This window comes from Microcebus murinus, chromosome 6 (assembly GCF_040939455.1).
Source record: "Microcebus murinus isolate Inina chromosome 6, M.murinus_Inina_mat1.0, whole genome shotgun sequence".
In the NCBI taxonomy this organism is placed as follows: domain Eukaryota; kingdom Metazoa; phylum Chordata; class Mammalia; order Primates; family Cheirogaleidae; genus Microcebus; species Microcebus murinus.
This window is the reverse complement of record NC_134109.1, coordinates 11,164,383-11,304,473: the sequence shown is the minus strand read 5'-3', so window position 1 is coordinate 11,304,473 and position 140,091 is coordinate 11,164,383. Positions and strand designations below refer to the sequence as shown.

Below are 140,091 nucleotides of genomic sequence, written 5' to 3'. Positions count from 1 at the left end.
ACACATCCTGGAGGCCCTGGGGGCTGCAGGGCATACGCATCATGTGCTCTGAATCGCCCCTCTGTGAAGTGGGGTCAGGAAGGATCTGAGACCCACGCGATGATGAGAAGACACTCTTTGGCCGTCGCCGTGGTGCTCGTGTGCTCAGATACCCGAGTCCGCACGTGCATGGACCAGGCGAAGCCCCCGCCCTGAGCCCGAAGGAGCCTGGGTGCTCGCTGTGCCTCTAGCTGTCAAGTTCCTTTTGGGCAGTGGCAACCCCCTCCGTGCCTGAAATATTTACAAACACACTGTGGTCCCAAGTGGGCCGGCTTAACTTGTCTGTGCTTCACTTGCTTCTCACGGGAGCCCGAGGGTGGCGAGGGCATAAGGGCAGGATGGGAAGAGGCATCCTCGGGCTTTGTGGGGGAAAGAGGAGGAACAAAGACATCCGGAGGGCAGTCCAGGGGGCTGTGGGAGCCCCAGGGGTTAGTCAATCCTGGACTGGGGGATGGGTGGTCTAGGTTTTCTGGAAGGGGCAATATTTGGACTGGATCTTGAAGGATGAGTAGGAGTTTGCCAGGAAAGAAGTAGGTGAGTAGCTGTAGGTGGAGGACATGATATCTACAAAGGTGGGAAGATGAAGGATGGTCTGGAGGCTCCAGAGACCTCGAGTGGGTTTGCTGTCCGTGTCTGTCTGTCCATGCTCCCTCTCCGGACAACTTCAGAGAGCTGGCACAAGGACTGGGGGTGAGGGCGGTGGAGGGAGCTGAGGCTGGTGGGGACAGGAGGGCCTTCGGTCTTCTCTCCCCATGGCCCAGGCAGTGGCCCAGCCCTACCCCAACCTCGCTCTGCTTGAGAATCTGTCAACCCACCTCCAAAACGGAGGGGTCCCGGCTGGTGCCCCACTGCCAACGCGGCGCTCCACGGCGGCCCGCACTGGTCTCCCAGCTTCAACCACGGCCCACCCGCCACGTGGCCCCTACCGAGTTGCTCACTTTTGTGGAGCACCCTCAGGACTGACGTCACCTTCGGGATACCCTCGAGGATCGCACAGGCAGGAGGGGTGGCAGAGGGGACAGGCGGGAGGGGCCCCGTGACAGACATCCCCTGCTGATGCTGGTGCAGCCCCAGGAGCATCTTCTCTGACACTGTCCTGAAGTCCAGCCCTGCCTGTCCCCGTGGGCGCGAGGCCCCCGTGCCGTGGTGCACTCACATTCTCACGGGAGTCTCTTTTCCCACTCGGGTTCCCGTGATGGGGAGGAAAGCCGCCGCGCGCGTGGGTGGTCTAGTCCTTTCCTCGCTGTGCAAGTCCGGGGTTTGGAAATGCCCCGTGGGGACCGGCCCATGGCTCGGGGACCCTGGGTGGGTCCCTCTCACCCCCGCCTCCTCGTGCGGCATCTTGGCGGTCTGTGTCGGGTCTCGCCCGCCCCCCGAGCCGCGTCCTCCCCCTGCCCTCTGCACCCAGCGCTGGGGCCTGAGGGCGACAGGCAATCTTCGGACTGACCCCTCCAACGGGCTCCAGGTTCTGCAGTTTGAAGGGACTGAAGTGCCCTCTGCTGGTGGCCGGCACCTCAGAGTGACGATTCCAAGTCGGGAGCTGAGAGGCCCACTCAGCCAGGAGGCGAGCCCCACCCCTGCCCCTTCTCCTGCCCCGTGGCCCACCGCCTGTCCCTGGGGTCCCCCAAAGGCGCTAAACGTTCACATCTCCCCTCCAGGAGCACTCCCTCCCAGACCTACCCCCCGCCAGTCTGCTACACCCCAGTCATCTCTAAGACCCAACTAAGAGCCACTTCCTCCAGGAAGCCTGCCCTGACTTCACCCAGGGGAACTGGCCTCCCCTGCTTCTGTCGGTCACACTGCATGCTCCTTATCTGTCCATCCGCCCTCCCTGCTGGAGACTGTGCACTCCCCAGGGGCAGGGACGATGGCCCTTGTGTCCTCAGCACACAATGCAGGGCTGCACAGGGCTCACACGGGAAATGTTTGTTGAATGAATGATTTTAATGTCAACTCACTTCAGAGGTTCTGAGCAGGACTATTTTGAAGTGGGTACCTTGGAGCAAAACCCAACACACACACACACACACACACACACACACACACAGAGACACACACACATACATATCTTTTCTTTTTTGGAGGGACAAAAATAATATACATAAACATATTCTCATTGAGAAAAAAAATCAAACAATATAAAAGTTTATAAGCTATAAAATAAACCCCCACTCTACTTTTTTGCATCCCACAACCTTTCATAAATCACTACTGTTCTCAATTTGGGGTGTATTCCTCCCCGACTTTTCCCAAGCATTCTCTTTTCTTTATTTTACTTTTTTCTTTCCTTTTTGTTTTTTACATAAATGGGATCACACTATACACATAATTCTGTCCTTAATTTTTTCCATGAAATGCTCCATCTCAAAGTCCTTCGAAGTCAGCACTGGGAGGTCTATATTGTTCTTTTTAGTGGCTGTGAAGTGTCCCCAACCCCAGGACTCCCACATTGTCTAGGGCCCAGGCTTGTCAATTACACCTCAATAAAGCTGGGATATAGGCCAGGTGCTTCATTTTTTGTTTAGTTTAATTTTAAACTAATTAATTTTAATTTGAATTAAACTTATTTTAATTTAACTTATTTTTTGCAGTTTCAAACAACATTTCTGCAAACATCCTCACGCACAACCCTTTGTGCTTGTGTGCACATATTTCTGTAGAATTGACTCTTAGAAGTGGAATTGCTGAGTCTGGGGACATCTCTATTTCACCTTTTAATAGATACTATCAAAATACCCTCCAAAGAGTGGATAGCAATATACACCCACATCAACAATGCATAAGCGCATCTATTAACATTTCTCCACATGCTTGACAGCACTGGGGGTTTAGACTTCTGAAAAACGTTTCGACACACCTGATCATCCCAGCCTTCAAATTTAGCTGAACCTGGCTAAAATGGCTAGTCAGGGTAGCCTTCAGAGAAAAGAGATTGGGACAGGGTACCCGGTAGGTATACGAACCTCCAGCCTCTTGGGGCAGCAGCTGGTAGCCCCACTTCCTTTCCCTTGGCCAGGGAGGGAAGGTCCCTCTCCCAAACCCTTGGTCCCGGACTCAGAGTCCAGGCCCTCATTGGTCCCCCAGGAGCAGAGGGGCTCCGGGGCCAACCCCAGTCCCCAGAGAGGCTGATTCGCTTCTGGAGACATTTCCAGTCCTAAGGAGATCCCAGGCGGTTCCTAAGGCAGCACCTCCATCCTCTTCTTGGAGAATGCTCTCCGCCGGGGAGAACCAGAGAATTACAGACTTGGTTATGCACAGCGAGGCCAGAGAATCTGAAACAAAGTCTTATGTCCTGCAAGTGTCAGGGGTTTGGGAACATAGACGTGCTTTCTGAGATATTAGGAGTGGTCCCCCGGGCCCGCAGAGGGGGCGGCTGGAGCATGCAGGGTCCTCACCTCTCATCCACCCCTGCCCCACCCTAGACCAGGAGGATCGCATTTGGAGATTGCAACTTGGAAATAGCTGTTTGTGTTGACCAGAAAGACCTGGAGGAGGGGCAATGGGACATTCCCAACATTCCCTATTCACCCAGATTCCGAGGGCTTTCGGGCTGGCACTCCCTGGGTGCCGGGGCAGGTCCCACAGGTGGTTTTCACAGACTCTAGTCTTCTAAGAGCCCAGGGATGGCCTCAGTCAGGGCTTGCTGGCCTTCCTTCCTGTTTTTATCCTAATGGGCCTGTACAAGGACCCTGGAATGACTCACAGGAAAGCCCAGCTAGGGAAGAGGGGCGGGAGGCCCTGGAGGCTCAGTCACTGATCGGAGGCCGTGGGAGCCCCACAGGGACTCTCATTACTGACCTAGCCACCCGAGTGGTCTCGAAAATGTGTCTGCAAGAAGATCGGGACAGGAACTTGGGTGCTGAAGGCGGACTGAAGGCTCACTGGGTGTGGCCCAAGGCCAGCAACGCCTGGGGACAGATGGAAATACTGCTGCTAAAGCACACCCCCACGTGGGCAGGTGTTTTAGAGTTTCCAACCTGTTTCCATGTGCACGCGCTGACACGGTCCTTCTTCCACGAAGGAGGCAGCGGAGGTGTTATTTGTCCCACTTGCAGATGCGGAAACTGTCCAGATAGTGGGTGCTCCCCCAGGTAGCACCCCTGCCCCAGAGGTCTTCCCTCGTGGCTTCTTAGGACCTGCAGGCCTATTCACCCGGCCAAATGCTTTGCATCTTTTAGGACTCTCCGACCAACACGCCGTGTCCTGTCACCGTGTGTGGCGACTGCACCATCTCCCCGCCACACTGGGCGCTGTGAGCTCCTCGAGAGCAGGGGCTGTGTCTGCAGGATCCTCAGACCTCTCCCGCCTCCTCCACCTCCCGGCCTGGCCTCCGGCCCCCACCCCCACCCCGCCAGCAGGTGCTGAGATGTCTGTGGAACAGAGGGACAGGAATGTGAGTGGACACTCACAGATAACAGTGTCACCGTAATCCTGAAGCCAAAGTGAGCAGGAGAGTCGCAAATGTGGGCCACCTGCTCTGCAAAGACAACATGGGATTTTTGGGGATCCCAGCCGTGCTTGGGGAAAGGACAAGAACAAGGAAAAGGACAATTCTGGGATGGGGACAGGGAAGGGTGGTGGAGGGCGGAGGTGGGAAGGCGGAGGTGCAGGGATCTGGAATACCTTGCACGGGCTGGCGGGGGCGGGGCACAGGCCGCTGGCCTGGGCAGCCTCGGTGCAGACAGGATGAAAGAATCCTTTGCCTGAGAGAGGCCCTGAGCAATTGCAGGGCTCCCTCTCGTGGCCATGTGAGGCCAAGGCCGAGCACTCAGAGGAGAATCCTGCACTTTCTCCTTCAGGGTGCGGGGAGAGTGGGTTTGGAAGAGCGGGAAAGAACACACTGGTCTTGGGGTCAGGACTCTTGTCCATACCAGTAGCTCATCAGGTTGCTTTGGGCAAGCCTGTCCACCTCCCGGCCTCAGTTTCCTCATCTGATTAATAAGGGGGTTGGGCGAGCTGCACTTCCACAGCTCTCACAAAAGGAAGTGCCGGGCCACACACTCTGTGGTGTTACCTTGGCCTCCTCCAAGGACGTGGCGGGCAGGTGCCACCCGGCAGGGGGAGAGGCTGAGGGTCAGAGAGGTTAAGTGACTTGCCCGTGGCCACCCAGCCGGCGAGCAGCAGAGCTGAAGCCAGGTTTGTGCCTCCCGAGCGGCTCTCTCTCCTGCCCCACAGTGTTCCTCTCGGTGTCCGAGGTCCCTTCTATCTCTGACTGTGGCTCAAGGTGTCTGTGGGAGAAAAGAGACTCACAGGAGACAGTGGGGTCCTGGCAGGTGGACAAGACAGGAATAAGTCAGCTGACAGGACCTTCAGGCCTAGAGTAACCTCACAGACAAAAAGCATAGTTTTCGCAGGAGAAGTTATGGCCCCCATTCAACTAGCCACCAAACAATGCTCTCTGAGCCCACTGACCCCCAAGGGGCTTGCCCACTTCCTAACTGGACTTTGCAGCCAAACTGTCCTCCCAGCGTTGTCCCAGGCCTTGAAGGGACAGTGAGCATGCCCCAGCTTGATGTGTGGGTGGTACCAGGGTGCTGACTGTGGAGCCATGAGGGGCTGTGTTCAAGTCATGATTTTGCACCTTACTGAGAGCTCGGCTTTTGTGGGTATCGCCTCATACAGCAACCCTGTGAAGTGGCTACCACCGCGCCCATTTTACAGAGGAAACTGGGATCCTGAGAGACTGAGCCACTTGCCTGAGGTCACAGACTGTGGCAGTCTTAAAACATGACCTCAGAGTTCTTTGACACGCCCTCCTTCCATTGACAGGCAGGATCTATGTCCCTATGTCCCTCTGGAATCTGGGCTTGGTGAGTGCTTGACCAAGAGAATACCATGAAAGTGACATGGTGCCAGTTCCTGGGCCGTGGTCTTAAGCAACTGGTAGCTCCCACTTCCTGTCTCTTGAGATGCTTGCACCGAGCCCAGCCACCATGTTGTGGAGAAGCCAAGAAGCCACATGGAGAGGCTAGGTCCTGTGGACCCCAGAACCCAGCCCTTATCCACTGTCCCACGCTGCCTCAGTTTACCTGGCACATCTACACTTCAGACGTGTTGGCTGAGGTGATGGGGCCCTTGAGGGGTGACTCGGGCATGCCTATGAAGTTTGTAAATGACACTCCCGACTGTTCTCCGGGCTGGCGCATCTCTGCCGGGCTGGTCCCTAGGAGGAGACAGATGGCAGGAGCGGAGCAGCTCCCTGAGCTCCCTGGGCTCAGCCCTCAGGCCTGCCGTTCCTAGCTGTGTGAACTTGGGCAAATCACTCCGTACCTCAGTCTCCTCCTCTGTATAATGGGCTTACTAGGCGGAACCGTACAGCCCTGTTGGAGGATTCAGCATGTGAGCTTGAGGTGGTGTGTGCCGCTGTACCGTGACTGTAAAGCTCTTAGCAAGGCTTAAAAGCCTCAAAGGACAGCAGTTCAGGTGGGCCAGCGTTCACCAGGAGCCATCAGAGGCTGAGGGCAGGGCACTGGGGGCAATGGCAGGGGAGATTCAGATGATTAGTATTGTCACTGCAAGCCCCTCGCAGGACACGGGCAGGGCACTGGGGGCAATGGCAGGGGAGATTCAGATGATTAGTATTGTCACTGCAAGCCCCTCGCAGGACACGGACGCCTTTGAACTTGGGGCTGGTGGTGGCCAAGTGCTTGAACACTATTTGCGGCTCCCTCCTCCCCTCCCCCACCCTTGGAGAGCCTTATAGCCTGGTCAGACCCAAGTTGTCCTTGGGACCCATCCTTGCCTCTGTGGTCCCAGCAAGCCCAGCAGAATGACTAGAATCAGCCCCACTTTAGAGATGAGAAAAGTGAGGCCCAGAAGGATGAAATCACCTGCCCGGCTTAGCAGAGGCAGGAAGAGAACGGGGTTGTCCTGCTCGTCAGGTGTGTGCCTTACGTCTGCGGGGCACAAACATGCTCCGAGGGGTGCCTGCCACGTGCCAAGCACTGGAACACCTCCAGGGGACAGTGCTGGCCCGGGGAGAGCTCAGCCTGGGCGCTGGGGTGGAGGTGATGGGCTGCGGCATTGAGTCCCGGCACACCCGAGCAGCGTGCGGCGGGCGCCAGGGAGTGGGATGTCCCCGGCAGGCAAGGATGGCCCTCTGGCTGCTCAAGCAAGTCCCTTTCCTGTGGCAAGACTGTATATTCAGAGAATTTTTTAAAAGTGTGTCATGCTGGGTTTGGGTCACAGACATAGTGGTTAGCAGATGCCAGGAAATAAATGTCGGATGACAAGGGAGGTCTCCAATATATTACCCCAGTGGGACAGGCACAGCAGGCAGTTGGGCGGTGGGTACTGGGAAGCCATGAGACAAGAAGGGACAAAGCCCACCCCCGACCCCACCTCCCCTGAAGGGGCTGTGGCGTAGACACGGACTGAGCCCAAAACCAGGGTCCTCTGCCGCCTAGCTCAGTGACGAGGGAAGAGTTCTTCTAACTCCCTAATCCTCGGTTCCCTAATCTGTCAAATGGGAAGGACAGCGCCCATCTCAGGCTTTATTCATTCATTCGCTTGTTTGCGAGGATGCCATGAGATGACAGGCATAAAACTCATGGCGCATCACTCTCCAAGGGGAGCAGGCCCCTGCCCCCCTCATCTGTCTCTTGGAAATCCCATTCCCAGGAGGCAAGGGCTCCTCTCGGATGATGAGGGTGTGTTGTTTGTGCGACTCCTCCAAGGGACAGTGTGGCCCGGAAGGCGGAAATCGGGTGCTGAAGGTGCACTTGCTGTTTACAATTTATATTGCTACTGGCCACTGGAGCCCCCCAAATGGCTCAGGAGTTAACCAACCATTTCACTCCATGTTCTGGTTTGTTCATTCATTGAGTCACTGAGCATTTATTATGTTCCTACTGCATGCATAAATACGGGGGGGGGGCTCAACCTTTCTTCCTAACCTTCTCCCTCCTCCCTCCCTTGCACCCTCCTGTCCACTGCGCTAAACTTCTTGCCTCCCCGCCCTGCAGCAGAGCAGCATGCTAGAAAGAGCCCAGGTCCTAGGGTCAGGGGGTATGGATTTGAACTTGGTGCTGCCTCTCGCTAGCTGTTACGTTACCTAGCTGCCCTGAGCCTAAGTTTCCTCATCTGCCAAATGGGAATAATAATCAGGCCTATCACCAGAGGCTGTTGTGAGAATGAAACGCCATCAGACATGGAAGACATCTACCGTGGATAGTGCCTGGCCTGGAGTTGAGACTTTTCCTAAGTGTCTGTTGAATTGACCTAATGAACTCCAGCCTGGGAGGTGGGAAACTGGAGTCCTGGTCGCAGGTCTATGTGCACTGGTAAGTCCCTGCCCTTCTCTGGTACTCGGATCCCTTGATTAAAATCTTGGGGCTGGGTCACCTGAACATAAAGCTTTTGTGGCCCTGGCTTTGCACCTGTCACCTTGAACTGGTATATCTCCCTCCTCCCCCAGGGAAGACATCACTAGTTGATCAGAGCATTCCAACTGCTGAGCCCTGCTGGGGCCTCAGAATCTTTCCATGGGGCACCTGCCAGCCATCACCAATCAAATCCAAGGTGGCAGTTGAGATTAAACGGACGTTTCATTCCCGGCCGGTGCCTGGGTGGGGTGAAGAGGCGCATCAGGAAGGTGCTGAGGACACAGTCAAGGTGACGGTCGCGAGGGGGGACAGGGGGTGGTACAGAGCGATGGCGCAGATGTGGAGCAGTGGCCCATTTGGGACGGCCCATGGGGCACAAAGACACTGCTGCCCATGTCATTTCTGTCCCAACAGCCCCTCTTTGTGGGGACACGTGCCCAGGATGGCTTCACCTGGGCAGGCTCTGTCTCCATCCCAGAGCAGAGGTGAAGGTGAGGGAGGGGCACCGACTGTGGACCAGGTGATGTTCTTTTCTTTTTCACGGATGGTCTCGTAATCCTCACTGTCAACCCCGCCAGGGGGACTAGTATTAGCTCCTCGGTTAGGGTGAGGAATGGGAGGCCGGGAGCTTACTGACCGTGGTGCCTAGTCATGAGCTAGAATAACCTGCTGGGGTTGGGTCTTGCTTTGCCTCTCCACTCACACCCCTTTCAGGTGTGAGCACCAGCGGGTTTACCCGATGTTATTATGTCGAATCTGCTCTAGTTTTATATCGGGAAAAAGCAAATCATTTGCCAAGTTTGGGACTCTTACAAGTGACACTGACTCGCGCCACACCAGTGCCACAAGAGTGGCCATGTGTGCAGCATGGAGTCCAAGAATTGCTGGTGTAATTCAACCAGGACACTGGGGCCCAGAGAGGGGGTGAGTGGCCCGACGTCACACACGCAGGCAGGGGCAGGGTGCAAAGTTCTCCTCCCCACGGCCAGTCTCCCTTTAGTGGCTCAATCACGTGGCTGAAACCACTTCCAACATGGGGCTTGAGCACACTGACAGTCGTCTGTCACTGCAGCTGGGCAGCATCCAGGACATCACTAGGTCTCCGCCTCCTCTGAGGGCATGGCCACGCCGGTGCCCGGCCTGGCTGTCAGGGCAGGAAGCCCTCGGCCAGCAGCCAAAGGGGCACGAGGCCTCCCGAGCCCGGGAAGCACGTCTGCTGTGATTACGGCTGACGGCAGGCCCCGGGCTGCTGGGAGAGCCTTATGTAAGGGAGTTACATAAATCATCTTGCGATGTCCGCATCCCACGTTCACAGCGGCACTGGCCGGGCCACCATGTCCCCCGTGCAGCTTTGGGATGCTCCCTGAGTCGGGGGAGGTTGGGCCTGACTCTCCAGGGCCGGGGTGGCTGGGATGAGTCTGTGGCCCTGGGCCAGCAAAGCCCCTGGGAGGGAGTCAGGCCCGTGTGTGGGCTGGCGGGTGTCAGAGGAGCAGTGTCTCAGCATCATCCCTGTCCCCGCTCTGTCATTTACTGACCATGGGACCCTGGGCAAGTTTCCTAGCCCATTTGTGCTTCTGTCTGCTTATCCATTAAAGAGAGCAATGACGGCCTCCGGGAAGAACAGGTGACGATGTACGTCATGTCCTTGGATCAAGCAGGATTTTACACTATGATGATCAGGTGTGGGCGTGAGCAGAGGGTAGCCGGCAAAACAGAGCTGCTACCTGGGTCCTCCGTCCACCCGGCCCTGAATCACTGGCCCTCTGTGCGCCTCTCTTTTTCCATCTCTGAAATGAGAAGTTGGCCTATCTTTTGGAACTGAATTTTCTGTAGAGGTCAGAAAATGTTAAATCTCCTGTAAAACTTATTTTTGGCCATTTAAAACATTATGCTCTAAAAACTGTATCAGCAAACAGACTCACATTCAAGTGCATTTTAACTCACCGCTGTTACACTGGGCTGCCGGCGGGTCACCTCGGGGGTCAGGTGAACCCCTCTGGGGACCAGGTAATAAAGCTTCTCCTGAGATTCTTTTTCATTGATGACTGTCCTAAGATCAAAAGATAAACTTTGAAAAAAACTACCATTTCAGCTACTTATGTCTATAAGTCAAGACTTTATAAATGTTCTGCAACCTAAGCACAGTGCGGTTGATTTGAGACCATAATCCATAATTCCTGATTTCAAAGGTTTATGTCATCAAAACAGACTCCTTGTCCTAATCCGCTGTTTGCAAAACAAGTAGAACGTATGCATCTGAATGTGCAAAACAAATTTGTACTCACAGCACTGTGCTGTCACAATTTTACACGTTGGACTTCCAAACATTTTTACATGGGTTTCTCTGCTTAAAAGAAATTTGAGAACCCCTTGCCCCAGATGACCTCCTCGGGTCCCCTCGGGCTTGGCCTGGGAACGCCCCTGCCAACTGCCTTTTCTCACTTGCAGTTCCAGTCTACACACATTCCAGGCCAAACCCCGGAAGTGGGTCGTGTCTGGGGGTGCCCAGAGGTTCTGGGTGACGGTCTGTTCGGATGTTGTTCTGCTCCACTGATGTGCGGGGGTAAGATGGCTGTTCGGTCAGCAAAGGCAAAGCAGGGACGCCACCTCCGCACCCTCCGGTCCCCGGCACATAGCAGGTGCTGCGGGCGTTGATGTGAAGCAGCAGGTGCCCGAGGCTGGAGGGTCCGATGAACTTGAGGCAGGGTCAGCACAGCTGGGTCTGGGGGGTCCTGGCAGCAACAGCTGGGCGGGAAGGGGAGGTCAGCCACCCCCGCCCACCCCAATCCAGTTCGGTTCAAGTCAGCAGAGCTCACTCGCCTTTTAGAGCTTTATGGAACCCCTGCTCCGGTGCTGGGCGGGTCAGCCGTGAAGGGGTGTGTCCAGCTTCCGAGAGCCACATATCTGTAGGACCATAGACACTTCCTCACCAAGTGCAGCCACGGCACTGCGAGGTCTCTCACTGGGGCCTGCTCTGGCCGGGACCATTCTAGTCACTGGAGATACAGAGATGAACCTGAGGACAAGCTCCCTCCTCTCCTGGAGCTCACCTGGGTGGGGTTTGGGGCCAAACAATAAACAAAAAACCCAAGCCAGGAAGCAGCTGTTTCTAGTCCATAGTTCACTGGAAGGGGCAAAGTATTTAATTCATAGAACATTTGGTAAGAAGCTACTCTGTGCCAGGTTGTGGTAGGGGGTCAGATTATAAAGGGCCTTCTGTGTTCTGTCTGAGGGGGTTAGATTTCATCCTCGACTCTACGAACACAGGGATGGGAGAGGGTGTCGCTAGTAATGCTGGGGGTTGGTGGAAGTCTTCCTGGAGGAGGGGCTGTTTGAGCTGGGCCTTGAAGGACGCCAAGAAGACAGGGATGGCTGAGTTGGGCCCAGGAATCAGAAGTTTGAGGCATCTATGGTTGTGTCAACAATTGTAAATACGGAAAATAATTCCCTCCCCACCCAGACATGGGACCATAATGAGAGAGCAACTGGGAAAGGGCTCTCTAGAGGGAGGCAAAATTATTATTACTGCTGGCGTTCCACCTGTCTGTATGGCCTGTCGGAAAAGCTCGGAGGAGCCCCCCGCCCCACCGTGGGTCAGAGGCAGCCCCGGAAACCTGGCCCGAGGCCTGGGTGTGGTGTCGTTGCCACTAGATCAGGTTCTCAGGCCTCTGTGCCTTGAGTCAGTAAGACCCTCTCTCCCGACCTCCGGAAGCTGAGGCTCCCAAGTTCCTCAGTGGGAAGTTGGCCGTCACGCCTTGACCTTGGGAGAGAAGAGCAGCCCCAGGACTCGTGCGGGAAGTCTGGTCTTCGAGGCCTTCAAAGCCGAGGGCGCTGGGGCGGCGCCCGGCCTCCGCGCCAGCTCACGGCGGCGGCCGGGTGGCGAGTCCCGCACGGGCTGTGCTCGCAGGCGGCCTGGCTTCCAGTTCCGGCTCTGCTAGTTATTAGCCGCACGGCCGTGGGAGGGTGACTCACGTCCCTCGTGGGCTAGTGGCAGCAGCACCACCCTCGAGGAGCCGCCCGGAGGGCCTGGCGGGTCTTCCCCGCGAGATCATGCAGCGCGGCTCTCCGCACAGAGAGGATGCCCGACAGGTGTCAGCTTTCTCCGTCCATCCCGTTTCCCTCCCCCCTTTCGTCTTCTCTTCCCTCTTCTTCCTTCTTAACTCAGAAAGCGTTTGGTGAAACAACAGCCCCTGTTATGAGCTACGGCGAGACTTCCTTAAGACACCAGGGTAGACTCCCACGGAGCCCCCGGCCTGCCGGAGGGGTCGCCATGAGCAGGGGGTGACACGACCGCAGGTGCGATGGCATCTGGAGGAAGCGGAGATCTGAGCCGAGGGGCTGGACGCCCTCAGGAGAGGCATGTTCGAGAGAGAGGGACCGGCAGGCCCAGACGCGGCGTGCAGAAGGCCAGCGGGGGACGAGCGGGGTGCAGGAAGCAGGCAGCTAGGAAGGATCCCAGTGCCGGGCCGTTGTGCCCACCAGCCGCACGCGGGGGGCAGCAGGGAGCCATGGGGGGAATGGGCAGGAGCCCACCCTGGCGACCGTGGGCCAGCAGCGTGCACCAGGTGGTTTGGATCAGGAAGGACGTTTCCTGCCTGTGCCAGTCCGGTGGGCTGGGACATACCACAGAAACACAGAAGCCCCGACAACGAAGGCTCAGCTCTCACCGGGCAGAGGCTGCTGCACATGGGGACAGCTCTCCAGAGCGCGCGGCGGCCAACACTCCAGGGTGCTCCGCACCTTTGCCGCACCCATCTGAATCCACACGCCCTCTCCCCTGCGGCAGGAAAGGGGCATGGAAAATACCGCACTGGCTCTTCAAGGCCTAAATTGCGTCACAGCTTGTCAGCACAGGGCCACCTCCTCCAAACCCTTCGTTTTGCCTGTAGGGACCCTCAGGCCGGAAGGGACTTGGCTTGCCTTCGGGCCACCGTGGGCAGGTGCCTCGTCCTGGCAGCAGCTACCTGTTGGCCAGCGGGAGGAGTGAGCCCGTCACTCCCGGTGAGGGCCCGGCCCTGCCCTGCCCGGGCTCCCCGTCTGGGTGGGCAGACTCAGGAGGGGCGCCCCCAGCATTTCAGGATGGGGCACAGAGGTTGGTGCACAGACCACCAGCCATTTGGGTGACCGGGGACAGAAGGAAAAGGCAGCAGAAGAGAGGGGAACAGGCGAGGAAGGGGCGGGAGAGGAGGGCAGAGGAGGAGGCCGGGCCTGGGCAGACAGGCAAGGAGGCGTGAACGGGCCACGAGCTGGCTGGCACAGCGGTGGTGCGGCCATTAGCATTTCCCAGGCAGCCTCCCTCGCCTTCGGCCTCACCTTCCCTCCGGCCAGTGGTGGGCAGGGCCAGCGCCGGCTCTGGGCTCCTTGCTCGCTCAGAGCGGCCCTGCTTGCAGCCCTGCCGGCGTTGGCACGGTGACAGTAGCCAAGTGTGCAAACTTGTGCCATTGTCCCCAGGCCAGGGGGTGCCATGGAGACTGGCTAATATGACACAGGAAAATGTTTGCTGATGGCAATTCTATGGGCTTTGTCCACCTCTTTCTCCATCACGACGACTCGATTTAAGTCCCTAACTGTTTGACTACAAATGCAAGGGGACCGTGCAACGCCAGCCTTTTGTCCGGCCGCGCTGAATGGGCAATTCAGGCTTTGTGCAGCTCAATTGAGGAAGCAAACATAAAGACAAGATTCCTGAGGGCTCCGGCTCCCTTCCCATGGATATCCCAGCACCTCGTTAGAGCCCGTCCTCGGCTACCTTTCCCGACAGACATCAGTGGACCTCCCGACCTGGCAGGCCTTGTGTGCCCGATCCCTGGGGGATCCCGCGGGGAGGGTGGTGGGGGGAGAGAGAGAGAGAAGGAGAGAGAGACAGAGAGACAGAGAGACAGCCACTCAACACTCAAGGACAGCGGGGAAAGCAGCCCGCCCCGGCTTACCCCGTCCGATTGTCTGTCTGCACTGGAGCATGGCAGCCGTGGGCCCGGAGTCTCCGCTGGGCCCGGCCCCTCCTCAATCCTGGACGTTTTAAACACACACACACACACACACACACACACACACACACACACACTCCCCACCCCCTTGAGAAACCAGGGAACCGAGGTCAAGGGGAGGAGGGGCGTGGAGGCCGAGGGGAGTAGGGCTGAAGGGTAGAAATTTACCGGGAAATGATTGCATTTGGGAGCTGTCTTTTTTGTGATGGTCCCCATGGTGACAATTTGTGACAGCAAAGAATGTGGGAACGGGGCGCCGCCGCCTGATTGGGATGCTTTGTATCTGGAGAGGCGCTCCTGATTGGCCTGAGGGGCCCCCCAGCTCCGGGGAGCCGTCCTCCATTCAGCCCACTCAAGGGCTGCACAACTGCTTCCAGCCGGACGGAGCGCGGCCCGCCGCGCCCGGCCTGTCCCAGGTCTGCGGTGGGGAACCTGCTGGGCCTCGCTGGCGGGCCGGGGGCCGCACCTTCGGTCAGTGTGGAGGCCCGGTGGCTCTGGCCCGGCTGGGTGGGGGCGTGGGGCGGGCGGGCACGGGGGAGGGGCGGGGGCCGTGGGTGGCGGCCGAGGAGGCATGAAATCGCTGCAGATGCTTCCTCAGGGGAGTCCCTGCTGCCCGCAGCCTGGGACCAGCCCGCAAGGCAGGTCTCGATTAAGTGCCAGACAGGGGTCCTGCCTGGTCCTGCGTGAGAGCTGGGGGTGGAGCGTGGGCACTGAGGAGGGGGGACTGGGGGCGGGGGCCACCACCAGGAAGGAAGGGGGCTTGGCCTTGCTTTAAAGTGGAGCGGTTGCCTCGGCTCAGAAAATGAAAACCTTGCTGGCAAGTTGTGCGCGTTGGCAGCGTGGTGTGGTGTGCGGGACACACGGCGGGCTGGGAGCGCGGGGGCTCCTGCTGCAGCCCCTGCCATGCCGCTTGTAGCCGGGTCACCGTGGGCAAGCTGCTTCACCTCTCTGAGCCTCAGCTGCAAGGAGAGGGCAACAGGCCCCAGGGCGCCGGATGAGGCTCTGTTGGTGCCTGTCCCATCGCAGATACTCAGGAAACGCTCGGTGACCTGCGCAGGTGTCCCACCACCTAGGGCTGTGTCCAGGGCTGAGGGCTGCTGGGCTTGGGGACACTGCTGGCAGCCAGGCGGTGTGGCCTTTGGGGAGGCTGGGTGTGGCTGCCCGGAGAGATTCCAACGGCCTGTCGCGCCCCTAGGTCAGCTCGGCGCCCTTCCCCGGAGCTGTCGGCCACCAGCAGAACCCACCCTCTTCATGGACAGCCCCGTGCAGTGGCCCCCTGGTGATGGCATCCGACAGTGACGTGAAGATGCTGCTGAACTTCGTGAACCTGGCGTCCAGCGACATCAAGGCAGCCCTGGACAAGTCCGCGCCCTGCCGCCGCTCCGTGGACCACCGCAAGTACCTGCAGAAGCAGCTCAAGCGCTTCTCCCAGAAGTACTCCCGGCTCCCGCGGGGCCTGCCCGGCAGAGCGGCTGAGCCCCACCTGAAGAGAGGGCCCGAGGACCGGCCCGGGAGGCTGCTGCTCGATCCGGGCCCCGAGTCCGGCCCCGGCGGGGGTGGGGGCTGCAAGGAGAAGGCCCTGGGGAATCCCTACGGCGAGGAATGTCTCTCTAAGGAGCAGGTCCTGCAGGGGCAGAGTCCAGAAGCCGCCAGGCCTGGCCAGGTGCCCATGAGGAAAAGACAGCTGCCCGCTTCCTTCTGGGAAGAGCCGAGGCCCACCCACAGCTACCCCGTGGGGCTGGAGGGAGGACTGGGCCCCAGGGAGGGACCTCTCTATGAGGGAAAGAAAAATTGCAAGGGCTTGGAGCCCTTGGGGCCCGAGGCTGCCCTGGTGCCCATGTCCCCCAGGGCACTGGCTGAAAAGGAGCCGCTCAAGATGCCTGGCGTGTCCCTGGTGGGCCGTGGCAATGCCTGGAGCTGCTGCCCCCTGCAATACCATGGACAGCCCATCTACCCGGGCCTTCCGGGGGCCCTGCCTCAGAGCCCCATCCCTGGCCTGGGCCTGTGGAGGAAAAGCCCAGCCTTCCCCGGGGAGCTGGCCCACTTCTGCAAGGATGTGGATGGCCTGGGGCAGGTGTGCAGGCCCGTGGTGCTGAAGCCCATCCCCACCAAGCCGGCCATGGCCCCGCCCATCTTCAACGTCTTCGGCTACCTCTAGCAGGGCCCGAGGGCCTCGGCCCCACCTCCGGCCTGCAGGAGTGTCGGGGGCTCCAGGTGGGCAGCGGCGTGGCTTCCTGGGCATTCCCAAAGCCTGTCCCTTTGTGTGTGGGGAGGCGGGCAGGACTGGGGCCGGGGCTCCTCACCCTTGCAGCCTTGTGGGGCTGGGCTCGGCGGGCCCCCTCCAACCGGGCCAGGCCCAGCAGCTCACCCGCCGTCCCTGCGCAGACCACAGGCAGGGGGACTGGGCCCCTGCCTGCCTGCCAGCCACCCCAGAAGCCAGTTACACACCTGTTCATCTGCCACCCACTGTGCGAGCCAATCTCAGTTGTTCTTTTTGTTCTTTGTAAATATTAAGAAGGTTAAATGAATAAAGACATTTCGTTTACAGTTTCCACATCTCGGCTGTCATGAGGTCGAATGGTCCCTGGGCCTAAGGTGGCGCTGGCTGTGGCAGGCTGGGGGCGGCTCCTGGCGGTGGCTGGTCTGGGGGAGGCCAGGAGTGGCCGGAGCCGCTGAGGTGTCTGGGAAGGAGCACTGGGGGCCAAGGGCAGGAGGGTGGGCGGGGGGAGAGGGCAGGGGAGCCCCCAGGGAAGGACACTCTGGCCTGGGCCCCCAGGAGGTCCAAACTGCTCAGGAGACTGGGAGCTGGAGCCAGGGGAGGTGGGGTGATGTGGGGCTGGACCCTCATCTCGCCCAGCTGCAGGACAGCGGGGCGAGGACAGGCCTCGCTGCGGGGCCTTCAGCTCTGCGTGCAGCCTCAGAGCAGACCCGTACCACGGTGGGCACGCCACCTCCGGCCAGGGGGAAATCAGGCCAAGCAGGAGTTCGGACTCCAAGGACAAAACAGGTGTCCTGACCAAATCGTTCCTCTCTTAAGCATAAGAGAGGAATGGTTCTATGTCTCCAGACCCCAGACAAAAATAAATAAATGGATACAGATAATATTTAAAAACCCCACACAAAGCAATACTCCCTGGCTAATTCAGATTCCCGGTTACCCGAGGACGGCCCTCTCCTCGGGCAGGCCTGCCACACGCCCCCCTCCCCCTGCAAGGGATTGATGAGGCTTCGCCTGTGCCCATGCAGAGGTGGGCACAGGTGGCGGGCACTGGGCCTAGGTGTTGTCCTGACAGTGCCCAACTGGCAAAGCCACCGGAGGGGCCTTCACCTGCACGCCAGCCAGGTTTGCTCTGCTACTGGGGACAGGGCTCTGCGGCTGACACAGGGCGGCCTGCCCGGGTGCCCGGCTGCTCATTTTATCAAAACACAGTTCCCACAACGAAGACTGGCGCAGGGGGCAGCCCTGGCTGGAGACTCTGGCGTTCCAACCAGCAGCGTGATGCGGGCCAAATTAATCTCCCCTCTGCGCCTCAGTCTCCTCCTCTGTAAAATGGGGGACTATTATAGACTGGGACAGCAAACAGACGCACCTCCCTCTTCTGCACCCAGGCGAGCGTTGACGGGTCACCAGGTCCCTCCTTCGGGGCCCAGACATGGCTCTGATCCTTCCTAACTAGCATAGGCTCCAGGATTAGTGGCTGCCAAGGGCCCTTCTTACCCCACCTTGCTTTACTCCCAGATCCCCCCAGAGCTGGTCGTCCACTGCAGGGGCAGCCCACTCTCTGGGAAGTCAGGGGGTTTCTGGTGGTTTCTGTCTGCTGGCCTCAGAAGACTGCAGAGCCACAGAACTGTATAGCAGGAGGCTCAAAACTCATATCCTCACCCTGCCACTCATCAGCTGTGTGATCTTGGGCAAGTTACTTAACCTCTCTGTGCTGAAATTTCCTCATCTGAACTATGTGATTGGTAATAGACCTATTGCGTAGGTTGTTGTGAGGCCCACGTGAGTGCCTGGCACACTGTACCACATGGAAGCTCAAAAGCACCAACCAGGTGGCCTCCTATAGTTCTGGTACGGTCTGTGGGCCCTGCCACGTTGGTACTTTAATGCTTATGGACTGTGCTGTCCATGGGAACAGGTGCCTGAGCACCCAGCCAACCACGCCCGCTAAAGAAGGAGCCAAGGTTTGGGAGACACGTCTCTTGGGGTGCTACCTGGGCTGCCCTCCAAGGGCCCCTCTGCCGAGACCTGCCGTCCCCACCCACTGCCCCACTCCACTCAACCTTCCCAGGGGGTACCTGCAGATGCACTGGTTCCATAGCCAGGAAGTAGACACCTTTACTAGGACAAGACCCAACGGAAGCCCAGGGCACCATGATTCCCCCACGTGGCAGCGAGTTGGGGGAAAAACACACATCTAGGAAAGCTTTGGCATTAAAAAAAAAATGCAAAAAGCAGCCACAGTAACAGCAGCAGATACTCCCCTAACCAGAGCCGGCCAGGACCTACCCACTGAGCCACACCCACAGCTGCCACCACTGGGGAGTGTGCGGGAGGGTGGCTTCTTTGGAGGGAGATGCCTAAGTCCTCTCCACAGGAGTGATGGTCAAGACATGCAACAAACAACACAACCTGAGGGCTGACCAGGCAGAACTGGCCCACTGGAGCAGGGCCCAGGCCGGGCATCAACCCGTTAGCTGCTGGGCTGCAGCGGGAGGTGGGGACAGGACCTAAGAAGTCCACGGCTGCACGTAGCACTTGGTGGGAAGGGGCCCTGCCCAGTGCTATGGCCGACTGGCCAACTGGTATGGACGTAAACACATCAATATTCTAAGGAGCCAAATATTCTAAGTGCATCCCAGGCCAGGGGCCCAGCACCCTGCAAGTGGTGACGATGCTGAATGCAGTGGCCGAGCCCCCACCCCTACACCTCCACCCAGCTCCCTCAGACCAGCACCCTGCCCTGCCCGGGGCCAGGGAAGAGGTGTGCAGCTGCTGCCTGTTAGGACTCTCTGGGAGATACGGTGGCCTGCGAAATGCCACAGTTTAAGGGTTTGCCTCATGTCTGCCCCCAGCCCACATGCGCCCCGAACAACTCACAAACTGGCCCTGTCTGCCTTATCCCATCCTACCCTTCTGGTCACTTTTGATCAGCAGTCACCCAAGATTAAAATGCTCTCCCCCGGCTGCCGGCTCAGCAAAGGCATTCCTCAGTCAGGGTCTTCCCCGTGAGCTGGACCTGGCGGCTTCCCCTGGGCCCTGGGGGTTGAGCGACCCCAGGAACAGGGGAGGGGATGCAGGTTTCCTTGGGGATTTCTTTAGGGCCCCGCAGGCTCTATGGGATCTACAGCAAGGCAGTGTGGGAGCGCGGCCAAGCACTGTTGAGCCGGAATCCTAGGGACACCCAGGAAGCTTGCTGTGTGTGCCCAGGCAAGTCCCTTCCCCTCTCTGTGCCAGTTTCTCATCTGTACCATGAAGAACTGGGCTAGACATGGCTGAGCGCCCTCTGACCTGTGGCTGGAGGGTGCTGCGTGGGAGATTTTCCCTCTTCACACGGACACTGGGATTTACTGATTCCACAGAAACCCAGTGTGTCAGAGCCGGCAAGGTCACCGGGGCCACCAGGTCTCACCGTACAGATGAGGAAACTGAGGCCCCGGAGGAGTAAGCAATGACAGAGCCAGGCCCAGAACTAGGGCTCCTCCCACCCAACCGGCTGCTCACTTTCCAAAAGCCAGAGACCACCTTTGACCTCAAGTCTCCGCCAGACACTGGTGCTGGGCCTGGCGCGGGCTCTGGGCCAGGGTGCTGCTCTGGTGCCCCAGCAGGGCCACGCGGCTCCTGATTACGCTTGCGAGGAGGACGCTGGAGAGCTGGCGCAGCTCCCACCGAAACAGGGCATGCTAGGTCTCAGCCCACCGGACCCCGAGAGACCACGAGAGAATCCCACGGCAGTGGCGGGCCTCAGCTCTCCCCTACTCAGCCCACGGGGCCACGTGAAACCCAGGGCATCCCACGCACCCAGAGTTGGTGCCTCTGCAAGGGCTGACCATGGCCACCACGCCAGCACCGCTGCCCACATCGGTATTTACATTTCCCCCTAGTATGCCAACTTTCATAGCACAACAGGGGCAAGCATGGTGTGAAAACAGAGTGGCAGGGACGAGTGTATAAGACAATCCCGGGTGCTGGGAGACTTGTGGCACCGAGCACCTGTTTGTGATGAAGCTCCTGTTTCCATGGTGATTAAACCAGGAGAGGAAAGCCCACTGGGTCATCAGGTCTCTCCTGGTGAAGGAATGACACTCCCTCTTGGGTCGTTCAGAAACCTACACAAAGTAACATGTTCAGGGGACCCTGTGTCCTGTCTCCCCACTGGCCCACGCCACCCCCACTATTGCCAGGGGGCAGCGCTGAGCACCTCAGGCCTCTGGGAGTCTGGTGAGAGGGACTTGGCGAGGCAGGGTGACACGTATGTGACATTTATTGTAGTTAACGAAGCCCCCAGGGTCTCCCTCCCCTGGCCCTGGGCCACGTCCTCCTCTTCATCTTTGGAGGGAAAGACCAGAAGTCAGGGGGACAGTTTCACAGAGCAAGGGGGAGTGCTCGGGGAATGCTCTGAGGCCAGGGACAGAGGAGGTCCCCGCTGGCCCCCACCTTCCCCAGACCACCTCAAGTTCTGCCCTGGCCCCTCCCCGGCCCCAGGAATGGAGGTCTCTGCCATTCCCGGCGGCACTGAAGGTCTAGGATCTACATCCCAGATCTGCATCAGTTTGAAAACAAGTGATTCTTCTGCTTGACACGTTCTGTTCTCTGCTCTGGCCAAAGCGCTGGCCCTGAGACCCAGCGAGATCCTGGCAGCTGCCACAGCCTCGTCTTGTCACCAGGTCCCTTTGGGTTTGGGGACACTACCGTCCTGAGACTTAGTAAAAACAGTCTGAGGGGTCACTCCTCTCTCCCTGCGGCCCCGGTTACTGGGTGTTCTCATATTTCAGGTATCTGATCAGTCTGCCCGGGAGGGGCAACGTGTCTAGGAGTTTTATACGGTATTTCCCAATGGCCTTTCGAACTCGCAGCCGGCAAAGGTGAGCCAGAGGTCTTGGAGGTTCTGGAAAAAGGAGGGAAAGAGAGATGCTGATTTGTCGTTGGCAATGGGCAAAGCGTGTGCATCTGTGATCTCTAGCCTAACGGGAGGTGCCCAGCTGACACGGCTGGGTAAGAGAGGGAGTGCCTGCTGCTGGCAACCTGGTCCCTGTCAGCTAAAGGGACCTGGCAGGGCACCTTCCTGTTTGTCACCCTGCATGCCTTGCCCGGGCTCTCTTCATCTCATGCTCCCTCCTCTTCATATGCAACCTGGGCCCCCAAACACGGCCATAGTGACAGGTCAGAGCATCTGACCTCTTAAGTGCCCCCACACGTGGAATTCAGCTCCGAGATCCTGGTTGTGCAGAGAGGTCAGGGTAAGGCGGCGCGTCCCAGAATCCCACCTGACTGCCTCCCCAGGCATCACACAGTGGAGTTTTCTCAGCTGGGGTCGGGGTGGGGAGAGGGAAGAGCAGGGACAGATGCATGTAGGAATAGGGTCACTTATTTCAACCCTGGAACCCACATGTAGGCATGGACCACTCCACCCTCTAGTGGCCAAGGATCACGGTGACAGCAACCAATTGGTTTACTGTGCATCCAGAGCTGCACCCCCACCCCACCCCCACCCCGTGTGAGTTGGCAAGTCCGCGTCTCCCTCCCTCTGTGGCCACTCCAGTAACTTTGCCAGAGGCCTCAGTTCAAGTGCTGTCCAGGCATCCGTGAGAATGAAAAACCCTACAGCAGGTTTGGGTTCAAAGGGAGTGGGGATCGAGGAGGAATTTGATGAGTCAGAGTTGGGGCACAGAGGGTGGGAGTCACCGAGGCAGCAGTCTCACCTGGGGACAGGTTCAGCTGTGGAATGACAGTCACCTGCTGCAGACCAGCCTCTGTGCTACTCAATGGACAGACACTTGGCCAGATGGGGGCCATGCCCTTCAGAGCCACAGAAAGCCCTGGGGTAGCTGGAACCCTCTGTACAGACAACCCTTTCTGTCACCTTCGGCATCCAATTAGACTGCTTCTGACATTTCACCTGCGCAGGTGAGCTCCATAATGCCTAACAGGGATTCTGGCCTCCTAGGCCTGACTTAGCCAGGCGGCCCCATCTACACCGCACACATCAGAAGGACAGTGGCCAAAGCCCACCTCACTGTGCCAGGTACTGCCGCTTGCAGACACCTCAGGCAGGTGGTGCTGGAAGGGGCTGGACAACGGGCCTGCCCAGCCACCTCTGCTCAGATGGGGAGGGTCCCTGCCGACAGTCACCAAGCAAGGCCCCAGCGAGGCTGGCTCCAGAGCTCAGGGGGCCCGTCTCCCAGACCAGGGTGGTCTGTGGACCAGCAGCATCAGCGCCACCTGGGAGCTGTTGACATGCAGACTCTTAGGCCCTGCCCCAGACTTGCTCCATCAGAGAAGCCGTGTTTTTAACAAGATGCCCAGGTGCTTTGACAGTTTGAGATGCCCTAGACCACCATTCTCTCCTCTACCCCACCATGCTCCCTCTCAGGGGCCCCAAATCAGGGGCAACATCCTCCTCCCTGCTCTCAGGGACTGGAACTGTTCACACCTTGGAAAGATTGAGTGGAGACCCTGGGGCTAGCCAGATGTGGGTACGAATCCCAGCTCTGCCACTAACTAGCAGTGACTCCGGCCCAGGTGGCGTTCTCTCTCTGACGGTCAGTTTCCTCAAATAATCAGAGGAGTGGCAGACACACAGCGCAGAGCAGGTGCTCACTGTGTCAGTAACAGTCACATGCCCCGAGGCCTGTGCCTCTGAGCCAGGCAGCGCACACCCGTCAGCAGCAGCAGCAGCAGCAGCTGGCCCTACCTGCCTTCTCCTTTATGACGGCCCAGTCCTCGTAGCTGTCGATGTGCTCCTTCAGCCTCGAGCAGAGCTGCACGTTGCCCACGTAGTCCAGGAGGACGTCGATGATGGGCCCCGCCCAGCGGCTCACCTCCGGGGCGGACAGGAACTCACAGAACTGAAAGAGATCGCAGGCCAATGTCAGTGCGCCCGGGACCAAGGGCACCCCCTTGGCGAGCTCACCCTGCAGCGGGGAACCTGAGGCCAGGGAGGGCAGGGGACGTTTCCAAGCACGGACACTGGGCACGCCCAAACTAGGATCCTCTTCTGCAAATCCGCCCTCCTCAACACAGGGCCCCTCCCAACACAGGCCTCTGCTGCCCGGGGTGGAAGATGGGCGACTTGGACAAGTCACATCACTCCTGTGAGCCTCAACTTCCTTGTCTATAAAATGGGCATACAAAACTAACTCCTCAAATGAGAATTAAGGTAATATGAGCATAAACTTTTTTGCACACAGTAGGTAGCTCATAAATGATGTTTCTAACTTTATTTTCATTTTAAGTTTTGACTTTTAAAGCAACAACAGCCTCCGGGTCTCTGGCTGTCTGCATCTCACCTGACCATACACTAGCCTGCTCTCGTGGCCCCTCTGAGGTCCCACTCACTTAACATCACATTCCAGGTGTAGGTTTGCTGGAGGTGATGAGCCCTCAATTGTGCAGAGTTCCCCACCAATCCTGCTCCACTGCTGGTTCCTTAAATTCCTTAACACGGTGGATCAAAATAAGGAGTTAACTGTTCATATGCAGCATTAAGACCTTCGGCCTGTGACGTGTGCTAATCCCAGGCCCCGCTTGCCTCCAAAGCGCGCTAGTGACTAGGAAGGAGTCGCCTTTCCCAGCGCATTGCCCACTCACCCACACTGCCTCCGAAGCGCGTTAACCACCACGCTCCGCTGCCTCCAAAGCTGTCCACACTCCCGCCAACGCGTGTTAACCCCTAGTGGACGCTGCTTCCCAAGAGGCGAACCACCCGAGGCGCGGGCTCACCTGGACCACGCCGGGCGGCTTGTCGCTGGCGGGCGCGTCGTTGAACCTGCTGGAGCGCGGCGGCGCGGGCGGGTGCGGGCCGTTGCCGTAGAGGCACGAGAAGCAGGGCTCGCCGTCGCAGCCCAGGTCCATGAGGAACTTGAGCAGCGACAGGTACTTCATGGCGAACATGATGGTGGCGGGGAAGGCGGTGGGGTGCGTGGCGATGTAGGCGTCGATGTTGGCGCCGTGGTCCAGCAGCAGCTGCATGGTGCGCAGGCAGCCCTGGCGGATGGCCACGAGCAGCGGGCTGATGAGGTCGCGGTTGGGGTCGGCGCCCGCGAGCAGCAGCAGCTCGGTGGCGTACACGTTGTTGTTGACCACGGCGAAGTAGAGCGCCGAGGTGCGGCGGTCCTCGTACAGGCGCGCGCGCTCGGGCGCCAGCGGCGCGTTCACGTCGAAGCGCGCGCCCAGCAGCGCCTCCAGCACCTCGTCGTTGTTGCGCTCAGCCGCCAGGTGCAGCGGGCTGATGCCGCTACGGCGCACGCGCGTGCGGCTGGTCACGGGCAGCAGCATCTGCACGATCCTGCGGAGGGACGGGCAGGGCACACGCGGGTCACCGGGCGCTGCAGGGCCAGCCTTTGTCACCACATTGGAGAAGGCGGGCCTGCGGCTGTCCCCACTTTACAGGTAAGGAAACCGAGGTTCAGAGAGCCTCACCCACCTTCCCAGAGTCACAATGCCAGTAAGGGGCAGGCCGGTAGAACCCTGGCTCAGTGACCTCGAGGAACTGACTGGACGGAGGTCCAACGTGCTCCCTGCAGGAGGCACTAGAGCCAGTGGTGAAGTTTGGATCCAGACCCTGCCCTGCCCTGCCCCCCGGGGAGGACAGACAGGACAGCCATCCCCAAGAGCTCACTGTGTGCCAGGACACTTTGAGAAGCTTTGCCAATGCAGTTTGGTTTAATCTTTACAACAACCCATAAAGCACGCCTCGTCATTCCCATTTTGCAGATGAGAACAATCAAGGCTCAGAAAGGTTAAGGGACTTGCCCAGGCCATATAGTCAGGAGAGGTAAACCAGGATGTGCGTCCTCCTCTGACTCCTGGGCTCAGCTGTCCCGCATCCCTGTTTTGCTTCCCTGGGGCCCTGGGGGACAAGAGGGGACAAATGTGTCTGGCCCCAACCACTCCTGCCCCAGGCCCCAGTCAGCCTGCTGTGACGGTAAAGTGGCCTGCTCCCCTCTTCCAGGAGTCTCAAGACCTCTTGCCCCGAAGGCTGCCCCTCGCTCCTCCCAGCCTCTGCCCTGCCTTTGGCATGGAGCGCTTGGTCCGCACCGCCGAGGCTTGAGCTCCCGAAACCCCTGGTTCCTCTCTCCCCCGAAGACGTGGGCACTGATACAGCACTTCACCTGTTTTAATGTCTTAAATCCTCCCACTAGCCCTCTGAGGTGGTCACTAATATTATCCTCATTTCACAGGTGAGGAAAGGGAAGCCCAGAGAGGGTTTGTGACTTCCTCGAGGTTGCATAGCCAGTAAGTGATGGAGCCAGGATTTGGACCCAGGCAGTCTGACCCCTAAGACCGTGCACTCTTAACCGCTCCTCTACTTCTTGTGTGAATCGGGCAACAGTGGATGTGCCATGGGGTCTTGCAATCTCCACAACATGTGAGCTTGCCTGCCCCATTTCACCTTCCCTGCAGCGCTGGGGGTGGCCAGAGCAGGCCTGTGGCCGTGTTTTTAGTACCCATGGCTCAGACAGCTGAAGGGACTAAGCAAAGGTCATAGAATAGCTCTGGGGCTCGACCCCAGGACTCTTGGCCCCTTGTCTTTGCCTTCTTCCCCCAGACCCCTGCCGCCAGCAAGAACAAGCTCCTGCCACTGACGTGATTCCAGACCCTAATCCGTCCAATCCCCGCTGACAAGTGACCTCACAGCCTAGCGTGGGGTTCCAAGGAGGTGGCCGTGTGGGGGAAGCAGGTGCCACCAGGCCCGTTCCCACGCCTCTCCCCTCCTGGCACTCGGGCTTCCCTCTGGCTTCCTGGAAATCTGATGCCAGCGGCCTCCTGCTGGGATCTCAGTGGAAAGTGTTATTATTGTTAGTGATGCTGTGTTTGGCTAAAATCTGCCTCTAAAACCTCAAAAGGAAATTCACACACGCAGGGGGGCTAATTGCCTCCTAATTTCTATTTGTGCAAGCACAGGAGGCCTGACCTTGCTCTGCAGAGGTGCAGGTCAAAGGCAGGGCTGGGGCCTCACCCTGGATGGCGGCCACCGCACACAAATGCTCTGTTAACAGCCGTAACGTGCCCCAGCACGGGAAAGAACAGCGAGAGGGGCTGCCCCGGGGCCGCCGGCCAGATGGGGCTGGTATCTCTGGCAGGTCGCAGCTGGTCTCCAGCAAGCCCCTGCGAACCAAGGGAAAGTGGCAGAAATGTGGGAAATGACTGGATGTCGCCCAGGGTCCCAGAAGCATCGTCTGAATAACGCCGTGAATCCCCTATTGTGGCACGCTCCTGGGGGACGCCACCAGAGAGTGAGAGCGTGATGCTGGACAGCCTCTGGAGATCAGTGTGTCCAGCCCTCCCATTTTACAGAGGGTGAAACTGAGGCCCAGGCATGGGCTGGGAAGAGAGTGGGGTTAGACAAAAGGTGATAGCAAACCAGGACAAAGCGTAGGTGTCTAGACGCCCAGAGCTGGCCTTCTGTGATGCCCCCTGCTCCTGACCATGGGAGTGGCCATTTTGGCAGGTGCCTCTCATGGTCCTCTCCCCAGCCTATTTGCAGGACAGTGGGCAGGAGGATGAGGAGGCGCCCTCCCCCCAAAACAGGTTGGGTCTTCCTACTTCTCCCACAGGCAGGCGCCGGGATCTCAAAGTGCTTTTGCTCAAGTTGCTCCTTATGAAGAGCAACAAAGGTGACCGTTGCCCGGTAGAGCCCTAGAAATCTGGGAGGACGGCCCCCTACTCCTCTCCTGTCCCCCACCCAGTGCAGGGGCTGCACCTCCCAGCACAGCGTTGCCTGTCCAGGCCCTGACCAGAGCAGACCCAGCTGAGGGCTGTTGCAAGGAGACCCAGCGCGGCAGCCCAGGGGTGTAACGTGGACTGCTGAGCCCTCTGACCTCGGACCTCAGTCCTGGTAACTGCCCCCTGCCTTGTTTCTGGGCCTGACCAGCAACTGAACGCCACTCTCCTTGCCCCAGGCCACGGCTCCCCGCCCAGGATTCTAGTCTCCTTAAGGCTGCAGCGTCACCATGCCGCCTGTCCCTATCTCTGAGGTCCTGCCTGCGTCCAGCCCAGTGGCAGAGAGTAGGCAGGGGGCTCTGGGCTGTCCTTAGCAGTGTGGGGTCCAGCCCGGGCAGTGAGGACACTGGGAAGCTCGGAGTCAGCAGGGCCCGGGTTACACAACCAGCCCTGGGCCGTCTCAGGCATGTCACTTAACCTCTCTGAACCACACCTAAAGCAGAGGGGTAATTAATTAGAACGACAGCGATGATGGTGATGATGATGGTAGCCCCCAGGGGGCTTGCTGTGACTTTGCCCTTCACCTTCCTAAATAATAATGATAATGGCATTGCTGAGCACTCACGGTGTGCCAGGCACCATTTAAAGTGCTTTACACATTTACCTCGTTTAATCCTAAAATGACCCAATGAGCTGAGTATTTTATCTCATTTACTTATTTATTCATCTCGCTTATTCACAACAACCCAGCCAAATGGGATTGCTATGCCCAGGTTACAAAATTTAGTACAATTTAATAATATTTTTCATCAAGGGTGCTTTTGAGGATAAAATGAGATCTTCCACATCAGTCTGATCGGCGTGTACTTGGCAGTCAGTACATGGTGGCTGTTGGCGTCTTGACCACAGTGGTGACTGTAGCCCACTTCCCTCGCTATGCCAAGCACAGGGCGTTCTGGGCCACCAGGTCACGGCGGTCTGACCTCTGTCTGCGTTCAGTATAAATTTGGCTGGTGGACTTGACTTTCACATGAGGACCAGGCACCCACACATGGCTTTGCTGCCGACACCGCTGAGCCTCACTTTGCAGACCTGCCTGACTTCTGTGAGGTCTCGAGGTCTGAGCCTCAGTTTCCCTTTTATTAACAGGGATACTAACTTGCTTGTGAATACGCTCTATAAACTGCTTTTTAATATGGTGAATGTTGTCTATTTTGCCTTGTTTTACAAAGAAGTTTAAGCGGCTTGCAAAGATTGATAAAATGTGGCAAAAGTAATATACATTGGAAGTGAAAGAGAAAGAATGTGTAAAAAGAAAGGAGACATGAGGCCCAGAATGCAACTCTGTGTTTTCTGTTGGCCACAAAAGAGACTGACTCTAAGATACTGGTTCTCTCCGTGGGCTGCACAGTAAAATCACCTGGATGGCTTTTAGAAACCCTGAGGCCTCGGCCAGCACCAGCTACCGCCCAATCCCTGACGGTGGGGCCCAGGCCGCAGGGTTTTCAGTGATCCCAGGGGTTCCGGTGTGAAGCCCAGATTGGGAACTGCTGCTTTTGGTGCTATCATTCTTGGGGCATCTACTCTTGCCTAACTCACACAGTTCCTTAATAAACCTATCTTCAGTGCTGGTCTTTAATTCCATAAGGTGCCTTTGCTAAACTGGAAATGAAAAACAGGAAAAAGTGTGCCGTGGAGGTGACTAAGATGTTGGGATCGTAGGGCTCCTTTCTCAGCCCCGCCTGGGCGTCACGCCTCCGGGCACTGCGCTAAAGAGAAGGCACCATCTGGCGGGCGCCACCAGGCTCCCTATGCTGCCTTCGTGCCGTGGACGGGCAGGGTGTTTTGGCAGGTGGCAGAATGCGGAATGCCTATGGAATGTCACATCAAATCCCCAAGCAGCCTAGCAGTCTACGGGAGGTCAGCGTGGAGCCAGAGAGGGCGTTTCGTGCCACAGGCTCAGGGAGGGAGTAAAGAGTTCAAGGCTGGCTGGCTCCAGGACCTGCCAGGTGGCAGAAGCTGCTGGGAACCAGGCTTTAACCCTCGGCTGGGCAACCCTCGACAAATAGCCTGGCCCCTCTCAGCCTCAGGGGCACAGAGGGAAACGGGGCCGGGGAACCAAGGGCGAACAGCCAGGGAAATCGCTCTGGGAATCAGCATGAATCCAAAGCAGGGGACTCTGGGGGACACAAACCATGGACACAGTGGCTCCAGACAGGACCCGCCCTGCTCCCTGCTCATCCCTAAGGACACCCAGTGCTCCTTCAACTTCTCCTGCAGCTGGGGCCAGACTGCCAACATCTGAGTCCACTTGAAGGCAGCCCAAGTGGCAGTCCCAGCTTGGCCACTATCCGAAAAGCCATTTTTCATCTCTGGCCTCAGTTTCCTCCTCTGTAAAATCAGGGGCTGAATTAGATCAATGGTTTCTGAAGCTACAGACTAGCCATATCCAGCTTGCTCAGGGAGCTTTGCAAAGAGACAGTTGGGCTCCTTCCCTCCTGGAGACTCTGGTTCATTGGTTCTAGGAGATGACATTTAAAAATATCCCAGAGTAGGGCGACTTCTGGGGCCCCCCCTCTCTTTGGACCCCAGAACCTCGTCCATTATTTTTAAAAAATAAAAAAAAAAAAAAAAAAAAAAAAAAAAAAAAAATATCCCAGAGTGACTCGAGTGTGCAGCAAAGCATGGGGCAGGGGGCCAGGAGATTCCAAGGGGCAGCCCCTTCCCTCACTGTCACTCTGATCTCTCTGGGTTCAGGCTCAAGGTGAACCGTGTTTGCCCGTCTCTGACACTGGATGCTATATAGGGCGGAAGAGAGAGTGCCATCTTGCCCTTGCCCACTGCCTGGCTCGAGTTGCTTTCTTCCCTCTGTTGGCTGAACTGCAAAACGATAAACCCAGATCTGTCTGCATCACAGCCAGCCATGCAGCCCAGGGAAGGCCGGTCTCCTCCATGTGTACGAGGTGGGTTGCGGACGGCAACTTTGTGGCCTGGTGTGCCGGCAGCCTGCAGAGGAGGGGCCTGGGCTGTCATGGTTGGCTCTGAATCCTCGAGTCCCTATTTTATTTTTTGAAATGTCACTTGTCACCCCCACTTCTCTCTGCCTTAGTGGCAACAACAAGTGTCCCTCCGATACAATCTGTTTTTCTCACTCGTCTCCCTGCCTGGAAGACTGAGGTATATCTCCCAAAGCATCATCTGGGGTACATGAGATGGGATTTTAGGGGAAAAGTGGGTTTTTTTTATTAATTATAAATTGATAGTTGTAACAATCTATGTATGATAAATGTTTCCTTTTTAAAATGAATTCATGGTAAGTATAAAAGTTATTTAAAGGAAAATACTAAGCAATGAAAGTCAGGAAGAAAGTCTGTGAACGGCGAAAGTTTGGGAAATACCAGTCTAGTGGGAGGAGTCTCGTCCCTCGGGTTCAAGTCCCCGGAGGTGGCTGGTTATGGGGGGCAAGTCTCTGGACCCTGAGCCTTAGTGTCCTGTCCCGTAACATGAGAATCCATGCCCGCAGCACAGTGGTGAGGCCCACACGGGGAACAGATGCGACACGCTTGGTGAGTTACCGAGCCCCATCCATCCTTCATGGGCAGCTAGAGGTTCCCCTCCTCGGCCCCGTCTTTTCCGACACGCAGTGTTGCTGGTGAATGTTCAACTACTGGCTCCGACAGGGGAAGAGGAGGAGGGTCAAAGGGCCCTGGTGTGTAGCATTTGCCAATTTCCATGGTGTAAACACTCCCGCCATGGCATCACGTGCATCTCCCCTCCCACCAGATTGCTCCCTGGGAACCTAAGCTTCCCTTGTCTCACTCAAAACCCAGCACACAGGCACACAGCAAGTGCTCAAAAACTGTGCTATCATCACTGGTGCTATTTGTGCTATTGTAGGCGTTCCCTGCATGCTTGCTAATTGCCTGGGAGGTTATCTTGCCTCCCCTCCCCGCCTGGAAAAATTCATTAGTTCAGACTTCTATCTGGTCCCCTGAGTAGAATTCTTGTAGATGTGACATTTGGAGCAAGCAGGTGAGTTCCAGCCACGTACAAGCTGTGTGCTCTTGGGCAAATTGCTCAACCTCTCTGTGTTTTTTTAGCTTCCTCGTCTAAACAGCAAAGATAATACTATCCACCATGAAAAAGCTGTTAAAAGGATCCAGTAAGTTTTAGATTGCAAAATACAGGCCAGGCCAGTGCTACGTAAATGCTTGCTATGATTATTGCCGTTGCTGTTGTTGTAGGCTCTCCCTCCATGCCTGCTAACTGCTGAGACGTTTTCCTCTTTTCCACCAGAAAGGTGCCCTCTGCTCTGACCTCTCCCTGGCCTCCCTAATCCCGTGGGCGGGACATTCAGAGCAGGCCTGTCCCTCCCAGCCCCCACCCCGCCCAGTGTGGGTCCTGGGACAGCTGCCCCCGGAGGCGGGGGGCCTGGGCTGACCTGTAGTTGCCCCTCCTGGAGGCGATGTGCAGCGGGAGCAAACCGTCCTTGTTGGCCTTGTTGGCGTCGGCGCCCTGCGACAGCAGGAACTCCACGGCCTCCTCGTGCTCGTTCTTGCAGGCCTCGTAGAGGGCGGACGCGCTGTCGCTGGCCTGCGTGTTGATGTCGGCGCCTGGGGGAGGGGCAGCAGACCAATGAGCGATCTGGTAGTCCCCGTCCTTGATGTAACGTCCACCGCAGGCTGGGCACTGCTGTGCTGGCCACCCTGCTGCGCCGGATCTTTAATGACCCCTAGGAAGGAGGGGCCCACCTGGCCCCCCCAGCCTCTTTCCGCCACATGGAGACCGGAGGGCATGCCAGCCTGAGCTGAGGCCTCTTAGAAGCTAAGAGCAGCCACGATGACATTGGTATTTACTGAGCACCTACTACGTGCTGGACACCGTGCTTTCCGGTCCACGACATAACCCTATGAGGTCTCTTCTTACCTCCACGTTACAGATGAGGGCACTGAAGCACCAAACCCCAAACCATTCAGCTTGGAAACCTACCATGCTTCCCCGAAAATAAGACAGGGTCTTATATTTGTTTTTCCTCAAGAAGACACCCTAGGGCTTATTTTCAGGGGATGTGTCATTTTCCCCTCAAAGCCTCAGCTTGCAGCACGCACAGGATGGCCAGGACCTGACAGGGGGAGCCGACCTTGCTGGTGGGGCTGCCCACACCTTTCCGGTCACCTCTGGGACAGTAGCTGTCACGATGGGGCAGACGAGAAGGGCTGCTCGTCTTCTTTACCACCGCTCCGAGACGAAATGCATGGGTTGTGCAGATGCGCTGCGCAGCCATGCCCGTCACTAGGGCTGATTTTCGGGGTAGGGCTTCTATTGCGCACATGCTCAGAAATCCTGCTAGGGCTTATTTGATGGGTAGGTCTTATTTTCGGGGAAACACGGTAGAGCCAAACCGGAGCCCGGACAGTCTGATGGTGGAGGCCGTGCTCTTAACGCTCACTCCGTGTAAGAGGCCCCGGCTCTGCCCTGAGACAGGCCTGGCAGGTCCAGGAGCGCAGGAGCCCCGAGTGAAGGGAACCCTCGATAACTTTACTAATTGGGATTTGCCTTTTTCTGCCTTTTGCTTCAAGGAATAAGAGAAGAATTACTTCCTGTCTCCTCCAAAGAAAACACTAAACCAGGGGTCCTCAAACTTTTTAAACAGGGGGCCAGTTCACTGTCCCTCAGACCGTTGGAGAGTGCGCACTGTGGGCCCAGGATGAGTCGGCTGCTAAGCAGGACAGCCAGCGGCGGCAAAAACACCCAGAGGGCCAGATAAATGTGCTAGGCGGCCCGCATGTGGCCCGTGGGCCGTAGTTTGAGGACGCCTGTACTAAGGCCATGCATCCCAGTCTCCTGCACCATCTCCTGGGGGGTGCGCCCGGCTTTCCCTGCCAAGTGAGGGCTCCGCAGTCCTTCCTTGTTCTGGAAGGAGTGGAGCCAAGACTGAGAGATGTCAGTGCGGGCTTCCATGAAAGGCATTTGCTGCCCACGGCTCGCCCCTCTGAGCACGCGCTTAGCTCGGGCTTTCTGGTCACTTTTTACTTCTGCTGCTAGGGGGACTGGTTTCTGGCCTAGTGGAGAAAGCACAGGCTTTGGTGACAGATGAGAACCGGCTGAAGCTTCTGTCCCATTGCTCACAAGCGCTGTGACCTCAGAAAGCTTTAGAGAGCCTCGGTTTTCTCATCTGTTGACCAGGAGTAACAGGACCCACCCCTTGGGGTCACTGTGGGTAGTAAACAAGATAATGCCAGTAAATCCCTCGGCACGGCGCCTGGCACAGAGAAGGTGCTCCGCAAACACATCCAGTTGTCCAGGACGGAGAGGGGCTGGCTCTGTCCCCTCCCGGAGCCAGCCAGCTGCTCTATCTAATACCCTGCCCGGCTGTCAGAGTCAGACCCCTGGAAGGCCTGGACACCGCCAGCAAAGCCGCCTGCTCGCACAAGAAAAATATTTGCGTTGGAAAATGGACTCAGCCCCTGAAGGGAACAGACCCTGACTCAGAGTGCCGGCGGGAGACCCGGGCAGATGTTTGCAGTTGGTGGGGTCGCCGTTGCCCGCCGAGCACGCTGCCCTCGGCCCAGCCTTCTGGCCTGGGCTCCCAGGACCTGCCTGCGCCCCTTTGTTCTTACTCGGGTCAGTCTGCGTTTGTTCCCGTGCAGGGAAGAGCCTCGAGTCTGTGTTCCCAACCGCTCGGGCACGTGCTGAGTGACCTGGGCGTGGTCCCACGCCCGTCACTCTCGCGGGCACAGGTGGTGTGGCGTAGCGAAAAGTGCGTGCAGTTTGCAGTCAGATGGCCGAGGGTCAGAATCGGGGCTCTGGCTGTGACCAATTAGTTAACCTCTCTGAACCTCAGTCTCCTCATCTGTAAAATGGGACGAGGACACTACCTATGCCGTGGGGCAGTGGGGGAAACTCCGCTGACCTAATCTGTGTTCCTGCTTAGCCGGTCCTCAACAGATCATTCCAGTGCAGCCTCAGGGGGAGGTCTAGGTCACCTCTGGCCTCTGCTGCTAGGTGGGGAGGGTGACTCTCCATGGAGAGAGAAAAGAAATCACAGGTGTTCTTGGGAGACATCAGAAAATGATTCTCTTTAGGCAAAAGAACGTCTGCCATGGCCCAGGGTCCTCTGCTACCGGGACACGGTGATGCTGGCAATGTTGTTTCATTGTCATCCGTTAAGATTTTTCGGAGGCCAAGAAGGCAAAGACCTGGTTTCCGATCCCAGCGCTGCCACTAGTCTGCCGTGTGACCTTGGACACACACCCTCCCGCCCTGGCGCTTGGGTTCATCACCTATAAATGCGGAGGCGATCTACACGTTGGCTCAGGTTGCTCCCGGCCCTGAAGCGTGATGTGGTGGAAAGAGAAGCAGCTGGGCTGTCAGGAGAGCAAGAGTCTGGCAGGTTCTACAACGAATTTGCTACATGACTGTAGATCAGTCACTTCCCCTTCCTGGGCCTCAAATTCCTCATTCGTAAAATGAGGACATTGCCTACATTAGAAATGGCAAATATGTGACACGTGTGATACATGCCCCATGTTTGTGCCTAACGGCAGATGTCACTGGTAGATCTCAACACTCTTCCCACCGACCCTAGACACGGCCTCCAGGAAGGCACTAGCACTCCATCAGAGTGTGCCCGCAAGGTGACACCTAAACTTGCCTTCCCTTACAGCTGGTCTCGGAGGTCCTTCCCAGCTTGTGCCCCTTGGGGACTCCATGACCTAGGGACCCTTAGCCACGTACCGTGCTTGACCAAGAACCTCAGGGCCTCCAGCTGCCCACTCTGGGCCGCCACGAACAAGGGGGTGATGCCGTAGGCGTTCTTGGACTCCACCTTGGCGCCGCCCTTCACCAGGATTTCTATGACCTCCAGGTCGTTGCGGGAAACAGACTCGTGCAGAGCCGTCCAGCCTCGGTTGCAGCGGTGGTTGGTGTCTGCGTTGTGCTGCACGAGAATCCTCACCGCCTCCACATTCTTGCGCTCACAGGCTGCGTCCGGGAAGAATCGAGATGGTCAGCAGGACCCTGGCAGGAGCTGGCCAGCCAAGACCCCATTCGTGTATCTGTCCATTCACTCATTCATCCATCAGCCGTTCATTCCACAAACACCCATTGGGTCTGTATTATGTTCCAGTCCCTGCATTGAATTTAGGACATACGACTAAAGTGATACTAATACTAATATTAGCAATAGTACTTGCTGATATGTATGTAGTACTGGTTCTGTGCTGGGCTGTCAGTCCTAAGCACTTATCATGATTAACTAATTGAATCCTCCCAACCGCCCCTAAAGGATGCAGTATTGTTATCCCCTTTCGCAGATGAGGAAGGTCAGGCACAGAGAGGGTGAGTGACTTGCCCAAGATCACACAGATAGTAAGTGGCAGAACTGGGATTAAAACTTGGAGAGTCAGGCCCAGAGTTTCTGTCCCCTGGAATGTTCCAGAATGCCCTGTCATATCCCTTCCCATGCTACTGGCCTCAGTCCTCCATGTTACCAAGGCTACAAGAATCTTCCTAGATGAGGAGTGGACACTGTCATATTCCTTTCTAAACCCCACCTCCCTCTAAAGCCTGCTCATTTAATTTGAAGTAAAAATTATCTTCTTAACCCTCCTTTTTAAGCCTCATCTCTGTCTAGACTACTAACGCACCCCTGGCTCTGGGCCGGTGTTATCAGCAGGGAGCTGCAGGTGGTGTCAAGTCACCTGGACACTTGTCCACATTAACCACCCTGGAAGCTTCTCTGTGTCAGTGTAGGGGGTGGGGAGTGGGGACAGGTTGGGGGGACTGGGGAAGTGGGGAGGGGGCTGCCCATGTAGTGTTTCAAACAGGACCATGGGCCGAGCTCTCCACCTCTCTGAGCCTTGGTTTTCTCACCTGTGAAGTGGAGATAATGAAATCTCCTGGACAGGATGCTTTGGGAGGACCGAGGCAGCCCATGTAAGGCCCGAGCATGGTGCTTGGCATATAGAGCAGCGTACGCAGCACCAGGGCCAAGCTCTGGCCGTGACTCTCTGGGGCCACTGAGGCTCCAGGTGATGGCTATGGTGCCCAGACAGGCAAGGGTTCTAGGGTCAGTAGTGGACCCAGGTCGTGCTGCCCGTGGAATGTTCCCAGTACCAGACATCAGACACATGGGGGATCAGGGTAGCTGTAGTTTTTCAAAGCACAAAGGCCCAATCATGTTTGCAAGCCCGGAGCTGATTGCTTAAGCTTGTGGGCACGAACGAGATGCTTTAGCATATAGCGGGGCAGAGTGTGCTGTGGCCTTCCGCCCCCTGGGTTTAAATCCCGGGGCTGCCCCTTGATGGCTGTGTGATCCTGGGCAGCTCATTTCCCATCTCTGAGCATTAGGTCATCATCTGTAAAATGGGGACACTAGCAGGGACTACCCCACAGGTAGATGGATAGGAGAGCCCAGTAAAAGAACGAGGTGGATAAATGCCAGCTATCATGGCCATTTGGATTTCGACTCTGAGTACTGCTTGGGCACCAATGAGTGTCCTTGGATGACGATGTACTGAGTAAGCCAGGGGCTTTCATTTTTCTTAAACAAACATCCCAAAGGTGCACACTCTCTCCCATACCTCCTTGCCTTTGCCTGCGCTGTTCGGGCCCAGCTCAGGTGAACCTCCCCTGGCTGTCCCTGGCCCTTGCCTCCCCCACCCCCCCCACACACACGGCCTCCGGCCAAGCTCCGCATCTGTTGGGTGTGTGTCGGTGCCCCTTGGGAGGGGAAAGCATGCCGGCACGGATCATATTTTTCCAGCTTTGAGCCCTCAGTGTCCCTCAGTGTGCCTGGCCCTGGGAGGCACTGGGAAGTGGCTGAATGCATGCATGAATGAACGAGTCATCTACATACATTGTGCATACGAGCAGGGCCGACTCCCTTCAAAGTAGACCACGTGGCGGGTTATGCACTCACGGGAGCAATGCCCCCCGAGTGCCCACCTAGCTTCCGGACTCTTCCTCAGAGAAGCCCACCCTGGTAGGGGAGTGGAGGCCCACCTTTGTAGAGTGGTGTCTCCCGGGACTTGTTGGAGATGTCAGGCTCCGCCCCCGCCTGGAGCAGTGAGAGGAGGCAGTCCAGGTGTCCCCTGCAGGTGGCCAAGTACACGGCTGTTTCCTCCTGCAGGGTGCGCTGGTCGATGGTCGCAGGGTATGCTGGGGAGGACCCACCGGGAAGTTCACGCAGGTGGAAGACACCTGGCCCCTCGACACAGAGAGGCTCCCCACTTCCTCCCAGTTCCAAGGACAGACACGCATAGCATCCTTTGAAATTTGCCAGCCACAGACTGCATTCATCTCACCCTTTTGTGGGGCTATTAGCTTCCTGGTCATACAAATCCAGCTCAGACGCCACCTCCTCTGGGAAGCCTTCCCTGACTGAGCCCCTCCCTCTCTGAATGTTCCTGTCCTTCCCTTGCACCCCCACCAGCCCTTGCTGGGAACTGGATGTCTCACGTGCTGTTTCTTGGAGTGTGGTGGGCCACCTGGGGTCTGTGCTGCTTGAGGGCAGAGGTGACACCTTCCTGCAGGTGGGCGTTACCCACCCGAATCTGGCTCGGGAGAAAGGTGGGGTTCAGAGAGCAAGTATGACTGGCCCAGGGTCCCACAGCGGGTGGGGGACAGCCTTGGCAGGGCACAGGCACAGCTGCAGTCTCTTTCACACCAAATCAGCCTCTGGAACATTCTGGAACAAGCTGGCGGTGACACTCCCAAAAGTCAACCCTCCCTCATTCCTTTTCTAGGAATTAGGCTCTCCTGTCCTGGGTGGCCTGGAGAGGTAACAGCAGGGGGTGTCTGTTGGGGGGTATGGGGGGGTGGAGACAAGTCACTTTTCCTCTCCCAACTTAGCAACTGTGACTGCCAAACGGGGGTGACGACCCTGCCTGCCCTCCTCACCAAGGCGGCTGTGGGGCACAGAACAGGAAGCCCCGGAGGAAGGAGCCCTCCCCTAGCCCCCTCCCTCTCCTGCCGCCCGGCGCCCGCCCTCACCTCGCTGCAGGACCTTCAGGCAGCCCAGCTGGCCGTAGTAGGCGGCCTCGTGCAGCGGCAGCCAGCCCTCCTTGTTGGGCTCCGCGAGGTCCTTCCCGTCCTTGATCATGGCCCTCAAGGCCTCTTCGTCGCCCTCCTTGATGGCCTTGAGCATGGGGTCCACGGCCCTGGGGGAGCAGGGGGCAGGCAGTCCTCAGGAGTGGGCAAAGGCAGGGCCTGCGGGGGGCCGGGGGCCAGTGCCGGCTGTGGGGCCCCTCAGTCCCACGTCCCACCTGGTGCTGGGACAGGTGCTCAGCCCCCTGCAGCCTGGGGGCCACAGGAGCTATTTTCCAAGGGTCCCTCCGTCCCTGCGGCTTTCCGCAGCTGATGTTATATCCAGACCATTTCCACCCCGAGTTCCAGGCAAACGGTGCCAGCTCCAGAGGGACGGACAACCACTCGCAGGAGGTTTATTGCAACAACACGATGGCTTCCCTGAGCGTAGTGCGCCCACCTTTGGGCCCCTCTGGGTACTCTGAGCAGCTCGGGGTTGGGGGCAGGAGTGGCACAGAGCCCTCAGAGGGGCCTCCTAACCGTGAGGCTGTCTCCGGGCTCTTCCCACGCCCCTCCTCGCCCCGTCCCTTGTCCTCACTCCCAGTGCCCCTGGCTGCCGCAAAACTTGCATACTCGAAGGATTAATAAATCTGATCCTTTATAATTTAAAACTTCTGAATGTCAAAACGGCTCATTAAAGTCACTTTGTTCATTCATTCATTCACTGAGCTCCCATCCCCGTCCTTAGAGAGTGAGCGTGGACCGCAACTGCTGGGACTCCCAGATCTACTTCTGGGGAGGGTTCTGCATGAATAGTCCCATTTCCCAGGTGGAGAAGGTGAGGCTGGAGGCAGGCGTGCTCCCAGGACCCCACTGTGTCAGGGGCTAGGATGGCTCTGAAGTCTCCAGCACCAGCCCTGCCCGTCCCAGCTGCTTCCCCCAGCGCGAGCGGCACTTCCTCCTGACTCTCAGCCTCTCTGGTTATTAATAGCATCAGGGTGCAGATGCCGGTTAAGCTACAGACCCAGCAAGGACGACGGGAAACTGACGAGATGAGCCCTGACGTCCCCATCAACACCATCTCCGCCACCTTGACGAGTTCCACTGAGGAGCGGCCAGAGCAGCCCCTGTCGGCATCAGGAAAAGCCCCAGTGGGGTACGTGTCCCCTTCCCCCTGGAAGGTCTCTGGTGGGACCCCGGCTGAAGAGGAAGGGAGGAGGGCCGGCTGTCCGTGCGGCCTTGGCAACGGGGGCACGGTGCAGTGTCGTGAGAACACTGTCAGGATGCACCGCCCAGCTTGGGTGTCTCCAGCTGTCGGGCAAGGACCCCGGAGCTCGCAGCCCCGCACGCCGGTGGCTGCTCCGTGAGCTCGAGGTCCCTGCCCGGCAGGTGGGGGAGGTTGCTGGGGTGTCAGCTCATCGGAGTCTAACAAGCTGGGCGGGACCCTAGAAGTCACTTTGTCCTCTCCAGCCACATCCTACAAAGCAGGGAGACTCAGAGGGGACAGCGGCTCTCGGGCAGTCACACAGGAAGCAGCAGTTGTACTGAGACCAGAACCGGCTCTCCCTTTTCGAGACTGTTGACACCACCTGCAGCACCAAGGAAGTGGATTGGGAAAGGCCGGGAAGGAGAGAGGAGACACTGGCCGGTCCCCTCTCCCCTCTCTGCAACATAACTGAGCGAGGACATAGGGGTTCCAGCAAGGGGGCCCCTCTTCTGCTTTTAGCTGTTTGCAGGGTCACTATTCCAGGGGCACAGAGAAGAGAGGAGGGCGGTTGCTTTGCAAGGATCCCGCCGGCCCAGCCCCCGGTGCCAGGCAAACAGAACCCCCCGCAGCTCGGGCTACTTCTGGGTGTTAGCACCTGGCACTTAGCAAATAAAGGAAACAAAGCAAAACAAACGCTGTGGTGTGGGGCTTTTGGGTGTGCTCCAACATACCCACGGCGAGGTGTGGGGGAAAGTGGGAGTGGGGCAGAGGGTGCAGCTGACTCATGAGCTCCAGCACCGAGCTCCCTGGGTCTCTGGCGTCTAAGCACGGCCCCCATCTCCTTCCTGCTGGGCCCCCGGGTTCAGAGCCCTGCGGGGGGCCCCTGCCACACACAGGCCTCATCCTGGGGACATCTGAGGTGTTCATCATGAGCACCGCCTGGGTGGCAGTTCCCCGAGGACTAAAGTCAGTGGCTACCAAGCCTGGGCCCCAGGGGGGCACACCTAGGAGGGCTTTGCCTGGGAGTTGCCTCCACAGTGCCCCCTGACTTCCTGGGTGCTAGGAGCCCGCTTCCCATCCCCCACCCTCCCGCCACCCCAGGTTGGGAGTGAGTCCCGGGGCGAGCGGGTCACTTACGCTGGGTGGGAGGCCTTGAACAAGCTGCTGCTGTACTTCTGCATGACCCCCTGGAACAAGCCCCTGGGGGCCGGGGCCGGCGGGCTCGCGGGAGGCGCGGCGGACCTGGAGGGCGCAGGGCAGGAGTGAAAGAGGGAAAAGTACTCCGCGTAGGAGAAGCGGGTCATGGCTGGAGGCAGGAACAGGGATGGAGGCAGAGCCAGGGGAGAGACTGACTGACAGACAGACACAGGGCTCTGAACCAAAGCAGATGGCCAGGTCCTCTCTGTGTGCTGGACACAGCTGCTGTGTCTCCGGATTATTTTTGGCCCTTGGAGGAAGCCCTGGGAGACTTAAATGACCATATAAGACAACAATGAGGTTAACCTCACCCCCACGCCCAGGGTCCCTCTCCCCAGCCAACCACGAGGGAGGCAGATATGAAGCAAGGTGACATTCTTCACCCAGGAGGATGTGAGACGTGGTCAGCGGCAGGTCCCAGGATGAAAGGGGCCCAGTCTCGCGGCTGGCCAGGCGGGTCCCAACAGAGCTGGACTAGCAAGTCGGCTCCTCATCAGAGGATCGTGCCCCAGGGTCGGGAACAGGCAGTTCGGAGGTTACAGCAAAGGATGCACGAGGAAGGCTGTCCGGGGCCTGGGCTTGGAGCCAGGCAGACAGGGGTTCAAATCCAGGCTCTGGCACTCCTGAGCCCATGACCTGGGACAGGTTGACCTTCTCTGTGCCTTAGAAGGTGGCATGAGAATAGCCCCGTCTCAGGGCTGAGGGTCCGAGAGGCCTGAGTAAGTAGATGGCGTGAAGTGCTTAGCCGAGCGCCAGGCACAGAGGGGTGTTCACACGACACACACGTCAACCACTCATTTTACCATCATTTCACTGCTCTCAGCCTCAGTTTCTCCACTCCACGGGACTGTTGTGAGGTGGATCTGTCAGGGGTTGTAGCGAGAACAGGACCTGTGGCCCCTGCCAGCTCCCCCCCTACAGGTCAGGCCCTGGCACCCGGGACGCCCGGCAGGCCCCGCCTCGGTGCCGCAGACTTCTGGGAGCCACTGTGGGACTGGGGGGGACGTTGCTACTGGCACCCCAAGGGGCGTGGGGGGCTGCTGTTGTGATTCTGAGAAAGACCCACACTCTTTTGGGCCAGGCCAGAACCTAGGGATTCTGTGGGACCCCAGCAGACCAGGGAGCATGGTGGAGAGGAGGGAGGGGCAGAGAAAGGAGGGAGGACCCACTGGCCCACTCGGGGCTGGTAGCAGGCCTGGCCACCTTCTCCACGCTTGTCACTGTCACCCCTGCTAGCCCCCTTCTCGACCCTGCCTTCTACCGACACTCACTGGGTTGAGCAAGACACCCCCTGCCTGTGTTCATCCATTTATCCTCATTCACGGACTGAGGATGTGGGTGCCAAAGTCACTACTTTTCACAGATGAGGAAACTGAGGCTCTGAGCAGGTAGGGAGCTGCCCAGGGTCCCACACAAAGATTCGGATGCGTCTGTCTGCGGGGCTCCTAACGCCTCCCTCTGAGAGGCAGTCAGTTTCCTGCCGGCTCCCCTGCCGGCAGGACCAGACCAGGGGTGTCCTCACAGCTTTCGTAGCTGTGGAGAGACTGTCAAACAGATCGAAGAGCCGCGGTCTCAGGAAGGGGCAAAGCCTGGCGCAGCCACAGCCCCTGTCCTTGGCCCTGAGAGCTCCGGGCTCCGTGTCTTGTGGTCACTCCTGGCCCTGAGCAGGAGGGAGGCCTGGTGGGGGCGGGGGCTGCTCCAGCCTGTGGTCTCCGTGAGGTCCCGGGCTCCCGTCTCTACAGGATCCTTGAGTCACGGCCACCTTCATCCTTGGCCCGTTGTGGCCTCTGATTACTTAGAATGTTTTTAGAAAGATAATAAGCATTAGTTTAAAAACCCACTGCTCCATCCTAACACTAGGACCCATCTCTGCATAGTAACAACAGCAGCGACCGTGTTGGGACTCGAGGCTGACAGAGCTGGGGGCAGGTGGGGGCGATGACAGCCCCTGGGGATTGTGCAGGGCACACGCCCACAGAGCCGTGCCAAGCACGCCCTCAATCCCATCCTCCTGCCGCCTGGGAGGAGGCAGGGTGTCCTGTCCCCACTGTGCAGATGAGGACACACAGCCTGAGTGCCGTGCAGCAGACGTTTCCCGGCTCCGCCCGGTCCCAAGGCCTGTGCTGGGGGCTGGGGTGCAGATCAACGAGGCACGTCTTTTTGTGGGTCCTCAGGATGTTCAGAGGCAGCAGGGTGGGCACCAAGGACACACACGACCACAGAGCCACCGGGGAGGGGCTGAAATGGAGGCAGAAGGACTCATTCTGGGAGACTGGAATTGGGGTGCAGTCAATGGCTTTGGGGGCCAGGTGGGGCGATGGCTGAGCGTACTGAGCCGTGGGTCTGAGAGCTGCGTGGGGACCAGGCCTCCTGACCGGCTTTTGTGCTCTTTCCGCTGCGGCTGGAGGCCACACGTCCCCTGCCTGGGGCGGGGGGATTCCCAGCAGCGCAAGCCACCCTGAGTCCCAGAGGTTCGAGGAACCTGGTCCCGGGCAGGATGTGGGTGCAGGTCATGCCCTAGCACAGACCCAGGTAGGGGCCCCGTCCTTTGCGTGTCAGCGGGCAGGTTCTGGGGTGAAGAGTGTGTCACCAGCCCGATCCTGGAGTCCAGCTGGGCTTGGCTTCAGACAGGGTCAGTGAGAGTGGAGAAAGGGCAGGGGTGACTGTGCCCCCCAATTCCTCAGTGAGCCCATGGACGCTGCCCTGTGTGAGCTGTGGAAGCCCAGGCCGGCCCCGGGAAGGGAGGGAAGGGGCTGGGCCCGGCCGAATGCAACAGGCACCCTAACTGGGGAGGGACAGATCTGAGAGTCTGCCCCATGCCTGCCACCGTGCCAGGGTCCTGTGTCTGTTTTGCCACCTGATCCTCACAGCATCCTCTGTCAAGCACAGGTATCGAGGGTGTAATGCCTGGCACATAGTAGGTGCTCAATCAATTTAAGTGAATGAGACAAAACAAACAAAAGCCTTTGAAGGAGTCAAACCCCATATGGTAATCTTGGTGCTGTGTGTTTGTGGGCTAAGATCTCAAACCCCTGGAAAGCCAGCCCCTCTCGCCCTGGGTAGAGAGAGGAAGCCCTCAAAGCATAGGAGCAGCCCACCCTCATCAGAGAGCTGGCTCTCTGGAACCAGCTCCTCACCCAGCGGCCAAGACGTCGTTTCGGGGCTGGCCAGGGAAGAATCGCAGGTGGAGAAGAACGGGAATGCCGAGCTGCAGCAAATCTGCTTTTATAGCCATAGCTGAGATTTCATTGAGCACTTATTAAGTGCCAAGCCTTGTGACAGGCACATTGTACAAAGCATCTCATTTGATTCTCCAGTCCACCTTGTGAAGATATAATTGGTTTCCTTTGCAGATAAGGAAAGCGAGGCTCAAAGAGGTTTGGTCCCTCTAGTCTGCTTGAGGAACAACTATTCATCCTGCAAAGCCCACCTCCTTGACTACGTGAATTGACCCTTTCTGTGTCCCTCTGAAACTGAGCAAGCCCCACTGCTGCACTCTCCCTGCGGGGTCATCGTGTACTTCTGCGCATTCACCTCATTAGACTTCGGGCTTAGGGAGTGCAGGGCCCAGGCCCGATTCATGTCCAGGTGCTGGGAAGCCACCTGGCACATCCTAAGTGCACAGCAGTGTGGGTGGCTGGATTTGAGTTGTTTGCCGCTGTGCACACATCAGCCCAGGAAAGTTCTTGCTTCATGTTTTCCTCCTCTGTCTTCTTAGAAATGTAACCTTAAATAAAATGCAGAAGTTTGAAGACTGTGAAGACCCAGCTTCCTGCACTCGCGCTGGATGGCCCATTCATGGGAACCCTGGGCTCCCCGTGTCATGGGTGCATGGACCCCACTTCTCCATGGGACAGGAACTAGGTCTGCCTCTTGGGGAACTCTCAGGAGGCCAAAGCCTGGCCAATGATCCTCGTGCATGTTTCACATTGTGGTGGGAGAGAAACGAATGGGGAAATGGCTTTTAAAAAAATTACAGTTTGTTGGATGCTGATCTTGCTTTCATTTCTAGGATCCCAAAGACTCCTTTGACTGATATTAGTCACAGATGATAATGATACATTACATTGCTCAAAGTGCATTTATCGACCTAAGAACACTTATTAGGCACCTATATCAATCCAGGCTCTTAGCTGGGCACTCAGGATTAAAAAAAAAATGAACATTAGCTCCCTGTCCCTAAAGAGGTCACAGTGAGGTTGGGGACCCTCTCTGGAGGCCTCCCCAGGGTGACCCAGAAGTTTGTCTATGAAACGGGGGCAGTGTGAGGTTGGTGCGGGGAAGTTAGACTGGGCGGGGAGTCACCAAGGCTGCAGGATGTGGGGGAGCTCCGACGCTCACCTCATCTTGTTTGCGTTCGCAAGAATACCACAAGGTGAGCACAGCAAGCTTTCCCTGTTGCCATTTTGTGAGTGAGGCCACTGAGGCTCAGAATGGGCAAGTAACTTGCCTAAAGTTGCACAGCCAGTAAGCCACAGAGGGAGAATTCGAATCTCCAAACCCACTGCTCTTTTCACTCTGCTGCCTCCTTTCACTCGCTCACAGCTATCAGGTGCTTTGGCGCAGGGCGGGCACCGGGCTTCCCAGGCGAGAAGGACCGAGGCCCCTGCCTTCAGGGCGCTTACAAGTTAATGGCAGAAACAGGCAGATACGTAAGAATTGTCAGGCCTAGTTAGGGCCAGGAAGGAAACAGGCTAGAGAGGAGGAGGGGCAGACAACTGAACCTGGGAGGGTGGTCGGGTCAGGGCTTGCTCAGGAGGTGACATGTAATCTGAGACTCGAAGAATGAGAAGGATCTCGACATGCGGAGCCCCTGGGGACGTGTGTGGCATCCGTTCTATTTGGATGGAAACTGTGATATTCGGGGATTAAAGTGAACCAGAACTCTTGGGTCCTGCCCTCACTGTAGCACCGTGCCTGGGTGTGTGAGCACAAGTGCGTGCGTGCGTGTCGTGTGTGGGTGGGAGGCCGATGCAATTAGGCCCAAACCCCACTTCCAGGCGGGGGAAGGGAGGAAACAGAAAGAGGCCCTCACAGTGCCAGCAGCGCCTGGCGAAGTGTCTGTCTGCACTTGGGGCCGGGGCAGACTGTGGTTCAGTTCCTGGCCATGCTGTGCACAGGTTATGTCATCTGCAAAATGGGCCCTGAAATGCCCACTCTGGGTGGCTGTTGCAGGCATTAAGTGAATGAATGTGTGCCAGGCACATGGGCCGTGCCTTTAGGGGAGGAGGAGGAGGAGGATCGTGTTAAACATCACATCAAAGGGCTTCTTCGTCTCCAGCAGGGTCCAAGCCCAACCTCTGTCCAGAGTGGAAGGTGCACAACTGAATCCAGCAGGTTTAAGGTCACACCAAGGTGAGAAGATGCAAGCTGACCCTCTCTGCTACACTCTTTGCACCTGGCTCTCTGAGGGAGGCTGCCTGGCCTGGGACAGCAGTGTCCTCGGAGGCCGGGTACATGCACACGGCCCGCACACCCTAGATAGAGGAGGTCAGTGTCAGGAGCTCAAGGGCCACTCCACTCTATATTTCTAAGTGCTGCTGGGACCCCTGGGAGGGGCTTCACCGTGGGGAGAAGGCTGCAGATGCCAGGGACAGGCAGGATTTGTGTGGCAGGCCCTGTCTTCAGATCCTGTCTTTGGAGAGAGGATGCCCTAGTTCTATCTGATCCCCTCGTGAGAAAGAGGAAGCTACGGTCTGACTTCAGCTAAACCGGCCCGAACAGGAACCAGGGCCCCCTTGAGCGCTGGCCACGATGAACCCAGGCCTTGACTCTGGGTTTCCGTTTTAAAGGTTGGGTCCCGGAGTAGGGGATCTGCAGAGGCAGCTCAGTCGCCTGCAGTCGTCGTGCTCCTTCCAGCTGCCCAAGGAAGCTGCCTGCCTTTCCCTTTAGAAGGGGCTCCGTGGCTCTGGGCATCCCAGGCCTTTGCCCCACCAACCTGACAGAGGTGGCCCAGCCTTGGCAAGGGCTACAGTCACTTGGAGGAGAACCCTGGCGGGGGGACAGGCTGAGATGCACCAGCGCCCACCTTCGCCTTCATCTCCTGTCGACTGTGACTTTGCACATCGGAAAAAGTCTGTTTTTTTGTTGTTGTTGGAGAAGGAAGCTGAGGCTCTGAGAGGTTAAGTGACTTGCCTGAGGTCAGGGACCCACCCCCAAACATACACTTGACTTTGGCTCAGGAGTGAGCAGAAGCATTTTTACAAAGATCAAATGCTTAATGTCCTCTTTGGCTCCCTCCTCCTACAAAGAAGGTGTCCTCCAGATCTGCACCATCCAGTACGGTGGCCGCTGGCCACACGTGGCCAGTGAGCACTGGAAACGTGGCTGGCCCGAGTGGAGACGTGCTGAGTGTGAAATACACACTGGATTTCAGAGACTCGATGGGCAGAAAAGAGGGCAAAAATCTCAATCCTAATTTTTATATTGATGGCATGGAAATGATATTTTGGACATAAAATATCTACAGAAACTAATTTCACCTGTTTCTCTTTTTAAATGTGGCTGTAAGGCCATTTAAAGTTGCATCTGTGGATTGCGACTGTGGCTAGCGCCATCGTTTATGGGGTGCCGCTGCTTCAGAAGGTCCAGCGACAGAGATGGTAAAAGGTGGCAGAACACGGAGGCAGGATGGCTTTGCGGGGCAGACGTCTTTTGCTCCCCGGACTTGCTTTCCCAGGGAGACTGCGTAGATAGGTTGGAAGCGCCGGCCGGGATACGGAGAACTGTCTCCCCCGCAGTCAGCGTGAAGCCAGCAGGGCAAGGCCAGGGCGTGGGCTTTGGAGCCAGCAGCTCCACTCTCTGCCGCAGCACCTGCCAGCGGTGTGCCCTGGGACCTCTGACTCAGCCCTAAGCTTCAGTTTCCTCATCTGTAAAATGGGACTGTGACACGGATCCCGCCTCAAGGGTCCTTAAGAGGATTAAACAAGGCAGAGCATGCCTAGCACCCACCACAGTACTTGGCACTGCCCGAGCTCAGTGAGTTTAGATGACACGTGTAAATCATTAAAGTGCTAAAAGGCAGCCTAGAGACCAGGATAGGTTGGTTTTGGATTAACAGCATTTGGGATCTGCATCTCACGGATGCCCCGACGCCTCCACTGCCCTCATCGGCCTCGCCTTGCTCACCTGGTCCATGGGTAGAAATGGGCAGGTTGGCGGTTGGCACGTGCAGACGCGGTGGCCTCAGCAGAGGGTGGGCCCCGAGTCTTGTCCGCCAGGCTCTGCTCGATGGCCATCTGCATCAGCTCTTCCTCGCTCAGGCTGCTGTACAGGCTGTACTCCTCGTGCCCGATGGTGCCCTGGCTGCCCCGAGCACTGATCTCCGTGGCCATCCTCTTGCCTCCAGAAGGGACACTCTGTGGGGAGGAGGATGTGGCAAATCAGAGAACCCTGTAAGGAGACCAAAACCACCCTGGTCACAAACAGTTTAGCAAGATAGTTATGTTGCCCACAGGGAAGACTGTGCACTCCACTGGCAATCACACATCCATTTTTTATTCCTTCGTTTGGTCATATGGTCCAACCACCCATCCATCTACACGTCCATCCATCCACTCATCTACTCATTGACCCATCCACCCATCTAACCACTCATCCACCCATCCATCCATCCATCTATTCATTCTCCCATACAGCCATCTGCCTAGCCACCCACTTATATACCAATCCATCCTCCCATTCATCCACCCACTCCATCCATGTATCCAACTATCCAACCACCTAGCCACCCACCCATCTATCCATCTACCCACTCAACCATTTATCCATCTATGCTCTCATCATTCACTGCTCATCAATCTATACAACCTTCCAATCATCCATCCATCCACCCATCCTCCTATTTGCTCACTAATCCATCCATCCATCCATGAATCTATCCATCCATGTACTCATCCATTCATCTGTCCAACCATCCAACCATCTGCCCTTACCCCCATTATCCATCCTCCTGTCTGTCTGCCCCCACACCCATTTATCCATCCCTCCTCTCACACATCCGTACATCTATCTATCCAATCATCTGTCCATCCACCATGTATTTGTCCATTTCAGACAGCCTATCTATATGTGTAGGCTTGTTTGTACATTAACTAAAAGCCTACTTGTTGAGCACCCACTCTGACTCAGGTACTCTTCTAAGCACTGTGGATACAACGATGATCCCAACAGACAAACATCCCTGCCCTCATGGGGCTTACACAGAAATACATGCATTCCTTCCTTCCGAGTACCAGAAGCATCCTACCCTGGCATCTCTCCATTTTTCTGCCCCGTGGTAGGGCTGAGAATGCTAGGAATCGGACACAGGTCCACTACTTGAGATCGCGTGATCTAGTTAAAATCGATCATTAAAATAATTTTCCATGTGAATCCCAGGCACTCCCTTCTAAAAATATGCCTCAAAGAGAAATGGGCTTTGGTCGGGAGTCAATTGCTTTTAGAAAATGAAATAGAATCAACTAAGCCTGATTTTCGTTTTGACTGGCTGACTTGCGCGGTGACTGCAGGTCAGTGGTTCTTGGCCCTGGAGGAACATCGGAATCACATGAGGTCTTTTTAAAAACACCCGAAATACCAGTGCTGTACTTCGGTTTGTTCAGCAAACATCCACTGCCCTCCTGTGGAGGCAAATGTCTCCCATCCCTTCCCCATTGATGTGGGACCCAAGTTCGCATGACTCGCTCTGGCCAAGGAGTGCTGATGGACAGGAGGCAAGCAGACACGTGACACGCATGTGCAGCGGGGTTTGCTCTTGCTCCTCTGCCATCAGCTAGAGAAGAGCTCCCCACCGAAGCTGCTGCCCTTCAGCCCCAGCTCCAGAGAGAATGCCGAGGGGACCGCCGGAGCCCAGCCTGCCTGGAGGAGCCCCGACCCCCAGCAGGGCCTGGCAGCCCGAAGCTGGGTCTCCCGGCCTGGGCTGGCCTGCAGATCCAGAGCAGGAGAGTGGATGCTTATTCGACGTGCTTTGTTACGCAGCATTCAAAAAGCCAGGACAAGCACTTCACAAAGACAACATCCAAATGGCCAGTAACCAAAAGTAAAGGCACTTAACTTCACGAGTGTTTGGGGAAATTCAAATTAGAAGCCCAGTGCAATGCCAGCACACACCCACCAGAATGGCTCCAGTGAGAAAGATGGGAAACACCAAGAGTTGGGCGGGATGTGGAATAACCGGGATTCTCCCAGCATTGGCAGGAATGTAAAATGGTAAAGCCACTTTGGAAAATTGATTCTAGTTGTCAAAGCTGAATATAAAGACCTAAAATTCCCCTCCTAGCTATATGCTCAAAAGAATTACGTGCATATGTTCACCAAAAGACAAGGTCAAGAGTATTGATAGCCGTACTTTTCACAATGAACCCAGCCAGAAACTAACCAGACGTCTACCAACATTTGAATGGGTGAATGCACTGTGGTATGTTCGTGCGATGGGGAGCATGCACCAATGAAAACAAACAAACTACAGCTACATCCAACAACAAGGATGCATTCTACAAGCCCTATAAAAAATAACATATATACACGATTCGATTTATATCAAGTTCAAAAACAGGCAAAACTAACTTATGGTGATAAAAGTGAGAAAGTGGCCACCTTTGGCAGGTTCCTAAGGGGGAGGGGCGGGGAGGGAGGGTGTGTGGAAGGCGTCTGGGAGCCCCTTGTGTTGTCCTTCTCCATTTGAGTGGTTACACGGCATGGCTGCCTTTGTAAGCATCCCTGGAGCTGTTCACGTGTCATCTGTGCACTTCTATGTGAGCACATCGTACTGCAATAGCATAGCTACTTAAAACATAGAGAAAGTAAGTTTTAGAAAGTACCGATTCTTGCGCCCCATCTCAGACCAGTTAAGTCAGAATCTTTAGGAGCCTGGCCCAGGTATCAGCCTCATTTGATGAGCTCCCCAGGTGACTGGGGACCTCCTCCTTGGAGAATGGCCAGCCATAAAGCACAGGCAGATGCAGGACCCTCACTGGAGAGGGGAGGAGTGAGCCCCTACACTAAGCTGAGCCCTTTATAGAGATTCTTTTGTTTAATCCCTGGACCAGCCTTATAAAGTAACAACTGTTGCTCTGCCAAGCACCAGCAAACGAGCTATTAAATCTGGGTTCTTCCAAACACAGCTAGAGGAGGCTGAGGACCTTGAAGATGGCAAGAGGGCATCTGGGAGCAATGACTTCCATCCTCTGCTCCTGTCCTTCCTGGCACCCCTCCCCTGCGCCTGCCTCTCTCCATGGATTCTGGCTGGCCCAGGCTTGACCGCCTGCCAAGCCCCAGAAGTGGCCTCCGGGGTGGGCGCCCAGCCTCAGCCTCCTCCCCCACCCACTGTCTTCTCTGACGCCCCAGACCCCACACCCTAGGAAGTCCCTCCTCTAACGGAATAAAGCCTGTGCTGCTTGGCCTGGCTTCCGGGTCCTCCAAACTCTGGTCCTCCTGCTCCCTTCTCCTCTTCGTCCACACACCTGACCTTCCAGCCGGGGTGGATGGCACGCCTTTCCCCAACACACAGCACAGCCCTTGCTGGGGCTGTGCCTGGCTCGCCCTCCTCTGTTCTGCGCTGCCAGCACTGCTCCTCATCACTCAAGGCCCGGAGCACGTGCCCCTCTTCCGGGAAGCCTACCCAGATTCTTCTGAGAAAGAGAACTTCTTCTTCTGGGAGAACTTCTCCTTCTGGGCTGTGGTCAGTGGTTCGTGTGTTCCCTTGACCCTGGATCCTCTTCCCAAGGCCGGCGCCCCTTCACCGCCTTGGTGAGGAGGCTGAAGTTCCCGGCGCGGCTGGTCAAATCACCTCCGTCACACGCCCTCTTCCCCGCCTTCCCTGACCATAGATCCTGGCTTTGCCCAGGCCACAGTGTGCCGTGTGCCACGGATAAATCACAGTTGTTCCAAGCCGGGGGTGGGGGTGGGGGACCATCCTGTCCCCCTGGCCAGTGACCAGCCTAGAGGCAGGCTGGGGTGCTCTTAGGAAAGACTTTCCACCCAAATAAAAGAAATCAGTGAAGAAAATGACTCCTTGCCCCAACGCCTGCCTTATACTTGGAGAACTTGATGCTCGGAACTGTGGCAGCCACATTGTGACTGCAAGAGGGACAGAGTGGCTGGTACAATGACTTTGACAGAAGGAACGACAGGTCTCTGGGCCCCTCGTTGTATGCTGAGCTGCTGGACCGACACTGCGTCCGCCCACCCTAGCCGACTTGCCGGTACAGACTGAAGGTCCTCGTGGTTTTGGTCAACGTTGGCAGGGTTTTCTGTCATACGCAGTCAGCGACATCTTAACAGATATCTTTAAAGAGTCTTAAAACACACCAAGGCCCTGACTGCACCCCAGACCCATGGACTCAGAGCCCCCAGGGCCGGGCCCACCTGCCGCAACGTTCGAGGCTCCTCTGGTGATTTTAGTGCGAACCAAGATCAGCAATCCAGATGGCCGCTCTGTGGTCCACACCATGGGAGGGGAGGGATGTCGTGTGAGACCTCAAAATCATTTTACACCCGACATTTGAGGTGCTACTTTGTGCAGCAGCAAAAGCATCAGTTTCATTTATTGTATAAAGAGCCCAGGACTTGGAACCAACCATAAACCACTTGGGTTTATGTCCCAAATCAGCCAAGAGCACCTCTTCTCCTCTCTTGGGTCCTCAGTTTTCTGTCTGTTAAATGGCAGGGTACACTAGAGCCTGTCCCACGGCCCCCATACTGGCAGGGGCACCCGGGCAGCCAGGAGGGTCCTCCTCCCCAGCTGGCCCAGGCCTGGCTTCCCACCCCTTCCCTGCTGGGGTCCCTGCGGGGTCTGGGCTGGCCCACGTCTGCCTTAGGAGGGGTGGGGCAGGGCTCTGCCCGGTGAGAAGTGACCTACTCTCTGGCTTCTCCAGAGCTGGGGGTCATCTTTACCCACCCACCTGGTGCAGAGCAGGGCTCAGCTTGTGCCCAGTGCCTGGCCTGACACCATGGTGCCCCTAAATGAAGGTGTCTGCTCGAAGACAGGGGAGAAAGCAGGAAGAAAATTGGACTAAGAGTCATAGACCTAAGTTGTCATCTGCATGCTGATGTTAAAGTGCTGTGCGACCTCAGCTAAGTCGATGTCCCACTCCGGGCCTCAGTTTTCCCATTGTAAAAGGAGGATTTGAGGCTAGAAGGTTTCTATGGCTCTTCCAATTCTGAAGACTCTGCAACTCACTGAGACATTTGGTTTAGCTCTGTGTTATCAAACCCCAAACTCCCGTCCCTGGGGATCCCCTGTGGCCACCTGCACAGGTCCCCATAAGGAAAGGGCTTAGCATTGGTCATGGGGGAGCAGGTGGGAGTGGATGGATCTCAGGTCTGGCTGTCATGACCCCTAGGTCTAATTTCAATTTTGCAAATATGTGACCTTGGGCAAGTCACTTCCCCTTTCTGGGCCTCAGTTCCTTTATCAGTAAAAATGAGAATGAGGCTAGCTGCTTCACTGCGTTGCAGAAGCAACACGTGTGCTAAGGTTTTGGGGGGGCAGTTTATGGGTCGTAAAGCAATTATTTAATGGGGACCCCTCCAGTCCCTCATCTCAAGGCAGCTGCTGGCCCTGCAGCCTGCTATGGGCCAGTCAGAGGCTCACAGACAGCAGTTGGCCACAGAGCCCCTTCCCTGACCACGAGCCTTCCTGGAGGTGATGGCAGCCAGGTGATGGTCACTTGGTATTAAGTCAGCCAGGTAACAGTCACCTGGAACGGCCAATCCCGCAGCTAATTCCAGACTCACTAGCCCCTTCCCGAGCCTCTCGCCCAGGTTGGACATCATCCAGAGACCTGGCATTTGCCCTGTCATTGCACTCACGACAGCCATGGAAAGAAGCAGCTTTTCTACTGAATTAACTTAGTTCCTCTCCAACCTGCTCCTTCCAAAGGGAACTTGCTGCCTCTACGTCATGGGTCCCACTTCACAGACGAGGCAATTAAGTTTCAGAGGGGGAGAAGAAGGGTTTGCATGAGGACAGGCAGCTGGAAAGTTGGGATTTGAAGCCTGATCCTCCAACCTCAAACCCAGTGCTCCTTCTGGCAACAATTCCTGGGGCGCTGATGCAGCCGGCGCACAGGTGGGTTCTGAGCAGGCGCGTCCTCACCCAGCCGCGGCCGGCTACCCGGCCTGGTGCCCCGGCCTGCATCCGTGCACTGGGCTCCATGCAGGCCCTTTGCCCTGAGAGGAAGGACGAGGGAGAAGGGGCTAAACCTTGGCAGGACTGGAGAGACAGGCACCCTGCCTTTGAGAAGACAGACTCCCTGCCCCGCTGTGGGGCCACCTGTCCCTTGTTGTCCCCACCGAGGTCCTCAGCCTTTGAGAGTTCTTGGGTAAGTTATGCACCTTCGGTTTCCTCGTGCATAAAAGGGAGAGGTTAGTAAGTATTATTGGGGGTTGGTGGTGAATCAGTGGGGCCCCCGTGTGCCCAGGCTCAGCGGTGAGCCTGGCCGTTAGCAAGTGTGACACACGGGCTGCTTCAAGACGCCCCCTCGCTGGACCGATGCCATCGTGAGTGGGTGACGCCTGCCAAGGGTACTGTGGGGTGTCTGCCAGGGGGCAGGTCTTGCTGCTCAGCCTTAGCACGAGGGGGAAGTTACGAAGCAGCCTGTGGCATTAGCTTCACCGAGTTCAAATTCCAGCCTTGCTTATTAGCTGGGTGACAGTCTCAGCTCCTCTGTCTGTAAAATGGACATAGTCAGAGCAATTATTTCCTGGGAGGAGGGACAGTGATCCTGGGTGAAACCATGGCCCTTTTTTGACCACGGTTTCCCCTTGTTGTCTTCGTGCTACCCAGCTTGACTTCTGAGTCCTCTGCCTGGGGGCTGGGCCACCTTCTGGGCCCCTCCCTACAAATCCAGGGCCTGCCTGGAGGGAGGCCAGCAGCCCCAGGGGATGCTCTGGGAGGCTGATTGGGATAAAAATAGCCCTTTCCCAGGGAAAGCAGGAGTCTAAAGGGCTTTGCCCAGTCCAGCCAGGGGCTGAAGAGGGAGGGGCATTCAAGGGCTGTCCAGTCCAAGGCCAGCTTGGAGCAGGGGAGACCAGGCCATCTGGGGGCCTCCAGGAGCCCCTCTCTTGCCCTCCTTGCAGCACCCCAAACACTGGCCCCAGGGGAGCCGCCACCTCCCCCCAGGTGGCATCTGTAAAGTGGCTGTGACAGTGTTTCTTGAGTTACATGCAAAGCTCTCGGAATAGTGCCTGGTCCATCCGGAGCTGATGCTCTTCTAAGCTGGGCCTCAGTCACTACATCTGTGAAGTGGGCAAAGCAACGTGGACTCTTGCAGGGCTGTGGTGAGGATTACACACTAGCATCTGGAAATTGGTCGTTTTTTACCCCAGTTCCTTCCCCTCCCTACACATCCAGGGTCTGCCTGGGGGGTCTGCCTGGCAGTGGATGGGCTGGGGTTTGTGTGGTTGTTTGGGGGGCTGTGGTGGGAGAAGGTCACTCCCTGGATGTCTTATCAGAAAAGTAGGGGCCAGAGGGGACACAGCTGGGAGGGTGGGACCCAGAAGAAGGGTGGTGGCCACACAGGGACTTAGGTGGGGTGTGTGAGGCTGAGTAAGCCACTTTCCATCTGAGCTGTGTTTGCACATGGAGCTGCTCACCAGCCTGCCCTGGTCTGCATCTCCTCCACCAGGAAGCCTCCCTGGTGGCTCCTAAGGAGCACAGATGTTTACCGTGCGGTGGGAGACGGTGTCGTGGCCCTCGTGCCCAACTGCCTCTACTCATCCCCAGCTCTGCCACCTACTGGCTGCGTGATTGGGAGCAGGTTACTCACACCCTTGGTGCCTCACTTTGCTCTCCTGTAGAATGGGGATGATTGTGGCATTGGCCCATGCTCTGATCGCCGTCAGAGAAGAGGCAACAGGTACAAACGCAGAGAACGGCTGCCGGCTTGCAGCCAGTGGCTCCCAAGAATCTGCTCCTGCTCCTGTCATGCTACAGCCCCCGGGACACTGCGGTTCTCTGCTCTGGCCCCAGAAAGCGGGCAAGCCGGCGGTGGCCGGTCCCTGCCAGGAGGACTGGCTGGGAGTTCTTTCCTGGCTGGCGTCCCCAGGGAGGCTCCGTCTCATAGGTTTGGATGCCCCACGCTCCCCTCCGTTTAGAAAGAGCAAGAACAGAAGCAAAAGTGAGCCCCAGGCCCAGCCTTCTCATGGCAGCTGTGGCCAAAAAGGAAAGCTGTGACGGTCAGCTCCACGGGCTGTGCGTGGAACCCACCCAGCCCTTCCAAGGGTCACTAGCGGGGTCGGAGGAGCTCGGGGAGCAGGGGGACCTCCACGCCCTCCAGCCTGGGTGCGGGATGGATGCTACCCCAACGCGTTCCAAATTCTCCACTCCCAGGGCCCCTCCCTGCGCACATGATCTGCTGTCCTAGAACTTGGGAAGGACCCGCTGCGGGCCCACTCCAGTCCCCTCGATCCTGGGCTTGAATTTCTGCACAAGGTGACCGCCTACGAATGGCGAGAGTGGCTGTTTGGCGAGCAATTCATTTGCATGAATAGAGCAGGGCCGGGCACATACTAAGCACCGTGCCAATATTTCAGTGAGGGTCCACTTACACCTTTTGGGTGTGGGAGTGGAGTGTAGACTGTTCAACGCAGCTCTTCTGCAAAGCCTTCGGTCTGGAGCCATCGGTCACCATCTGGTCACTACTGCCCACTGCGGCAGCTCACTAGTTATTTACTTATTTATCTGGAAGCCACCCCAAAAACAGAGTGAGAAAGAGGGCGATTGGAAGAGATGGAAGAAAGAAGAACCATCTCCCGCTTTTCCGTGGGAAGCATTTTGTCCAGGACAATGAGTATACATTCCACACAGGCCCAAAGGCCACTCTCCGAGGTGGTGCCCATGGGCACCAGCTCAGAAAAGCATCAGCCAGTGCCAAGTTTCCATTTTATCTTGTTGCTCCCTGGAGATTTTGAGTCTCCAGGCCTGTGGGTCACCTTCTTCTCCACCTCCCGAGTGGAAGGCAGCTCCCCTGCCTCCTGGACCTGCAGGGGGATGGCTTCCGCCCCGGCCCCACCCCACCCAATCTCTGTCTTCCCACTGCAGCCAGGCTGATCCGTGTGGCTCAGCCACATATGGCTCTGCACACAAGATCCCAGGCCCTGGCTCGTTTTCTGCCCAGGGCTCTACAAATGCCAGGCTCTGCCCTCTGTGCCAGCGGCCTGGGGCTGGCGTGATGGGGTGGGAAGGGCTGGCAGGTCGGCTTCCGAGCCTCCCAGCACTTCCGCCCAAGCGCAGCCCTGCCCGGCCCTGTTCTGTTCCCCTGGTGCCGGGAGACCGCAACCCTCACCTTGGTCCCTGGGAGGCAGAACACACAAGGGGTTCTGGAAGCTCTAACTACAGTTGGCAGAGCAGGCAGGGGAGGTCGGGGAGGGGGTGAGCTTCCAGAGCCCCCTCCCCACTCGAGCCCAGCTGCAGGCTGGCTGGCAATCTTTTCAGCTGGATCCCACCCTAATCTGCTAGGACCTTTGCCTTTCTTTTACCTTGCTCCCTCTGGGTTTGTTTTTGTCCTCTGCTGCCTTTATTTAAACCTTTCTCTTCTCTTTCTGCTGTCCCTGTCTCTTTCCTCTCTCCTTTCACTCCTCTCTTCTTTAAAAAAAAACTAGGCAGGTTAGGAAGCAACTTACTTTTTTCTCATTACCACCTGCTCAAAGCATTCCTCTCAAGCACAAAGCTCTTAACGCTTCATTTATATTCCTGGCATTAACTATTCTAAGAGATGCTGCCAAGGAAAGAGAGCTCCAGATAAAAACCACTCTGGAGGCAGCCTCCTCCTCCAGGCAGCCCGGCGTCTTGCAGCTCAGAATGGAAGGTCCCTGGGAGGGCCCAGAGATATTTTTGTGCCTCCTTCGGGAAGACTCTTTTGGATCTAGCCTGTCCACAAAATACGGGCACCTTATGATGCCTTGGCTGTGCCAGGGACAGTTCCCTGGGTGCACGATGATCCTGTTTACCACGCCGAAGCGCTGGCTCCAGCACCGTTTAGCTCTCTGGCCTTAGGTCAGACCCTTAGCCTCTCACAACCTCAGTTTCCACATCTGAAAAATGGGAGTAACAATCACGTCTAACTCATGGCAGCCCTGGCCAGAGTCACTGAGGGGAATCTCCGCAAGTGCTTGGGCAGTGCCTGCTCACAGTAGGTGCTCAGTGAATGCTTGCTGGTGTTGATTGTGCTGCTACTCATTGTAAGGTCACCGTGGGTGGATTATACAGGCTCCCACCCCAGGGAGGAGGAAGAGGGTGCCCCTCCTCCCCTGCTGACACGAGGCACCCATGGCCTGGCCTATCTGCACGAGAATCGATGATGCAAACCAGCACGGCACCCAGCAGAGCTGCCGCTGGCCCCTTGAGGATGCTGCATGGCACACAGACCTGCCACCAGCTTCGGGGACCCGTTCAACTGTGTTGGAAGTGACTTGAGCATCTACCGCTGGTTGCCTCACAGCACTTCTGCCCAGGCCTCTGGTGGCAGAGGTCAAGGCTGTGGCAGGGGTGCTGGCCCCAGCTGGCTCTGCCTGAGCCCCTCGCAGCCCCCTCTAGCCCCCGCCTCACAAAGCGAGGAGGATGCCCCTGTCCTGGGCGGAGCTCAACCTCTGCTCCGCTTCAGGCCTTCGACATTCATTTGCCCTCCGGAAGAATCTCAGGCCTCCCTGCCCCTCAACCCAGTCCGTGCCCCGGGCTGCCCAAGCAGCCGCCTGAAGCGCAATTCCACCTGCCCCTCCTCTGCTCACAAATTCTCAGAAAAGTTTCCATCTTCTCACCTGGCCGGGGGGGAGCTGCCTCCCCCCCAGCCTCCCCTCCCAGCTTCTCCCTCACTTCTCACTGCAGGGCCCTTTGCCAGCCACACTGCACTTCCCACCAGCACCCCAGGCGCCCCCCACCCAGGTTGCGCCCCACCCACCTTTTAGAAGGCCTCCTTAAATGTGTCGTGCATACATGTGTGTGCACACACACTCCCCCCCCCACCACCGAGGTGTTCCAGAGCTTTGTTAAATCTCACATGCATAGTAGCGTTTCTGTCTGATTCCTCCCAGAAACCCCAAGCAGCTGTAGCTACAGCACCTTGTCTGCCCACACCACCGAGCATGCGTAGGCACTCAGTAAATGCTACATTAAATTGACTCCCCACGCATGAAAATACCTATCTGCTCACCTGACCTGAAAGCACTTCTGAAAGTCATTTGTTTGCAGCAGACATTGCCCGAGGCCTGTGGACCCAACAATAGCATCATTGATAACTCCCTTCCCATTTCCATTTTTAGAAGTGCACGGCAGAGTTACGTTTTGAGCGAGAGTCCCCCAGAAGAATGGGAATGTGCATGCAAATTGCTGATTCTCTGTCCCCCAAATCCAAAGTGAAGGTCACCGGCATGCCGTGTAACTCCAGAGAACAGGAGAGAGAAGGAAAGGCCACAACGCAGTGTGACCGCAAGAGGTTTCCTGCAAGTACTGCAGCCCTAAGTCCCAGCCACAGGATCGTTTGCTAGGTCTGTGTAAGAAAGTTGAAAGCATGCATTACCTGTTAGGCTCTGAACAAGGCTACCATTCAGGGACAATAAAACCGTTTTTCTTGACAGTGTCTTAATTCAGAACATCCTTCCCGACTTTTCCTTCTGCCCTGGCCCCAAGCTGCTGGCTGCTCTGCCAGGCAGTTCTGAAACGCTCTCCTTTGAAGCAGGGAGTTTATTTCAGGCCCACCGCATGACCAGCGAGGACAAGCCAAACTATAAGATGTTATGAATCTCAGATTTCCGGCTTGAGGATTGCACCGAGGAAGCGGCGGTCCTGCCTTGCGTCCCTCCAGGTGCATGGGATGCAGACTCTCGCTGCAGAGATCACCTCGGAGCTTCGGCCTCACGTGATGTCATCATTTGTGATCCTTGACATGGAGGCCATATATGGGTATGTTTCTGGAACTACCCGGGAGCGAGCGAGCGAGGAGAGAGAGATGCAGAGAGTCACAGACAGGAAGACAGGGAACGAGGATGGAGAGGCGCGGAGTTAAAGAACGAGGAGCAAGGGAGGGAGGAGTGGGAAGAAACGGCCAAAGGGGAGGGCAGGCCAGACGGGAGGAAGGAAGACGGATGGGCGAAAGAGAAAGGAAGAGAGAGGGAGGGCGGGATGAAGGACTCCGTGTGAAAGTCCTTTGGGGAAATCGAGGCTTGGTGCTGAGCATGCAGCAGGTGCAGCAGGTGGCAAAGCCTGACATTTGGAGACACCAAGGTGTCCTGCTCTTGGCAGCTGTGGGGTGGGGCCAGGGGCACAAAGGGCAGGGGCATAATCCGACCAACCAACACAAAACACCCGGGCAGGCCCTGGGCACCTTCCTCAGGCCCAGGAAAGATCGTCCCCTGCGTCTGGGATGGGTCCAGTGGCAAAGACAGCGCACGCACAGCCACAGGCATCGAGCATCCAGGATGTGACCAGGGCACTGCCAGGCACTTACACTGCTCGCAGCTCAGGCCCCAGAGTCCAGGCCCAGAAATGTCACTTGGTCTGTTAAGTGGAAAATAATTTCCATTTCAATGGCCGTTGCCCTTGGAGGACGTTGGGTTTATGACAGCCGTGGCAGGATTCTGCATCAGCTCAAACCCAGGAAACTTCAGGACGCCTTTACACTCATTTCAGATATTCCACAGGGAAATAAATCTCAGTGACTACAAGGTGCCCTGGGCTTGGGTCGAGGTTCTGGAGGTCTGACTGGCACTGGGGTTGGAAGGGACAGCATCGGTTCCCGCCTGTCTCCCTGCTACTCCGGCACCTGCCTGGCTATGCTTTGCCCCAGCTGAGAGGGTCTCCCCAGGCCACTGTGGCTGGGTGGTCCCTCAAGGTTAGCTCTGGCTCAGCCCCTTCCGGGCCCACGTGCCAGGAATGGAGGGGAAGGGCGGAGACGGGGCCCTCGACTCTCTGTACTGTTCAGAGACTTTCCTCAGCAGTAAGACGTCCTCGTGGGCTCTGGGAGATGTTTCCCTGGTTCTTGCTGCTTTCCTGAGCTCCTTGCTGGAGACAAAACACAGGTGCCTGCTTGCTGTCTGTTGCTTGCGCCTCCGCAGATCCCTTGGGGAAGGATGGCCCATGAGAGGTCCAGTGCCCCTTCTTGGGTCGCCCCCTACCTTGCCCTCTCAGTCCAGTCAAACCTCTTGCAGTCAAAAGAGCTGGAGAAACTCAGTTTCCAAATCCTGCCGTCTTATGCCTGGACTCAGCTTTTTTTTTTTTTTTTTTTATTTACTTATTTTTGAGACAGAGTCTCACTCTGTTGCCCAGGCTAGCGTGCAGTGGCGTCAGCCTAGCTCACAGCAACCTCAAACTCCTGGGCTCAAACGATCCTCCTGCCTCAGCCTCCCGAGTAGCTGGGACTACAGGCATGTGCCACCATGCTCGGCTAATTTTTTCTACATATATTTTTAGTCGTCCAATTAATTTCTTTCTATTTATAGTAGAGACGGGGTCTTACTCTTGCTCAGGCTTGTCTCAAACTCCTGAGCTCAAACGATCCTCCCATCTTGGCCTCCCAAGGTGGCGTGAGCCACCATGCCCAGCCTGGACTCGGCTTTTAAAAATCAAGAGCCCAGACCAGGCGCGGTGGCTTACGCCTGTAATCCTAGCACTCTGGGAGGCCAAGGCAGGTGGATTGCCCAAGGTCAGGAGTTCGAAACCAGCCTGAGCAAGAGCGAGAAGTTGTCTCTATCATAAATAGAAAGAAATTAATTGGCCAACTGATATATATAGAAAAAAATTAGCCAGGCATGGTGGCGCATGCCTATAGTCCCAGCTACTCGGGAGGCTGAGGCAGGAGGATCGCTTGAGCCCAGGAGTTTGAGGTTGCTATGAGCTAGGCTGACGCCACGGCACCTACTCTAGTCTAGACAACAAAGCGAGACTCTGTCTCCAAAAAAAAAAAAAAATCAAGAGCCTAAATTATGTATGAAGAGTCGCAGGAAACAGAAAATGCACCAGGGTGGACCTGAGAAGAGGGCTGGCCAGGCACAGCTGGGTGCGTACATGAAAACCTCACCCTGCTGCACTCACAACAACCTTCCAAGCAAGCGCCATCATCACTCCCATTTCACAGATGAGGAAACTGAGGCTCAGAGAGGTTCGGGAGTTTGTCCATAATCCCACAGTGATGGCTTAGTTATCTGAAGCAGTTATGTCTGACACGAAGGCCAATGCCTTCAGCTACAGCTGTATTCCCCATGTGATGGGGAACCCAAATGCTGGGGCAGAAGGAGCCCCACAAGGCAAGATAGAAAAATTCCCAAAGTGCTAGGATGCTGCATAGTGGTTCCTATGGGAAAAGAACCTTCTAGCCTAAAAAAAAAAACAAAAGTGAAAAACAAAAGACCTGGGGTGCAGTGGCTCATTCCTATAATCCCAGCATTTTGGGTGGCTGAGACAAGACAAGAGGATGGCTTGAGGTCATAAGTTCAAGACCAGCTTGGGCAACATAGTAAGACCTGTCTCTACAAAAAGTCCAGAAAAATTAGCCAGGCATGACAGTAGGCACCTATAGTTTCAGCTATTCAGGAGGATCGCTTGAGCCCAGGAGTTTGAGGCTGCAGTGAGCTATGATGACACCACTGTACTCTAGCCCCGGCAAGAGAGTGAGACCCTGGTCTCAAAACAAAACAACCACAAAGAACTCATCCAGACTGTCCTATGTACATACTGTCCTGTAGACCAGCAGACAGTGCCCTCTGGGTGAGGACTTCTGCTCCTCTGTCCCCATGCCAAGGAATGCAGCATCAAAGTGTCCTCTTCTTTTCTTGGAACCTCCTCTGCTCATGGTCCAACAATAAAGGGGCATTTTTCTGGGGTTTCAGCCAGGGCCGTCAATTCAAGCCTGAAGGACCTTTGCAGGGGTGCACCAGGTGGGGACCAAACCCTTGGTTGGCCCTTTTACATTCTGTTCCTCCTCTGAGACTTAGAGCAGCTGTCTGGTGGACAGGCTGGATGGGTTATGCCCAGTCCCCAGATGAGGATACAAGTGTGCCAGTGGGGCCAAGCCAGGGCCTGACCCCAAAGACCCTACTCCCAGCCCCTCCTCCTTCACGGGGCCACATCTTACCAAGACAGACCGCCACTCACAATTTCAATAACTCCCTCTGTGATGTCAACAGACAGGCCAACCCTGTGTTTGTCTCAGGCTTTGTGGACCTTCCCTGGCAGCAGCAAGCTTCCTGGGACTGGGATGAGTTAAGGACCAGGGCAAAGGCAGACATTCATCAGTTTATACTGGTAGCTTATCTCCAACATGCCTACTATCCATTCCTTCCCTACACGTGTGTGCGCGCGCGCGCGCGCACACACACACACACGCCAAACTCCGTCCAAAAGCTGAGTCTATTCCTTCCCTCCCCTTGAATTTGGGCTATTTTTAGTGACTTTCTTGACAATAGAATGCAGTGGAAGTGATGCTAAGACTTCTTCTTAAGTCAGTTCATGAGACACTTTGCAGCTGCCATGTTGGGAGGAAGCCCAAGCAGGCCGCGCTAAGAGGCCCTGGCAGGTGAGACACCACGTGAGAAGAGAGTGGCCAAGGAGCACCATGGCGCCATATGGAGGAGAGAAGATGCTGTCTTGGAAGTGTCCACCTGCAGCTGCTCCAGCTAATGCCACGTGGAGCAGAGACAGCCCCCCAGCAGAACTCAACTTCCTCATCCATAAAATCATGAGCTAGAATAAAGCGGTTGTTTCATGCCACTGAAGACTGAGGCAGCTGAGACGCAGTCATAGCCAGCCAGAGCATTCACCACACCTTCTCGGTGGTCTCTGTGCAGGTCTCCTGCCTGTGCTTCTCACAGAGCCCTCCAGAGAGGGAGTGCAGCGTGCTAGCCCCACAGGCTCTTTCCTGACTTTCTCTTGTCTTTGTTTCCATGAAAAAAAAAAAAAGACTCAATCTAATTTTTTTTTTTTTTTTTTTTACCTAACTCTTTGTGAAAGAATGTATCCCAGATCATTTCCCAGTTCTTGGGTTTATCAGACCATCAGCTCCTTTAGGCTGAGACTATATCTCACAGGGGTGTTGTGATCGCTCCAGCTGGAGGGGCCCTTGGCTATCATTGGTGTTCAGAGCCCTCGTTTCCTAGTTGAGGCCCAGAGAGGTGCTGTGACTTCTCTGGGGTCACCCAGCAAGATGGGGGAAGAGTAACTCACACACTGAAAACCATGCCAGTAGGAAGCATGACCCATGGGATCAGACCCTGGTGTCCTAAAGCAGAACCACTCTCCTGACACATGTAGGGACCGCTTCTGGGTGCTGACTTAATGTGGAGGGCAGGCAGTATGGCCCAGTGGAAAGAGAAGCATTTGGGCCTGCACTGAGCTTGAGTAAAACTGCCAGTTTTCCAAAGTCATGCCAGTTTGCATTCCCACCAGCCACCTCTAAGAGTTCTAGGTGCTCCACAAACTCACCGACATGTGGTATTTTCCATCTTTTTTCATATTAGCCATTCTGCTGGGCGTTAGCTGTACCTCATTGCAACTTTAATTTGCGTGTCCCTGATGACAAGTTACAGTGAGCATTTGAGAAGCCCTGGCCTTGGTGATTCCTGGGGCCTTTCCTCGGTCCCCAACTTTGCACTAGGCTCAGAGGTAGTTCTGGGGAACAGCCATCCAGGGAAGCTTTTTGTGGGGACAGGAGGAGGATGGAAGGGGAATAGATAGAAACCATGCAACTGGTCAACCTGCAGGTGGGCGGGAAGAAGGACATGGCCACCAAGGGGAAGCCCCGGGGTGCACACATGGCACCATGCCAGCGCTGCGCTCCCAAGCCCAAGCAGAAGCTGCCCCCTCTCTCTCCAGCCCTCACTCTGCTATATTTGCCTGCATAGCACCCATCACCTCTCTTACCTAGTATTTATTTATTGTTTGTTTACTGTCTGCTTCTTCCATCTACAATGGAAGTCTTTCTGTTTTGTGTCTACAAAAGTGCTTGGCACATATAAGTGCTCACTGAATAAATACTGAACACATGCACCCACACTGAAGCCACACAGACCCTCGGGCAGAACTGGGAAGGGCCTTGGTTCTGTCTGCCAGCCCTGATCTGGCCCTTGGCTACACATGCGCACGTGAGCGAACACACACACACACACACACACACACACACACACACACGTGTGTGCGCATGTGCACGCGTGCACACCCGGCCTCTCCCTTCCAGACTTCCCTCCTGTTCATTGAATCTGAAATCTCAGAGCAAAGGTGTGTGTGTGCACACGGGTAGGGAAGGTCATTCATAGAGCCCCACGCCCTGTCGGGAGAGTACGAAGGCGGAACCAAGACCAGCACATTTCCTAAGCCTGCAACAGCTTCCTCCAGGAAGGAGGGAAGGTGAGAGCAGGGAGGAAGAGCCAGCCAAGCGCAGGGAGGGCCAAGGAGCCAGGCTCTGAGTTGGTGCCAAGTCCTGGGACAGACTCTGACCCAGCAATGGAACATTAACTGCTAAAATAAGCACCCCTGTGGCCTGGCGTCCTGGCCTCCAGCCCTGGCCGCCTCCTGATATCAGTTTGTTTTGGTTTCAAATAACCAAGATGAAGAGGGACAGACAAGAGGCTGGCCCGTCCCCTGGCAGTGTTTGCAGGCGAAGTGGGCAGAGCAGACGGCAGGGCCAGGGGGAGGGCAGACAAGGCCAGGTCTGGGAGGAGGGAGGAGCATCTGTGGAGAGCGAAGGAGAGGAAAGGAATGGGGGAAGGTGGGGAGGGGAGATGGATGGACAGACAGACACACCTTTCTTCCTTTCTTCAAAATGTGCCTTTCTTCTTGGGCGACCCAGAACCAGCCCCCGCTCACCTCCCAGCTCCCGGGACCAGGGCTCGCTGCAGGGAGGGAAGACAGTGCTCCCCACCCACTGACCGCAACATGAGGGCCCCACCTGCACCCCTCAGCTGGGAGAGAGGAGTGGTGGGACACCCAGCTGTGGTGGAACACCTGCCAGGGTGAAGCTTCATCACCCAGCAAATGGGCCTTGCAAATGGCCACCTGCGATTAGCTGAGGGTGGCGTTCGAGGCCTCCCCTCCTGTGCCTCCTGCGTGTCCAGGCCCCGTAAGTCCTGCCCGCCCCTGCCCTGTTCTCTCCAACCCGCCACATGTGCGTAGAAGGGGAGCCAGTGGGGTCCTGTAAGGTTTCCATCAACATTAGCAGATCTGAGGAGCAAACCCAGGTGTGGGCAGTGAGCTGTCTGCAGCTGGCTGGGGCCTTCTAGAGCCAAGACCGACCCTTCAGACAAGAGTGGCCGGGACAGACCAGCAGGACAGAACGAACAGGCAGAGCCACAAGCTGCAGACTTGTAACACACGTAAGCACTGTCAACCATTTCAGCTAAGGAATTTAGAGACTTTTGTTGTGTCACAATATTTTAGTCTCTCTAGCAATTTGTCCTAAGGTGGCTGATAAATTTCTTGCTATATCTCTTTTTGCATAAACCCTGTAACAGAGAAAATAACTATACTCAGGAAACTCTAAGTCTATGGGAAGCAGGAAATTTTTTATGGTCAGGATGGATGTTGGGACCAAGTGGCCTGAAAAGACAAAGTGTCTCATTGAGTATTTGGTTAGGCTTCTGTGTGCCCCTCCCGGACCTGATCCCTCGGAATCAGCCCTCAGAGTCACATGCCCGCCTCTTCCACGATACTCCCGGGGCTAGAGAGAGGATGTTTGCAGTTTTAGTAGCAGGGCCTTGGCAGTGAATAACAGATTGGGCCCAGCGGGATTCAATAGTTTGAAATCCTGGAGGTGGCAGGTGAACTTGCTATTGACTTAATACTTGTCATGACTCTGAAAACCAAAGCAGGAGAATCAGCAATGTTTTCAATTAAAAGTCATTAATAATATCTTAGTTCTTTCTATGACATTTTTCTGAAAGAAGCAAATCATGGATCATAGCTGATTATAAACTGTAGTTTAAGAAGAATCAAAGTAAAATAATAATTGTCTGTGGATGATAAAAGTCTTACAATAATCATGGTTAAAGATGTAAAGGAGATTTGGTTATTTTTGTGGCACACAACAGTTTAGCATATATAATTATTATTGATAGCATATACCAGGGCATATTAGAATTTTACAAATCTCATACAGTTTTGGAACAGACATCTATAATATGTTTATATGAATACAACCCAAGGAAAGTTAAACACCATTTCATGTTTGACAGTGCTTTCCGGCAGGGTTTGACATGCCAGTATGCCTAATAAGTTTCTCTTGGATTTTTAGTGGCTCTATTATTAAAAGCTAGTTTGAGGTTAAAAGGACTAAATTTAGAATTTTGTTTTTGGAAAGTCTGTCAATTATTATAGGTTTCAAACATTTGTTTAAATAGAATCACAAATCACTATAAAATAACGGTGGTTTATTTAACCAAGAGTGAAATTCGTCAGAAGACTTTAAAGGCAATGCAGGAAGTTATATGGGTGTAAACCTTAACCCTTAAAATTCAGTTTTTCTAGTCAGTCAAAAATCTAATAACGACAACACAGGGATTGTCTTGATAAAGCATAAAATCTTTGTTTTTTTCAGGCCAGTTACCAAAAAGATAAAGAAAATCTTCTGTAGCACAATTGCTTTTTGTTTGTTTGTTCTTCCTGGGAAGCCCAGTTAGAGAACTTGGAAGCTAACTCTGATAAAAACAATACTTGAATTAGCAAGAGTGTGCCCAGGGTCATGAGTGAACAGTATAATATAGAGGACCGTGAACAAGAAAAACTAGAACCTTGAAGAGGGGAACAAATGACTCTTAGCAACGGCATGAGAAAGTTTCTGACCATATTAAATAATTTAGACAGATCAAGAAAGGTCAAGAGTATAGTATTAAGTTGTATTTGAGGAAAACTTTGTTTTATTAAAACTTTAAGATAAAACATTCTAACATCAGGCCATGTAACAGAAGACTTAGAACCAGAAGTGGAAAAAAATTACAGGAGCTGATGAAAAGTTGAAGGTGAGAGTTACTATCCCAGCCTTTTTAATGGGACAAAAAGCTGAAATCGGTGAGACATAGAAGTTGAGCTTTTAAGATATAAATATGAATTTTTATATAATTAAGAAGGGAAATAGCGTATAGAATTAAAATTAATACATCATGTAATTTCATTAATAGCAAAATTTACATTTTAAGAAAACTTTGTTTTAACCAAAAATTTTCTTTTTAAATTGTAGCCAACTCGATCATATACAAAATTCCTTCATAAATTCCCTTCTAGGAACCTTGTCCTTACTTTCACAGATCATCTACAACATACTTAAGCTTTCTGTTTTGTCCTAAATTTCCCTTGTTTTTAATAAAAATAACCAGTTATTTCAGGACAAAAAAATTTCCATACAAGATCCTTTCTTATACAATATTATTCTCCTTTCTGTTTAACCTTTCTTATCAAAAATATATTTCTATATTCATTGCCTTTTATATCTCTTTCTTTTACTTCACTAGTTCTTTTCTATCTTGTTTTTATTTTCTTCATAAATTTATATTTTGTATCAACTTGTAAATAACCTCTGAATTAAATGAAATTATATATATAATTTTTTAAATAAGAACACATTTTATGCTTCTTTTATGATTTATTAAAATCATCTCTTATTCTTTGTTTCGCTTTGTATATAGAATCACATGTATTGACTAGAATTCTTATTTTTAGTAACTTTAAATTTTAGTGAAAACTTAAGAAGTAGAAAATCATAAATCGTCTGTCATAAAACACTTGTCCCCAAATACAATCACAGGTTATTATAAAATTATAATCATTCACTTAGCCAAACTGATAATTAAAATATTTTTAAAAGCAAAAATCCTACTCTTTGACAGAGAGGAGACTCAGTTTCCCAAACAATCATAAGACCACATATAGACAAATTGAAATATAAGTTAATGAGGAGGCAAACGGAATCTGTCTCTCTTTCTCTCTTCTTCCCCTCTGCCTTTTTTGCAGTTCATTGAAAAGGTGAGCAAAAATCTTTTGTTATTCCTGTTAATATCACAGGAATCATGTTATTCCTATTAATATCTGGTTCAATTGAGAAAACCAAATTTTACCTTTGCATTAGTGTATTAGTGGTAAAGCTAATTTTAATAAAATCTTATGAACAAATCCATCTAATTTTAATCAATTTGACCATAAGTTAAGATTTTTTATAAACTTTTATAATCTGTATTTTTAAAACTTTTTTATCCATTTAATTTTAATTATCATTTATTTATTTAAGTTACAACAGTTTTAAAACTTATAAATTAGACGAAATTATCTTTTTTAACAAAAACTATATTTCCGTGTCTTATAATTTTTTATTAAAAAATATTTTTTTCATATAGAATTCTCTTCTATCTAGTAGTTTTAATTACATATATTAATGATAATGCCAACTTTCAGAAAAACCTGGGAAGTTACAGTAACCTTGACTGGTATCAGTCCCCAATTTTATTAGCCCTCCTAAATATATTGTTTTTATATCATATAAAAATAAGATGTCAAAGTATATAAACTTAAACTTATGTTTAATAATTAATGTTTTTGTATTTTATCTTATAAGTGACTCAGAGATTTCATGATCATCCTGTTTAACATACTATGACTTTAAGATTCTAAATTATATGAAAATTTCATTTGTATTTATCCCACTTGTATTTACCTAATTTATGTATTTATCTTAGCAATTTACTTAGACTCCAGTTATCATTTTAAGTTATTTTTCCGTTACCATTTTTATACCCTGTAAATTAGATATATAACACAGGCCAAGGATCAAAATATAGTTTTAATTACTGCTTCTGACTCATACACCGTACCAAGAAAACAAACATAAGTATTCTTACAAGACTTGTTATTTTGAACAAAGTAAAATCTTTTCTAAGTTTTATATGGTAAACATTTTAAAAGTGTTAACTAATTAGATCCTTCGAAAACACCACATCCCAAAACAAAATCTATTGGCATCATAGGGATCAAAGGTCCCTGGCCCCCCAAAGTTTAGCCAAACTGTAGGGAGCAAAAACCACTGTCCCCGTTAAGGTTTGCTAAAAATTCACTAACATGAGACAGATTAATTAATACGAGGAAAAATTACGAATTTATACATGGGAGGCTTAAGAACAAACACTCAAAGATACAGGAGAAATTTCTCATTTTTATGATTAGGGTCAACAAAGTATGGACAGCTGTATAGAAATATGATTGGACAAAATGGGTATGATTTAGTGCTAATAGGCTGAGTGGTAGAACCCAACAAGTGTTACTGAAAATTCAGTACTTGTCCCTGAGGTCAAACGAAGAATGAGGACAAAACAAAAGAAAAGAGAATTTTATTAATTTGCCAGCAAATGAGGAGGATGGCAGACTCTCACCTTAAGGAACTATCATTCCCCCCTTTAAGTAGAAATACTGGGTTTTTAAGGGGGTTTTCAGCTTCGGGCTATTGCTGTTTAATTATAGCATCTCCAGTGAAGACCATCTGGTGACCTCTGTCTGGATAATTCTGTTGAGCCATCTCCTGTGGTTTAAGACACTAGAAAACAAAGAACAAAGAACACTCCTCTGCACAGCTGATTACTGGCCTCAGGCAGGAATGCAGGTTTTAATTCCTCAAAAAGTGTGAAGGGTTTTAAAGAGACAACTCATAAAACATTTTGCCCTTTTCCAGACCCTTCCTTCTGTTACACAAGACCTTTCTGTCCTAGGTTCTGTTCGTCCTGTGAGTGTGCATTCCTTCCTTCTGGGTGTGGGGCAGGGCCCCTTCTGGGATGAGGGTTTTACAGTAAAGCAAAGTAGGTCAGATCATTACTTTATGGCCAGTTTTTACATAGAATAATTTTAGGTTTTATGGCTGGCTTTCAGAAAAAGGCGATCTGGCTTTTATGACCTGCCTTGGGGAAGAGGGATTCTGGTTTCTCTTGCTAGCCTCAGGGAAGAATGGACCAAGAGGCGGGAGGACAAGGCAGGGTCAGAGAACTTTTGCTTCTGAGGCCTTCATTTTAGGGTGGTTTACTGAGCCCCTGCAACATGGCATCACTTGGCTATAGAAAAAAAAAAAAAAAAAAAAACACTTTAAGCACCAACCCTCAGCACCTCAAACAATGACACAAAGAAAGTTGTAGCATGTTTTTTCTTACATGAAGATCAAGATTAAGCTATTTTTAAAACAATCTCAATAGTCTCAAAACGTTTTCCAAGTTGGGTATAAACTTGAGTACATGCAGTATTTCCAAAGAGTGAGGCTATTTTGAGATTCTCTTTGGGTTTTAGTAACCATTTTGTTTATCTTAAAGTAAATACTATACAGAAATTAATCGTTTAGGGACTTTTTTACCCCTAGGCAAAAGCTTTGCTATAGCAACATACATAACCAGCTAGCAAATCAAGACCACACAGCCTCTGTCCCACGGAGAACTGAAAGATCAGAACAGCAAAGAATGTCAGGACTGGAAGGTCCTTGGAGTTCATGGTCCCACATCCTTTTCCTGAGGAAGAGGAAACTGAGTCTGGGGAGTAAGAGGAGCTTGCCGAGCCTGGGCAGGAGTCACGGCGTCCAGAAATCCATCCAGTGTTTTCTGTAGCTTCCTCTTGAGCTTACGGTGTGATCTCAGGGACTGACAATCACGTGCCATTGACCCTAAACCCGTGTTGTTGAACACATTGGTGGGAACCTCACCGCTCTGGAAGAGGAGGAGCCCGGAAGGCAGGCTGGACGTCCTCAGAGCCACGTTTAAGGTGCCTGCTAGCCCCGAGATCCCTGGAAAGGCTTGGCAGTGGGGAGGCTGTGGTTTGCAGTGGGTCACAAACCCCGGTCAGCAGCTGGAGGCCTCTAGCCCAGGCAATTTGGGCGATAATGTCCTTGTGCCTCATGGCTCCCAACCACAGGAGGTCAGGCTGGGGCCACTGCCAGCACAGAGTTGCTTGTAAGATGCCTGTCCCAGATGTCCCTGCAGTAGGCTAAAAGCCTACTCGACTCAGGAGTCATCTGCCACCTCGGCCACTTGCTGGCTGGGTGACCTTGAAAAATCTATTCAACCTCTCTGAGCCTTGGTTTCCTGATCTATAAACTGGGGGGAAAATGATATTACCCATAGGTCACATGAAGGTTGTAAAGATTATATTATATAAAATAATGCCTTAAGCATTCTGTACATGTGTGTATATATATTTTTATACACACAGATATATGCAAGATGGTGTATATATAATATATACATATATTATACATATATAATATGACTTATTATATATCATTTAATTTTTATACATAGAATATATTTCCATATATATATATGGCCCCTAGAATAAAGACATAAATGTTAGAGGTTGTTATTATAATAGCTTAAATTTCCTGATAGAGACAGGAGGATGGTGGTAGGTTGGAGACAACGGTTCTTAACTGGGGACTATTTCCCCCCAGAGGACAGTTGACAATTCCTAAAGATTATTTTTTTGTTGCCACAACTTGGGGTGGTGTGAGTGGTGCTCTTGGCATCAGGTGGGCAGAGGCCAGGGACACCAACAAACATCGTCCGATGCCCCAGACAGGACCCTCCTCCCAGCATGAGTTGCGGGCCCAGGTTTCCATGGTGCCCACGGGCGGGAAGTGGTCCTGGGGAGCAGGATGGGGTCTGCCCCGAACTGACAAAGGGGTGGCTTTGCACTGGGGGAACAGCTGTCCTCGGGAGGGCTGCTTGGGTTTCGAGTGCCCTGTGACTGTTACATAATGGGATGGCTCATTGACCAAGCTCATAAACCAGCTCTGAAGGTCACCGGCAGAGGGACATGAGGCTGTGGTTTGAGCAACACAGAAGGAACAGCCACAGTGACCACTGTGAAGGTTGGGGTTCCTTCTCTAAGCAGGAATGGGAAGCCCTCGCTGGGTGTCAGCCTTGCCAGCGCTAGGGCCCCTGCTGGCAGCTGGTGGGCGCCGACACTCCCACACGCATGTGCTCATGCGCCTGGCTGATGCGTGCACCCTGTGCCCAGAGCTTACATTCTGTGAGTGAAGAAAAGGGGGGTTTAACCCACCAGCTGGCAGGACAGCGAGTGAACTAGTCTTACAAAAATATTAAGTATCTCTTGAAGTCTCTTGCTTTTTACAGATATAGCGTCCCATCTCCTTGCTGCACATGTGTTCGAGTGCACGTGTGTGGATGCACGTATGGGGGTGCCTAAGTGTGCATGTGTGTACACATGTGAGACATGTAAGCTAACAACTCTGTAGGCATGAGAGGCACCCGACTGGAAGGGACTCAGGTCTAGCCTTCAGCGTGTTGTCTTGGCCCTTCTGGAAAGTTCTATGTGACCCTAAGCCAAACTTTCCCCTCCCTGGAGCCCAGAGCAAGGAAGGGACCACCTGCGAAGTGCTTAAGGATGCAGGGCCCTCCAAAATCTGGGCGCTTCCGAAGCCAGACAAGCAGCTTTGAGTTGCTGCACCCACATATTTTGTTCTCTGAGAATAAAAATTCAGATTGTAAATCAGTTGGAATTCAAATAAAGCCTGCCTAAATATTTTCAAAAACAGAAATAAAAATGGGATAATTGTTTTGGAAGAGTCTCTGAACCCTGGGATTCTACCTCCCATCGCACATAATTTCACAGTAATTGGTTGCTGGACAGAATTCAGTTAGCACATGTGTTTGCTGCTGACTTTTGTGCACACAGACATTCTTGTACACACATGTGCACACCCCCGTGGGGTAGACCCTCACTCAGATATATTTCCAAGTTCACTCAGTTAATTCAGGGTCCAGAATTTTAAAATTACCTTCTCTCTTTCTTCTCTCCCTTTCTCCCTCACTTCCCAATTTTCCTGGTGCCACCAGAGCCAGCTACATCTCCTCCAAACTGCACTGTCATAGCTCCTGGCCCAGCCCCCGAGGAGCGTGTGACCAGCCGCAGCCAGGGCCGTGCTGTGCGCGGTTGCCTGCAGGCCACGGGCACTGCCAGCGCCGGGCTCGCGGGCCCAGAGCCGGTGCTGACGGGGGCCGTGCTGCGGCCCCTCCCGGCTGGCCAGCTGGCCTCCCAGACGCTGCCCTGCCCTCAGGGCCTCTGGCTTTATATTTAGTGTCACTGCCTGGCCCAACAGGATCAAGTGTCTGCTGTGCCACGTGTCCCCAGAAAGGACAGTTGGGGCCTGAGGATCATCTCCAGGCCGGAGTGGCCAGTGGCCTGGTTCCTGCCCCGGGTGCCGTCGGGCCGAAGGCTGGTGGGTGCCCCTGCGGGGAAGGCCCATCTCGGGGAATCGGAACAGGCCACCATGGGTCGGGTCGCCTTTTGCCCAGTCTTCTCAGTAGGGCCTCCCCGGCCTCCCTGGTCAGACCCTTTCGGACCTGGAACACCCTCTCCTTCTGCCCGCGTGGGGCCCTGAGAGCGGCTTGTGTGGGGCTGGTGGCACTGGGCCCAGTGGCCTGGCCCCCTCTTCTCTCTACTCTTTGGAGGCTGGGGTCAGGTTACTCAGTCCTCCTCCCTGCCTCAGTTTCTCACCTGTAATACAGCAGTCGTGACTGTAGCTCCTTCCTCAGAGACTGGTGTGAGGCTTAAATGAGGCAACACACCGACAAGGCCCAGCGCACTGGCTGCTTGAGGCAAGTGCCCAATACACGGAAACATTACCCTCGAGGCACAAATAAATGCCACCAGCTGTACTAAGAGCCAGAAGCAATGTCCGCTGCTGGAATGTAAGACTCCTACCCGCAGGAGGTGCAGCCCCACAGAGAAGAGGGAGGAGGGAAGGGGATTGGGAAGGAGGAGGTGAGGGAGGGGCCGGGCTAGGGAGGAGGGGGAGGAGGGGCGGGGCCAGGGAGAAAGGCAGGGGTCAAAGAGGAGGAGTGGGATGGAGAGTGGGAAGACAGATAAGCGAGGGTCTGGAAGGAGTGGGAAGATCAGGGGGAGGTGGGAGGCCTTTCGACAAAGGAAAGGAGATCCAGGTTGCTGTGAGTCCTGGGAGATGAAGGCTGCCCGGGTGCACGAGCAGGTGCATGTTTCAGGCCAGCATACAGCACAAGCCAAAGCCTGTGGCACTGAGGCATGTGGCCGCTGGGCCGCCATGGGAGCTGGGCACGGCCAGGGAGCAGGGTGCAGGGACAGGCAGAACATGGGGCTGGAGAAGTGGGCAGGGCTGGACCAGGAGAGCCTTTCGAGTCATGCTAAGGGGCCAGACTGTGTGCTGGGGAGGCAAGGGGTAGGTATTAAAGCAGTTCAGAATTAGTAACATCTTTTCTTCCGTTTCTACAGCCCAGTGCTAGGCCCCTCGGGAGGGGCGGGGGCAGAGGGGGGGGTGCTGTTGGGAAAAGCTTGGACAACAATTTGTGCCAATGCGCCTCCCACCGCACTGGAGCCTCCAGCCCCCAGGATGGGGATGGGGAGGGTGTCTGGACTCAGGAAGGAGGGCAGTGGGAGGGGCATTGTGGAGGTGACCGCCTGCCCTGCCGCAGTTCCCAGGAAGGTCAGACTCCTGAGGGCAGGTGTGGCAGACGCCAGCCTGCCAGGGGCAAGGGGGCCAGTCTGGGTTGGGACAGGGCACCCTGAGCAGGGGAGCTGGGTGGGGGGCAGGAGAACACAGGCCTGGGAGCTGGTGGAAATCTTGGGGGGAGGCTGTGGGTGCAGAAGGGAGGAGAACCTGATGAGTTTAGAGCCAACTGGTCCACGACCTTGAGGGGCGGGAGGCCCCCATCCACATCTGGCTGTGTCTGCCTGGCCTTGACTGTGTGCTAAGCAGAGGCAGCGGGAAGATGGGGTGCCGTGCGTGGAGTCTGGGACTGCCCTCACCCCTGCCGGCGGGGCCGGGAAAGTCCTCTGTAAGTACTGTCGAGGGGACAGAGCCCAAGGGCAAGGAAGAAAGCCTAGTTTCCTTCTCCAAACCGTGCCGGCCGCCCCACTGGTGGCCAGACCCACACTCGGCCCCTCTGTGCTGGCCAGGGTGCTGCCCACGCTTCCTGCACGTTCTGGCTGCTCACTGGGTCCAGCCAAGGGGAGACACTGGTGGGGGGGGGGACGGGAGAGGGTGGGCATTTATATCTCCACCCCCTTCCCTGCTCTGGGTGTGGTGCTGACAGGTTCCTCCAGGGCTGCAGGGCCAGTTGGGCAGCTGCTCACCAGGCTCTGGGCACTGTCATTCCTCCCCTTGTCCCTTTGGCTCCAGGGTGGTAACAGCTTCCCCTGGTTGCTGGATTCTGGGGCCTCACTGTCTCTCGGTGCCCTCGACCCTGCCCACACGCCTGTCCCTTCCTCAACCTCTCTTTAGGTAACCCTTTTGCGTGTCCCTTTTGTGTGTGTCTTGTGGGTGGAATTATCAGATAAAATATAGGGGGCCCAGTTAAATTTGAATTTCAGATGAACAACAAATACTCTTTTTAGTATAAGTATGTTACAAATATTGCTGGGGTATACTTATACAAAACAATTACTTGCTGTTTGTTTATCTGAAATTCCAATCTAACTGGGTGTCCTGTATTTTTCTCTTTCTAAATCTGACAGTCGTACTTTGAGAGCCCCAATGGATACACTTATGTGTCTCTGTCATGGGGCAGTTCCAGCCGTCCTTGACTACAGGAATAGTGGATTGGAAGTGCCTATACCCTGCCGTGCGGAGACAGAGTTAGGGACTGAGTCTTTCTTATGTTGGGGCAGCGGGAGGCTCTCCTGGGAACAGGAACCATGGCCTAAAGATGAGGGAGGATGAGATTATTAAGACACTCCCCAGTTGCCTGGCGTCAGCCCCTAAAATGCCCCCAGGGCCGTGGACATGGACATCCCCCTGCTCCTATACCAGGTCCTGGCCATTGGCAGTGGCGTGGCAGAGCCCTGACAGGATTGGGATCCGGGAAAATAACATTTGGGGAAGAAATTAGAAAGATCTGGAGCCCTTTTGGGGATTGGCTTTAATGTCAGATTGAATTCCCTTTCTGTCCCCTCCTAGCCATGTGACTCTGAGCCTCAGTTTCTTCATCCATAAAATGGGGCTAGTGATTCCCATCGGGCCGCCTGCAGTGGTGGGATTAAATGGCCTGCTCGTGGCCCTCAGAAAGTGGCAGTCAGGGTGGAATGGAAGTGTGCCCACCGCCAAGGCCCAGCCTCTCGCCTTCCGAATTCGCCAAGACTTGCTGCTGTAACAGATAAACCCCAGACATTAATGGCTCAAACACAATAGAAGCTTATTCTTCTCTCTTGAAAAATCTACACGCAGCCAGTATTCTTGATTAGAATATGGCTTTCCTTCCAGTGGTGATTTGGGGACCCAGGCTGCCTCCATGGGTGGCCGTGCCATCTTAACAACGTGTGTGGGAAGAGGAAAGGCATGGAGGATGGCCCTTGGAAAGCATCCATCATCCTGGCCGGAAGTGGTAGATGTGACCGACCCTCACGCTGTACTGGCTAAAGCTTCGTCGCCCTGTCACTGCTCACTTCAGACAGGCTGGGAAAGGGTTTCCAGCTCTGTCCCCAGGGAGAAGGGGAAACGGATCTGGTGGCAGCCAGTGGACTCATCCGCACCCCGTTGCCTCCGGGAATGACACCACTAATGACACCTGGGGAAATGTGCAAGGAGGCCCCAGCAGGAGACTCCTGACGGCCCTAAAGAAACGAGGCCATGCCGGTGACGTGTCAGGCAGTGCCGTGGCTTCAGTTCCCCAGAAACAGAAGCTGAGACAAGGAATTGAGTTCTCATGGTGTTTGGCAAGAAACCCCATAAAACGTGGTAGAGGAGTAGGGGAGTGAGACGGGGACAGAAGTCAGCCACCGCTGCGGGCGGCTGAGGCTTAGCCCCGCTGGGAAGGCCTGGGGTCAGTGTGGAGCCAGAGCCTCGGAGCTGGCCCTTCGAAGGAGGGGGAGCTGGGGAAGTGAACCCCTAGCTGGTGGCTGAGGGTGCTCCCGGGAGGGTGTTACCTTTCTGGCACTTGTGGCAAAGGAGGATCAGGCAAGACAAGCAGGCGCCGCAGGTGCAAGCTGGGGGTGTGCACTGAGCAGTCAGGGAGAGGGGACACGAATGGGAGGGACATCCAGTGTCTGCTACACTCTGCAAATGTGCAGGGGACTCTCAGTTCCTTCTCTCGGTTGGTTCCATGAAGGACAGGGCAAGGGTCAACTCCCAACCTATGGCTGTGTCCATCCTTGTGCCCCTGGTCTGATAGCTCCCAGGAGCAGGGTCACAGAGCTTGGAGGCCCCTGTGTGGTCAAGGGGTGAGCACTTGATTTGGAGTCCACTGACCCGAGCTAGAGCCCAGGTCTGCTGCTTATTGGCTCAAGACCTTGGCCAAGTTATCTCCTGTCCCCAGGCTCGGTCTATTCTTTGTTCATTTAATGACACTCACCGAGTGCCCCCTAAATATGTGGCTTTGCACCACGCTGGGACTGAGGACACAGCCACAGAGCGGGTTACTGCCTGGACCTCTGAGATGTATAATCTGGTCGGACACAGAAAGAGGACAGGCAGTGACAGCCCTGAGCTGTCACTGCTTCGCCAGAAAACAGTTGGGCTGGGGGTCTGCAAGAGCCAAGAGGAGGACTCTGAATCTAGTCATGAGGAGGGGGAACAGATTTGTTCCTTTGAAGGATTATTTCCTGAGCATGTGCCAGGCCCCATGCCCGGTGCAGGGGTCCCTGTGTTAGAGGTGCCTGCAGGTTCCTGTCTGCAAAATGGGCACATTCACCACACCCTCTTGCTGAGGATTGTGGTGAGAAGGAGATGAGGTCCAGACCGCCTACAAAATTTGCAAGGCCTCGTGCAAAATGAAAATGCAGGCCCTTGTTCAAAAATTACTATGAGTTTCAAGACAGCAACAGCAGAGGATTAAACCAAACACTGCTGAGCAGATGCAGGCCCCTGTGTGCCTGCACATCCGTGAGACCCTACTGCAAAAAGATTTTGTAAACCGCAGTGTCTGGGGTCCGTGTGAGGGATGGTGACTGACTGCGGGCAGCGGGAGTGCGAGTGAGCACGTGGATCAGTGGTGCCGCCCTGCGCAAAGCCAGCCCCATCCTCCGCAGAGACATACAGAGGCTTGACAGCTGCTGCGGGCCCTGGGGAGTCAGACACACAGTGCTCCAAAGGGCAAGCCATCCTCTTGACCTTGGCTGAGGCCCGGACACCCTGCTTCCCGGCCAGAGGCCTTGCAGTCTTGGGACCCAGGATGAGAACCACAGACTGCAGGAGAATTTGAGGCCACCTGGTGATGCACAGTGACATCCAGGACTGGGAAGCCTATCTGGACCAGAGCACGCCCACCCGGGGTCCAAGCTGCCCAGTCCGGTGCCTCTCCCCCGGGCACATGCTGCTCAGAGTGTGGCGCTCCTGTACCCGCAGGGGCCATCTGTGGCCTGGGCACGCCCGACTCCTCCTTCCCTGCACCCATCCTGGGACGCCCTCTCGACTGCACGCAGACACCATTACTCTCCTGGCTGTGGGACACTGGGAACTGGGAAAGGTCAAATGATGACCTTCACATTCGCACTGAGCCTGCTCCTCATGCCGAGCTGGGTTGCTAGAGCCCCCAAGATCCAGCCCCAAATTCTTAGTAGGTCTTGCAGGGTCTTTCCTGGAGCAGCCCAGATGTGCCATAGGTCATAAGCCTGGGGCGGGGGCTCACCTGGGCGTGCTCCTCAGGGTCTCATAAGGCCAAAGTCAAGGCCTGGCTCTTACCCTGAGGCCCTGGGGAAGATTCTACTTCCAGACTTACTCAGGTTGTCAGCAGAGTTCGGGTCCCCGCAGGGACTGAGGTCCCTGTTCTCTTGCAGACTTGGCTGGGAACTGTTCTCAGCTGCCAGTGGCTTCTCTGTCATTGCCTGTGATCCTTGCTGTCTCTGCCTTGGGTCTCTCAGACTTTTAAACGGCTCATGTGGTTAGATTAGACCCATAGATAATCTTTCTATCTGGAGGTCAACTGATTGGCAACCCTAATTACCTCCACCATGACAGGTAACACAGTCACAGGTGTGAGGAGGGCTCACCCCGTCACAGCCCCAGGTGTCTGAGCACTGGCTGCCTCTTCATTCCCTGCCCCCATTGGCCTTAGGAATGCCACACCCCCTGCCGTCCCCCCTTCCTCACTGCAACTCCCACTTGGTCTCCGTCACTGTGTTCTCACACCGTCAGCATTTTTAAGAACATCAGGACTCCCTTAAAAAGAAGATAAGAAAGAGGCTGGGTCCAGGCCACCCAAGCAGCTGGCAGGGCAGCTCCCTGCCCGCTCCAGGGCAGCTTATTTTCTGGGGCTAGGGGCGGCCGTCTCCAAGGTCAAGGGACAGAAAGACGGCCAGGATCAGGCAACCCCACGGGACATTGCGGCGAGCTCCCAGTCACCCTCTTGTGGACTGTGGGGGGCCAGCTCTGACAGACGGAGGTGAAGGGGAGGGTGAGCGACCGACCCAGGCAGAACTGGCCCTTTTCCCAGCCTGGCTGGAGAGCACTCGAGAGAGGGCCCGGCCTTAACCAGAGTGGCCGTGGAGCAGAGAAAGGCCACAGAGGCTCGTCTGGGCGTGGGCCCACACCAGGCAGGATCACAGCGATGACGGCGGCATCTTCTGAGCACGCACCGTGTGCCAGGTGCTAAGTGCGTTGCGTGTGCCAGCTAATTTACTCTCCACAGCAACCCTGGGAGGTAGGGACTACTGTTAACCCCACTTCACAGAGGAAGAAACTGAGGCTCAGTGAGGTTAAGGGATTCGTATCACGACGGGAGAGAGCTGCCCGGGGATGTGCCATCTGCCCGAATGCCCGTCGCCTGCCAAAACACGACCCTATCAACCTGTGTGCCAAGGTTAAGAAAACGGTTAAGATAGCAAGACTTTCCATGTGGAAATAGGGACAGAGGAGGGACACTGGGGAGACATATTCGGACTCAACGCAAGAAAGGGCAGTTGTTCTAGTGGCCAGAGCGGCCCACAGGTGGGTGAGGCTACTGCGGGAGGGGATGAGCTGCCTGTCACTGAACATAATAAGCAAGTGAAGAGGCCATTTCCATTCACTGGGGTCCTAGTAATGACAATGACACTGTACTGAGCACCTTACACATGTCATCAGTAGGTCCTCGTGGCTCCCTCGCATGGGTACTGCTACTGTCCCCAGCTTCCTGGGCCCTGGGCTGCTCTGGGCTTTGCCTGCTCATGTGCCGGGAACAGAGGGAAGGGATGGAGGGAGGTGGCTGAGAGTCTCAGTGTGGGGCAGGAGCAAGTAAGTAGTGCCAGGTCTTGGCAAAATGCAGGTGTAATCAATAGGCCACGCTTGTCTCCTTTGCATGGCCCCCACCCCTGGGCTTCACACGCCCACCCCTTCCCTCTGAAGCCTCCTTTGCCAGCCTGTCCAACCCCAGCAACCTGTTCCACGCCTGCGTTAGGGGATCAGGCCGCTGTGATCCTCCGGAGAGAGAGAAGGGACAGCAAGAAACAGGACTGCACCAATTGAAGACCTGCCATGCTCAGCTCCGCCCGCCGCCTGCCTTCCTAAAGGTTCCAAGCCGGTGCTCTCTCTTTAAAACGTTACAATTATTCAAAAGTTTTCGCCAGAACCTTGCCCCTAGGATAAGGCCTAAAATATTCTCTCTTATCCTTCTAGACTTTCCTCTATGCACACGCACAGGTTAATTTTACAAGAATGAGCTCACGCTAACTAAGGGTTCTACACGGATTATCTCATTTAATCTTACGTGCTGTTATTATCCACACTTGGCATTTCAGGAAACTGAGGCTCAGAGAAGTTATGTGCTTTTCCTGAGGCCACACAGCTGGTAGCCCTGCCCAGCTGCAGAGCCACCTCCTCCTTGCTCTCTGCATCCTGAGCTCCACCTCTGGCAGGGGGAAGGGCTGGCTTTGTCCCTGTTGGGGGCATTTGGGGTTGCAGAGCAGATGGGGTTGGAATTCTGGGCAGAAGGCCCGATCTGGCCCTTCCTTCTGCTGTGCCTGGTGACCTGAGTCCTGAGGGCAAATTCCAGCCCCTGGAGTCCTTGTTAAGGCTTTTGTCAAAGGGGGTGCTATTGCTTTTTAATAGCAGCCCTGGCCTTGAAGCAGGCTCCCAGCTCCCAGGGTTCCCAGCTGTCTGTAACAGACAGACTTCCTTGGATTTATCTCACCCAAGGCCTGGGGGACAGAGGCTGGGCTGGGAGGTCAGAAACCTGGGCCCCTCGCCACCTGCGTAACCCCCCCAGCTCCCGCCTCTCTCGCCCTGGTCTTTCTTCTTGCATTCCTTTCAGCCCTCACATTGTGTGTCTTCCCCAACCAGGGCCGGCTAGGTCTGCAGCGGGCTGGGAGGGTCTCGGACTGTGGAGAACCGGGCCCTGCACCCACGGGTGGGTCCTGCAGTGGCACATCATGAGGACCGCAGCCAGCATCGTGCTGTCTTCGTCAGATTCTCAAAGGGCGTCCAGATCGCAGTAAGGTTTAGCACCGCCGTGGCTCCGAGGGCCCCACGTGGTCTTGATGGGAAAGATGATTTTTTCCCTGCATTTTCAGGACCAGATGGTTGAGAGACTGAGGCCCAGAGAAGCAGAGTGGCTGGCCCCAGGCCACTCAGCACTCACTCAGAGAGCCCCATCACAGCCCCCGTTGGCACAGTCGGTGAGCAAGTGGTGGGCTCTGCCAGCTGGCCAGGCCAGGCCCTGCCCTTCCCTCTGCCCGTGGCTGACCTTGACTGGGCCCAGAGCACGTGACCTATTGGCGCCTTGCTTAGGGACTCCCCTGAGGGTCAGGTATGGCTGGGCAGCCGTCTCTCCTTGGGGGTTTGGGTGGGGCCTTGATCTGGGACGGAGTGCTCACCATGTGCTGGGCATCCCATGGGTGGCCCCAGCCAGCCTGTGGGGGAGCGTCCCTCATTCCCCGTTACAGACGGACAGCCCAGCACAGAGAGGTGAAGCAGAGAGGTGACCTAGCCCGGGTCACCAGCGGGTGGTCCGTCTCCCGTGATGGGCTCAGCCAGCCCTGCTCGTCCTCTGGAAGAGGCGCCATAGCCTCCCTCGCCAGAAAGACCTGGTGCTCACTCTCCCTGGGGACCCGTTTTTTGCTGCCTGGCCACGGGCATTTATCTAACCCATTTGTGGCTCGGTTTGCTCAGCAGCAAAATGGGTGGAGAGACACTTAGTGGCCGACTGATACGGCATTAGGTGGCCAGCCTGAGGCCTGAGGCCAGGTCTGAGCAGGGTACGCACGGAGGGTGGCTCTCCTAAGGGGTCCCGTGTGACCTGGGAGCCTCCAAGCCACGTTCTCGGGTCTGGCTCTACAGACAGAGGAGCCTGGAGGGAGAGGCGGAGAGGCGGAGAGGCACAGGCTTTCTGGAGACTCCTGATTGAGGTCCTAGAGGAAACACAAGACTAGGAACGCAGCTTCCTCTCCTCTCTGCAGCCGCCACCTGCCTCGGGACTGGGAGACGCCGTGTGACCTCACTCAGCCCCGAGCTGCTCATCTGCAGCATGGAGCCACCAAGGCCAACCCCACAGCAGGGGAAGAGGGCACAGGTGGTCCACTTAGACTGCCTGGTCCCAATCCCGCCCCCACCTTCGCTAACGGTGTGGTCTCTGGCAAATTCTCAAGGTCTTGGTTTCTTATCTGTGCGGTGGGAACAGCAATGGTTACGTGGGCTAGATGAACTCATCGTTTGTAACCCCGCAGCACAAGGCCCCGGAGTTCAGCCAGCACCCAGGACATGTTAGCCATTGTTGTTTTTTTTGTTTCTCTTTGGTTTTGGTTTTGTTTTGCTACTATTAACAAAGAGTACTGCAGACATCTGAAGTGGGTTTTTGTCTGGTGTTTTATCATAATTTACACCAGAATCTGCTGTTATAAGCACTCAAAACTCACTGGAAAGGGGAGGGGGAGACAAACATATATATTTATTATCACCATTATTTCAGCATCATGAACAATGAGACATAATTATTACCATTTATGATTCACTCTGCACTAAGCTCTTCAGTACATCTTCTTTACCCTCCTATGAGCTTTGCAGCGCTGTGTTCCCAGACTCAGAGACGGTGAAAACTCCCCCAAAGTTGCCCAGCCAGGAAAGGCGGGGGTGGGGCTCAGACCTCGCAGCCACTGTGCCAAGTGCTGTAACGAAGGGATGGATGAGGAACTATGGGAGCCCTAAAATCTCTGGCCTGGAGGTCAGGGAAGGCTTCATGGAGGAGGTGACATCTCATGGGGCTCAGATGAGTTTGGCAAAGAGGAATGGCATTGCAGGCAGAGGGGGTGCAAACGTGGGCTGGAGCCTTGCCCTGCAGAGCGGGTTTGCCCTCTTCACGTGCCAGTCAGGACGGCCAGGAGCACCCGGAGCCCTACTCTGAGATGAGCCAGGCCGTCCTCTGGAGCCTGAAATTTCTAGAGGAGGCCACACGGCTCTTGTGCCAGAGATAGCTGCCTGCAGCCTAGATGGCTCCCCTGAGCACAGGGGGCTGGGGGCTGAGGCTGGGGTCCCTGTCCTCTGCACCCCAGGGGAAGGCCTGAAGCAATGGTGCCCTGCTGAGAGGGTCCCCTCCTGCTGGCTGATTCTGAATTTCTCCAGAGACTCAGCTCTGCTTACAAGGTGCTCTGCGTGGTAGAAAAGCCAGGAGTTCTGGATTCAGACAGACTAGGGTTCAAATCCCAGCTCAGCCCCCGACTAGCTGCGTAACTAGTTTACACTCTCCTTTGAGCCTCAGTTGCTTTATCTGTCAAATGGGGGCAACGCACCCGAGCTGCTAGAGTTCTTGTGAGACACCAAACACAAACCGTCTGTCTCAAATGATGCCTGAAGACATCATTTCCCTCCCCTTTATGGTTATCTTGTAATGAATAGAACTTTCGCCAGGAGGGGTGGGCATTCCAGGTGGAAGACCCTGCCCTGGTAAAGGCATGGCGTCATGAACGGGTTGGTCGGTTCCTGGCAAAGGGCCACTGCCTGACGTTTGGAGGGAGCATCTGCCCCCTAGTGGCAGCGCTGCAAACCTACACCACCTTGTCCCTTGCTTCCTTTGGGGATTGGGGTGCACTGATGTGCTGGCCACTGTGACAGCAGCTCGCGTGCCCTGGGCAGGCCTGGGCCCTGTAATGCCCTTCACAGCCTTGCTCCTGGGATCCCCCATCACCCCCCGGAAGTGGAAGGGCACAGACTGTCGGCCGTGGTTATAGGGAGGCGCCGGCGCTCCGAGGCTGAGTCAGGATTTAAAAACCCCAGTGACCTGGACATGCCCTCTCCTGAATCACCTGGTGCCTAGTGGCCCCGTCCGCCCAGAACTCGCCGCCCCCCATGATTGCGCAGACCACCCTGGGCACTGAGTGCTGGGGCCCAGGCGCCGGGCAGATGCCTGCAGGGGTTGCTGCACTGGGATGACCTGGCCCCGCTGCCGCAGAACCTCAAGACCCAGCTGTGTCAGCTGCAGAAGTGTCACTGCAAGCAGGGGCAGTGTTGGCAGTTGGGACATGGTGTCACCTACCAGAAAGACACCAGCCTTGACACGCACGCATGCACGCACGCACGCACGCACGCACACCAACAGCTACAGTGTGAGTCCGGTCTGCCAGCCCCCTGGGTGGGTGCTGGGGTCTGGGGGGCTACTGCCCCGTCGACCATCATCACCCTCAGAACACACAGACACACGCACAGATACACAAAGACACACACGGACAGACACATACACAGACAGACAGACATACACAGACACACAGACATACACAGATACACACCCCCCACTTGCCTCCCCTCGGCGACTGTTCCCTCTCAAGGAGCTTCTCTAAGACGGGCAGATGTTACTTTACAGATGGGGAAACTGAGGCCCAGACAGTTAGGGACCAGTCCCAGGGCATCGTGCTGAGCACTCAGTCCTTATATAATGTTTGTGGTTAATATTAAAATAATGGCATTTAATGAGTGGTTATTATGCACTGTGTCCAGTAATCCCCATGTCTCTCTGATCGTTCACAGGGCCTGACCTAAGTATTGCTTAATTTTACCCACACCTACTTTACAGATGAGAAAATGGAAGCTCAGAAAGAATAAGTTGTGGCCAAAGTTCATGACTAGAGCCCAGGATTTCCAGACTTAAGCTCTTGCACTGCCCCCTGCTGGCCTTGGGAATGTGGTCTAGTTACTCCTGGAACCCCAGCTCCTCATTGTAACTGGAGCCAACGTCGGTATTCTTCTGGCCTCGGGGACTACGGGGAGGACAGGAATTCCACAGGCAGTGTCAGGCTGCTGCCTGGCACAACCCAGGGGCACCATTCACACTGAAGTCTGTATAATCGGCATCCCCTGGGATGTAGCTCATTCACAATGCAGCAGCAATGATGTGATTTCTGAGTAAGGGCATGTCTGTCTACCTAGTCACAGTGTATTCATTTCATATTCTTCCCAAGAAAAGGGAAGAAATTACATGGTGATGTCAGAGGGTCTCAAGGGTCTCCTGCAATAATCACACTGGGCCTCTTGGTTGACAGCTATCAGTCATTTGGTCAATATGGGGGTGAGGGGACAGAGGACAAAAGTTAGGCCCAGGTCCAGAGGCCACTCACTGGACCTCCAGAGCTTTTGGGCCTTCGAATTTGTATTTCTCTCAAGTCTCTGCGATGCTGTCGTTGCTGGTCTCCAGACCACACTTTGAGAACTGTCACCCAGAACCGCAGCTATAGAATGATGGCACATCCCACGTGCCTAAGCTGGGCCTGCTCCACTTTGACCACCAACTGCCCCCTGCCTGGACATCAGCACCCCTTCTGCATGAGGGGCTGGGCCTGGCCCCCTGGGAGGTGCTGGGCGGGCACTGCCTTCTCTGCCCAGGTGCAGTTCTCTGGCTTGCTGGCTATGCCTGCGAGGGCTCTATGCCCTTCTGGCCCCTGCCACCTTCCTGCTGTGCACCTGTTGTGCTTTTGTAGGTCTAGTTCAGTCCTTTTGTAACGCTCCTCAGGGAGAGAACAATTGGAACAGATGCCTGGTGTGGCAGTGGCATGGCCATGAGTCTCATTTGCAAACAGCAGTTGAGCATTTGGGGAGCTCCCAGCCTCGCCAGGGCAGGGCTGGGGCCATGAACCGGACGCACAGGGCCTGCACTCAGTGACGCGGCTGTCTCAGACTGCTGGCATGCACCAGAAATGTGGACGGCTGTCTTTTCTGGGGTTTTTTGCCAAACAGAAAGCCCTCTCTGCCCTGACCTTACCCCTTTAAAGCACTTTCCTCTTGGGTTCCATGTTAGCTGGAGAAAGGCCTTTGAGTGCATTTGGAGGGTAAAAGCACTGGTTCTGGTACCTTATAAAATGTCATGTAATATGACCTCCCAGCTGGACCCTGGGACAGGCAGACAGCAACAGTCTAGGACTTGGATATTTTCTGAGATCAAGAGCTCATGGCTGGGCACGGTGGCTCACACCTGGGAGGCCGAGGCGGGCAGATTGCTCGAGGTCAGGAGTTCGAAACCAGCTCTGAGCAAGAGCAAGAACCCGTCTCTACTATAAATAGAAAGAAATTAATTGGCCAACTAATATATATAGAAAAAATTAGCCAGGCATGGTGGCGCACGCCTGTAGTCCCAGCTACTTGGGAGGCTGAGGCAGCAGGATTGCTTGAGCCCAGGAGTTTGAGGTTGCTGTGAGCTAGGCTGATGCCACGGCACTCACTCTAGCCTGGGCAAAGAAGTGAGACTCTGTCTCAAAAAAATAAATAAATAAAGACAATAAGATGGGGGGAAATGGTGAAGAATTTAAAAAGGATCATTGTTTTTGATATTTAAAGAGCTCTTACAAAATGAAAGAATAAAATGATACCAATTGCTCATATTTAGCAAATCGCAAAATAAATTAAAATGGCTTATAAACATGAAAAATATTTCAACCATATAATTTTTACCCATCAACAAAAACTTAAGCAAATGGACTAATGCTCGGAAGACAGGCTCTCCAACACCGTGTGAATGTTTGCATAAACTCTCTGGAAAGCACTTTGATAAGAAGTCTCAAGAGGCTTAAAAAATGTGAATGTCCTTTGGCTTAGTACAGTGAACCTTCTGTACCCATGAGTCCATGTGTGGATTCAAATAACCTTGAATCAAAAATATTCAGGGAAAAAAACAATAAATAATGGAAGTACAACAATAAAAAATAATAAAATGTAAAAAAAAAATACAGAATAACAACTATTCACATTGCATTTACGTTGTATTAGGCATAAGTAATCTAGAGGTGACTTAAAGTGTAGGATATGCGTAAGTTATATGCAAATACCATGCCATTTTCTTTTTTCTTGTTTTAGTAGAGACATGGTCTTGCTCTTGCTCAGGCTTGTCTCGAACTCCTGAGCTCAAATGATCCACCCGCCTTGGCCTCCCAGAGTGCTAGGATTACAGGCGTGAGCCACTGTCCTCATCACGGTGCCATTTTCTATCAGGGACTTGGGCCCCTGTGGATTCTGGTGTCCTCAGGGCATCCTGGAACCGATTCCTCAGGGATACCAAGGGACAACCATAAATCCAGCTCAAAAACTTAAGTTAAGGCCGGGTGGGGTGGCTCACACCTGTAATCCTAGCACTCTGGGAGGCCAAGGCGGGCGGATTGCTTGAGCTCAGGAGTTCGAAACCAGCCTGAGCAAGAGCGAGACCCCGTCTCTACTATAAATAGAAATAAATTAATTGGGCAACTAATATATATAGAAAAAAAATTAGCCGGGCATGGTGGCGCATGCCTGTAGTCCCAGCTACTCGGGAGGCTGAGCCAGGAGGATCGCTTGAGCCCAGGAGGTTGAGGTTGCTGTGAGCTAGGCTGATGCCACGGCACTCACTCTAGCCTGGGCAACAGAGCGAGACTCTGTCTCAAAAAAAAAAACTTAAGTTAATTTGATGGTGAGTACATGTGGTACTTGTTTTTCCGTTCTTGTGATACTTAGTAGAATGGGCTCCAGCTCCATCCAGGATAATGCAAGAGGTGCCAGATCACCATTGTTTTTTGTGGCTAAACTCCCTGGTATACATATACCACATTTTATTAATCCACTCATGTATTGATGGGCGCTTGGATTGTTTCCACATCTTTGCAATTGTGAATTGTGCTGCTATAAACATGCTAGTGCAGATGTCTTTTTTATAGAATGTTTTTTGTTCCCTTGGGCAGATGCCCAGTAATAGGACTGCTGATGGAAGAGAGGAGGAGGAGATGGGTATATATGCACCTAATGGGTGTGATGTGCACTGTCTGGGGGATGAACACGCTTGAAGCTCTGACACAGGTGGGGCAAAGGCAATATATGTAACCTAAACATTTGTATCCCTATAATATGCTGAAATTTAAAAAAAAAATTTTTTTTAAAACCTTAAGTTAACAAAACCAGAGCTATTTGGTTCAAAGTGATAGAAAGCTCTACTCAGCTTCAGAAAAAACCATGCTACATTAAGTTCTGAACCTGGAAAGACAGGGGATCCTTGCTTGAGGCAACTTCGCCAGGAGTGCCATGGCGACAGAATCATCTCTCTCCCTCTCTGGGCTCTGCTAGCCTACGTCTTGCTTTTACCCTCAGGTTCGGCACAAACAGGTGGCTGCCAGCACCCTCAGCCCTGCACCCTCTGAAGTTGAAACCAGAGGAGAAAAGAGTATGTCCGTCCCCAGATACTCCCGGCAGGTCCCAGGATTCGCTCCGATTGTATCACCCTGGGTCCTGCGCCTCTCTTTAGACATCACTAACTGGCCAGGCTGAGACTCCATGTCCATTCCTGATCTGATCTCTCTCTGTACTGTGGCAGGGGGCCAGCCTTTGAGTGTCAGAGAGATGGAATGTCTTTCATGGCTGGAGGTCGTTCCCCGGAGCCGGCGGTGGCTGCCACAAGAACTTCGTGGACTGACAGAAGGGGACGGGTGGTTCCCCAAAGGGAAATCAGGGCTCTGTTATCAAGGGGAGCTGGGACCTGGCGCTGAGCAAGCAGACATCAGAAATGCCTGTGACAGCTGCCAACCAAGTTTCTGCGCAAAGACGTTCATCCCATTGCTATTTATAGAAGTGCAAATTGGGAAGACCTAAATATCCCATAGGAAGAGATCAATAAATTATGCCAAAACTTTATGATTTTATGATTCTGCAGCCACGTGTTTTCAAAAATATTCAATGTAAGAAAAAATATCTATAGGGTGTAATGTGAAGTGAAAAAATTAGAGGTTAAAAAAAGTAGAATATAACCCAATTTAGTAAAAATTATATATGTATATAATCTATATATGTAAGAGGGGAAGGAAATACGCCAAAGCAATGCTTCTAAGTGGGAGAATCAAGACCCTGTAGGGGAGCAGCAAATATCAGACCCACCTGTTGTGGTAGACTGGACAACCGGCCCACGGTGTCCACCCCCTGTGGCAGCAGCATACACCTGCAGCCCGGCCAGAGCCTCCAGGTGGACAGAGCAGTCATCTCACCTCTTGACTTGGGGTTGGCCATGTGACTTGTTCTGACCAATAAGATGTCAGGGATTGTGACACAAGCAGAGGCTTCAAGCATGACTGTGCTGTGAGCTTACCACCCGCCAGTGCGGCCACCTGGGTCTCTGGGAGCCCCTGCTTCCAGGAGGGGCAGACAGGGACCCAACCTGCAGCTCGGATCAACCTACATCGTTCAATCCTCAGCACTCCACAGCCCCACCAGAGGGAAATAAATGCTTAACCCACACAAGCCGGGGAAAGTCTGAGGTTGCTTATCACACAGGACGATACCTGTAGCCGTCGGATACGCCTGCACGCTGTTGCGATTCCAACCCAAGGACCACCCTCGCATGGGAGCCAGGCCACCTGAGGGCGGGAGCCCTGTCCCTCGGGAATGCCAGGGTACATCACAGGGGTGAGGAGGTCTGCTGTGCCATGTTAGCTGTGGCCAGCCCCACATCGTAGGGCTCTATTTTTCTTTTATTATCTTCTTTATACTTCTGTATATTCTCCAAAGTTTCTGTGATGAGCATGTTTAACATTTATAACCAGAAAAAAATATCCAAAAATTGGAGACCAACTCTTCCTGGCATCTCCCCGATCCGAACCCTTGGTGTCCCCAAGAACAAGGCTGGTTGTCAAATCCTTCACCCACGTAACTTTTCAAGTCTCGGAAGACAAGGTTCTTGCATGTTGTATTTTCTCAAAGTTCATCAACTCTAGCTCTTGTATGTACCCCTGCTGCCACCACCACTGGCTCCTGCTCTCCGAGGAGGTCCCCAATGGTCTCTAGCCTTACAACGTGGTGTCCCAACCTGAGCTGCACTCCCCAGGTAAGGAGGTTGGCCAGGCAGGGATTCCAGGAAACGTCGGAAGAGGTTTCCTTGCCATGGCTCCCTCACTCCCAGCCCCACACCCTGCGGGCCGCACGCCCTGCCCCGCCCTGCTCTTGGTTCAGGAGTGGCCGGGCCCTTGGGAGGCCGAGGCTCGGAGGCTGTACACAGCAGCCTGGCCTTGGCACTCCATGGGGACGTCCCAAACATGTCTGCACCTGCAGGTTCCTCCGTTTCTCTAGATAGGCATCTCCAGAAGACACTGCACTCTTTCTGAGCCCGCTGGTGCCAAAGCTCGCCCCTGCCTTGTGGCGCTTGGGCTTTCTGCAGGACTCTCGGCATGTGAGATGCTGGATTCACCGGGGCCCAGAGAGGGAGCGCTGGGCCCGCCTACTCTCCAGCACTGCGGAAGCAGCAGACGTGGTGGGCAGGAGCAGGGGACCTTTGCCTCTAACTCAGCACCTAGCAGGCCTGGCACAGAGCAGGTGCGCGGTGCTGAATGAACAGGTGCGTGTGTGAGCGAATGAGGGAGCCGGTTCCTGCCGGGGTACCAGAGCGCTGCTCCCCTCGCCCTGCCTCACTGCCTCGCCCCCACAGCCCGTGGGCCGGAGAGCGCTGGTTTCCTACCTCCCTTTTATAGGAGGAAGCTGCAGCGTGGGATGGTCCTGTGGCTTGCCCGAGGTCACATGGCCAGCCGGTCAGTGGTTGAGCCGGGACGTGAACTCAAGCGCAGCGGGCTCCAAACTGAGCAACTGTCATTGTAACAGGAAACGGCTTGGTAGTAAGCACAGAGCTAGCGCACGTCGGTGCTCGCGGTGCCCGGCAGCTCGCGGAGTGCTTTGTCGCTTAGGCAGCCTCGTGGCCCCGGGAGAGTGCGGGCTGGGACGGGTTAAAGGCTTGCCCAGGGCCACACAGCCCAGGGGACAGGCCCCACGTCTGTCTGCTTCTGGAGTTGGTGCTCTTGGCCACTATAGGCTGAAGGGAACACGGTAGTGAGTCATAGACTAGAGGCAGGGTGGATGGCTCAAGCACACATCTTGGCGACGGTTCCAGGAGGAATCAAGGGATCACTGTGTAGTTGTCGATCCCTGCCACTCAAAGTGTGGCCCAAGGACCTGCACCCTGGGTAACCCCTGGGAGCTGGGAGAAACGCAGGATCTGCATGTTAGCAAGCCCCCGGGTGGTCTGTGTGCTCAGTGGAGGTTGAAAGCGTTGGTCTCACTTGCTCTGGGTGAGTCTGGCGTCACCCGCCGGTGAGGAAGTGACTCGAGGGTGGCCGGCATCACCCAGGGGTTCCGCTGCAGGGGCTGTGAACCAAGGAGAGCAAGGCCTGCCGCTGCCAACCCCCCACTCCTGTCTCTCACCCACGCTGCAGGACCAGGGCAGGAGGTGCTCTGTGTCCGCATGTGCTTTGTGTGGGGTTCCTTCTGTCCCTGTCTTCCACAGCCACTTCCAGCCTCACCTCCTCCGTGAAGCCTTCCCGGCTGCCCTTGCCCCAGACAGAGAGAGCGTAGAGCTTGTAGCTCCTCACCCAAGCCTCGTGAGAGCACCTCCCTTCTTATAGTTGTCACTCAGTTGTTTACACTGAGTGACACTTTTATCTCCCCCACTGACAGGAGAAGTTCTCAAGAAGAAAGGCTTTGTCTTAACCACATATCCCAGCACCCAGGTGTGCAGCCTGGCCCAGAATAGCCCCTCAGTAAACACGTGTTGGATGAATACATCCTTATAATCTCAGAATAAATGATGGATGAATGAATGAAAGTCTTAAGCAAAGGAGTGAATCTCTAAGTGAAAATTTTAAGGAAATCGTGGGAGTCAAAAGCAAGGGGTATTTGAGGGGGGCAGAGTAACGGCCCTCAGGGTCATCTGTGACCCATGTACAGGTGCTGATGGATGCCTGGGACCACACCACCTCTCAGAATGAGCCACCTCCCCAGTGCCACCCAGATGAGCCCTACAGAGCCCCCCAGGTATTCATGGGTTCTCCAGGAGCACGACTGGGGGAGCAGCTCCCTCTCTGTCCGCCTCTACAGCACCATGAATCACAGGAATTCTGTCACCAGTCCCCCTGGGCTGCTGCCAAGGAACGTGGGAGGAGGGGGCCTCAGGACCCAAGCCCAGGCCCGTGCTGTCTCCCGGGAGCCAGCAGAACTTGCTCGGGCTGGTGCAGCCGGACAGGCCCCGGGGCCCTTTAAGCCCCTCGGGGAGTTGGGGCGGGGGATGGGAAGAGACAGAAACCGGGGTGGACCCCTAGAAAGAGACACACGTGTGTGCACATGTGCACATATAGTGAAGTTTCTGCACTGTTGGATTATCCACAGGGTCTGGATGGACCATCACCAACGCTAGAGGAGGGATTTGGGAGGATCTGCCTGTAAATGGGGTTCTCCAATTTTCTTTTTCTCCTAACACACGGGGTAGTGTAGCGTATCCTTTACAAAGATTTCGAAAAGTTGATCTAAGACCTTTACACCATTTGGATTTTGCTGTCGTGTCCTGCACTGGCTACTGAGGGGGGTGAAGGTGGCTTCCCCGTGAGCATGTATTCCCGCAATGACTGATTTTAATTGTTTCTATTTCCTGCGAATTCCCACAAGAAATTATTCTAGGCAAGATGCTGCCACGTGGACGATGCACAAGTTTTAATTTTCCTTACACACTGGCAGAAAGGTGAGGGTTGTGTGAGAGTCAGGAAGCCCCTCCGAGGGGAACAACTGCTGGCGGTCCGCCTGGGGGAGGCAGGGTCTTTCAAGAGCAACTGAAACGGAAACAAGGGCTCAGAGAGACACAGTGACTTGCTCAGGGTTGCACAGCAAACAGGTGGCAGAGCCCATGTCTGGCTGACTATAAGGCTAGGGGGATTTGCCTGATCGAAGCTTCTCAAACTTTCCCCCAAACATCCCTGATGGCAGAAGAGAACGGATTTGGACCTTTGGGGGCCTGGCACACAGGCCTGAGGGTAAAACCCAGAATTTCTTTGTCGTTTTGTGTTTCATCTGAAAGTGTTATGCAAGTGAATTTGCATTCTATTTCACAATACATTGCTGTAGGACAAAAATCATGTTTTGTCCCTGTAGAAAATCTTTGAGTAAAATCAATCATCCAGGAAGCCACTCCACGCTTCAGGTGCTGCCTGGCGGAGTTCAGTGGACCCTGGACCTCAGAGGGGGAGTGGCTCCTGCAACCCACGCAACCCTCCGCCGCCGTCTGTAAACACAGGCTCATGCTTCAAGCTTTTCCCAACCACTCCAAGGCCCAGTGTTTCTGAGCTTTGCTCTCCAGGGGCCTGGGGAGTTTCTAGAGATCGCAAAGCCCCGAACTGTTCCACTTTTCATGCCCTGTGAAATGGTGTCCGGGGCCGCCACTCGGACATCGGGCTCTGCTCAGTCTGACGGAGGCTGTGCTGTCTTGGGGTCCGGCCCACCGTCCACCTGGCTGGCGCCTCCCTAGGCCCTCTCTCTCCTGCAGCTCCATGTCCAGCCCACCACCACGTCCTGCCCATGCCCCCTCTGCTCTTGGATACTGTCCACTTCGGCCCGTCTCTGTGCCCCTCCCTAGTTCTAGCCATGCCCCATCCCTGGCCTGGACCACTGTACCCTCCTTCCTGGTTTTCTACTTCCACTTTTGCCCTCTCAAACCCATTCTACTCACAGCAGCCAGAGTGATCACTCAAAAACATAAAGCCAGTCATGTCTACCCTCCCTCTTGCCCCTTCCATGGCTCCCTGTTGCCCTTAAATCACACCCTTCCCAGTACAAGCAGGGCCTGCGTGATCTGGCCCTGCCACCTCTCGAGCCTGACCTGAAGCACTCTCCTCCTTCTCGCCTGTGCTCCAGCCACACGGGCTCCTCCCAGTTTCCAGAAATCACCAGGCTCCTCTCCCAGGATCTCCACTAGAGCTGTCCCCTCCATATCTAATGCTTTTTCACTCAACCTTAGCTGGGTCCTCTCCCTCATTCATTTAGTGCATTTTTCTTGAGCACCTGCCACATGCCAGGTGCTGCGCTTGGTGCTCAGTGCACTGTGGTACCTAGTTCTTGCCCTCTTGGTGCTTACTATCTAGTAGATGGGACCGATCCACGTAAATAATGATAAATTGTGATAAATAAATGCCAGGATGGAAAATAGCAAAGTGCTAAGGGGTGGGATCGGGAAGGAGGAGGACAAATTAAACCTCCTCCGACTCCTCCAACTCAGACCCAGCTCAAAACTCACCTCCTCTGGGAGCTCCCCTTTGCCCAGACAGGCCAGGCCCTCGGCTGTCTGCTCCGCAGCACCCGGTTCTCCTCCTTCCCGGCATGAGGCCCAGTTTGCGATTAGACAGCAATCCGCGCGACCAGAGCGGCAGTGAGGACCGTGCCGTGGAACAGCCGCTGTGCCTCAGTGGGAGCCCAGGGAAGGGCCCCCAAGGCTGGGTTCACCCACACAATGGCCAGGGCGGGGAGCATCATCAGCCGCGTCACAGAGGAGCACGCTGATGCGGAGAGCAAGAAGGGCTGCGTCAATTAGCCAATGCCACCTAGCGGCCACCCCACACACGTAGCAAAACCACGAAGAGTTATTATCTTCTTCTTACCCCTGTGGGCCGGGGATCTGGGCATGGCTTGGGGGGCAGGAGGGTTCCTCTGGCCCAGGCTTGAATCAAACTGCCGTCCAGGGCTGTGGTCTCAGCTGAAGGCCCCACCAGGGAGAGCTGTCTTCCAGGCTCACTCCCAAGGCCGTTGGCAGACGAAGCTCCTCTCAGGTTGCGGACAGAAGGCCTCGGTTCCTTGCCTGTTGGCCGAGGCCCTCTCTCTGCTCCTTCCTCGCCTGTGGATCTTTCCACAGAGTGGCTTGCAACACAGTCAGCGAGAGAGTGAAAGAGACCTAGCAAGCCGAAGCCACAGTCTCTTGGTGACCTAATCTCAGAAATGACATTGCATCACTTCGGCTGTAGCTTATTGGTTAGACGCAAGTCACTAGGTCCAGCCCACACTCAAGGGAGGGATTACACAAGGGCTGGGACACAGGAGGGGCGGGGAAGCGGTCCCCTGGGGCCATTTGCATGCTACTGTTCGCACAGGTCATGTAACCTTCCCAAGGTCTAGTTGCTGGGACATGTTCCAGCTGCCTTTAGGAGCGGGGCTCTCTGTCCCCTCTCTCCCCACCAAAGGGATTGAGGATGGGCTGGGATGGGCAGCTCTCTCCAAGCCCAGGGACCTCCCAGCCGCTGTGGCTTTCTGCAAACCACACCAAGTGCTTCTCTTCTCACAGAAGCCAGAGGCGGTTTCCTGCCCAGCCCAGGAGGCTGCGTGGGGCATCTGAACTGAGAAACATGAGCTTTCAAAATCCTGGAGTGCCCACAAATGGGCGGCTGCGTGGAAATTTGGCCCATCTATCATCCTCTAGGGCTGTGGTCACATTTAAACTGAAAAAGGAGGTGTGACATGGTCATGACCCAGTTTTATAAAATTATTTCTCCTCCAGATTTTCCTGCCTCACATTGGAAAAGACTCTCGTGCCTTCTCTCTGGGCTCCTCTGGGGATCCAAGAAATGCCACAGTCCTGGGGTTTCTCCCTGCTAAAATGAACCCTCACGGTGGGTCCCATCTCCTGGTGCTGGAGGGAAACGAAATCTCAATTATTTTGGGGGGCTCCCTCCCCATCCTCTCCCTAACCCCACTGGGCAGGCACGGTCCTGGGCAACTTACTCCGTGCAGAATAATTAAAGGTTACTTCCCTACTAGGACATAAGCTGAGCGAGGCAGTGACTTTTGTCAGTTTTGCGCAGTGGTGTACTTCGTCAGTGCCCATCACAGCAGACGTGCAATAAATCTTTGTGGAGTGTGAAACGAATGTCTTTGGTCTTGTTGCTACACCTCTTGCCCAAACACACACGGTGCCTCAATGGGAAGGACAAAGGGCTCTTCCCCAGGCCAGGGGCCCGAGCTCCTGCATGCGATACAGGCTTTGCCCTTCTGGGTCCAGCAGGCGATGTGTGAATAAGCAGTGACCCGTTTTCTGCACTGGGAGTCTCCTCTGTTCTGGGACAACTGATTCCACCCTTCCCAGATTCCAGAAAATTCTCCCTATTCAACCAGATCCACCTCCCCATTCTCTAACCTCCCTAATCCCATCCTGCTTCCTAGAAAGAGCCTCCTCTCTCAAAAACAAAAGCCTGCAGGGCAGCCACGGCAGGGGGGGGCGTGGGCGGAGGCAGTTCCAGCTCTTCTACTTTCTGATCATCCCCAGCAAGGATACAACACCTGAATTTGTATCTCAATGAGTTTTCCAGTTGAAGGTTGCAGGGGCAGAGTGATGACATCCAGCAGGGAAACTCAAAGCGCCAGGGAGCCTGCACTCTGCACAGAGGCCAAGCACTTTACACCCTGGGGGACCTGGTCCTCCTGCAAAGCACCTGCCGCAGCCTTGGGGTGGGGAAGCATGGTCCAGTGAATGAATAGCGCAAGGCAAAGAGCATCAGGAAGACGACAGCTCCTACACCTTGGCATGGCTGCCCGAAGCCCCCATCATAGCTGCACGCCACTGACCTGGGGAGACGACATACGGCACACCTTTCAGGCGCCCAGACACAGACATCCCTGCCACGTGCAAATCCTGGCTAACAGACGCCCACGAGAACCAGACTCAGGCCCCAAATAAACACCACGCAAAGCCCACGTTTATCGGGCAGGTACTAGAGACCAAGCACAGTGTCAGGCGCTTTTCGTGACCATCTCACTTAGTCTTTGAGATAAGAATGACTATCCCCACTTCACAGATGAGGAAACCAAGGCTCAGAGAAGCATGATTTGTTCAAGGATTGACGCCGCGGGGATGGTGACATGAGTATGTTTGATGCCACAACTCACGCTCATAATTACCAGGTCCTACTGCCCCCTCCAAATCCCAGTAGCAAGGGACCGGCACCAAGGGAGGAGAGATATGGTGTGGAAATTCAAAGGGATTCACTTGGAACATAAGCTGCTCCAAGAAAAAAAAAGGGGATTCATGACCAACTGGGCAATCTGGGAAGGCCTCACGGAGGAGGAGCCAGGAGTTGAAGGATGGGTGGTATGTGACAAGTAGAGCCTGGGAAAAGGATGTTCCAGGAGGGAAGCTGTATAGAGCTGGGAAAGCACGGGGTAGGTTCTGGGTACCCAAAGCGATGCTCTCAAGTTCATGTATTGGTGAGGTGGGGAAGTCGGGGAGAGAGAGGATGAGGAAAGTGGGCCACCGCCACTGCGGAGAGTGGGGTGGGTTCAGCCTGGGTGAGCCCTGGGTCTGACCCGCCTGAGAGAGGCCAGGACATCCCCAAAGCCTGGGGCATCCAGCACCCAGGTGCCCAGGTCCTTTGCTGGAGGACAGGACACCTGAGGCCCCACCCTTCTCTGGATCTGTGAAGCCACAGCTGTCATTCCCTGACCCTTCCACCCAGACACCTGGACACAGGTAGAACGGGCACAGGAAGAGGGGAGCCAATTCATTACAGACAGAACGTGTGCATCCCCAGCCATGGGGCAACTTGGACCCAGTTTGAAAACCCAACTGGACCCTTCTGAAACTTTTTTCCTTTTCTAACCAGCTTTAGTGCATGTAGGAAGAATCCTGGTTCCAAACTAAAGAGATGACATTTTTCCTTGCTAATATGAGCTGCAGTGGAGGAAAGACTTCATTGCATATATACTGAGATTCTGGGTAAGATCAAGTTTTTTTTTTGTTGTTTAAAGCCTTTTCTACTAAAACTACTTTTAAAAAATGATTTTTTAACCACCCAGATTGTCCAACCCTCTCACTGAGTGAGGAGCCAGAGGCCCAGAGAAGGCCTGGGAGTTGCCTTCGGCCACACAGTAGTGAGTAGCAGAGCCCAGAGCCAGGGAGCCAGGGTTCCTTGTGGATTCCAACCCCAGTGCTCCTTCCATATGGCAATGCCAGCTTGGTTTGGAACTGCTGGGCCTGAGGAGGGGAGGAGAGTGGGCCCAGGGCTCAGGGTTCAGTTTGGCTCAGCTTGAGGGCTTCTGGAAGCTTCAGCTAGAAAGACTGTTCACCCATACCTTGTACCACACCCCATGGAACCTGGCTCAGCCATTCCTCCTCTGAGGGAAGCCTGGAACGAGCACTGGATGAGGAGTCAGAAGTCCAGGGATTCAGCCCAACTGGGCCACTTCTTAGCACAGCAGCACCAGACTGCTCAGGTCACCCCTCTGGCATCCTTGGCTATAGAAAACAAAAGAGCAGACAGAAACCCTCCAAAACCAAGTAGACATGTGGAGGTACATGGCCCCTGTAATCATGTGCAGAGTGAATTCAAAACCAGCTCTAGAATCAGAGTGCCTCGGATTGAATCCCACTTGTGTGCTGTGTGAATTTGGGCAAGTAACTCAATGTCTCTGTGCCTCAGTTTCCTCATCTGTAAAGTAGGGATAACAATAACATAACCTATCCCCATAAACTAGTGATGAGAATATTAAGCAAGACGATGCTGTATGTGCTGAGAGTTTAGGACAGTGCCTGATACATAGTAAGTGCTTTGCATAACTGTCACTTGCTGTTCTTACTGCTCCAGCACATGACACATGCTTGGAAGACACAGATGTCTGTGTGCCCAAGAGCCTAGCCCAGTGCCTGGCAAGGGTGGGGTGGAGAGGGGAATTGCTCAGTGGAAATAATATTTATAAAGCAGGTGCATGCATCACACTGGAGCCCCCTTCCCCACAAACCCTCCCTTCCCCACCCCCAAGCAGCTTCTCCAGGGGTCAAGGCTGTGAATGAATCTTTGAATGATACATATTCCTATGTTTGGTGTCTAGTAATAACGAGCTTGTACGCCAGGTGAGTCACCCAGACCTGGTTCCGGGTCTGTGCCATATATATATATATCTCCCTACAATTCAAGAGCCACGGAGTCAACGATCCTGGAAATTCATTCATTCAACAAACATTAATTGGGTGCGTGGCAACCTACTGATTCATGAGTTGGAAGGGTGTAAAATATTATTTAGGAGCTACACAGGGTCAGGCGAGTAACTTAATGTTATTAGACACGTGTTCCTTAAGTGTTTGTCCTCTGATCCTGAGAACACTATACTCATGTGACCTTGTTTATGAATTAAGGAGGGCCAGCTAATCTTTCAGAAGACTTCAATTTGCAGTTTTGCTCAAAAGCCCTTCAGCCTTCACAGATGAGGACCTGTCTTTCTGGGTTGCGCTAACTCCTTTGCTAGTTAAAAGCTTTCTGTGTCTTTAAAAGGGGGCGGCATCCTGTCAAAAGGCCCTTAAAGCATAGGCTGGAGGCGCATGAAGTCTCACCCACTTTCTGTGACGTCCTGTGTTCCGGCTTCTGATTGCTCGCCTCCGACGTCAATCACGAGGCGTGTGTCTTGCTGGGACACAGTGGAGGGCTAAGCTTTGGTTTGCGGAGCGGTCGGGTGTATTCGCCGCACGCCCCCACTTCTTCTAGGTCCCCGCCACCCGACCCAACGGCGGAGCCGGCCAGCGCTTCCCGTGGCACCCTCCCGCACCGGATCGCTCCTCGCTGGGGCGGGACCTGTCCCGGCGGCTCCGGTCACTATGGTCAGTCGTCGCGGGGGAACGCCAAGTGGGAGCGGGAAGGGGGCGCGGGGGGCGGGGTCGTGACCCGGCGCATGTGCACTCGCCGGACCGGGTTCGGCGCGAGGCTCAGACCCGGCGCTGTCCCCGCGGCGTTCGGACCGGGATCCTGAGTCGGGACGGATGCTGGGGACCGGGTCGCGCCCTCCTGTCCCCGGGGGACACCCAGCCGGGGAGGTTCAGCTCCGCCCGAGGCCCCCCTCCCTGCGCGTCCGCCCCGGGTGGCCCCGGGGTGCTGCCTGGACGGCGCAAGGTAGGCGTGCTCGACGGGAGCGGGAGCGAGGACGGAGACTCCGGACTGTGGGTCGCCTCCTCTTTGTTAGGTAGCCCCCCAGTCGACAGCTCACGGCCCCACCCACCGACGGTTTGACCGTCAAAGGCCACCCCCTCCTATCCCCCACCCCAGCCCCATCAGCGAAGTTAGGGGTTGCACAGGTGGCCAGTTCGCTGTCCCCGTGGGCGGCGGGACATTTACTCTGTCTTTGGAGTTAGGACGCACGTGGACAGGCTGTGGCAAGTTTTGAGGTGCATGAGTTAGGGGTCCAGGGAAAGCAAAGACGAGAGGAACCCCTGATCCGGAGTCCTGTCTGCGCAGAAAGGGCCCCAGAGACCTTCTGAGCCAGACCTAACCCTGGGCTTGGGCAGGTGGAGAAACTGAGGCCAAACAGGGAAGGGACTGCTACTGACTGTGGTGGACCTGAGACTTGGACCCAAGCCTCTGGACTCCCAGTTCAGTGCTCTCTGTGTTACATCAGCCCACCTTCCAGGGGTCAGGCTGGGGTCAGGCTTCCTGCAGGGAACTGGGTGGGACGGTTGCCTAAAACCCTTCATCCCTGAGCAGGGGGCTCCAGGGAGTCTGTGGAGTGTGTGGGCAGGTGGCCTGGCTCCGGGCCACACAGCACTGGGTTCAAGTCTTGCCTTCACTCCTTGGAAAGCCAAGAGGCTTTGGTTGGTCTGTTCCCCTCCTCAGCACACGTGTATAAGGCACTGCAGTGAGGACATGTGAGGTGATTAGCCACGGCTTTTCCTGTGATCACAGAGTCTTTGAAATGGGTGTGCACGGGTGCCTGGTTCTTCCTGCTTGGCCTCCTCCCTCCTATGTCTGGGCAGGAAAATGGGTCACCACTGTAGATGCTGGGGTATGGGGTCAGAGCCTGGTCATGGGCTGGCATGTTCTGGGTGTGGCATGGGCAGCCAGGGCGCCTGAGCCAGCACTGTCCCGACCAAGCCAGCCTGCTCCTGGGGTGTGGCCGGGCGCCTCTGCGGCATCTGAAAGCACCAGCTTCCTGCGTCTACCTGGTGCCCAAGGGTTACCTGGTCCGGCTGCTCCTGGAAGGTGGCCCAGGTGTTCCTGCATCGCCCAGGGAGTGGCAGGAGCTGGGGGAATGTTGGGAACACTGGGTTTAGCCACCTGGGAGCCAGAGGCTGGCATGCCCTCTGGCTGCCACTGGGTAGCTGAAGGCACAGCCGGGGCAGTAGGGGCTGGGACCTCAACTTCTGCCCTTTGTGCTGCGCAGTGGTGAGACTGCTGACTCCACCCTCCCGTCCGTCCTCCCGGGAGACTGGCAGTCAGGGCAGATGGGGAACAGCGCACTGAGCGCTCACCCCTCAGAGGAGCCTGGGGGCCTCGGAGGTGGATGAAGTGGTTAACCCACTAAATAGGACGTCTGCTCGGGAAACATGTGGGTGGAGCCTATGCAGGGTCTGTTCTTTTCCCTTTACATGGCATTTATTGAGCACCAACTGTGTGCCGGGGACCATGCTGGGCCCTGTGCTGTGTGGTAATTCCATGCTGTCTGAGAACACATGGTGTGCATGGTGGCATGTGTGTGTGTGTGTGTGGTGGACAGAGACATTGCCCTTGGAAAATACAGCATCTCCTTTGCTTTCCTGTTTCTAAGTCACTGGGCTAAGCTGAGGAAGGGGACCCCAGGTGGAAGACATGAAGCCCCTTGCCAGGGTAGGGGCTGGGACAAGGACCAGGCCTGGGGCTGGCAGGGGCTGCGGACGGTGAGGAGTCTCGTGAGCCCTCAAAGTGTTTGAGCATTTGGTGAAAGAATGAGTGGGAGTCAGACATAAACACTAAAACCACAGGGTCCGATCCTGCTTTGTTCTGTCACCTGCGAAACAGGTCCCGGTGAGCACCCCTCTGGGGCCTGTGCAGGGCGCTGTGTCAGTGATGAGAATGACAAGGCGTCTGTCCTCTCCGGGACTCGGGGCCTGTTGGCCAAGACAGAGCTGGACACAAGCAGTCCCTGCGCTACTGGCGGTGGCTTAAGAAGCTGACCAAGGGCGTTGGGGGCGCAGCAGGAAGTTAGTGGCTCTGAGGGGGTGAGAGTACTGGGCAAGGGCTCACAGAGGAGGTCTTTCGACTGGGTGTTGAAGGATGCATAGGAGAGTTCAGGAAGGATTTGAGGAAGAGGACATTCCAGGCAGGAGGGCCAGGGGGCTTAAAGGCCTGGAAACACGGTCGGGAATGGGGTATTGCGGCCGAGGCGAGCAGCCCTGAGAGGCAGGGCGCTTGCGGGAGGCAGGGCAGATGAGTCTGGAGAATCAGGTGGGGTCAGGACGCTCTGTGCAGGGCTTCGCTTTCTGTGTGGTGGAGTTTGGGTTCTGCAGATGGCAGGGAGGGAACGGTGACAGGCTTTTGAGACGTAAGAGATGGTTAACTTGGACGATCTCTCTGGCAGTGAAGCGGGCACGGGTGGAGGCGGCCGGGCCGGAGCCCGACACCGGCTAGTCCCTGGTTCCCTCGTTCGCTCAGCCTGTCAGTCTGCGGGGCTGCTCCGCAGAGCACCACGGGCTGGGCGGTTCAGGGCAACAGAGCCTCACTCTCTCACAGGCTAGAGGTCCAAGACCAAGGTGTCAGCGCGGCCACGCTCCCTCTGCAGGTGCCAGGGGAGGGGCTGTCCCAGGCCTCCCTCCGGGCTTCCGGTAGTTCCTTGGCGTGTGGCAGCAGAACTCTGGTCTTCTCGCGGCCTTTTCCCTGCGTGCGTATCTGTGTCCTACTTTCCTCCTTTTGCAAGGACGCCGGTCAGGCTGGATCAGGCCCACCCTACTCCAGTACGACCTCGTCTTCGCTAACTACGTCCACAACTATCCTGTTGCCAAATGAGGTCACATTCTGAGGTACTGGGGGTTAGGAATTCCACATATGAGTTTTGGAGCGCCACAATTTAACCCGTAGCACTCAGTGTACATTTTTGGAGCATTGCTGTGTGCCAGGCCCCGGGGAGCCAGCAGTGACACAGGCAAAGTCCCTGCCCTCACGGAATTGACACTCTCCTGGAAGGAGACAGTCAGTATGCAAATAGACAGGGGAACTACTGTCAGATCATGCCCGGGAGAGGTAAAATAAAGTGGGGGGAGGGGCGACTTCAGACAGCCTGGTCGGGAAGGTCTCTCTGAGGTGACATCCCCTGCATCGTGGGAAGGGGCAGATGAGTGTTCCAGGCAGGAGGAACAGCATGTGCCAAGGCCCTGAGGTGGACATGGGTGTGTGTGTTCTTGAGGAGCAGAAGGGCCGCTGTGCGGGAGAGCCAGGTGAGCCAGGGCCAAGTGTGTCAGGCTGGGAGGTGGAAAGGTGGAGTCTTTGCCACCAGGGAAGCCTGTGGAGCCGGCAGGCCAGCTGTGCCCTGTCTGGTAAATGCTTGTTTTGCTGCTTGTGCTACAGGACGGGAGTCCGAGGCCAGTCAGGCAGACGACAGTGCCCAGCCTGCGGGCGAGAGGGGAGTGGAGGAGCACTCCTGGGCCACGCCTGAGTTCTGGCTGGGCAGCAGTGTTCTGGGGGGCTTGGTGGAGCAAGAGAGCAGTTAGGGACAGGCCACCTTATGCTGTGCTCAGACACCCGAGTGGCTGCTGGCTGTTTGAGGCTGGAGCTCTGTCTAGGGACAGTCGGTGCAGACGTGAGGATCTGAGCAAGGTCCGTTGGGAGGATGCTGTGCGTGCAGGCGTCACCTGAGGAGAGCGGATGAGATTAAACCAAGACCCCGAGTTATCCAGGTGGGCGCAGTGATGGAGTTATCAGGATCCTCATGAGAAGGGGCAGGGTTGGAATCGGCGGTAGAGACAGTGGAAGCAGAGCCGGGGACCCGGGCAGCCTCTGGAAACGGAAGAAGGCAGAACACAGGTTCTCCTGGAGCCTCCAGGAAGCACGGTCTCCTGGCGGGGCGGGGGACCTGCAGAGCCTTACCGGAGTTGGGCACGCGGCTGTAGGCTGCTTGAGGAATTCTTGGGTTATGTGGGCAGGTTTTGGAGATGTAGAGAGGCTTGGGAGAGAAAAGCAGGGACTCCCGCTTTCTCTAAATTTGGAGGCTGGGCGCGGTGTGAGGGTCAGGGCTGGGTCTCTGGCGCACATCTCCGGCATCGTAGTAGGTGCTTTACGTGCGGCTCTGAGTCGCAGCCCAAGCCCGCGCTCCAAGGCCAGCAGGCAGATACAGTGCGGGCTCCCACCAAGGACTCAAACCCGGTCTGAACACCCAGCCCACGCTCTAGTTCCCAGGGTTGCTGAGGAAAAGCCAGAGATTAAAGAAACATCGTTTTCTCACTTTGAAATATATTCCCAGCTTCAATCTGCTAAAAACTGTCTCCAAGCTGAGGTGCTATCTGCCTGACTTAATTAGCATCTATTCGCAAACCAGCAATTAAAGGGCTAAAATCCTTTCAGGTGGCCTGATTAGGCCTGACAGGACATTGTCAGGCCGTGGCCTGCCTGTCCTTTCTCCATAATATCCTGGAAATGTCCAGCTATATTTTAAAAATAAGCATCAGTTACAGTCAGCTGAGGTCAAACACAAAGCATCATACCTGATTCGTGGGCTGGAAAATCGAGGATGTACCTGGCGTTTTCTCTAGACTTGAGTCTCTAGCCTTGCCCGGGGCTGTGACCAGGGCCGAGCTGGTGGAAAGGGGCGGGGACCACCTTGAGCTGATTTGGGTCATTCTGGAGGTGCCACACAGGGACTTGAAGGGCCCAGGTGGAAACCCACTTGTCCCCCAGGTGTGCCACAAACACACCGGGGACCACTAGGGGGCGCTGGAGCTAACCCACTGACCCAAGGCTCCATCACCTGCAGATGGGGCCACCCATGCCATGTGACAGCAGGGGTGGATCTGAAATAATATTGAGCAGAGGAAGAAAACCCCACAATATCCTTAGAATAATATGCAAACTTAAAATGCAGGCATGCATACAACTCTGTGTTTTTTAAAAGACAGATACATTTCATTTGTAGGAGGCACTTAGAATAGTCAAATTCATTAGAGACAGAAAAGTATAAAGGTGGTTGCCAGAGACTGGGGGAGGGGGAAGGGGAGCTAGTGTTTAATGGAGACGGAGTTTCAGTTTGGGAAGATGAAAATGTTCTGGAGATGGATGGCTGTGACGGTATCACAACAAGGGGAATGTGCTTCATGCCACCGGACTGTATACTTACAGATGGTTAAAATAGTAAATTCCATGGTACATACATTTTAGCAGCATCATCGTCATAACAGACAGACACATATGGAAAGACATGCCGTGAAGACCACCTACTGAGGGTTGGGGGTATGGAGGGATCTGAGCAAGGATCAGGGATGAAGGGAAAACGTGAAAAAGTGCCTTGCTGGGGCCTGGTGCCAACAGTGTGTCCCTGAGAGCAAGAGTATGGTGGGCTCAGCTTGCAGCAGCAGGGAGGGCCCTGAATTGCCATTTAATATTTTTTTTATTTAAAACCAAAAGCTTCCCTAGAAGTCCTGCAAGTTTTTCCTGGGTCCAGTCGGCCAGCCCCAGTCACTTGGCCGCCCATAGCTGCAAGGGAGGCTAGGAAAATGACGGGGAACCTGGTGGGAGAGGCATGACTCACCTGGTCACTTTTCATCAAGTTGCAGGATTCTGCCAGTGAGGAAGAAATGGGCAACGACTGATGGGACAGCAGCCCCCAGCACCTGCCCCAGGGTGGTTGTCTGATGCCCGCTGATTGTTTCCGTTTGCCCTGCCACCATGGTGTCAGGCCAGAGGGAGGAAGGAACCTGGGGCTGACTTAATTTTGCAAAGAAGAGTGGGTACAGGATGGAACCTTCCAGAAACAAAACCCAGAATCCCTTCTTCCCACCCCTAAGAGTTTGTACACTGTTTCTTCCTTTGGAAACATTCTTCCTCCTGTTCTCTAGGACAACTTCATCTTCCATCATACCTTTAAGTTTTCCTCTGGGAAGTTGCCCTTGACCCTCCAAGTCCTGGGGAGGGCATGTGTGGGAGAAGGGAGAAAAGGAATGAAGTGTGGGTGCAAGGGAGAGCCCGAGCCTAACTCGGATGGGGCGGGGAGACCAGGGAAGCCACCTGGAGGAGGTGGCTCATATTCATTCATTTAGCAAACGTCTCAGCCCCTGCTCTGTGCCTGGCCCTGTGATGGGCCCTGGGGAGTCAGGCAGACAGTGTGATTGATGAGCTGTCCCGAGGCAGGAGAGGCTGTGTGGCTTGGAGACTTTGATAGATGGGGACATCCAGGTCCCCTAGAGACGGCCCTTCCCAGTCCCAGCACCTCTCTGCAGTCCTGATACTGGACATGGGAATTGGGCCCATGTGAGTTTGGAGTCTGTCCACTGTGGGGACAGGAGCAAACCTAGACGTCGTTTAGGCCTCAGAATCTCATGGCCCAGCTCTCTGCTTCTGCTTAACTTTGGGGAAAGCTAATCATTAAAAATCCAGATGTATTTCTTCAGGTGGAGGAAGGTGTTTAAAACACCAAAAGGCTCCTTCCTGAGCAGGTGGCACGGGGTTGAGGTCATTCTCTAGTCAGTGATGAGGCTGAGACCACTGGGAAAGGCTGCTGTGGTCAAAGAGGCAGGCTCCAGCGACAACTAAGTGTAAAAAATGACAGCAATAAATGGATGGAAAACTAGATTTCCATTTACAAAAATCACAACTAAGGTCAACCTTTCGGCTGTGCACTATTGCATAAAAATGGTCTCCCTGGTGAGTATATGGGAACCAGGGTCACTTATTTCAAATTGTCAACTGCAAGTGGCTTTAATGTCACTTTCTCTTACACTTTTTTTTTTTTTTTTTTTTTTTTTGAGACAGAGTATCGCTTTGTTGCCCAGGCTAGAGTGAGTGCCATGGCGTCAGCCTAGCTCACAGCAACCTCAAACTCCTGGGCTCGAGTGATCCTTCTGCCTCAGCCTCCCGGGTAGCTGGGACTACAGGCATGCGCCACCATGCCCGGCTAATTTTTTTTTTTATATATATATCAGTTGGCCAATTAATTTCTTTCTATTTGTAGTAGAGATGGGGTCTAGCTCTTGCTCAGGCTGGTTTTGAACTCCTGACCTTGAGCAATCCGCCCGCCCGCCTCGGCCTCCCAAGAGCTAGGATTACAGGCGTGAGCCACAGCGCCTGGCCTTCTCTTACACTTTTGTCATGCAGAGATCAAAGGCGATTTGCAGGCAGGGGTGCATCTTGCTGTCTGAGCCCCACTGATGAGATAGCCCAAGGCGAGCAGTTGGCTGCTTGAACAGACCTGTCTTCCCCTGCATCCCCTTCCTCCTGCCATTGCCTCCTCCCTGCCCACCTTCCTCTCACCTTGGAGAGACCCTTTCCCTAGGAGGCTTGTCTTTCTGGGTTGGAATTGACTCAGAGCTGGGCTGTAGTGTGAACTTTTGCCGGTAGGTGGTGCGTGAAGATGCCCTCCCCATGCTGTGCTCCATGAACTCAGCTCTCTGAAACCTTCCCTGGCACCCCCAGGCCTCCCTCATGTACCAGTTCTTCTGGGGACCTTATCACCCTGTAGCATTATTGTTTTCCCTCTAGACTGTGAACCTTGGGTGGGGAGGGTGGTGCTAGATGTTCTTCCCTCTGTATTTCCGGCATGTGATACAGTGCATGGCATAGCTTATGTTCAGGAATTGTTCGATGAATAAAAGAATGAATGAATGAATGAATGAATGAATGAATGAATGAGACAAGAAGGACAAAAGGAGACAAAGGCACTTATCCTTGGCATGAGGGTTCATTAGGTTCAAGGTATTATGGGCTAGGTGTGGTGGCTCATGCCTGTAATCCTAGAATTTTGAGAGGCCGAGGCAGGACATTGTTAATAGAATGTGACATTCTATCAATTCTTCGGGATTATCCTGAGAACAGGATTTACCAGAGGAAAATCCAAGCTAAGGCAGAAGGATTAATTGAGGTCTGGAGTTGGAGACCAGCCGGAACAACAGAGTGAGACCCCATCTCTAAAAAAATTTTTTAAAAATTAGCTTGGCGTGGTGGTGTGTTCCTGTAGTCCCAGCTACTTGGGAGGCTGGGGCAGGAGGATCGCTTGAGCCCAGGAATTTAAGGTTGCAGTGAGCTATGATGAAACCACTGCACTCTAGCAGGGATGACAGAGCAAGACTTTGTCTCAAAAAAAAAGTATACAACGAATCAGTTTGCAGGTTTCAAGATGAATGTCCATATAACCAGGGATACCATTCCTCATGGTGGTGCTCACCCTGCCCGTCCCTGTCCTGGGAGTGTGACAATCCAGGCAGGCATCTAGGATGCTGGTAACATACTCACATGTAGCTTTTGTGGGAAGGTATTAAGTAACTAGCAGTTCAGAGGCCACCAAACTTGGTGAATTCTGCCAGTTCTTTTTGAAATTGTCACAGCATTTCTTCTTTATCTTTCAGAGTGAAACATCTTTCAACCTAATATCAGAAAAATGTGACATTCTATCAATTCTTCGGGATCATCCTGAAAATAGGATTTACCAGAGGAAAATCCAGGTGGGGCAGAGGGTCGGAAGAGAGGACCCTAAATTAGATGGGCTGGAATTGGGAACAAAGAAGGAGGTACCACTTTGAAGGCCTGGGCCAGGTTCCTGGGCAAATGAAAGCACTCCAGAATACTTCGATGTCAGGCATTTGCCTTAGCAAGAAATCCTTCCGTTGCAAAAAAAAAAATTTTTTTAAAGCTACACACTGTGCCAAATGCTTTATTTACTCACTGAGACTCTGATGGTCCAGCTTGGGCCAAGTGCCCAGCAGCAGCTAAGGGTGGTGGTGTTGGCATCATGTGATCTGAACGCAGCCACAGGGACACATCCTGGGGCAGGAGCTAGGCCCGAGCAGCAAGCTGACACTCTTGTCCCCTGGAACCCTCTCGGGTGGTGAGACCAGGGGTCTAAGGAGCAACTCCTCCCCTGCCAGCCTGCCTCAGGTGGGCCCGGTCAGCTCTGAGCCTTCTCATCGCCAATGGTGGGGAGCAGGGGCTTCCCGACCTCTTGAAAACCATTCTCTGCTGCCAAAACCCTGCCTGTAGCTCCACGAGGCAGGAAAGGGGATGCCAGGCCAGTTGAGAGGGACGCTGACAGCTGGGAGCAGAGCTGGAGCAGCGGGTGGCACAGGAATGTTGGGAGGACTGTCCAGACCGAGGCCCTCCAGGGCACCAGGAGGCCCTTTCCCCAGACTCTGCAGCCTCCTCTCCCTTCCTCCCCCTTCTGCTGCCGGCTCCTGCTTCTCTCAGCGTCATTCCTCCAGGAAGTCTTCCTTGACTTCCAAAGTCCCGTGTCAATGCCACTGCCCCATGGCACCCAGCCGGGTACTTCTCTGTTCTCACACCACCACTGTGTAATCGTCTGTGTTTTCTCCTGGACTGTGGGCTGCCTGGGGCCGGGGACCAACACTGGATGCATGGGCTGCATTTCTGTATTCACAGAATGAATGGCGTGGGGGCAGCCAGCCTGAGGGGAGGGAGCAGGTGTTATGTGGGAGAGGTGGGGCTGGGGACCAGCCAGGTCCAGTGCCCAATGCCATGCAGAGCCCTTGTCCTGCAGATGTCCACATTTCCTTCTCTCCCCCACCCACACAGGAACTCAGCAAAAGGTTCACCGCGATCCGCAAGACCAAAGGGGACGGAAACTGCTTCTACCGGGCCTTGGGCTATTCCTACCTGGAGTCTCTGCTGGGAAAGAGCAGAGAGATCCTCAAGTGAGTGGATCTGGAGGGACTTGCAGGTCGCCTCCCTGGGTTCTTGAGGTGTGTTCTCTGTGCCAGGTCAGCCCTGAATCTCCAAGAGGGTTTTTCCTCCGCTCAGGCTGGGAGGGAGCTGGAAGGCTGCCTGGCAGAGGCGTTTGATGTTGGGGAAGCCCAGCTGCCCACTTGGGTAGAGTTGGGGTGGCCAAGAGGCTGGGGATGGAATCGGTAACCTAGCGCCTTCTAACCCCGTTTCATCCGCAAGTCTGGGTCAGCCCAGGTGAGTTGCATTCGTTGGGGAGGTACTTAATGATTCACTGCAAAGAGAAAAGGAAACAGACAAAAGAAGCAGCTTTGCCCTGTCATTCTGAGCAATTCTTGCTGCCCTTGTAGTGTGTGTGACCCAGGTGTCTGCCTGGCCGGGCCTGGATCTGCGCTTGGTGCGGGAGCAGGTCTCTGCGCAGAGCTGCCCTGTGCCATTCCTCCATCAGACCTTCGCGTGCTGGTTAGTTCAGGGCTTCTCATACCTGAACGTTTGTACACAGCTCCTGAGATCGGTTAGGGGCAGGTTCCCGGTCAGTAGGTCTGGGATGGGGCCCAGATCCTGCATGTCCCTCGAGCTCCCAGGTCCGACCTCAGACCACACTTCAAGGAGCAAGGAGCCAAGAGACCTCCTGGCTCTCAACCTTTGGTGGTCTCACCGTGCTTGGAGGATTTGGTGAAGAAGTCCACGGGCTCTCCTCATCGGAGACATGCACCCCCACCGCCCCCGGAAACAGTGCAGTGGGGCTGCGGTCACAGCTCCTGAGCTCGGTCCATGGACCCCTTTAGCTAAGCGGGTTTCTCAACAGCAGCACTACTGAGGTTTGGGGTGGGGCCAGTCTCTTTGTGGGGGGCTGTCCTGCAGCGTCCCTGGCCTCCACCCACGAGATGCCAGTAGTAACCTCTCCCCAAATCATGGCAGCCAAAATCATCTCCAGACATTGCCAGGTATCTCCTTGGGAGGAAAAAGTGAACCCGCCAGGTTAAGAACTACTAGGTTAAGGTCACCGTCTCCTGTTCAAAATACAGGTGATCTCAAAGGAGGCAGATGTTAAGCCATCTGTTCCTTATTTTGAATGAACCGTTCAGATCGTTTCCCAAGTGAGAAACCGGCCGAGCCCCTTTAAAAGGAGGGTGGGCTTTCTCACGCCCTCCTATTTCTCACAGCCCTGTGGGGGTCGAGACAGCACAGTGCAGAGGTTGTGACACCAACTTCGTCTTCCCCACAACCCATGTCCTCTGGAGTTGTGCCATGGAGGCGCCCTGGCCCCTGAGGTCAGACCTCACTCTCTTGCTTACTTTCTGTGTGACCTCGGGCCAGTGACCCAGCCTCTCTGAGCCTCAGTTTTCACATCCTTGGAAGGTGGATAATATTGCACACTAAGGGTGCTGTCGTGAGGACTCGGCGAGCTGTTGCCGGCCAAGCCCAGCTCCCGCGTCTCTCTCTGCGCCAGCCCCTGTGCTCTGGTCACCTTCCCCCGCCCTCCCTCACCCCACCAGTCAGTGCCACAGGGGGTGCCACCGTGAACGGGAACGAGAGGGACAGAAATCCCTGCCTCATGGGGCTTGCATCCTAACGGGAGAAGATGACGGGACATAAGTACCTGCGTCTGGTGTCAGGTGGTGATGAGTGGTGTGGGAAATGTCGGGCGGGGAAGGGGCCAGGGAGCCCGGGCTGGGGGCTGCAGTGTAAGCAGGGGTTGGAGAGGTCAGAGGGCTGGGTCAGGGCCTCATGGGCCCCTCTAAGGACCTTTCAGCCTGAATGACCTGGGAGCCACTGGGAGATGGAGCAGGGGAGGGGGACCTGCCCTGCTGGCTGCTGTGTGCAGGACAGACCAGGGCAGGGACACAGGGAGACATGGTTGGGAGTGACCCAGAGGAGAGATGGCCATGGTGGGAGCAGGTGGACAAGATGGGTGTGGCGAGAAGCAGTCAGATAGATTCTAGACACTGTGGGGTTGGTGTAGACAGGATTCATATGGGACCTGGACATGGCGCGTGAGCAGAGATGGGGATCAAGGGTGACTCCCAAGTGTTTGGCCTGGAAGCAGGATGGTCAAGCCCAGGCAGGGCTGTGGTGGTCAGTCCTGTCCAACACCTCCCACTCAGGAGGCCGCCTCATCATCACCCCCGGGCTGCCTGGGAGGGTGTGTCCTGACCATCCAGCCCCTGCCCTGAGCTGCAGGGGAAACCCAGCGGGCGCCAGTGGAGTGGCAGTAGCAGGCCCAGCAGTGGAAAGCACTGGACACCCAGTACCTCCTGCCTATCCTCAGCCCCGCTGCAGTGGAGGTGACATCATCACCCACAGGGGAGCCCACCAAAGCCACAGGGGGCTTACAGGGCGGGAGGGGGATGCAACCAGAAGCCAGCACAGTGCTCATTCCCTCCACTCCAGGCAGCTCACCCCACACTCGTCATGGTCTTATCAGGCTCTTAGATGCGGCCCAGGACTAGCCAGGGGCAAGTGTTTAGGCAAAAATAGCCCTCTTTCTGATTTAGGAGATCTGCTTCTCAACTACCCCATCCTCCTTCCCCTCCTCCCGCCCACCACAAGGCACCTGATGTGCGCAGAGCACAGCAGCTTATGAAGCTACCCAGGCCTTTGTACTCCTTTGTGAAACCTCCCGCCTCCTGGGGTCCCCCTTCCCAGGGGACAGGTGCTGGGCAGGAGAGCTAAGCATGGCTGCAGTGTTCCGTGCCCGCTGGCTGGTCCCCCAAAGCCACTCACTTGGTCCTTGTGCAGAAGGCAGCTATTCTTCCATATCTCATCTCTGCTGCTAAAATGTGTGTGTCCCAGGAAGGGGCCATGCCATTAGGGGGCCTTGGCATGGGTGCAAAGGGGCGATCCAGAGTTCCCAGAGCCACAGCCTTTGGGCCAGGTCTTCAGGGGTGACTCAGTGCTGGCAAATGTTTAACAGCTTGCTGGGGGGGAGGCCGGGAGGCCAGATTTGAGCTGTCAGCTGCTTGCTGATAGCTGTCAGTACTCCTGTCACGATCGATTCCAAGCTGTCATTACGAGGTCACCGAGTAGGGTGTTGGGAAGAAATGCAAAATAACACACGCTACAGTCCATGTCATTTTTCCACTGTATGTGCACAATAGACCTAACCCCATAACCTCAAGAGCATAGATAATTAGTAAATGATGCATTTTGAATAATTATTAACTTTGTTTTTTAGTATAGTTTATTTCATTGTAAGTTTACATCATTTGAGTTTTAATAATGGCTATGTTAACACCTGGCTGGAAGAATTCTTGAAAATGTAACAATTAACTCCCTCTTATGAGCAGATAGATACAAACTGGCTCTTGCACAGCCCTGAGGAGAGAGTCCCTGGCAGAGGGGCTGGCAGCGCTGATGGGGTAGAAATGTGTGTGGTGACAGCTATGGTGGGACAGGGGGTTCTGAGGACTCACTGGAGGGACGGTGGGGTGCAGGGGTTCAAGTGGAATGCACAGTTGGTGTCACAGCACACCCCTATGTTTCCTTGTAAGTGCCAAATCTCCTTTTTAGGTTCAAAGAGCGTGTACTGCAGACCCCAAACGACCTTCTAGCTGCTGGCTTTGAGGAGCACAAGTTCCGAAACTTCTTTAATGCTGTGAGTTCACTTGAGCCATGCTGGCTGAGGAACCAGATCCCTCCTTCCACGCTGGCAGAGCGGACACCGGCAGGAGTCCCCACGTAGCCCACAGCTCTGTTCCTCCTGGGGAGGGACACAGGGCTGTGGCCTGCTTGTAGGGAGCCCAGGGCTCTGCCCTTCCCTGAGAGGAGGCCCCTCCTTCACCCCACTCCCTCTCCACCCCACACCTCCCCATCTGATTAGTTAAGGGGGTGGGTTCAAGGACTCTCAGACGCTGCCACTCTGAATGTGTACATGAGAACCCCAACCCAGGTGGTGATGGGGGAGACCCAACTGCTGTCCCCTAGACATGCCTCCGTACGTATGAATTACAAGGTCTTGCTAACCCCTGGGAACGAGGGAGGTGGGCGGGGAGCGAGGCAGGTCCTGCCAGGGCCTCCCCGGCTGATGGCCTGGTGGCGCAGTTCTACAGCGTGGTGGAGCTAGTGGAGAAGGACGGCTCGGTGTCCAGCCTGCTGAAGGTGTTCAACGACCAGAGCACCTCAGACCGAATCGTGCAGTTCTTGCGCCTGCTCACATCGGCCTTCATCAAGAACCGAGCAGACTTCTTCCGGCACTTCATTGACGAGGAGATGGACATCAAAGACTTCTGCATGCATGTAGGTGCTCGGGCCTCAGCCCCCGCCCGGGCTCTGCTCCTGCCGCCGTCTCCTGCAGACTGCCGCGCCGTCCCTAGCCAGGGGATGTGGGTGTCACAGCTGCCCCACTGATTCAAACAGCGCTAGGTTAGCAAGTTGCAGGCAGGTCCCACCTGAGCTGCCTGTACCAAGTGGCTTGGGGCAGGCCACCTCCCCTCCCTGGGGATTCTCCATCCAAAAAATAAGGGCTTTGGACTGGCCTGTTTGCAAAACTGCACAGCCCCAGAATCACATTTGCCCCAACACGTGTTTTTGTTTACAGTGCATGGTGTTTACCTAAAAGAGTTGCCAATATTTAAAAATTGTGCAATTTAATATGAATATCTGGATTTCTCTTGGAAAATCAGGAGATTTAGCTCCGGGCCCTTACTCTTGCATGGCAGCACAGCTAGCAGCAGCTGCCTGCTGTGTGTGGGACGTGCTCACCAGCCTGCCACCACCCCTGCCTCTCTCTGCTCCCGCCTCTGGAAGCACTTGCACTTGGAATCCCTGGGCAACCAGGTGCCTTTTAGCTCTGAGATTCTTTGATGGCCAACCTGAAAAATCCCTGCCCCCCTTTCCAGGTCGCTCAAAGGTAGTGGCCTCTTCTCAGGTCCAACAAGAGGGTCTAGAGATCCAGGCTCAGTTCTTGCAATTCTAGAAATTTCTAACGGTGCTACTTCCTCCCAGTGAGCCATTTTCCTTTGGGAAGTGAGGATGTTAGTGCCCACCTCATGGGTTGTTGTGACGATGATGTCCCAGCACCGAAGCTTTGCTGTGACCATGAGCCAGGGTTGAACTCACTTGACCTCTGTCAGGCCTTCCTCCTGAGCTGCCTTATTTTTTCATTTTGGCCTTTGCAGGAAGTGGAGCCCATGGCCATGGAGTGTGACCACATCCAGATTACAGCCCTGTCCCAGGCGCTGAACATCGCCCTGCAGGTGGAGTACGTGGACGAGATGGACACTGCCTTGAACCACCACGTGTTCCCCGAGGCCGCCACCCCTTCCGTTTACCTGCTCTATAAAACATCCCACTACAACATCCTCTACGCAGCCGATAAACACTGATTAATTTTAGGCCATGCAGTGGAATCTGTCACCTAATGGGACTGCATTCTGAATGGAACATTCCGGCTTTTCAATTTTTTAAGCGATCTAGACTGTAGCTAGAAAATGTACAGCCTTTTGTGCAAAGCCACTGGAAATGAGGCCCACCCATTCTGGACTGTGGTAACGGGGGTATTTTTGGTATTTATTCTGATGGAGGATCAAATGCTTTCTAATTCGTGGCCAGGAAGCTAGGGCCCCTGACTCTGCACCCCAGCTCCCTGTGAGATGCTGGGTGGGTCACCCACCCTGTATGGACCTGTTTCTTCAACTGGAGGAGGTTCCTGCCAGTGCTGACATTCCATTGTATAAAAATGGGGTCCTCTGGCTTCTCTTTACTAGGGATAGTGCCTCTCTGCAGGGGAGGAAACTCAAGGTCAGGTGTCTTAACTCAAGTGACTGACTTACTAGGCCTACAAAACAGAATCTAGTCCGGTTGGTTCTGGGACTGGGCTCTGGTGGATGGGCTGTTGAGGTCAACTTGAATGTGAGGGCTGCAGTGTGGTTCCAAACATTCATGATGGGTGTGTTTTCCTACCCTCAACCTAAGGAGAAAAAAGACTTTTTTGCCAAAGTCCAGAAAGGGGCCTTTAGCCTTCAGCATGAAGCTCAAGTTGTTGGGGCCCCCTCTACCTCTCTCAGGACCAGAACTGGCTGAGTTTTGGTGGGTAGGCCCTTCAGGTTCTGCTGTCAGCCCCACCTGAATAGAGGCTCAGGAAGGCTAGGGTCTGACCAGAATCTATGTATTTCTGTCTGTGACCAGGAAGCTGCAGCTGTCCCTTCATCCTCAGCATATCCTGGAAGTAGAGTCTAGATACTCAGCCGGGTAGAGATGTTGGCACACGCAGCCATGGACCCCAGCTGAGCAGAGCAGATGCTTTGCAAGGCTGCCTGCCTTTGGCTTCTTTCTCCCATTCTGCTCTCTCTCTATGGGCTGGTGAGGGGATGGGTGGGAAAGAACAGAGAAAGCCATGGAAACTAACAGTGGGGAGATTTCCATTGTGGAAATTGCCTGAGAACTCTGGGCAGCAGCTCTCATTCAGCCCCCTGGACCTGCCTCCTTAAATAAGCTCCTTACCCTGCTACCTCAGGACCTCCAAGAGCCCATCCCTGGGCTGGCGGCGGGCAAGATGGCAGCAGTGGGGAGTCACATACTGGCTGGGCTGACTTGCTGCTAGCAACCTCTCCCTTTGCAAAAGGAAAGGGAAAATGCAGGGTGTAGACTTGCCCTTTGGGGTCCTTCCTTAATAGAAGGCTGTGTTCTCACAGGTTTCCTTCTGCAGGAATTTACTAGAATCTATTGGTGCTGCTATATCAGTCTGCTGAAAACCCAACTGTGCACAGATGAGTAGCACACTCTTCAGAGTCCTATTGACACAAATGATGGATTTGTGTCACTCTTCTGCCTTTGTGAAAAGCCAGTAGCACTATTAGATGTCAGGGGCTTTAGTTCCAGGCAGGGCCCCTGGTTCCTATACTGCTTTTGGCTGGAATTTGGACCAAAGGGCTCCAGTTAAGTGATTATGTCACTTTTCCAGAGGAATGTAAACCTGACCCTCATCTCTGAATTTGTTCAGTGTCCCATCCTGGCCCAGGTAGGTGCTGGGGTCTTTGACAAGTACATTGGAAGAGTGGGGGTTTGTGCATAGCGTCCTCTTTGCCGGGCAAGTCTGCAGGGAATCCCTGTTGTGTGAACACACGTGGCTACTCTGAGGGGTTGTGATGTGGGTCCTGGGCCCTCCAGCCGGCTCCTCAAGCACAGCAGAAGCCAGCACTAGCTGCCACTTCTCTGCGTCTGTGGCTTGTGTGGTGGTCCCAGCAGTAGAGCTCTCTGGCACATTGGCTGGAGAAGTTCCCTGTGAGACTTGCCAGTGCCGAGCTTCCAGGCCAGAGATCCCACGGAAGCTCACAGGGGACCCTGCTCCCGGCAAAGAATCTATCACTTTGGATTCAGGATCCCCCAAGCTCTGGCAGTGGCAGACCAAGTCATTTTCATGGGCTTATTTATCTGCTGCTTTCCCCTTTTTCCACAAAACCATTGGCCAAATTCAAAACATTGGCCCCACTCCCTCCACGTTTGCCCTCAGCTTTGTCTCCAAGGGAAAGCACTGTGGAAGAAGAGGAGTGGCAGGACTGGTACCTCGTTAAAATCCAGGCATCTGTGGACATTCCCTTGCTCGTCCACAGCAGCCAGTCATTCTGGCAGTCACACTTTCTGGATAATCTTCCACTCTCACCCTACAGAGCCATTTCTTTCTACACCAAAAGCTGGAAAGAAGGTTGCTTTGAGAGCTTGTCTTTATAACTACATGTTTACTACTTTCTTTCCAAAGGAAACTTTATAAATCAATAGGAATGTAGCAACAGGAAGAACACTGGCCCTGCTTTTGACTGGGTTCCTATTTTAAGCACAAACAAAGGGGTTCTGGAGCCAGACTGCCAGGGCTCAAACCTCAGTTTTGCTACTTACGAGCTGTGTGATCTTGGCCAAGTCACTTCACCTCTCTGAACCCCAATTCCCACAAGTATGAAGAGGAGACAACACCTACACATCACAGGACTATTGGCTAAAATAGAATGAGATGTGTGAAAACAGCTGGAATTTCTGACACCTTCAAGTACCGTACAGATGAGATGCTCCCGGGCCCACTCTTCCCAAAGGCTAGCAGAAGGGCACAGCAGGTGGGGAAGCGCACCACCTCAGCAGTGACTGGCTTCCCCAAGCAATGGGAGCATCAAGGGACCATTAGACAAGTCTAAGGGCCAAACACATTTGCCACCCTGAGCAGAAATGGGGGTGGGGCTGGCTGCTGGGGACTCCAGGCGTATGGGATGTGGACCAAGCCCTACAGCTTCCTGAGCAGTAGGTGAAAACATTTTCCTAGCATTAAAATGGTTTCCGTAACACCTTTTGTCCTTGATGCTTAATACTGGGTACCTGGCATGCACCCAAGAGCAATACTACCCTCCCCTAGGGCTTACTATGTATGTGAGTGGATTAGCTTGGGAGAGTTTGCATGGCAGATCCAGGACACTGGATCTGGAAGCTCTGCCCATAAACCAGGTGACAATACTAGTACTGCCTGGAAGGCTGGCCCTATCTTTTAAAACCTGTCTACTTAGCTCCTCCACCAAAAAAAGAAAAGAATTTGCTGTTAAAAGGCTAGAGTAGGATATCAATATTGGGATCCAGGTTTGGCCTGTGACAAGTGGCCTCACTCCCATGGCACAGGTGCTGCTTAGGGACCTTGAGCCTGGTTATTAACCCTGCTGACCTCAACTGCATCACTTGAGAAATGGAGAGTCCCCTGCTGCCCTCTGACAGCTGTCAGTCAGAAGCTGACCTCACAGACTGGGGTGCTTTCTCCTGTCTGGGATACTGGGGACACTGGGGCAGGGGGCATGGGATCCTTTGGCAACACTGCTATCTTATAAGACCAAAGTAGTTTTCTGAACTTGCCCTGGTCCCAGAAGGAAAATACCCTGAGTTCTAACCCCAGCTCTGCCACTTGGCTGCTGTGTGACCTTGGATAAGTCTTAACCACTCAGTATCCACATGTGCAACTACAAAAAGGGGTAGTAAGATTTATGACTCAGGGCCTTGAAGACTACATGCTAATTAAAGTAAATAGAACTGCCTAACAATGCCTGGCATTTAGTCGATGCTCAGTGCCACCAGAATCTGAGTTTAGGCACGAGGCCATTGTCCTGCTACAGTTATCCAGTAGGGCTAAGGGAATCCTGCTGCCTTTCCCCCAACTTTGCCAATGTAAGGCAGAGGGACACTGGGTTACTCGGATCTTGGGCTATCTAGACCCACTTGTGCACCCTCCAATTCCTGGCACCCCTTAAAGTAAGCAGCTGTATCGTGCTCTAATGAGCAACCTGTTTGGAAGCCCAAACAGCTGTGTGGAAATCCGTGCTTCTCCCATGGGTGGAGGTTACTGTGGTTACTCACCCAGACTGACCCAGAGAAAGCTGGGTAAGGATGGGAAGGTCCCTGTTCCCTCAGCACATATTTATACCAGGCCCACCCAAGCCTTAAGGGACTCTGCCCCAAAGAGCTCAGATAAGGAAACACAGTGTGGCAAGTGCTATGAAGAGGGTAAGCATGGGACACCAGGGAGTCCACAGAAGCACTGCCCCCTCCTGGGGGCTAAGGACTGGAGGACTGTAGCAGTATCCAGGATGGAGAAGGCAAAAGACAATCTAGGCCTAGGGAAAAGCCTGTTTTACACAAAGGCTTGGGATAAGAAAAGGGTGTAAGGAACCACGGGCAGGAGCCTGTTCTGTTACAGAGGAGGGGAGTGGAGACAAGGCTTGGGCCAGATCCCAAGCCACTGTTACTGCTGCCTCTGTGTGAGGAAGCCCAAAACCTTCCCTGCCCACCTCCCAAGGGTGGCTCACACAATGGCCAGCAGCAAGTGGGCAGAGCTAGGGAACTATCAGGGTGCTGCTGTGGGAGAGAGCGGGAACGTGTGCCGAGGACCCAGCCACAACGTTCAGTAGCGACTCCCGCCTGCTGCTCCGTCCACTCTCCAATGCTGGCTGGTAGCCAGAGGCCTATGACACAGTTCCTGCCCTGTCAGAGGCTAGCCCTGTGCTGGCCCAGGGGAATCATTAAGTTAATGCTGAAACTGCATTACCTCTCCCACCTTTTAGCTAAAAACTCAGGATGACACACTGGCTCTGGCGATTGTTTTTAATTTAAGAAATCAAGCTGAACATACAAGAAGCCTGTAGACACTGGAATACACAAACATTAAGCTGCTGCATAGGATTCTTATGCCAAACAATGCATATCTGCATGAGGTCTCTCCAGCTATGGGGGTAAGATGGAAGAGAGGGAGCGTTTTCTAACTAGGTTGATGGTGGAGTGAGATGCACAAGTGGAAAAGAGGTTTTCACGTATAACCAGAGAACAGATATCACTGTGCAGTCACAACACACTTGACCAGGGCAGTTAGTTTGTACTTGTACTTGGCTGTTCCTGCTGCTGCTCTTTTGGCTTCTTCGTCTTCTTTTTCTGTTTGGAAAGGCAGCTCAGAGCAGATTCACTATTCTTTGGGGCAGATACAAGATGGGGCAGTTTGCCAGACTGAGTTGGATACTTGGTTTTCAGGCCTTCTGTAAACAACGGCTGGGAGAGCAGATGGCGCAGCTCCTTCTTCAGGACCTTCATCTGCTTCTGTCTCCGACGCTCTTCTTGCTGGTCAGCTTTTCCTCCTCAAAACACAACACAGAAAAGATATTATGGTTTGTAGAAACACTTTGTTTCCCGTGATGGATAATCCGATGTAAAATGTTTTAGAACTACTTTTGGGAGGCAAGGTTTAAAAGTTCTCTGCAGAAGCCGGAGCAGCTTGACAGGAACTGTAAATGACTAATATCTAACCATATGGGGGGTATGCAGGACCACTCTGTCCTTTACTCCTCAAGAAAACCCTCTAAGACTGGAATTATCTTCATTTTACAGATGGGGCAGCTTAGGCTTAGAGAGGTCTACAGTCACAGAGCCTGCCATCAAACAGAGACCAGAACTCCAGTCTCCTAAAGACCACTTTTCTTCCTATGACCAACCTACTTACTGCCCACCTGGGGTCTGGTGACAGGACAGCTGCAAGCCCCTCACGAGACAGTGAGTCACTCTTTGCAGCCCAGCTCTCCTGTACCTCACCACTGGTGCTGTGACTGCAGAGGCAGGCACAGACGGGGCTCCATCCCAGCCTGTCCTTGGGAAGGGAAGCCAGGGCCTCTACATATTCATGCCCAGACCCAACCCTGAGCTACCAGGAAGACTAGCTCACTATCCTCAAGCCCACTGATTTGGCTCCCAGCTTCCGCACCAAGTAGACAACAGAGCTGCGTGCTTGATGGGGTGGAAGGCCCACTGGCCAAGACTTTGGTGTCAATTCTAGATGTGGTTCTGCCACTTCTTAGATTTGAGAACTTTCCTATGCAGGGACCTTGCAGATTCATCCCTGAATCCTTAGCTTCTGGCCCAAGGTGCAGAGTTGGGGCCAGGAAATGCCCAGTGGTAGAGCTGTTTCCTTGCACAAATTGCTTCCCTCTGTAAGCCTCTAGTTCCCACATGTAAAGTGATAATAAATTCCTGCTCTGTTCATATCATGAATTGTGGAGAAGATCACATGAGATAATGATATGGAAATGCTCTGTCAGCTTGGAAAGCAAGTGCCATAGTAACAACAGTGATGATAAATAATTTATAATGTATCAAATACTTTACATTTGCTAGGCACTGTTATAAGTACTTTACACTCCTTAATTATGTTCACAACAATCCCATGAGGTAGGTAGGTAGTTTATTATCTTCATTTTATGGCCGAGGAAACTGATATACAAGAGAAGTTAAATAACTTCACACAGCCAATTAAAGGAAGTAATGGGCTGTGTTCACACAGCAGTTAAAGGAAGTAATGGGCTGTGTTGGGGACTGACATTATACTTTCCTGGTTTAAGAATTAAATTTAGTGAGTAATGTATGTGCTCTGCCCAAAGTGTTTGAAAGTAATGTGTTCTGGATAGGATCCTTGTGACAAACAAGGTTGTTGCCTAGAGGCATAACAAAGGACCTAAGTTTCTGTACTAAGGCAAGAGCTGCCCAGCCCCACGGCAGTGGGGGTCTGGAGGCCACATGATAAACACATTGTTCCTGTGATTGCTGCTTAGCTCCATAAGATGGCTGGTTAGTCAATGATGGGTAAGATCCCTCAAGAGAGGGACACGACCTAAGACAGGCACAGCCGCAGGGGATCAGCCTAGAAGAACTGTGGCTGCCTTGCCCATCCTTGCTCAGTCCTCACAGATCCTCAGTCTGTGATCTATGCCTGGCGCCTAGAGCAACCACCTGAAAACCTTGAGTCAGGGGACATCTGTGTCCTTAAAGCTACGTGTTCCAGAATTTATGGCCATTGCTGTAATGCCTGGGTGGTCATGTATAAGGAACTAACTTTAATTTTTTAGAGTATAAAATAAACTGACCCGGTGCATTTGTCACTTGAGTCATGTAACCGTCTTTGTATGTGTATCTGTGTTTTCTTTGTGTGTGTTCTGGGTTCATCCCCCGTCCTGTAAATGGGCCACTGCAGGGCTGGCATTCAAAACACAGGTAGGTAGTCTGGCCAGAGAGCATGTTCACCACTGTACTCCATGGGCTGTCCACGTAAGAGGGAGGCAGGTGAGCGCTCCAGACAGAGACAGGCAAGACATAGGGACCAAAGGCCAAGGGCATTAGGTTCATCTGGGAGTAGAGCCTGTCAGCAAAGAATGAAAGGGCATCTTGCTGATTTTGAAAGGACCCATAGTGATAAGGATGGCTCCTAAAAGATAAAAGTTGAAGGGGGAAAAAAAGAAAAACAATGTATCCTTCCTCAATTCCATCCAAACCAAGGTTTTACCCTTATACATCTCTTCTTCCAGCTCAATCTCGAGGGCAGCTGCTGCCTGCTCAATCCAAGAGTTGTGCAGACAAGCCTGAAAGTTCCGATATTCAGCTTTCTCAATCTGCCGAGCTAAACGGATTCGCTCCTAGGGGAAAACAGAAAATATTCCTCTGATACAAGGCTCAGGCCTCTGGGAAGCAAAGTCTCACTTGAGTTGTGTTTTTAAAAAGCTCTTAGTATCAGTGGTCAGTGAAATGCATTTGTTTTTTTCCTAATAAAAGCCTAGAGGGCATTGGTTATGTGTGTGTGCACATAATCACAAGAGCCAGCTTTTCCAACAATAAACCCAAACAACTGTCCCACCGTTTGAAAACCCATCCTAGTCTAATGCCAACCTGTAGATGTCCAAAGTGAACTTTTCCCCAAGATACTAAAGCTGAACTGAGATAAAACATTTCAACTCTTCCTCTAATGGGTTCTGGGGTAGACTGCAGTGGTAGGATGCCCAGAGAAAAAGGGAAAAGATCTTTTGATGTGGGGAAAAGGAGCCACAGGAAGCCTGGGCAGCTCCTAATCCTCTGTACTAGTGGGAACTCTCTATGATCTCCATCTTTCCATCCTCATCTTCCCACCATGTTTCCCCAGGTAAATAATATTCCTTTCAAGCCAGAGGGGCCAATAGTCCTAGATGTTGTTCCATGCTTTTGCTCCCTCAATTCCTAGAATTCCATCTCCTCTGCACACTTCCACATCTCTGCCTGTAGAAGGCCTGAATGAAACCTCTTGTCCTCCCAGTATAACCACACACCCACTAGTTCCACATGCTCCATTTGTACCTGAACTTTAGCATGGGCTTGGCTTGCTCACATGCTGGCGAACCTCTGGGGAGGAGAACCCACCTTGCTTTGGTCCCTGACACACCCAGGCCCAAAGTAAGCTGCATGCACTTGATGCATACCTGCTGAGTTAAAAGAAAACCCCAAAGGCAGGATTTACTGGCGCCTGCTTCAGGGATGTGCCAAACTGGAGCATCTGCCTCAGTGACATAAGTTAACCTCACTGTCCCACAATCCTGATGGGCTTTCTAGGCAATGGTGCCCACTGCACTGTCCATTAAGGGGAGTGCAGGGTGGGGGCTTCAGGGCCAGACAGTGAAGAAATGGTTCCGGGAGAACACGCCTCACATCTTTGGTCTCCTTTTCTTCCTTCTCCCAGGTATGGTGCTTCCAACCCTTTCTACAAAGCTCCCTGTTTCAGCTGTTGGTAGTACCATCATTCCTTAGTTCCCAATGGCAGCCCAACCCTCTCATTAGCACTGGGGTTTCTTTTTTTTTGAGACACAATCTCACTCTGTCACCCTGACCAGACTGCAGTGGCATCACCATAGCTCACTGCAACCTCAAACTCCTCAGCTTAAGCGATCCTCCTGCCTCAGCCTCTCAAATAGCTGGGACTACAGGTACATACCACTACATCTGGCTAATTTTTCTATTTTTGTAGAGATGGGGTCTTACTTTTGCTCAGGCTGGTTAGGCACTGGGGCTTTACCTTGACTGCATCCATGTACTTGGTCTGCACGGGAAATAGTGGGATGTCCTCATCTTTCTTGAGAGTTTTGTAAATCTTCTTAAAATTGATCACATCCTCAGGCCCAATAAGCATCAGGCTAAGGCCTTCATTGGTGGCTCGAGCAGTTCGACCACTTCGGTGGACATAAATCTCCGAGGTGCGAGGGACCTAACAAAGAAGGAACTGGGAGGTCAGTACATGGCCATCACCAAACTGCTCGTCTCCTGAGGGCCACATCCCCAAATTGGACCGTCCTCCCTCCCAGCCAGGCAGGTAGAAACCTCTTTAGCATCATGGACCAATCTAGCCCTCCCATGGCCCCTACCCTGGTTCAGGTCCTCAGGACCATTCAGCTGGACCATGACAGTAACTTATTTTCTTTCTAGTCCTCCCAACTCAGTCTGTCTCAGCCAAAGGCTGCCAGTGTCATCTTCCTAAGTCTCAGCTCTGACCACAATATTCCCTCTAGCTACAGAAACTCGACTGGTCTTCATTAATGCTGCATGGATGACTGACAATGGTAATCATAACCAACATTTACTGAATGACTACATTGTACCAGACAATTCTAAGCACTCTGCATATATTATCCCATTTATTTCTTGCTCACACAATAATATGAACTAGATGCTTTATGATTATCCATATTTTTAAATCAGGAAACTAAAACAGAGAGGTTAAACAACTCCCCCTAGGTTACCCAACTAAGTGGGGAACAAGAATTCAAACCAAAGCAGCCAAGTTCCAGAGACCACATTAATCCCTGGTTAAACTACCTCTACTTCAATATATATCATCCACAGATAATATGGTATGGGTGCTGACACCCTTCCTCCCCCTGTTCCTGTGGCACATACCATCAATGAAACACAACAGTCTTCTCCACTGGACCCAGGTAACATCTCTGTGCTTTTTTTCAATACAGTAGTCTAAGCAGCCACTGTGAACTGTTGGTAATAGCTCTAAAAATGAGGTCTATTTGCCATTCTTCATTTACAGGATAAAGGCCCAACTCCTTGACCTCACACTCAGGGCCTTCAGTGACTTGCTCCCAATTCACCCCTCCAACCTTAGCAACTACTCCTCTTCCATCATCCCCTCTTCCCACTCTAAGCCAACTGCCGCTGTACACTCCCCATTTCTTTCCTACCTCTACATGTCCAAATTCTCTCCACTCTTAAATGCAAAACGTCTTTTAGAAAGCATTCTCTAACCTCCTAAACTAGAAGTTATCTTTTTCCCATTAGATTTTGTAACTTTCTAATATCTTTTACTGTAAACTATGGCTGTGGTCATCTCATCTCCTCTACTAGATCTGATGCTTCTTAGGGGATGGGACTATATTTGATTCATCTTGGTATTTCCACAAAAGCTGACCCAGCCCCTTACCCAAAAAGAGGAGTAATTTGCTAAACTGAAATTGACACCTTAAAAGATTTTCAAAAACACAAAAAATTAAAGGGGGAAAATAATAATAATGCCATAATAACTACCATTTACTGAGTACTTACACTGTGCTATGTGCTTCATCAGCATCAGCTCAATTTAATGTTCATGATATCTCTATGGGGTAAGTAGTATTATTACTTCCAGTTTACATACAATGACACTGAAACCAGAGGTATGAAATAACTTGCCTAAAGCTAACCAACTATGGAGCAGCAGACTGGGGATTCAAACCCCAATAGTCTGGCTACCAGAGTCCATATTGCTAACCACAACTCTATGGTAATATTTACTAGGTGCTTGCACTAATAATATTGCTACTATCAACAGTAACATTTAGTAAGTGCTTATGATGTGCCAGGTGGCTTCCTAAGCTCTTTATATCTATTAACTTATTTTACCTTAATAAGAACCCTAAGAAGTAGGTACTCTAACAACTGCCATTTAACAAATTAGAAAACTGAGACAAAGACAGATTAAATAATTTGTTCAAGATTACACAGCTGGGATTTGAGCCCAGAGGTTATACCAACCACTCTCTTCTTCTCTACAGGGTAATAACTTTACACACTTAATGGATGGATACTCACTTCATAGGAGAAACTAAAACTCTAACTTGCTGATAGCAAGTGGCAGGCGAGAAGGGATACTTAAATCAGAAAATGCTGACAAAGTTTTTGGAAACCAAATCTCAGCTGTGTTCTAAAAATGGCAGCATTGGGCATGAGATGCCAGTGGTATTCTCTGTTGCAGGAAGCCTTAGAACCAACAATTCCTCTTCTCTCCCCCAAACTTTGCCCCTATTCGATGCAGGCAGATGTCTATAAATTCCCAGATGCTCTCACCTGGTAATGAATCACATGCTGAACTGTGGGAATATCTAGACCCCGAGCCGCCACATCTGTTGCCAAGAGAACACAGCTGTGGTAGAGAGAGAAAACTCATTAACAATTATAACTAATAGCTATCATTAATCAAACTCGTACAAAATGCTAAGCACTCTAAACACTACAGTCCTTACAAACACCCTAGGAGACACACTATCATCTCCCTTTTATAGATAAACTGAGATTTGGAGAGATTAACTTCCAAAAGTGTGTACATGGCTATTCAGCTGTGGAGTCTGGATCCAAACCCAGGTCTCACTGATCCCAACAAACATGCCATACTCGTCTCCTTTCCCCATCCCCATCTCAACTGGTTAGCACTTAGCACCACTTGATACACTGTATACTTCATCAGCAAGGACTCTGTATTACTCACCATTGTATTACCAGCACCTAAAACAACACCTGGTTCATGGTAAGCACTACATAAATATGTGTTAGGTGATATTTCTTAATGTATGGTACAAGGAAAGTCAAAAGCACTTGAAGCATGTCTTAAAAACTTAACAATCTGTCTCTTCAATGTCCCAACTCCCTATATTTCTGAGCTAGGGCTAGAGAATGTGATGCAAGTTAAAGTTTGTAAAACATCAAACTACTTCTCTAAGTCAGGGTCAGCAAACTTCTTTATAAAGAGCCAGACAGCAAATTTCCAGCTTTGTGAACAATATGGTCTCTATGGCAACTATTCATCTCTGCCATTTCAGTGCAAAGGCAGCTATACACAATACATAAATGGGTCTTGCTATGTTCCAATAAACCTTTACTATTAAAACAGGCAGCAGCAGCAAGGGGTAGTGGCATGCGCCTATAGTCCCAGCTACTTGGGAGGCTGAGGCAGGAGGTTTGCTTGAGTACAGGAATTCAAGTCCAACCTGGGCAACACAGTAAGACCCCTATCTTAAAAAAACAACCAAACAAAGAAACAACAGGCAGCAAGCAAGATTTAGCATGTGGGCTGTAGTTTGCCAAGCCCTGCTCTAAGCTAATCCCAGTAAACCAACTACTTACCAATGTTCAAAATGAGCCAAACCAAACACTTGTTCTACAAAGCAAGCACCCTGTGACCTGACAAAACAATGCTGGGTAAAAGCCAATTTATGGTCTGTCTCAACTTTCCAGTCCCTCATCTTGACAATCTGCACCCTGTTCCCTGAATGCCAGTCTGGTCCAAAGGCAGATGGGAAGACATAGCAAGGGCTCTGGGATCTGACAGACTGCCATTTCCAGGCTGAGAAACCTTGGGCAAGCTGACTGGCTTTTCTAGATCTCTTTTTTCATCTATAAGATGAGAACAGAGATAGTAAGTAGTAGTAGTAGGACTAGTAATTATTAAAGCTAACATTTAGCAATCACATACTATGAGCCAGAGACTTTTTCAAACATTTTACATGCATGAATTCACAATCACTTAATCCTGGTAACAACTCTATGAGGTAGCTTCTATTATTATCCCTATAATGAGAAAATTGAAGCAGAGTAGTGAAATAACTTGAACAGCTATGAAATGACAGAGACAGGAATTGATCTCACGCATTCTGGTTCCAGATTCTGTGCTCTTAGCCATGCATCTGTTCAGTTTCTTAGGATTGTTGGGGGAGTGACTGAACATGATAATATATCCAAAATGCCAGCATAGGACTTAATCTATTGTCTAAGTATTCAATTAATACTACGTATTATCACCATTATTCATTATTAATTAAGTTTCTGTCAGGCACTAACAGCAACCAAATCCAGTAAATGGGGGTGACCTTGCCAAATGCTGTGGAGGGAGGCGAAAAAAAGCTACCTTCTACCTATAAAGCCCCCTGTGACACCTGTGACAAAAGGTAGCTTTCCCACCATTTCCCCACCAACCCGGCCCCTTAGCTCAGTGGCTAGAGGGTAGGCCTGACTTACTCTTCCAGACGGGCAAACTGCTCCAGGTTTCTGAGCCTCTGCTTCTGGTGCATACAGGCATGCAGGGTCAGTGGCATGATATCCAGGACTTTGAGAAGCCCAGAGAGGCGTTTGATGCAGGAGATGCTGTTGGCAAACACTAAACTGCGGCCTGGATACTGCATCAGGAAGTAGTACAGGTAGAAGTCTTTCTCATCAGTCTCACAATGAATCTTGGTCTCTGTTAGCGTCTCCACTGTGGCCTCCTTCCTTGTGAGGTCAATGACCTTGGGCTTGCCTCTCATGCCAATCTTCTGCACAAGGCGATCAAGTTTGGCAGTTTTGTCCATTTTCTTGGTGTGCTTCTTATGAAGGATTCTAGCAGGAGCTTGATGAATCAGGGTCAGTGTGGCAGAAAAAACAAGTGTTTGTCTCTTTGGGTTGTATTGGGAATCATTGAGCATCTCTAGCAGCTGTGAGAGCTCAGCAAAATGGCCTTTCTCAACCATCCGGTCAGCCTCATCCACTACCAGGCACCTGCAGATCCAGACAGCCATATCATTTGTTAGTGGCAGGTATGAAGAATCATACACAGCACACCCTACTCCCACCCCAACCATACCAACACCTACATGTATGCCACTACAACCACCACCAACAGGGCCTCAACTAATAAACATGTATGTTTGGCTTTCTGAAGGCAAGGGTCTGGATAACACCACACCATGGCATTTTGTGATGGGAAGAAGGTCTTGTATACACTATGTCACCTGAGGCTCATTTCAGAAAAAGGGATGAGGGAGAAAGGAGAGGTACCATTTATCACCTGAGCTGCCGAAGGTTGCTCAAATGAGAGTGCTTTTCTTTAACTAGTTCCCACAGCCGGCCTGGAGTGGCTATCACAATCTCAGGACAGCGGTTCAGCATCCTCTGCTGTTTCTGCGTGGACATTCCACCAACCAAAATAGCAGTTTTAATTCCTATAGGACAGAAAACATCAGGTACAGAGTTATCCAGTCTCACTGCTTACTTTCTTACAGGGCACAGATGCCCCCAAATTAGTAGAGAGTCACCAGCACAGTTCCCTGCTTCCAAGGGGTGCTGAAAAAGCTGACCTGGCAGGATTATTGGTGTCACTCCTGGAAAGTTTACCAAGTCTTCTGTAATCTGGGCCCTGTCTACTTCCCCAACTTCATTTCTTTCTACTCCTTCCCCTCCAACCACAAAAGAAGGGCTGGATTTGAACCAGACAAAGCTCTGGGAAAGCTGAGCAGTGGGGCATCACAATGCTGGGAAGGATGTTACCTACAGCTGTGACACACCTCCCCAAGGAAGCCCTTCCCATTCCCTTCAATTAGAGTTAATCAGAAGCTCTTCTAATGCTCAGTGTTCTGTTTTCGTCTCTAGTGGAGGACTTCGCACAGTAACCAGTGTTGGAATGAACACATAGGATCATGTAGGTAAAGTGCTTAGCAATGTGCCTTGCACACAGTAAGAACTTGGTTAATTAATTCCTACTTTTATTATAAAATTAAAATTCTCACTATGCAGCCCTTTCTCGAAGGAATCCCCTGAGAGAATAAAGTTCTAATGCCTTTTAGGATTTGCTCAAAAAATGTTTATTAACTGGAACTAAACCCTACCTGTAAACCTGGCCACAGCATCAATGTGTTGTTTGACCTGGATGGCCAGCTCTCGAGTGGGAGTCAGAACCAGTCCAAGCAGAGGACACTTTGGATGTGTTCCATAGGTGGCACTTTTGCCATCTGACTCTTGTTGTAACTTTCCAGCATGCTCTTCATCAAGCTTTTCCTCTTTGTCCTCATTCTGTTCGGGGACAGGCTTCTCCTTGATGAGGGAAGAAGGCCCTTCACCAGCATCATCATCACAGAAGAGCAACGCATGGTCTGAGACAGTGCCTCCGGTCTTGGCTCTGGCCTTGCTAGGCGACATTCCAGCCTCAGTTCCAGTCTCACTGGGCTGTGCTTTACTCTCAATTCTGGTCTCATCAGGCAACACTCCAGACTCAGTTCCAGCCTTGTTTGGTGATCCATTCTCAGCTCTGTCCTCAGTTCTGGTCTCTCCAAGTGGTGCTTCAGTGTTACCTGGAACAGGGGCAGGCTCCCTCTTCTGCCACTGCAACACTGCATGAATCATAGGGATGGCAAAGGCAAGAGTTTTCCCACTTCCTTAGAAGTAAAAAACAAAACACAGTGTGAATCAACAGATGCACATACTTTTGTCTAGAATTATTTTTTTTGCACAGAATAAGGGGCCCTAAAATAGCTAAGTGCCACCCTGACCAATCCAAAGCTCTTCCACTCTGTACAGGTTCCCCCATAGCATTGCAACCAGAGGGAACATGCAATTAGGAGCCTGAGGAAAAGTGCAGCAGACCTACATTGAGGCCCAAGGTCACCAGTGATGAACTATAAACACCCAAGCAATGAAACCATAAAGTTATAAAAGGCAAGTTTTGTGTGTGCTTTGTGGTTGTGAAGAAACAACACACTAGGGAGCAGGAAATGAAATCTACACAATACTTTCCCGAGACCTTTCTCTGGTGAGGAAGAAGAAACTAAAAGAAATTTTCTTAGTTTTTCAGAAAATTTAAATACTTTTGTATATGTCTGAATAGTTTCAAACTGGCCTTTGAATGTATATGAGCCCAAATTCACATCATTTGGGTGGTCAAAACAAAAAACAAACAAACAAAACAAGACATCTCAAGCTGAGATTCTGAAGTAGTTCCAAAGTGATAATGCCCTAGGCAGAAGCAAATAAATTTTCTCTGGAGGAAGAAACCTTTACTATGAGTCTCAAAGAATTTTCACAAAGAATTTTCAAAGGAAATGAGCAGTACGCTAACCACGTAAAGAAATAAGGTACTATAAGCAAGAACTACAAGGAAAAAACAGAGCAAAAATAGAATCACAAACTTCAGATAAGAAAAACAGCAGACTTTTCATCAGAAATAATGAAAACCAGAAGACAGTATGGCAATATTTTTATTCAAAAACCAGAAAAAAAAAATCTAACCATCTATAACACTAGGCCCTGCAAAAATCTCTCTTAAAACAAATGTGAAATAAAGCATACAAACGCTGAAAAAATTTACCAGCAGCAGATCTGGACTATAAGAAATATTAAAGAAAGTCTTTCATGCAGAATAAAAGATGGTATCAGATGAAAATCCAGATCTACACAAAGGAATGAAGAGCACCAGAAATGGTAACTACATAGGTAAACATAAAAAAACTTTTTATTATTTAAACCTCTTTAAAAAATAATTGTTTAAAACACAGACAATGAAAATGTATGTTGGGATTTCTAATACATATAGAAATAAAGTATACAACAAAAAGCACAAAGGAGGAGAGAAATGGAAAAATACTCTTGTAAGGTTCTTATACTATATGTGACGTAGTATATTGACTTTCGGATATGAAACTAACATACCTTAATATATGCAGTAAAAAGCAATTGAAAAAAATCCAACATCCATTCCTGATAAAAAAAAATCTCAGCAAACTAGAAACATAAGAGAACTTCCTCAACCTGATAAACAGCATCTACAAAAACTGTCAGTTAATATCAGACTTAACGGTGAAAGACTGAATGATTTTCCCCAAAGATCACTAACGAAGTAATAATGCCCATTCTACCACTTCAATTCAAAATTGTACTAGAGGTTTTAGCCAGTGTAATAAGAAAAATAAAAGGCATCCGGAATGGATAATATTATCATCTTTGTAGAAAATACCACGGAAAACTACTTGGTGATACCAAGTTGTAGGATACAAGATCAATATACAAAAATCCATATTTCTATTTATTAGCAACAATTGGAAATATAAAATGTTAAATTACCATTTACAATAGCATTAAAAATATAAAATGCTTAAGCATAAATCTAACAAAAGGTGTGAAAACTATATACTAAAAATTACAAAACACTGCTGAGAAAAAGTTAAAGACCTAAAAAAATGCAGAGATATGTTACATTCATGGATTAGAAAATTCAATATTGTTAAAATGTCATCTGTTCTCAATTTGCTCTGTAATCAATGCAATGTCAATCCAAATACCAGCTTGCTTTTTTGTAGAAATTGATAAACTGATTCTAATATCCATATGGAAATGCAAAGGCCTAGTATTAGGCAAGTAACCTTTGCCAGACCCCTAGGAAGATAAAGGAATGGAATGCAAAAGGGGAGCTTGAGTTCCTTTTCCTTCCTGATAATGATGAAGTTTATCCCTCCCTGTCTCATTCAATAATGATAAGGACAGAGCTGCAGGATGGATGTGACTAGGGCAGGGGTTCTAGGAGCTGGTTTAAAAAAGAACTTATTACAAAGGCTAGTCTGGCCCAGTTACTTACTCCCCCCAGAAAAACCTTCTATAAAACCCACCACTCTCCCCTTCCTGAGGTGGACGCTTTTGTTGGCCTCCACCCATCTGCACTCAGATGCTCAAAATAGACAACATTTTGTTACACATGAAGCTTCATGTGTGTCTCTCCGCAGACCCCTCCGGGCCTAACACCTAGAAAAGCTAAAATAACTTTTAAAAAGAACAAAGTTGGAGGACTTATACTACCTGATTTTAAGACTTACTATAAAGTTACTATAACCAAGATAGTGAGATACTGATGTAAAGAGACAAATTGATCAAAGGAAAAAGAAAAGACTCCAGAAAAAAACCCATATCTATATGGTCATAAATTTTCAACAAAGGTGCAAAGTTGCTTCAGTGAAAGAATAGTTTAACAAACGGTGCTGAAAGAATTAGACATCAATATGCAAAAGAAAAAAAAAAAGCTTTGACCCATAGTTCTCACCATAATAAATTAAATAAAAAACAGACTGAAACATAAAACATAAAACTATTAACACATCCAGAAGAAAACACAGTAGAAATCTTTATGATCTTAGGTTAGGCAAAGGGTTTTGAGATAAAATACTAAAAGCATGATCCATAAAAGAAAAAGTTGATAATTTGTATTCCATCAAAATAAGGACCTTTTTGCTCTTTGAAAAAGTGTTAGAGAATGAAAAGACAATCTACAAACAGGGAGAAAAATCTGCAAATCATGTATCTGATAAAGAATGTGTATCTAGAATATATAATGAACTGTCAAAACTCTACAATAGGAGAACAACATCCCAACTAAAAAAATGGGCAAAAGAATTAACAGACACCACCAAAGGAGATAATATGGATGACAAACAAGTACATGAAAAGATGTTCAACATCATTAGTCACTAGAGAAATGCAAATTAAAACCACAAGGAAAACTAAAATGTTTAAAATCTACAATAAAATTAAAGACTGAGCATACCAAGTTACTGGTAAGAATGTAGACCGACTTGAACTCATACCACCTGGTGGGTATGTAAAATGGTATAATCACTTTGGAAAACTCCTAAAAAGTTACATTTACTGCAAGACCTAGCCATTCCACGCCTAAGTATTTACTTGACAGAAACTAAAGCATATATCCATGGAAAGAATAACTTTATTTGTAATAGCCAAAACCCAGAAAAAACACAAATGTACATCAGTAGATGAACAAATTGTGCTCGATCCGTACATCAGAATACTACCTGACAAAAAGAAACGCACATTGGTATTTGCTTAATCTCAAATTATGCTTTGTCAAAGAGCCAGACACTCCCCACAAAAAATTACATATCATATGATTTCATTATATAAAATTTTAGAAAATGCACACTAATCTCTAGTGATAGAAAGCCTATCAGTGTTTAGGATGTGCAAATCTTAGATCAAAAGAAAAAGAAAGAAAGAAAGCCTATTAGTGGTTGCTTGGGAAGGAGGGGAGCCTGGGAAGGGTGGAATTACAAAGAAACCCAAAGCATCTTTTGAGGGTAATGGATATACAATTGACCCTTGATCTGAACTGTGTAGGTCCACTTATACATGGCTTTTCTTCTGCCTCTGCCACCCCTGAGACAGCAAAACCCATCTCTCCTCTCCCTCCTCCTCAGTCTACTCTAAGTGAAAACATCAAGGGTGAAGACATCAAGGATAAATACCTTTATTATCTACTTCCATTTAATGAAGAGTAAATATTATTTTCTCTTCCTTATGATTTTCTTTACATTTTCTTTTCTCTAGCTTACTTTATTGTAAGAATACAGCATATAATACATGTAACATACAAAGTATATGTTATGGCTGTTTATGTTATTGGTAAGGTTTCTGGTCAATAGTAGGCTATTACCGTGTTTCCCCGAAAATAAGACAGGGTCTTATATTTATTTTTCCTCAAGACGACACCCTAGGGCTTATTTTCAGGGGATGTGGTATTTTTTTTAAGTACAGTACAACAATCTACATTTATTCAAATATAGTTAAGTCATCTTCTTCTGGAACATCATCATAACTCTCCAAACCCCGAATTCCATCCTGAATTTCTTGCAACTCTATTTCCTTTAGAACCACTGGCCCCAATCTCTCATGTCGAGCAATAGAGCTCTCATGGGGCAGATGAGAAGGGTTGCTGGGCTTCTTACTGCTCTGCGAGGAAATGCATAGGTTGTGCAGATACGTTGTTGCATAGCCATGCCCATCACTAGGTCTTATTTTCGGGTTAGGGCTTATATTATGTAAATGCTTAGAAACTCTGCTAGGGCTTATTTTATGTAGGTCTTATTTTCGGGGAAACATGGTAGTAGCTAAGTTTTGAGGGTGTCAAAAGTTATATGTGGATTTCTGACCATATGGAGGAGCCAGGCCCCTAATCCTCACATTGCTCAAGGGTCAATTCTATTCATTATTGCATGGGCAACAGTCTTAACAGCCTCAATACATGGCTTACCCCAAGTCTTTTTGAATCCTGGACCTGTAGATTCACAACATTCCATGGAGAAAGCCTGACAAGAGCTGTGGTATGAATCCAAATAGCTCTAGCCACAGTAGCTCACATAGACCTGGCTTCTTCCAGGACCCACTTCCAGGTATCTGCACATACCAAAGCAGTGTATGTAGCAGAATACTTAACAGCACACAGACCTAGCCTAGAATTTAGGCACTACCATTTTCAGTTGTGTTATTATAGGGTAGCTATCTATACTCGGCAAGGTTGAATTCCCTTATCTGTAAAATGGGAATAATGGTACCTCCCATTATTGGTAGTTGTGAGAACTACCAGTGGTGGTTGTGAAAACCTAGTTCATCAATGTACACACTTAACACAGTGCATGACACATTTTAAATGCTGAGTGAATGTTCTAAGTTATTATTATTACCTCCATTCCCCTTTCCTGGTGTTTCCTTTCTCTCCCATCTAGATGACTATGACAGGACGTCATGCCAAGTTTCCCGACCACTGTTCTAGAAACCCAAAGCACAAAGTGTCTACTGAATACTTAAAATGTAGTTACTCCCAAATGACAAATGTGTTACAAGTCTAAAACACACACCAGATTTTGAAAATTTAGTACAAAAGGACTGTAAAATATTTCACTAATAATCTAACATGAATTACATATTGAAATATTTTGATATAATTGGTTAAATAAATATTACTAAAATTAATATCACCTTTTTTTTTTACTTTTTAAAAATGTGACTCCCAGGAAATTTTAAACTACATATGTGGGTCACATGATACAGACAGTCCTATGTATCCATGGGCTCCACATCTGTAGATTCAATGAACTGCAGATTGAAAAAAAAATTGCATTTGTACTGATCATGTACACTTTTGTCATTATTTCCTATAACAATTCAGTGTAACAAACTATTTACATAGCATTTACACTGTATTAGGTATTATAAGTAATCTTATTATCTACATAGATTATATGCGAGTACTACACTATTTTATATGAGGGAGTTGAGCATCCATGGATTTGGGTATCTGAGGGGATTTCTGAAACCAATCCTCCACGAATACTGAAGAACTGTATATATTTCTATTGAATACTGCTGGTCTAAATGGACTAAGTTCCATGCAGTACAAGTTCCTTTCCACAATCAGTAGTGCAGTTTACCCAGTCAACCTGTCATTGCTTCCAAAAATCTTGACCCAAAGAATAAGGAAGCTTAAACACAGCCTAGTCCTAACAGTCACCTCACACCTGAATCTACTTACAAAATCCACCCAATAGTTATCCACCACACTCAAATCCTTCCAATGACAAGAAACTCACCAACTCCCAAAGCAGCAACCCTTTTTACCTTTGGATAACCTTTGAAAATTAGACAGTTATTCCTTATACTCCTGAAGAGCTACCTTTCCAGAGAGCTGATCTAACTAACCTTACCCCTTTGAGTCATTTTAAAAAGGCTCAAGAATAGGAAAACACACCATTTGCACATCACTTACAAGGTACTGTTGTAAGCTTTAGTTTATTGTAGCATTTAACCCTCATAGCAAGGGAAGCCATGGGTTACTGCTGTTATTTTCATTTCATAATGGGTTCTCTAGGGCTCAGAGCAATTATGTGATCTGGCTAGGGTACCAATCAGGAAGGGGTAGATTTCAACCCAGAGCTGGCTGACTTCTAAATACTTTCATTCAACATTGCTTTTGTGGTTATGTTCTCAACATTTCCTTCTCTCCTGGTCATCTAGGCTATTACCAGCAATCGGCTCAATCCAGAAACAATCCTTCCCTGGCCAGAGTTGCCCTTACCTGTCTCAGCAGCCCCAAGGATGTCCAGCTTGTCACGGATGGCAGGTGCCAAGGTCAGGGCTTGAATTGGTGTGGGAGCAGAGAAGCCTAGAAAGCTGAGTGCTCGGAGAACTGGCTTGGGCACAAATAGGTCCTTCCAAGCTGATACATCTGCCTTCTGGTCATTAACATTAGGCATCCATGTCTTTGCTTTTTTGGGCACCTTACCAGAAGTGCTCTGGGAAGGCTCCGGTTTTTTTCCCCCTTTCTTTTTCTTCTTTTTTGGAGCAGTCTGGGCCAGGTTTTCTAATGCCATCTCCCCTACCTCTGGATCAGGACTAACAGTGCCATCTCCCTGGGGATCTGGCTCAGCATCTTTGATTTCAAACTCTTTTTGGGCACTGGTTCCTTCAGAGGCCACATCTTTACTCTTCTTTAACTTGATCTTTTTCTTTGGGGAGCTAGACTCTCCTTCCTCCTCTTCTTCTGAAACAGCTTGTGCCTTTCTCTTCTTGGGCTCCTCCTTTGAGAAGAGACTGGAGGAATTCTTGGCAGAGGAGACCAACCGATAATTTGTCAGTTCCTCAAAGCACACCAAGTCATCCATCTGTCCATCTGCAAACATACTTGGGTCAATCTTTACCTGCTTCCATTTTCCCACAACTTTGATTCCCTTTGTTTGAAATTTGCCATAGCTTGGTGGCTTTGGCTTCGCCTCTTTCATCTTCATGGTTGCTGAAAAGAAAAGGAGAGAAATGTTCTATTAGGTTGGTGACTGAGAAGCAAAGGGTTCTGTTGCAACAAATATTTTCTAAGTAATCTAACAAGTACCAGGTCCTGCAAAGAACTGAGGGCATAAAGATGGCTGTAACACAGATGCGCCCAGCTACAGAAGATCAAAGACACAGCACAGAACAGGCATCTTTAGCTGGAACAGAAGGTACACAGGAGATGGAACAAAGATAAATGACCTAGACCTGGTTTGAACCCCATATTCAACACTTCCTGTGTGTGTGTTCTTGGACAGTGCTATTCACTCCTCTATGAACTTCAGTGCTCTCTCATCTATAAAAAAAAAAGGGGGGAGGGGGCCTAATAATATCTACGCTTCACGTTTGGGGAAGAGAAATAAAATTATGTAAAACATGGATGAAGCTTGCCACACATAAGCCATTTTGAAGGCAGAATAAGAAGACGAGGGTTTTGGGGGGAGGGAGGGGGAGAGGGGAGGGGTGAGCTTTATTAAAATTTACTGAGCTTTCTTCCTTCTCAAGCCTTTCCCCAAGAGGACACATGCCTTTTCCACCATTCTGGCCTTTGCCAAATGGCTTAAAACTCACCCATTTTTTCCATCACATTTTAAGTGATTTAAAGACCATTTAGGCGCAACCCGTTTGGGTGGAACTCGATCCATGTTCTCCCTTTTCAGAAAGACCAAGAAAGATAACAGAGTCTGTGGAAAAGGCAAGGGCAAAACCTCAGTTCAAATCCGGACCCGCCACTTGCCAGCTCTGGGTCGGTGGTGAACCCATAAATCTCTGTGAGCCTCACTTTCCTCGCCTGCAAAATGGGGATAATGAGGACATCTGTCCCACAGGATCGTTATGCCAACACGAAAGGGTGACGCACGTCCAAAACCACGTAGCATGGCGCCCGGCGAGGGGAGCGCATCAGCACACAGCGAGGGTTCGCCCCCCGACAAGCAGCGCCACGACGACAACCGGGACCGACGCTGAGAAGCGGGCGGGAGCGTCACCGGCACGGAGGCCAGGACGCGGAGAGCGACCTGCACAGCAAGCAAGGGCCTCCTCCGTGGCGCCAGTCCCGTGACCGGCGCTCCCGCTTCGCCTCAGGCAGGAACCGGCGCGCGAAGCCGAGAGGCTGAGGCCGCCAGGCCTCGCCGCCCGCACAGGGGGCCCAGGACGCGGGAACCCTGGCACGAAGCTGGACGGGGTGGCCGCCCTCTCTGGACCCGGGGAGCCCAGCAGCCCAGAGAAACCAGCGACGAGAGCCCGGGGTCCGCCCCCAACCCCCGTTCGGAGGCGGCTCCAGCTCCGCTCCAGTTTTGGTACTCACTGTGTGGCGACGCCGCTACGGCTCCCTCAGACACAGCACAACCGTCTCACAAACCGCCACAGTCCCTCCGCTGCAGCGTCGACCGCAGTTCCGGGGCGGGACCACGTACGGGAGTGGGGGGGGGGCGTGCGCACTACCGCAGGAAGTCCCGCCCCCGTAGAAAACGCCGCTATCTGAGTGGCTGAGGCGCGGTGTACCGCAGTGCGGGTTGAAGAGCAGGGTTGGAGCGTGGGCCCGGTTTCTCCCGTGCTGCTCTTCCAGGCCTTAGGCGAGGGCTGAGCCGCGGGCCAAGCCTATGCCGCTGTGCTCCGGCCGAAAGACTGCCAGCTCGTGCACGGCAACGCAAGTTTTCCTGTATTCTTGGTCTAGTTTTAGTGCGGTAGCTGTCCACGTATTGTGTACCGGAACTTTGCTCCCGTTTTCGCGTTTACCT

General features: G+C 53.1%; 4 protein-coding genes and 1 long non-coding RNA gene across 6 annotated transcripts; 3 read left to right on the top strand and 2 right to left on the bottom strand.

The window, feature by feature from the left end:
• Nucleotides 1–8,571: 8,571 nt before the first annotated feature.
• Nucleotides 8,572–16,898, top strand: FAM181A (family with sequence similarity 181 member A). The gene is made up of 2 exons (XM_012738612.3): nucleotides 8,572–8,652; nucleotides 15,546–16,898. Exon 2 carries the CDS (start codon nucleotides 15,633–15,635, stop codon nucleotides 16,506–16,508), a length of 876 nt encoding a protein of 291 aa, XP_012594066.1. The 5' UTR covers nucleotides 8,572–8,652; nucleotides 15,546–15,632; the 3' UTR covers nucleotides 16,509–16,898.
• A 3,919-nt stretch (nucleotides 16,899–20,817) lies between these two features.
• On the bottom strand, nucleotides 20,818–59,322 carry ASB2 (ankyrin repeat and SOCS box containing 2). Of its 2 annotated transcripts, none has more exons than XM_012738608.3 (10): nucleotides 59,187–59,322; nucleotides 47,797–48,060; nucleotides 40,609–40,713; nucleotides 38,232–38,398; nucleotides 37,242–37,397; nucleotides 34,974–35,219; nucleotides 31,678–31,849; nucleotides 24,294–24,858; nucleotides 23,266–23,419; nucleotides 20,818–21,459 (listed from the first exon to the last, which is right to left on the bottom strand). In XM_012738608.3, the coding sequence occupies exons 2-10, from the start codon at nucleotides 48,000–48,002 to the stop codon at nucleotides 21,323–21,325; spliced, it is 1,908 nt and encodes a 635-aa protein (XP_012594062.2). In that variant the 5' UTR covers nucleotides 48,003–48,060; nucleotides 59,187–59,322; the 3' UTR covers nucleotides 20,818–21,322. The 2 variants fall into 2 exon arrangements, with proteins under 2 accessions (XP_012594062.2, XP_012594063.2); XM_012738609.3 differs by having other exon boundaries at nucleotides 47,797–48,026; nucleotides 59,187–59,277.
• LOC105856760 (uncharacterized) lies at nucleotides 25,275–27,350 on the top strand. Its single transcript, XR_001147311.2, has 3 exons — nucleotides 25,275–25,359; nucleotides 25,754–25,889; nucleotides 27,263–27,350. It is a non-coding gene; the product is annotated as an uncharacterized LOC105856760 (long non-coding RNA).
• A 40,848-nt stretch (nucleotides 59,323–100,170) lies between the features above and the next one.
• Nucleotides 100,171–115,774, top strand: OTUB2 (OTU deubiquitinase, ubiquitin aldehyde binding 2). Its single transcript, XM_012738622.2, has 6 exons — nucleotides 100,171–100,371; nucleotides 109,063–109,158; nucleotides 110,243–110,361; nucleotides 113,903–113,987; nucleotides 114,434–114,628; nucleotides 115,510–115,774. Exons 1-6 carry the CDS (start codon nucleotides 100,369–100,371, stop codon nucleotides 115,714–115,716), a joined length of 705 nt encoding a protein of 234 aa, XP_012594076.1. The 5' UTR covers nucleotides 100,171–100,368; the 3' UTR covers nucleotides 115,717–115,774.
• Nucleotides 115,775–120,443: 4,669 nt separating this feature from the next.
• DDX24 (DEAD-box helicase 24) lies at nucleotides 120,444–139,764 on the bottom strand. Its single transcript, XM_012738619.3, has 9 exons — nucleotides 139,659–139,764; nucleotides 137,604–138,317; nucleotides 130,585–131,130; nucleotides 129,768–129,921; nucleotides 128,963–129,478; nucleotides 127,019–127,094; nucleotides 124,707–124,895; nucleotides 123,174–123,303; nucleotides 120,444–120,981 (listed from the first exon to the last, which is right to left on the bottom strand). The coding sequence occupies exons 2-9, from the start codon at nucleotides 138,310–138,312 to the stop codon at nucleotides 120,719–120,721; spliced, it is 2,583 nt and encodes an 860-aa protein (XP_012594073.2). The 5' UTR covers nucleotides 138,313–138,317; nucleotides 139,659–139,764; the 3' UTR covers nucleotides 120,444–120,718.
• Between the last annotated feature and the right edge of the window lie 327 nt (nucleotides 139,765–140,091).

What these genes read in the sequence shown, in the direction of transcription:
- FAM181A (XM_012738612.3), top strand. Translation starts at nt 15,633, where the DNA reads ATGGCATCCGACAGTGACGTGAAGATGCTGCTGAACTTCGTGAACCTG.
- OTUB2 (XM_012738622.2), top strand. An exon ending in TTTACCAGAGGAAAATCCAG is followed by an intron (nt 109,159 to 110,242) that starts GTGGGGCAGAGG and finishes CCACCCACACAG; the next exon opens with GAACTCAGCAAAAGGTTCAC. An exon ending in TCAAAGACTTCTGCATGCAT is followed by an intron (nt 114,629 to 115,509) that starts GTAGGTGCTCGG and finishes TGGCCTTTGCAG; the next exon opens with GAAGTGGAGCCCATGGCCAT.
- ASB2 (XM_012738608.3), bottom strand. Translation starts at nt 48,002, where the DNA reads ATGGCCACGGAGATCAGTGCTCGGGGCAGCCAGGGCACCATCGGGCAC. An exon ending in TTCAAGGCCTCCCACCCAGC is followed by an intron (nt 38,399 to 40,608) that starts GTAAGTGACCCG and finishes CTGCTCCCCCAG; the next exon opens with GGCCGTGGACCCCATGCTCA. An exon ending in CCTGAAGGTCCTGCAGCGAG is followed by an intron (nt 37,398 to 38,231) that starts GTGAGGGCGGGC and finishes GGTCCTCCCCAG; the next exon opens with CATACCCTGCGACCATCGAC.
- DDX24 (XM_012738619.3), bottom strand. Translation starts at nt 138,312, where the DNA reads ATGAAGATGAAAGAGGCGAAGCCAAAGCCACCAAGCTATGGCAAATTT. An exon ending in AGCATGTGATTCATTACCAG is followed by an intron (nt 124,896 to 127,018) that starts GTGAGAGCATCT and finishes CTTCTTTGTTAG; the next exon opens with GTCCCTCGCACCTCGGAGAT. An exon ending in AGTACATGGATGCAGTCAAG is followed by an intron (nt 123,304 to 124,706) that starts GTAAAGCCCCAG and finishes GTTTTCCCCTAG; the next exon opens with GAGCGAATCCGTTTAGCTCG.